The sequence below is a fragment of the Erigeron canadensis genome, chromosome 8 (assembly GCF_010389155.1).
Source record: "Erigeron canadensis isolate Cc75 chromosome 8, C_canadensis_v1, whole genome shotgun sequence".
Taxonomy (NCBI): Eukaryota; Viridiplantae; Streptophyta; class Magnoliopsida; order Asterales; family Asteraceae; genus Erigeron; species Erigeron canadensis.
In genome coordinates, this window is record NC_057768.1 from 33,455,141 (window position 1) to 33,599,319 (window position 144,179).

At 32.9% G+C, this 144,179-nt stretch overlaps 15 protein-coding genes and 1 pseudogene across 18 annotated transcripts; 9 read left to right on the forward strand and 7 right to left on the reverse strand.

Moving 5' to 3' along the window:
- Positions 1 to 4,970: 4,970 nt before the first annotated feature.
- Positions 4,971 to 7,260, forward strand: LOC122579729 (dof zinc finger protein DOF5.6). Its single transcript, XM_043751954.1, has 2 exons — positions 4,971 to 5,184; positions 5,974 to 7,260. Exons 1-2 carry the CDS (start codon positions 5,134 to 5,136, stop codon positions 6,973 to 6,975), a joined length of 1,053 nt encoding a protein of 350 aa, XP_043607889.1. The 5' UTR covers positions 4,971 to 5,133; the 3' UTR covers positions 6,976 to 7,260.
- Positions 7,261 to 9,659: 2,399 nt separating this feature from the next.
- LOC122578324 (50S ribosomal protein L7/L12) lies at positions 9,660 to 11,785 on the forward strand. Its single transcript, XM_043750261.1, has 2 exons — positions 9,660 to 9,764; positions 10,820 to 11,785. The coding sequence occupies exon 2, from the start codon at positions 10,998 to 11,000 to the stop codon at positions 11,577 to 11,579; it is 582 nt and encodes a 193-aa protein (XP_043606196.1). The 5' UTR covers positions 9,660 to 9,764; positions 10,820 to 10,997; the 3' UTR covers positions 11,580 to 11,785.
- A 1,220-nt stretch (positions 11,786 to 13,005) lies between these two features.
- LOC122580426 lies at positions 13,006 to 17,162 on the reverse strand. 2 transcript variants are annotated; one of them, XM_043752696.1, is made up of 3 exons: positions 16,968 to 17,162; positions 14,224 to 16,734; positions 13,789 to 14,066 (listed from the first exon to the last, which is right to left on the reverse strand). In XM_043752696.1, the coding sequence occupies exons 2-3, from the start codon at positions 16,649 to 16,651 to the stop codon at positions 13,879 to 13,881; spliced, it is 2,616 nt and encodes an 871-aa protein (XP_043608631.1). In that variant the 5' UTR covers positions 16,652 to 16,734; positions 16,968 to 17,162; the 3' UTR covers positions 13,789 to 13,878. The 2 variants fall into 2 exon arrangements, with proteins under 2 accessions (XP_043608629.1, XP_043608631.1); XM_043752694.1 differs by having other exon boundaries at positions 13,006 to 16,734; positions 16,968 to 17,155.
- A 25,016-nt stretch (positions 17,163 to 42,178) lies between these two features.
- Positions 42,179 to 48,028, forward strand: LOC122611141 (probable boron transporter 2). Its single transcript, XM_043784116.1, has 12 exons — positions 42,179 to 42,551; positions 42,652 to 42,734; positions 42,829 to 43,021; positions 43,462 to 43,600; positions 43,776 to 43,941; positions 44,023 to 44,189; positions 44,565 to 44,738; positions 44,829 to 44,924; positions 45,745 to 45,882; positions 45,960 to 46,279; positions 46,918 to 47,188; positions 47,513 to 48,028. Exons 1-12 carry the CDS (start codon positions 42,448 to 42,450, stop codon positions 47,816 to 47,818), a joined length of 2,157 nt encoding a protein of 718 aa, XP_043640051.1. The 5' UTR covers positions 42,179 to 42,447; the 3' UTR covers positions 47,819 to 48,028.
- Positions 48,029 to 50,750: 2,722 nt separating this feature from the next.
- LOC122610677 (transcription factor MYB98-like) lies at positions 50,751 to 52,449 on the forward strand. The gene is made up of 3 exons (XM_043783647.1): positions 50,751 to 51,256; positions 51,644 to 51,770; positions 51,874 to 52,449. The coding sequence occupies exons 1-3, from the start codon at positions 50,751 to 50,753 to the stop codon at positions 52,447 to 52,449; spliced, it is 1,209 nt and encodes a 402-aa protein (XP_043639582.1).
- Positions 52,450 to 52,529: 80 nt separating this feature from the next.
- On the reverse strand, positions 52,530 to 56,205 carry LOC122578845 (phosphoenolpyruvate/phosphate translocator 1, chloroplastic-like). Its single transcript, XM_043750893.1, has 9 exons — positions 55,648 to 56,205; positions 54,780 to 54,902; positions 54,541 to 54,693; positions 54,332 to 54,417; positions 54,050 to 54,134; positions 53,839 to 53,958; positions 53,676 to 53,744; positions 53,435 to 53,564; positions 52,530 to 52,783 (listed from the first exon to the last, which is right to left on the reverse strand). Exons 1-9 carry the CDS (start codon positions 56,044 to 56,046, stop codon positions 52,713 to 52,715), a joined length of 1,236 nt encoding a protein of 411 aa, XP_043606828.1. The 5' UTR covers positions 56,047 to 56,205; the 3' UTR covers positions 52,530 to 52,712.
- Positions 56,206 to 60,085: 3,880 nt separating this feature from the next.
- On the forward strand, positions 60,086 to 63,857 carry LOC122579569. The gene is made up of 6 exons (XM_043751756.1): positions 60,086 to 60,645; positions 60,815 to 60,928; positions 61,401 to 61,481; positions 62,032 to 62,204; positions 62,305 to 62,401; positions 63,546 to 63,857. The coding sequence occupies exons 1-6, from the start codon at positions 60,310 to 60,312 to the stop codon at positions 63,654 to 63,656; spliced, it is 912 nt and encodes a 303-aa protein (XP_043607691.1). The 5' UTR covers positions 60,086 to 60,309; the 3' UTR covers positions 63,657 to 63,857.
- Positions 63,858 to 64,721: 864 nt separating this feature from the next.
- LOC122579568 lies at positions 64,722 to 70,787 on the reverse strand. The gene is made up of 6 exons (XM_043751755.1): positions 70,695 to 70,787; positions 68,867 to 70,416; positions 67,783 to 68,763; positions 66,596 to 66,821; positions 65,701 to 65,843; positions 64,722 to 65,193 (listed from the first exon to the last, which is right to left on the reverse strand). The coding sequence occupies exons 2-6, from the start codon at positions 70,319 to 70,321 to the stop codon at positions 64,897 to 64,899; spliced, it is 3,102 nt and encodes a 1,033-aa protein (XP_043607690.1). The 5' UTR covers positions 70,322 to 70,416; positions 70,695 to 70,787; the 3' UTR covers positions 64,722 to 64,896.
- A 1,667-nt stretch (positions 70,788 to 72,454) lies between these two features.
- On the reverse strand, positions 72,455 to 79,511 carry LOC122609776. Its single transcript, XM_043782716.1, has 6 exons — positions 79,406 to 79,511; positions 78,725 to 78,803; positions 75,376 to 75,480; positions 74,343 to 74,598; positions 74,135 to 74,212; positions 72,455 to 72,968 (listed from the first exon to the last, which is right to left on the reverse strand). Exons 2-6 carry the CDS (start codon positions 78,761 to 78,763, stop codon positions 72,844 to 72,846), a joined length of 603 nt encoding a protein of 200 aa, XP_043638651.1. The 5' UTR covers positions 78,764 to 78,803; positions 79,406 to 79,511; the 3' UTR covers positions 72,455 to 72,843.
- Positions 79,512 to 80,314: 803 nt separating this feature from the next.
- Positions 80,315 to 81,899, forward strand: LOC122580264. The gene is made up of 3 exons (XM_043752542.1): positions 80,315 to 81,144; positions 81,432 to 81,482; positions 81,594 to 81,899. The coding sequence occupies exons 1-3, from the start codon at positions 80,319 to 80,321 to the stop codon at positions 81,641 to 81,643; spliced, it is 927 nt and encodes a 308-aa protein (XP_043608477.1). The 5' UTR covers positions 80,315 to 80,318; the 3' UTR covers positions 81,644 to 81,899.
- A 3,962-nt stretch (positions 81,900 to 85,861) lies between these two features.
- LOC122579577 lies at positions 85,862 to 91,878 on the forward strand (annotated as a pseudogene).
- Positions 91,879 to 94,920: 3,042 nt separating this feature from the next.
- LOC122578743 (serine/threonine protein phosphatase 2A 55 kDa regulatory subunit B beta isoform-like) lies at positions 94,921 to 100,696 on the forward strand. 2 transcript variants are annotated; one of them, XM_043750770.1, is made up of 14 exons: positions 94,939 to 95,103; positions 95,583 to 95,689; positions 95,894 to 96,001; positions 96,097 to 96,216; positions 96,717 to 96,908; positions 97,005 to 97,096; positions 97,443 to 97,561; positions 97,652 to 97,775; positions 98,181 to 98,304; positions 98,874 to 98,942; positions 99,264 to 99,355; positions 99,792 to 99,869; positions 100,116 to 100,192; positions 100,283 to 100,696. In XM_043750770.1, exons 1-14 carry the CDS (start codon positions 95,019 to 95,021, stop codon positions 100,417 to 100,419), a joined length of 1,524 nt encoding a protein of 507 aa, XP_043606705.1. In that variant the 5' UTR covers positions 94,939 to 95,018; the 3' UTR covers positions 100,420 to 100,696. The 2 variants fall into 2 exon arrangements, 1 of the variants encoding a protein (XP_043606705.1); XR_006320550.1 differs by lacking the exon at positions 100,283 to 100,696 and having other exon boundaries at positions 94,921 to 95,103; positions 99,756 to 99,869; positions 100,116 to 100,137.
- A 903-nt stretch (positions 100,697 to 101,599) lies between these two features.
- On the reverse strand, positions 101,600 to 106,315 carry LOC122578979. Its single transcript, XM_043751052.1, has 5 exons — positions 106,089 to 106,315; positions 105,402 to 105,480; positions 104,356 to 104,480; positions 103,306 to 103,758; positions 101,600 to 102,277 (listed from the first exon to the last, which is right to left on the reverse strand). Exons 2-5 carry the CDS (start codon positions 105,426 to 105,428, stop codon positions 101,887 to 101,889), a joined length of 996 nt encoding a protein of 331 aa, XP_043606987.1. The 5' UTR covers positions 105,429 to 105,480; positions 106,089 to 106,315; the 3' UTR covers positions 101,600 to 101,886.
- A 6,027-nt stretch (positions 106,316 to 112,342) lies between these two features.
- Positions 112,343 to 116,455, forward strand: LOC122578980 (kinetochore protein SPC25 homolog). Of its 2 annotated transcripts, none has more exons than XM_043751053.1 (8): positions 112,343 to 112,577; positions 112,805 to 112,870; positions 113,665 to 113,811; positions 114,638 to 114,751; positions 114,828 to 114,917; positions 115,009 to 115,137; positions 115,619 to 115,839; positions 116,150 to 116,455. In XM_043751053.1, exons 1-8 carry the CDS (start codon positions 112,406 to 112,408, stop codon positions 116,159 to 116,161), a joined length of 951 nt encoding a protein of 316 aa, XP_043606988.1. In that variant the 5' UTR covers positions 112,343 to 112,405; the 3' UTR covers positions 116,162 to 116,455. The 2 variants fall into 2 exon arrangements, with proteins under 2 accessions (XP_043606988.1, XP_043606989.1); XM_043751054.1 differs by having other exon boundaries at positions 115,009 to 115,131.
- A 388-nt stretch (positions 116,456 to 116,843) lies between these two features.
- On the reverse strand, positions 116,844 to 118,849 carry LOC122580102 (putative pentatricopeptide repeat-containing protein At1g64310). The gene has a single exon (XM_043752375.1). It carries the CDS (start codon positions 118,847 to 118,849, stop codon positions 117,194 to 117,196), a length of 1,656 nt encoding a protein of 551 aa, XP_043608310.1. The 3' UTR covers positions 116,844 to 117,193.
- Positions 118,850 to 120,257: 1,408 nt separating this feature from the next.
- LOC122609719 (lysM domain receptor-like kinase 3) lies at positions 120,258 to 124,473 on the reverse strand. Its single transcript, XM_043782668.1, has 10 exons — positions 123,831 to 124,473; positions 123,281 to 123,472; positions 122,763 to 122,905; positions 122,579 to 122,668; positions 122,395 to 122,500; positions 121,776 to 121,927; positions 121,523 to 121,620; positions 121,214 to 121,352; positions 120,793 to 120,891; positions 120,258 to 120,422 (listed from the first exon to the last, which is right to left on the reverse strand). The coding sequence occupies exons 1-10, from the start codon at positions 124,471 to 124,473 to the stop codon at positions 120,258 to 120,260; spliced, it is 1,827 nt and encodes a 608-aa protein (XP_043638603.1).
- Positions 124,474 to 144,179: the final 19,706 nt, after the last annotated feature.

The following is a 144,179-nucleotide window of genomic DNA, read 5'->3' on the forward strand; positions in this document are numbered from 1 at the left end:
CAGTTTGACTGCACGATTAACAATGCTTGACTAAATGCATCATCATCATCATCAGGGTTGATGAGGTGGACCATATATATCTCTCTTCTAGTCTCCCGGTTTAATCGCTTCCTAAATCCACTTTCCCCGGCAATTTTTCTTGTGAAAAAAGTTACCCAAATTACCATTTGTACGTAACACAACATATAGTAAACTTCTGACTAACCCGACATAAGTTTAACATTAAAATGAAATCATAATACATGGTTATCGTTAACTAAAAAACAGTAGATTGATACAAACCGTTTGATTTTATGTACCGAATTGTTACCCACATAACCCCCAACAAGGATAGTGTAAGTTAACCATTTAAATTCAATTATGTCTCTGACAAGATTCGAACCCATGTAGTATTGCTCCTAGAAAGTGGCAGCTGGTGGCCAACTCTTGTTGGTTATATACCTAGTATGACAAATCTATATAATAGGAAAATTATATATACTAAGTACTCAGTATTAATAATTACGTAAGAAAAGTACATGCATATATAACGATGCAGATCGATATATATATTAAAGTTATGTAATTAATTAGAACTATATATCTATATTACTTATTAAAGAAATACTTCCATGTTGAAAGTTATATGAAGGGAAATGTCTAAAATGCTATTCCATATAATATTTTAATCTACTACCCTTAAAATATATAATATTTTCACTTAGCGCTCAGATATTTTCAGTGACACTACCCCTTAACATTAATGATTACGTTACACTATCAATAATTTATCTTTTAAAATATTTCCATTAACCCTTTATATCAATAATCTACACCAATCGACGCCTCATCTGTCACTAATCGTTGCACCTGCCACCACATCGTCGCCGCCATGATCACTGCCGCATTACGCGGGTAACGTGCTAGTATATGTATAAGCAAGTAGCTAAATTTTCAAAAGTAATGTGTCATGCATGAAGGTCGTTAATATAAAAAATGAAAGTTATTGCACCTTATACAATGTTAAACACCACATATATATAGTAGTAGCATGCATGGTCTTATAATATCTAGTAACATAATTATATTCATTATCCAAGAAGTACTCAATATGTTTATACTATAAAAATTCATCAAACCAACCTTGTATCAATTATTCTAAATAGTAGCATATGGTCCATATATATATATATATATATATATATATATATATATGCCTCATATATTCTAATTTGCGGGCCCATTTCTTCTGTCTTTTTTACAGTTTGTTTTATTCGTATATAAAAGCTTGAGTTATCCCGAAATAAAAGAAGGATAGAAAAAAGAGAGAGAGAAGGAGAATAACATTTATGAGTGATCATTTTCAAAGTAAATTTTAATGTTTTTAGATCTAATAAATTACAAACTTTTGGAGGGGTTTTGCATTTGATTTTGAACCAAATATGCATAAAAAGCACAAGGAAACAAACTTGTAGATCAAGATTCTTTAACCTCTCTATTAGGGTTAAGTTTTGTTTCTTTTTGGCAGAACATATATAGATATGTGGTGGTGGTTAAAAATCAAAGAGCATATGTCAAACCCTATATTTAATATTAGATAAAGAGGATTGATCTCTTTTCTTTTTCAGGATACACTTGCTGGTACTGTGTGTGGCATGTAGTGTTATACTATATGTCATGGAAGCACGGATTTACTGTCATAAAATCCAAAATTTTTAATTCAAAGTATATATGATTGAATATCTGACAATAATTGATAGATGACATTTTTTGAATGGTGATCTTACTTAAAGGCATGGCCTTAATTAATTACTTGTACTTATTTAATATATTTATGTCTTTAGTTAAGGCAAAAGGATATATAAAAATATGTAAGAATGTTTGTATGGTTGAAGATAAAATTATAAGATTTGAAAGATTTATAAGAATATGTAAAGATATGTGTCGGTTACCGCAAGGTACCCCTCAAATTAAGTTGCCAGGTGCATAATCAAAATTTGGATAAAGTGCCTACCTGCCCTGCCTATAGTAAGTTTACCAGAAAAACCGGCCCCTAGATCTTTTATTTGTCAATATATATATATAAAATGATTGATGACACGTATGAAAATCACTAATTAACACTCTAAACAATATATATATGAATGTACATATATACAATTTACCTAATTGATATATGATCAATCAATACTGAAGAAGTAATCATTTTCTTTCTCGTGGCCTGTGAGGTTGTAAAACATGATATATGGAATTAGATTCTGAAATGATAGATGACACATTGATGAAACAGATAATTTGGTGACATGTATTTAGTTATTTAATTACTACTACGAATATATATATATATATATATATATATATATATATATATGGTAACACTCCAGTGAAAACAATTTTAAAATAAGAACGGTGAGAACACTTAAAAAACATCATTTTGATGCATTAAAAGTCTATAAAACTAATATAGTGCTTAACTAATTATCATTATTTAAGTGTATAACAACACATTGGCCTGTCAAAATTAAGAAAATCATGTTTTTTGTTTTGTGCATCCATCTTGGATGCATATTCTTCAAAATAATGCATCCACCAAAAAACGTGATTTTTTCGATTTTGACGGATCAATGTGTTGTTAAACACTTAAATATTGATAATTAGTTAAGCACTATGTTAGTTTTATAGACTTTTAATGCATCAAAATGATGTTTTTTAAATGTTCTCATCATTCTTATTTTAAAACTGTTCTTATTTGATTGCCCCCTATATATATATATATATATATATATATATATATATATATATGGTGATTCGGAAACTAATTAAATCTCTTCCCGGTTTCATATAATTCAAACTTGTGATACTTCATTTAGTCATATGACAGGTCCTCAAAACACATAATTATTATTTCTTATTTAATTAAAATATACACTAAGAGAATTATATAAATTTTTATATAAATATATTAGTTTTAGATACTCCCAAGTTTGCAAGGTTATGTAAGTAACAACTAATGTAAATTACTTTAAGAATACTAAACAGAAAAGCAAATAAGTTTAATCATATGTATCATTGATTAAACAGTGAATACATGACCGATTTTTAAAAGAAATAAAAGAGAAATAATTGTTAAGTTTTTGACACACTAAAAACTTAACAATCTTACAATAATGATGTAAAACACACACCAAGTGTAATTGTGGAACACACCAACAAGAGTGCGACTAGGTCAAGTGATACCTTATATAGAGTGAGAGAAGGCATCACATGACAACCCATTAGATGTTGACACTATAAAGGTTATTAATCATCTATTGGTGTGCAGGTGTCTCCATCTTCATCTTGTTTGTTTCAAAATCGGGTATGAAAGAAAAAAACCTTAATACCATTTTGGTACAAGGTCACATGTATTCATTATGCTTTATCAATACGTGTACTTGTGGACCAATCTTCTAATCTTCATTTTCGCATCTATATTTGAATTACAAAACTTGACGGTGAGTCATTTAACTTATCATTAACTGTCATTGAACTTATCATTAACCATGAAGATAATTGACGGTCATTGAGGAGTCGCTGACAAAGTTCAGCACTGAGTCTCCTCAGCAAATCAATGACTCAACGGTTTTAGTAAAGTTAGCTAACGATCGAGAACACATGTTATAGCAATAGACATTTCCTAAAAAAAAAAAAACCTATAACGATGACATTTTTGCTTATTACGAAGAGTGTAGATGACTTTTATTGTAGTGAAATTATTGCATGCAGGGATTAGCATTTGCATTATTAATGATGAATTCTCTTTCTAGTTAATTATGAAAAGATGGCCTACAAAAATTCTTGAATTATTATTTGTTGAGTTGTCATTTAATGATGAAAAACTCCATTGTAAAGAAAGAACAAAGTTATCAATTTTAGGCTTGGAATATAATCATTATGCAAAAATCCATAGATCCCCTTAACTGTCCTTAACACCCTTCTAAAATAATAATTACGAGTAGTACTCAACGTATAAAAATCGTTATAGTAATCCAAAGACAACACCATTTGTAAATTAAAGTTCCTGTTTTAGATCAACATTTTCTTGCTCAATTTGCAATACTTTACTTTTATCTTGAAACGTGATTACTTTTTATCACTAGTTAGTAATGTTATATCTTTTTGTAACACTACGATACCAGCTTCTTAAAATTCACATTTAATCTGCCATCAAACCATCAAGGTGGTTTACTGGTTACATGCTCACAAAAGCTTATATATTTGAATTTTGCTACATAAACAATTTTTAAAAGTAACTATAAAATTTACAAATGCTTATAGATATACTTGGATTAAAAATCATACATATTTTAATGAGTTAAAATCATGTCTTTTAATTCTCAACTCCGATCATGTGCATCTAAACATAGAAAACATCTTTGATCATCCATATGTTTTAGATTAAATCTATAATTGCGTGTATATTTAACGTTTTCTGACACTTACAAGTTACAACATATATATATATATATATGTTTTGTCTCGAATGTAATGTAATGTAATTTTCAATATTCAACAAGGTAAAAAGTCTACGCTGTCAAAACAAAAACTTCATCAACACAACATCCATGTGGACAAAACTTAGAATGACACATCACCAAAAAAGAATTTATCCCTTGCTTGTAACAAGAGACCTAGTGGGCCCCAAAACTCAGACAAACCCAAAACCCCACACAGCAGTCTCATCTTTCGGTTTTTGCACTAATCGAAAAAACTCAAACATCACACTGTCAACATCAGTCAGATGTCCCACTCAATCAACGGCCAAGATCACACACCACAAAAGGAACCCATAAGATCACAGCCGTTGGTTTAAATGGGCCCAAAATTCATGGCCCACATGGAGAATGTGTCACTGATGGCAGATGCAGGTTGATCCCACCACTCGTTACTTTTTCTTCCTTCTTATTTACATCCCCCATTTCAAAGCCCCTTCATCACATACTTCACATTTACTCTCTTGTAATTCTCCCTATAGTAGTAACACATACACACACACTTATTCACTAAGTGTGTTTTTTATTTTTTGAGGTTTTTAAGTCTCTTATTATTTGTAGTTAGAAGAAGTACTATTCGACTAGCATCTCTTAATTTGTTTCTTAATCGAGATCATATCAAATGGGTTTAACTTCACTTCAAGTTTGCATGGACTCATCCGACTGGTTTCAGGTACATACTTCTTACTAAATTTCTACATAGAGCAGTCTTATGATTAACATGATCTTTTAACGAGCTGAGCTGACTACTAGCTCAGCTCGTTAGAACTTTAAATCGATAAGACTAATATTTGTATCTTTATGATTATAATTTTCAGAGAAATTTCAGAATTGTGAACCATTTTGTTTTTTTGACATTAATTAACTTGATACGAGTACTAAATACTTTTGATATGCATATATAGCAAGTTCACTAAGTTATTGAATGTTGTACGTGTATTTCATATGTTAGACTCAAAATGCACACATAATGCAAGCCTAGATCTTTTGAATGAAGGAATTCTAACTAGACTTTCAGAGTCTATATATGATAGCTTGGTTTTTCGTTAAAACAATTATTCTTCAAACAAAAAGTAGTACAACGTACGATATTTTGAAAAGTGAATGAGCAGTTTAAACTATTGTTACAATCAAGGACAGTACTAGATTTTGGATTTACAATATATTCATAAAATTTAGAAAAAGTGTTACCATTATAACAGCTTTGGATAATGATGTATGTATAGTAAATTGCATATAAGTTTATATGACACTATGTATATGACAAGGATAAATGAGGCTATTAACTTTTTGTATTTACATAAGAAGGTAATTACTTTTATATTAAATATGGTAATGTGAATGTCATTTTTCACTTTTATTAATAGTACCTTCTGAATGAATGTTCTGAAAGTACAATTCTCCCTGACACATATATACTAATAATGATTTTCTTCACTTTAAAAATCATTATCGATTTTAGGGAACAATTCATCAAGATCATCAAGAAACAGGAATGGACTCATCATCACCATCAGGAATCACTGATCCAATGCTTGCATGTTCAAGGCCATTAATGGAAAGAAGACTTAGGCCACAACATGACCAAGCTCTCAAATGCCCACGCTGTGATTCCACACACACCAAGTTTTGTTACTACAACAATTACTCCTTAACCCAGCCTCGTTACTTTTGCAAAACATGTCGTCGTTACTGGACGAAAGGTGGTACCCTTCGTAACATTCCTGTTGGGGGCGGTTGCAGAAAAAACAAAAAAGTCTCTTCGACTTCCAAGAAAACCGCCCCCAACAGCAATAACAGTAACAATAACAGTAGTAATAGCCCACATTTTATAAACCCTAGCCATAATCCTAACCCTAATTATAATCATAATCCTCAGATGATTATGAATTCTACCGATCTTCAACTATCCTACCCTGAATCATCAATGCAGTTTTCTGCATCGAGTTTGTTTGGGATGGGGAATACGAGTAGCATACCGAATTTTATGTTTGAGAATTTGAATAGTAATGCTACTAGGGCTATTGATTTTATGGAAAATGTAGGTGGGAATGTTGGGAATCAATACATGGGAATGATGGGCAACGGTGGTTACGCGGCGGAGATGGGTGGCGTAAATGTGATAGGGGGACAAAACTATCATAACAATGGGAACCTATGCACACCCTTTGGAGGGATGACACTCGATTCGATTAATAATCCTTTTATGGAAAGAGGTAATTTGATTGCATATACTAATAATAGTCATCATGATCATCAAGGAAATGACGATGTGAATGACCATCATGATGCTATTAGTTCTCTTGATGTGAAACCAAAACTTTTGGCTTTAGAATGGCAAGATCAAAGCGGTGCGAGTTCTGGTGTCGGTGGCGGTGGAGGGTATATGACTACGGGTCTTGGGTCATCATGGGGTGGGTTAATGAATGGGTATGGACCATCAACGACAAACTCGTTGGTGTAGTGGTTATTTGGACCATATATATATATATGAGGGTTGCATGACTAGATCGAGTTCAAGTTATTAACTTTTGATAATGAGTGTGAATGGGACTACGTTCAAAGATGACTGCTTTGGTGGAATATGGAGATATCATATCTTTGGTATTTTTAATATTTAATATAAAAAATATTTAGTGGTGTTGTTGGATGAATGTTATTTTAATTGACATTCTAGATTGGTAGGATTTTGTGACATATCGAGAAAGATAATTTAGTGTGTTTTTTTATTTAATGTTTCTTTATTTTAAACTAATTAAATCTAATTAAGTAATATATATATGATCATCTTCTAAGATTCTGTCAAGAAGAATGTCTTTTTTTAATTATTATTTGTGTGTTTTCTTTTCCTGCTAATTTGCTTGTAGTCACACTGAATTTTGTCGACAAACCAATCTTCATTAAAAAAAAAAACAACTGATGATATCCAGTGATCGATCCAAATGTAGGTTACATGTTCAGTATTTCTATATATAATAATCTCATAGTACATACAAAATGTCAAACGATTTAAGCAAACTATTTATATATATATATATTTGTCAATTATACAAGTAAAATTTATGACCAAAAATAAAAAGGAATAGAGCCGCGCATAGATGTTAAACACCCTGACATCTTTATAAAAAAATATAAGGTTCGAATCCTGTTAGATATAGTTAATCCGTTATTAAGTGGCTAATACACGTACACATTTTACAACAGGTAGTGTTGGTTTGAATAATACTCCTAAGTACAACTAGATACCTCTTCCTTGGGGTCAGGATGATGTTTCGACGGGATAATATTGCATATACGAGTTTAAAAAAGACTTTAGTATATAGGATAAAATGAATCCTTTATATTGAAATGATGATATAAAATGAATCCTTTTAATTATTTAAAAGATTAAAATTATATAAAATGATCGAGTGCTTTTAATTCAAAAGATTGAAATGAGAAAGAATAAGAGATTTATTAAGAAAAAAAGAAAGATGATAGATTTTAGAGATTTAAAATGTTATATGGAAAAGAAGAAGAAAAGTAAAAGTGATGTAGAGACGAAAGCAAAGCCAAAATTGTCTGGAAATGCGCGTTTTTCATTTGCATGTGACTCCTACGTCAGCTACCTAGCTAACACATCGTTTTGACGGCTCTCGGAAATTCATAAATAAATACTAAACTCGATGTTTAACTTTCAAATCAATTCAATGATCATAAATTAAAGACAATAGACACCCATAGATAATTTCGGCCGTACCTACATAAAAGTATATATTATGAAAAATGATAGATATCATAAAATATAAAACCTATATTTTTCTTTTTATGAAGATGTTAAGTTAAACTTCAAACATGATTATTAATGGGCCAATGACCCACTAACAGTTAAAGTAAGAGCTCACTATTTTGCTCATCTTGCGAGTTCCAACTTGAAATTTGAACAAGGATGGAACTTTTAAGGGTTAAAGGGGTTCAAGTCCCTCCAAAAGTTTTTGATTTTAACACTAGTTTTTTTATACATTCTTCAAAAATAATTTTTCATAATACATATTAGCCTCTCTTACAAAGCTAAATTTTATGTCTCATTGAAATTCGCCCCTCTATAGTAAGTATTCAAGTTCCGCCATTGAATTTGAACAAAAAAAAAAACTATTTTTTAACGCACGTGTTAACTTTCTTTATTATAATTGGTATTAGTAAGGTGAAAATTATGCTATATGTTAAATGCAATGAATGGTCAAAGATCCTATATGCTATTAAGTAACAAATTTAAGTGATAATGACATAATATCTCACCAAGGGATGTGTTTTTGAGCCTGTTAATGGGTGGCGGGTATGTCATACGTGTCCATTATAGGAGCAAATCTGACTCGGCTTGTTATAATCAACGCCTTAAGTTATAATCGAAAACATAATTCACTTTACAAGCTAATTAATTAAGCTCAAACTACCACTTGCTTTTGGGGTTGGCCAGAATCGTCACGGATGAACCTTCGTGGCCGCAAGGTATATTTTTATCACTCATAAGTTTCAAAATTTAGAGACTAATTTATTTTCATCGATAGATCGAGATCAAACTATATATACTACGAGCATCACTTTTGTGGTTAACAAAGTTGCAACAAAACATATTTATCTAATCTAAGTTATTATGAGGTTCCCATAAGGCCTGTGCGAGCTTCTTGACTGCCAACTCAGCATCACATTACTATGACTCTACCCAGGATACTCACTGTCTATAAAGAAAAGCTTCTTGAAACTTCTTTCGACATCATCAATTATTTTATAATTTATCTCACACACAAAAATACACCTATATATACCCCACACACATATAAAACAAAAAAAAGATAGAAAATTGCTGCCGACCCCACACATGTCCGTCCTTCATCTTCTTTGTGAGGACTCCCACCCAAAGACGCTCCACAAGGACGATTGGTGTCCATAACCGTCCGTGTCTTGGAGCTTCTTGGACGCTCGCCAAGAATCCCTATAAGCACCGGCCTAAACAAGCCGCTTTAAAAATCTTGTGACCCAAATTGCAAAGCCCAAAGACCTACTGGGCCTTTAAAGTTTAAAAATATCATCCTATTTACCATTTATTTATTAATCTAAAAAACATAAAGGTACTAAACTGGCGTTAAACAAAACCACAAGGACCAAATGTTCACTCACAAATCACACTCCACATATCATCATTCCATTCAATCGCTCATTACATTTTTCATTGGCGGCTATTCTTGAGTCGATTTTGCACTCACCCAAATCAAGGTTCGTTAAAATTACTTAATCCCAACTTACATTTCTTAATCCTTATTATTACTGTATTATTATTTTTATTTTTTTTTGGGTTTTGAAGACCTTTTTTTTGTGTGTGTGTCATTTTGATTGCTACAATCAAGTTTGTGTCTTTTTTTTTCTTATCTTTATATATATATTTTTTATGTATATATGTATGTGTGTTTGTGTAAGGATATTATTTTGTAATATGGAAATGTGTGTTTGTGATTAATAGGATTTTTTGAGCTGCACACCAGGTGTTCGATGAAATGTCTTGTTTTTTTTTTTTTCTTCTGTTGATTGGATTTGTGTGAATTTTTGTTAGTTTACTGAAATACTGAATAGGTGTAGTATGCAATTTTAATTAAATTTGTAATTATCAGTATATGTATGTTCTGTATGTATCGATATATAATTATGAATTTTATCAAAAATGCTATTGTATGCGACGAAGTTTCAACCTGCTCGTTTGAGTTAACAAACCATTTAAAATGGTGACACGACAATGGTTGTTTGTTGGCATGCCGCATCATCGGTTCACCGACTTACTTAAAAAAGTGTGAATTCTAAAGCTCATTGATATTTCAGTGTAATCTTAGAAAAGTGTTGACACGACTTACTTAGAAAAGTTGTAACATACAATAAACATTATTTTCGAGTTGTTTACATACAATACACACAACTTTAGTTATTTCCTACTATAGACATTCGTTCAAAGTTTGGTACATTACAAGATACTTATCTCTTCTTTATTTGAATAGCAACAGATTTATCTTACAAAGAGGAGCTTTGCTTATTTGTCATTTATGATCTGATGGAGTAGTGTATTGGTAACTTTTCAAGTGTAATCTTGTCAACCTTTAAAACGGGGTCGTATTCATTAAACTGAAGATGCAGAAATACTATATCTTAGGATGATGTATCAGTTGCCGTATTATGCCAATGCTATATCTGTTCTTCTAAGTCGTGTCATGCCATTTATGTTAACTTTGAAGTATGACATTATTGTTTACATGCTCATCATAGCTAAACCTGCTTGTTTTCAGGTGTTAAGAAGATCAAAACATTGGTCTTTCAGTTCAATTGTATCGTAGGATTGGATACACTGTTTGCTTGATGATTGCATGTTGCAAAGACGTTGTATAATCAATTCATTTATATAACCATTTCTTTCAAACTCACCTCATTGCATGAGTTTTTTTTCATATTAAAACCAACCAAACGATGAAAACTTTTGCGCTTCTCAGGTCTATTCGTAAGCGCCCCACTCAGCGTGAGATAATTGGGCCTTTGCAATCTCGTTCCTTTCAACCTGATTTCGTTCCTGCAGATCCCAAAGCCAAACCTATAAAATATAAATTACCCGCAACCTATGATCCTTATGGCCCTAGACCCCCACCTTCTGATAAAATCATCCAACTTGCTGAAAAAATTGCAGCCCTTCCCCCTGAAGAGCGCATGCAAATAGGTCCCACTCTTAGAGCAAGGCTAAGACATCCTAAAATGCAGTCAATTTCTGCTGATGGGGTGGACTTGGGTGCCCAAGGCGGGTCAGGAGCTGGGTCAGCCAAGGCTGAAGAGAAGGTCGAGAAAATTGCATTTGATATCAAATTGGAGAAGTTTGAGGCAGCTGCTAAAATTAAGGTAATCAAGGAGGTTCGTGCTTTCACAAGTCTTGGATTGAAGGAAGCCAAAGATATGGTGGAAAAAGTCCCTGTAGTAATCAAACAAGGTGTCACTAAAGATGAGGCCAATGAGATAATAGAGAAGATTAAAGCTGCAGGGGGTGTTGCTGTGATGGAGTGATGCTTGAAATTCGGTTGCTTTTGATTCAGTGTTCCTTGATAGGAAGAACAAAGACTAAGCTTGCTATGCAAGATCTTGGGTAGAAAACTAATTTGTTCAAAAAATTGTTCTCTAAATCCAGTTTCGGGTTATAAAGGTTTGTGTTAGGATATTACCTTGAACAAGTTATGTTATTAATAATTTTGTAACTTATACCCATTTTGATCTTTTGGCTTCATGCGGCATGTTTATGCGCAAGCTTTTTAGTTGCTGGTTTAACTTCTTTTGGTACATGTAATCCTTGTTTTTAACATCATCTGTTTGCACATGATTGCAAGCTTAGTTCGTTGAATGAGTGATGAAATAATAAAATGAATGAGGCAATGGAATTAGGATATGTTTGTTAAGTGGGTTTTCTTTATCAAGGGAATGGGTTTGAATAAGAAAAGGCATTCGAAACCGATAGGTCTAAACCCATCATAGATGATGGGGTCTTTTGGTTCTGATGCAGGCGTGTTGCACAAGTTGTTGTCCTTTGGTCGATATAAGGTTGGCATATATTGTAACTAGCCATTTTGTTTCTTTATCAAAGGCATGTTTACATGCTTTCCTTATCAAGTTCAACACTCATCATTCTTAACTTCATACTGTGTTCTATTTGCCTTTTGATGACTATATATTATGGTGTAGATATACTAGTACCATGGACATATTATACTTCTTGCAGGAAGTGGAGCTTGTTTATATTATCTGGGAAAGCCTTCGTGTATGATGTTGCTGCAAACTGCAGTGGTATTTACTTGGAAAATTTTGACTTTATTATAGGATTGAGCGACTGCATTTGATTTTGAAGGAAGTTGGTTAAAGAGTAATTGAGTATTAGACTATTAGTTGCAGTGTATCTTTGTTCAGTTATGAAGTCACGATTATGGTCATTTACACATTCTACAGTCGTAGAAAGCAAGTTTAGAGACATTTATAAGTCCCAATGCAGGTTTTGCATTGTTTTCTACGGCTGTTATGAAGGTTACAAGGAAGTGCTATCAGCTGCAGCTTATTTGAGGAGTTACAAGCTCAAAATTGAGATGATGTTAAATGCAAGGCTTGCTTTAATCAGTTTATGAGTCTGCTTTAGAAAATAGAATTAGACAGTGCTTTGGATTACTTTTTATATTATTTAGAGTAAAAACATTGGTCTTTTTTGCTTTGTTGAATATTATAAAGTTGTTTGGGGTGTTCATTGAAGTGATATTTTATTGTAGTTCCGTATGGGTATGCCCATAGTATTGAATATTATGTTATTTTTCCCTTCATAATAATTGCTTTTCCATAATAAAAATGTAAGTTAGTTATCTGATTCTCATTCTTCAAGTTGCAGTGATCAATTGGATAACACACATCCAAACACCCACCTTAGATAGTCCTACAACCGCATATCAAGCAAGATAAGCAAAAGAAGAATTGATTCATGTAAAAGGTTTTTTGAATTCATGATGACTCCTACAATCATCACATTGTAAAAGTACTAGTCCTACATTTGAATCTTGCTCTCTCAATGCAATACAAAAGAAAAGCTCTAGGTTAACTTGCACCATGAACAACAATCACAATGAGAGATGAACAGAAGAACTAAAAAAGGGCTACTGTTTTATAAATCTAGCCTAGTCTAGACCACCAAACAAAATACACAAAAAAACATCCTGCCAAAAGATCACCATTCATAAACAAGAGAAAGAAGAGCCATCCATGATGCTCACCTTTTTCATCAGCCCTTTTATCTCACTCTCCAGTTTTCCTCTCATCTCCGGTGACAATGTATTTCCAGCCTTCTCCAACATCGAGTTCATCATTTCAAGATTCTTTTTTATTCCTGCCAGATCAGGCGGCTCACCATTTTGAGGAGGTTTCAGCGTTAAAGGAGTGTGTAGCGGGGGTTTCACCTGAATTGCAGAAGGAGCATTATATAGATGTTGAACCTGATAACTCACAAGGGCTGGCCAGAAAGGTCGATCTTTTTCCAAACATTGAACCACGTGTCCAACATAAGAAGGATTCACAAAAACAACTTCACCTGTTAGATTTTCACCCGACACCCTAGTCCCAAATTCATTCAATTCCCCATACTTACAAAATACAGAATTTAGATCTTGAGAAGAAGGCAGTGGATGATCTGGGGAAAACTTCAAAACGAGAGCTGTGCCTGTAACTTCTCCATTACCCTGGTGTACGACACTAGAAACGAGATTATCCTTGGGTGGTAATCGAATTTCTTCTATCGTTTTACTTATTTTCACAACTTTAACTTCATTTGAATTTCCGTTCAAATCTGGCATCGAAGTTGAACCCGTGACAGCTTGTTGATCCATTGGTTTGAAGCCAGAAGGACTTTTGATAGGAGTCTTGAAATTAACCACTGAATCAGCACCGGCGAGATGCTGAATCCTGTAATTAACAAGAGCTGGCCCAAAAGGTTGATCATTTTGTAGACGCCAAAATGCCTCTCCAGCACTAGAAGATTCAAGAAAAACCACTTGACCACTTAGATTTTCATTCAAAACTTGAGTTTCGGATTCAACCAATGCACCATACTTAGAAAATACTGAATTTAAATCTTGATTGGATGGTAAGGGATGATCTGGCGAAAACTTTAAGAGAAAAGCAGTACCTGTAACTTCTTCAATATCTTGCCGAACTCTGTTGTAACTGAGATCGATACATGCTACCCCAATTTCTTTACTTTTCTTAACTCTCCTCACATTATTAGCTTCTAGTTCATTTTCATTTAACTGTGGGATTATGGTTGAACCAGGGTTAGCCTGCAAGTATATGTTTTTTCTCTTTCGCCCTCTTTTTTTGGGTTCATGAATCAAACCAGCTGGAACAAGAGCCAGCTGGGGTTCACCATGGTTTCCTGAAAAAACAGAGGGGGTTGACACAGCTTGATTCGTGAAATGAGAGGCATGAAATTGATTTAATCCTTCCATGTCGTTCCTTTGAGGAATGTCAGGAATGTGAGGAATGACATGGAATGGAAATGAGTTCACGTGTCCATTCACAGTTGGCAGGGCATTAACATTGTGGAACGGAAACGGGTTCACGTGTCTGTTCACATTTGGCAGAACACTAGCATTGTGGAATGGGAAAGGACCCACGTTTCCATTCACATTTGGAGGGGGACTAACATTATAACTCCAGTTGGGCATAGAGGTGTTGCTTTCTGCAATTTTCTTTTTTATTATCGGCTTAAGTTTACAAGGCGGTGCTCCAGTTGCTGGCTTCTCTCCAAAACTAAAGGATGGACTTTGACATGTTACCTCTTCCATCCTCTTGTTTGCATTTGATTGAGCTTCACCATTAAGAGACACATCTTTCTTGCTCTTTATCGGCTTAAGGTTACAGGGCGGTGCTCCAGTCGCTGGCGGATATCCAAAACTAAAGAACGGACTTTGACCTGTTACCTCTTGCGTGCTCTTGTTTGCATTTGATTGAGCTTCACCATTAAGAGACACATTTTTCTTCCTCTTTATAGGCTTAAGTTTACAGGGAAATGCTCCAGTCACTGGTTGATCTCCAAAACTAAAGAATGGACTTCGACCTGCTACCACTTCTGTGCTCTTGTTTGCATTTGATTGAGCTTCACAATTAAGAGACACAGCATTTTGAAAATCTAAAATTAGTGAACCAAGATTGAAATTGTTTCCTGTTGGTAGCACGATGGTTTTGTCTTTCTTCTTTCTCACCTTTTTGGGTATAGTTTCTGGCAGGATTTGATGATTTGGCATCTTAATGGGGATTTCAGTGGAGATATCTTTGAAAGTGTGTTTCCTGAACCCAGATATGAAGGTCTTAACCGAATCAAAATTCTTACAAGCACATGAAAAAAGACAATCTTGAGCTGCAACTTGAAGTTGGGAAAGCACCTCAGACGTACATACAGCTGCTTCTTTACGTTTTCTGCCGCGCTTCTTTCCTGATTTCTTAACAGGTTGGCCATTAGTTTGATTCAAGTCAACTCCTCCATCGATATCCACTTTAGCTTCTTCAGTTCCATATTCTCCTGGATATGCCAGAAATTTGCTCTTTTTTCTATCTCTTATTTCACTGCAAAACCCACTTTCGTCAGTCTTTATCTTCGATGGAGTCCCATTTGCAGGCTTGAGTTGATGCATGGGAATTTGGCAATGCCCTAATGAGCGATAAAATGCAGACAAACAATTCTGCTTAACAACATAACCGATCTTGCTAGGCATAGAAATATCTCTTGCAAGATCTTTTATATTGTCAACAAACGTTGCAGGTTTAAATTCACTCACTGAAAGGTCACCAATATTACCCAATTTCTCCACCTTCATCTTAGAGAAACAAGAACAAGTGAACTCTGTTTTTACACGATGACCAAGCTCAGCCACAGCCTTCTCATAGGCATCAATAAATCTTCTGGCCTTACTTTGTGAAGGTATCTCTTCAAAATATCCAACGAAAGGTTTCACATTATACGCAAGGCACCAAATATAATTTCCACTACCAAAACATTTAACCAAAACATCACCTTCACTTGTGGGCCTATTTGCAACTTCTTTCGGTGCACTAGAAGCATCACAAACAATTCCAGGCCACCACGAGTCTCTCTGTTTCTTGATTAAAACCCACACAAAATCACCTACATTGACCTTAAATACTTCTTGACCAACATCAATATTACCCTTGACTTCATTTCCGTGCAAGACCCTATCGTTAACATTACCAACATTCTCCACTCCGTCCACTTTATTTACCACTCCACCGGTTAACTCCACAAAAAGGGAAATACCTTTCATACTAACATCTCCTTGACTACTCGAACCAATCGTGCTACTGGTTCCCGCAGACATGGGTTGAGACAACAGGTCGAAACGCTTAACATTACTACAGGAGTCAAAGCCACTACTTTCTAACACTGGTACTGACAAATTCTCAACACATTTTCCATTTCCCAAATCAAAAGACCTCGAAACTTCGGGAAACATCCCATCAACTAATTTCCCAACTCTATCTTGTTTAGATTTCACTACACCCTTATCAATTAGGGTTTCTGAGGTTTTTAGGGCTTCCATATAATTGACAACATCCAACAATAATTTAATACCAACTATTTCCAAGTTTCAGTATCACAAGTAGCATCCACTTTAAAGCAGAACTAAAATCACATTAAAAAAATACATTAGTGTTTCTTGAAATGTATAAAAATTTAAACTTTTTGATACCCAGATCATAAAAACCTAAAAAGATTGAATCTTTGATGTTGTAACATCAAATTAAACAAAAAAGGTTGAGTCTTGATTATCATTTTGGGCAGAAAATGCAAATGACATGATGAAAAATGAAAATAGAAAGAGGGGTTTTAGAAGAAAAATGAAATGCAAAAAGTACCTGACGATTAATTACATTTGCAGAGAGGTTAAAACTAAAATGAAAAATTAGGGCTCATTCATCCATCGACCTTGATTTGGGTAGGTTTGATTTTGATTTCGATCGGAGGGAATAATGAGAAGACTGAAGAGAAAGATACGGTTATGTACTTATGGTGGTGTTGTTTATTGAAAGTGTGTTTTGTTACATGTGTAAGTGGAGAGTGTGTTTTGTAAACAAAAACAGTATACACGAAACAGTTACACTGTATTGTTTAGATTATTTAGAGGTGGAAAAAAAATGAGAAAAGAGGAAAAAATTATAAAATACATTCTATAGATTTTTTGAAGTGTGGAAAGGGAATAAGTGGAAAGGATTAGGAGGGAGAGTGTAGTTGTTTTGTGTTTAAAAAGTTTTCATCTCATTTTTGAGGTGATTGGGAAAGAAAACTTTCTTTCCCTCTCTTCTCCTATCCTCTCTTAAGTTAACTAAACAATACAGCGTTAATGCGGTGTCGACGATTAGTGATGGTTTTGATCACTGATAGTCAATATAAAATTGATTGATGCAATGAGCATAAATGTAAAGGATATAGTGTAGTACTACAAAATATAAAAATTATGAAAACATATAAAAATAAAATAGATATATCAGAAAAAGATATTTAAATAATGAAGAAAGATAAAGGAGTAAATTAGGCTCATCTAACTATTTAGTTTGAAAAAAAAAAAGGAAAGACAAAATTTATTAGTAAATAAGTATAGGTATTTTGAAATGAAAATGATTAATTCTTTTAAAAAATTAACATAATCATCTTAATCATAAAATATAACATATGAAAAAATCAAAAAAAAAAAAAATTTAAAAAAGAGATTTAGTAAAATACACATTTCATCGTATTATAATTTAAATTGACGTAGGATAATTTTTGAAAAGATGTATTATTTCCTTTCTAAAAACACTTTAGAGTTTATATTTTTTATTGAAAAAATTTTAAAAATATAATATTAATTATTTAGATTAAACTAATTTCAAAATACTATTAACTTAAAACCGAATTAAATTACAAAATGTTTACCACATATTCGTTATAAGATTATGCATTTGTAACCCCAAATAAATGAATAACTTTATATCATATAATTAATATTATATATGTAAACTGCAAAAAATAGATGGTATTACATCTCATAGCATAACCTATGTTAAAAGAAAAATCAACTAGATAGTTACAAAATTGAGAAAATCAAAAATGATGAATTTTCTTAAAAGGATTTTATCCTTGTTAACTTGTATAGATATCAATGAAGTTCAGTGGCGGATCCACCATGTAATCAGGGTGGGGAAAGGACTACCCTCAAACAAAAAGTTCAAGTAAATATTTTTTTTATATATAAATTAGCCTCAACTCAAAACATAGTAATTTCTAATCTTACAAGCAAATCTGATATTTGAAGACCAAAAGTTATCAAGTTCTTGTCTATGTTGAAGCTTCAAAACCTTGTTTAAAGATGAATCAAAACATATATATCTTTCATCTTCAAGATTTGATATATTTGCAGGTACATATATATGTGCAGATAGGAAGACGAAGACATGTCCACGTATATCTATTTTGTTTCTTAGTATTTATTACGAGTATAATAAATCTTATAATTTATAATTTAGACCTTAAACTTTCATGTATAATTCAAAATCTACCCTTATATATATAGTTACGGAGTACGTCAAATGCATAATTTGTTTTTTAGTTTTATGTGTTTCGTATTTTAACAATTTGATCAATTATAGTTTGTTGTTTTGTTATGTTTTTATTAAAATTGTTTAGTTTAAATATTATAAAAAATTTGTGACTGTTGAAAAGTCATTAGCGTCAGTAAATATGGTTAAAAGAATTGGTCGGAAAAGTTGAAAGTATAAAATGATTGACAAAAATTTATTGTCAAGTCTTATAAAGCTTGAAATTTTCATAATTATGACTCTTTTCCTTTTATGTACTTATGTAATCTACTTTAGATACTTATACTTAATCATTGTTTAATGGTTTAATATGGATTTACTTAAAAATTTTGGCGTTACAATATATATATATATATATATTAGGCCCCCTACCCGATCAATGTCTGGATCCGCCACTGATGAAGTTCACACGACTTAACAAAATCTTAAATCTATTATTACAAGGCACATGCAATAATGCAACACCTAATAGCCTCTACAAAAAAATAGTGAAGTTTGTTAATCATAAATTCATAAACATTATGGATTTATGGGTATCTATTTACAATATTTAAAAGACTGTATTAACATTTTCGTGTGTTAATTATATATCTAAAAAGTATGATAAAATTATCAAAAATTAAAAGAGAGAAAGAAAGAAAGAAAGAAATTAATACATGGATTGAATTTCCAAAAAGTTGGTAAGTTTGTAATTCAATGGATTGAAATTAAAAAGCAAGATTCAAATATCAAATTTAAATTTTGACATTTGATTTTAATAAAAAATATATATATATATATAAGGATTGCCCAACTTAATTAGAGATCCTTTATGAGTCAGTGCCATCAAAAGCGGATTAGAATCCTTTAAAGTTGAGTTGGATCAACTTTAACTCTTAAATTAAAATTAGTAGTCAAGATTAGAACTTGATGCTTGAATCTTGACCCTTTATGTTAATCAAAAGTTAAAGTTGATCTAACTTTATACTAGCACGATACCTGCGCAATGCGGCGGTAATCGTGGCGGCAACGGTATGGTGGTAGGAGCAACTGTTGGTGGTGGAGACGGCGTCAAGCCGTGTAGATAATTGATGTAAAAGTAATTGATTTAAAAGGTTAATGAAGATATTTTAGAAGATAAAGGATTGATATTGTACTTTAATCATTAATGTTATTTTAGATAATTTCTCTATGTAACATTTAAAGAGGGTGTTGTTTTTTTTATTACATTGTATAAAATAGATTAGGTTTATAGTGGAACCAGGATTAAGAAATAGGGGTATTTTAGGTATAAAAAAGTGCTAAATTTCTTAAAATAGGATAATTCAATATGTTTTATAAGGGGTTATAGATATAAAGTTGGATTAAGGATCTCACTCCATCAAAAGCGGCTAGAAAATGGAAATGATTTAATGAATCATGGTAAGTGGGCTTCATATGGGCGGGCCCTCTAGTGATGCTATGACGAATTTAGCGTGGGTTAGTTACAAACTCACCATTCACAATATCTAGAGAAGTCTTGTTCTGATATTTTGTTTAAAATTGAAAGCAAAAAAACTAGGAATCATCTTTTGTTTGCAGATATTTGAACGTAGTAATTTGGTGGCTAACTACGTGATATAAAAGAAATTAAGGTTCTTGGGATATGATAATAGCACCCATAATAAGAGAGGTGAGGATCTTTACATAGTAAAGGGCTTACATATGTTTATGTAACTTAATTAGTCAATCTTTAAAGGTTGTCTGGTCTAATTTTATGAGTATGGTTTTCTTAGTTCGGGTTTTAGTGTCAAGCTGATGGTGGTTTGGTGTCAATATGCTTGTGATGCTTTGTATATATGCATTTCAAGAAAGAAACATGTATTGTCCAAGTTGCAATAAAGTATGTTATTGTTGTCTGTTTGCTACTCTTCTCTACATTACTATAGTCGATTATACTCGGCCTGAAAAATATGATACTAAACTCTTTACACTCTCTTATTTTTGTCTCTTCTCGCCGGAGGTCCGTTTAGAAGCAGTCTCGTTACTTTCGTGTAGACGCTAGACAGTTTACAGTTCACCCCTCATACCCTGTCTATAAGAGTTGGGTATTGCAATTTAGCAAATAAAAATATACATATTCATATTCTTTTATACTAATATATTTAACTCATTACAGTTCAAAAGCATTTTAAACAAACTCATATTTATTTCTTAATTCATTACAATCATTTTATCTTTCACGCACATAAAGGTTTCTCGGTTCAGTTCAAGTTGGTTGGTTTTGTTTTTTTTTTAATGTAATATTTATATCTAAATTTGGCATACTCGATTAAAAATAGATGTTGCATTTATCCCTTTATAGTTGGGATATGATTTGTTATATTTTAGGGAAGGATATAGGTTTACTCCTAACCATTTACTTATTATTATCTCCGGGCATAAGCCCTTCGTGATAATGTTTCATGCTAGGTGGTCTTATTATCTTGGTTCGGAGAGGTACATCGTCACTTTTCAATCTAGATACAGTTGCTAGCTTTGTAAGTCGGTAGCCTATAATATGCTTCGGCAGTTGAATGAGTTTTAGTTGTCTCAATTTTGATAGTTAACATGTGAATATAATATAACATAAACAATATATCAATCCATATGATCAATGATACTGAGATTTAATGATAATGATAATAGCAATATAGCATGTATAATCACATAATCAAAAATACTGAGATTTATCGATTAACATGAGAATTAAAGATATATAGCATGGTATACAATATAGATAATCTCATAATTTTAGTTCTTGTAGAATAAACTTTACATAAAAATGAATTAATACTGAAATATCTATTTAAAATAATTTCGCGTGAATAGTGAAGCACGTTGGCAGACAGCTGGCTAAGCAGCCTGCCTGCTTAGTTTTTTTTTTCCAGGTTGCGTGTTGCGTAGATATCAACTTGTCTTCTTGAGTTTTATATATATATCAACTTGTCTTTTAGTTTATGTGTTGCGTAGATATCAACTTGTCTTCTTGTGTTTATATATATTAGCGTGAATAGTGAAGCAAGCTGGCCAGCTGGCTCAGCAGCCTACCTGACTGCTTAGTTTTTGGTTTTTTTTTTTCGTTTTTTAGTTAGCGTGTTGCCGTAGATTTCAACTTGCCTTCTTGGTTTTTATATATATAATATACTTTTTAAAATAATTTTGGGTGAATAGTGAGGCATTCTTAGTTTTTTTTTCTCTTTACTAGTTAGCATGTTGTGTAGATGTTAACTTGTCTTTTTGGGTTTTATATATTATATTTTGATTTATATTATTATTTTTAGGATGATAACGTTTTACTGTCTCACACTTTAACTACTAAATATTTTGGAACTTTTTATTTTTACCATTAAAATTTTTATGTTTGATAATTCATGTTACATTGTTTTAGTCTTTTTTATTTGCACCATAAAAGTTTTAAGCTTCTAATCTTTATTTTTAAAAATAGCAACTTTTTATTTCACCGTTAAAGTTTTGTGTTTTAAAATGTACGTATTGCTTAAAGATGTGTTTTTTTTCCTAATGGTAACAGATGATATGTTATAATTAATGACCCGCATTCAAGTCTAGGTCCAATCGTTATCTCCGGCCAACAGCCGGGTATAACACTAGTTGAAAATAAAAGAAATGTGTTTATCTTGTATACTAAATATAAAATAAATTAAATAATATATGGTTTTTGGTTCGGTTCGGTTTTGGAAGTTGGTTTTGGAATATGAAACCAAAAACCGAACCGATCCGTTCAGTTTTTTAAAAACCAAAACCAAACCAATCGGTTTGGTTCGGTTTTCGGTTTTCTAGGGTTCAGTTTTTTTTTTGGGGTTTCGGTTTTTACTCACTCTTACAGCCTCAATGGTCTCCCCTAATAAACTCAATATACTGTCATATCATCGACACATCAACAAAATCTATTTCAATACAATATCCTCTCATTGACACCAAATACATTCGATACACTCCAAAATATTCACATCAAATACTCAATACATCCAATGATCTAATACATTTTAATACACTCCGAATACGAAGCACACCTAATGGTATGCACTGTATTCAAAGTCCAATACGCTTGAATACATCCCCGTTGGGGGTGATCTAATTTACGACCATTTATTGTACCAACTGTTAATGTGTTCGACCCAACAACATTACTCAAGTACACACCAGTATGTTAGAATAAGATATATAACTGACTCTATCAACCATAATTTGCAAAATTCACTTTAAAAACAGTCGAGAATATCAAATCGAGTACTTTATCCGCCATATAAAGAATGTCTAATACAATTGTTATGCACCGACATACAAATCAATGGTGACCAAATAATAACATTTTATATTGATGATTTAACAGTAATTGCTCAATTGACTTTTAAACCTATAGTTTATATAAATATAATGACCTTCGGTTTGAATGTTTGATATATGTTTGAAAGGGATCGATTATAAGGCTTCTATATGTATACAATATTGACACAAAATTTAACGTTGATATCAATTCTAAATACTTACCTATAACAGCTTATAAAAATTATACCCCTCTTTATTTTTTAAAAATTTTGAAAATTATTGTATTTGATATAACAGAAATCCTACCTTCTTTTTTTTCTAAATAACCCTCTCATTTATTATCTAATTTAATTTAATTATATTCTCTAATATACCTAATATACCTTAATAAAATAAATTATACCACCATATTCTTTCAACTCTTAATATAATTACATTAACTATTATATCAAGAAAAAAGTGAATATGAGACTGTTATGCACCCAACTTTTGTGAAAAATCTCTCACATACCAATATTTTAATATTTTGAATAAATGTTTGGTCCCCATGATTTTTTATGATTTAAAAAAGATATGTGAGAGGTTTTTCACCCAACTTAGGTGCCTAACAGCCTTATATTTCCTTCCCCTTATATCAATTACTTTTACATCAATAGCCCGACAGACACTAGCCACTACCACCACCACCAGTCGCCTCCGCTACCCGTTACCATCGAATTACCTCCATCATTGTTGCATTGTGCAGGTACCATGCAAGTTTAATATAATAATTAACTAGATTTTAGACTTGTGTCCAACACCTGGACACGGGGTTTACGATATTATGAATATTAGGTCTTCATACATTTAGGTCATAAAAGCTCATAATTTTTAAGATATACGGTAACAAGTGCTATACTTTGCAAGTTGTATTACAATAATCACAGGTTCCTCACTATTGGTGAAATTGTTTGTCGTAGTCATTCCACAAGGCACATGCTATAATAATTTTTCCATCATAATTGAAACCATTTGTACTCATAATGTGATATTATTATGAAAAATAATTAAGAATTAAAATATAAACATACTTGTGATCCTGTACTTAACATTCAAGTATATGTATTTGATCATGATACGGGCCCAAAACACGAATAAGTTTATTTTCAATCACATGTTCTATGTTTTCATATTTTTTGATAACATATATGACTCTTTATTTAAGTGACAATTGTAACTTTAAACATTAATACGCAAAACTAATATATATATATAAAGAAAAATTATGTACCTTTTTTATTGAGAGATAAAATGAATCTTAAATGGAGTTCATATTGATTTGGATTTAGAATTCAAGTAATCCTCTGTTGTAAATCGTGTTTTGTTCTGTGATCGTCCCATGTTTTATGATTCCTATTGTGTTTAGGATTAGAATGTTGTATATCGTCATCTGTTATTATGTTTGAGATTTGTATCTCGGGAGTTAATTTGATGAAATTGAGCGATTTGATTGGTTAATAAGTCATTAAGTTTTGAAACAATGTTTTGTATACAATATATCATATGTTGAAATTGTTCTAATTAATTAAATGATTGGAAATTTTAAAAAAAATTTCTCAAGTTGATGGTTAAAAATAAATATAAATTAAGCATTCAGGGTTAAAAAGTATAAATTGTTGATAGAAAAAATAAGAGTAAATTAATGAAACTTTTTTTACAAATTAATATAAAAATACTAATACAATTATATATTTGGATAATGATTAGTAGGATTATTAATTTATATTTAATCTAAATAATGACAAAAGCAAGAGTCAATTTGATAAAATTGAGCGATTTAATTGGTAAATAAGTCATTAGTTCAGCTGTCTTATAATACACGGGACTTACAACGTTATCGATATTTGATGTTAATTTATTATAGTTTAAAACTTAATATACTATTTTGAGTAATAAAACATGATCTATTTATCAACACTTTGAGTTTTATATTGAAATATTTTTAAAAATATGTTTATCAAAGTTGTTTACTCTTAAAATCTTAATATATTTACATTAAATTTTGTTTATTTATAATTAATTAATTTTATGTTTATATGCTAGAACATACTATTGAATATATATTAGTTATTATTCTATTGAGAAATATTAACTATTATTCAATTCGATATAGATTAACTATTATAATTTATTTATTTATTATATTAAAGTTATTGGGTAAAAAGTGTAAATTTGTGATGGAAAATAAAAAAGTGTAAACTAAAGTCAAAATTGAAAATAAAAGACAACTTTAAGAAATCAAGAGTTGTAAGTGGTCGATAAGTTATTAGACTGACTACTAGATTTTAGACCCGTGTCCAACACTGAACACGAGACTTATGATATTATTAATATCAGATCTTCATATGTTTAACAATTAAACTCATAAAAGTTTACAAATTTGAAGATATATATGATTCTAGGTGTTATATTTTGCAAGTTGTAATACAATAATTACATGAGACATATTGATGGATTTGTTTGTCAAAGTCATTCCACAAGGCAAATGTTACAGTAATTTCTATATTATAAAATTTTTTGAAACCAATTATACTCATAATGTGATATTAAACATACTTATGAAAAATTAGAGAAAAATCGAGAGTTGTGATTGGTTAATAAACAAATTAATTAAATGATGAAATATTATAAAAAATATTCTCAAGTTGATGAGACTAAATATTATAAAAAATATAAATTAAGTATTTATGGACTAAAAAATATAAATTATTGATGAAAAACAAAAAAGTGTAATTAGTGAGACTTTTGCTACAAAAATTAATAATGATTATTAGGATTTTGATGACATAAGCGAGAATCAATTTGACGAAATTAAGCGATGTGATTGGTCAATAAGTCATTAGTTCAACTGTTTTAGGCTCGTGTATAATACACGAGGCTTACGATGTTATCACTGTTAGATGTTTTTATTATAATTTAAAACATAATGTACTATTTTGAGTAATAAAAATTGATCGATATATCAACACTTTGAGTTTTATATTAAAATATTTTTTCAAATATATTCATCGAAGTTGTCTTAAAATGTTAATATATTTACATCAAATTAATTAATTAATTTTATGTTTATATGATAAAACATACTATTGGATATATATTAGTTATTATTCAATTGGATATATATAGAGATTATTTTATTGGATAAATATTAACTATTATTTTATTAGATATATATTAACAATTATTATTTATTTAATATATTAAAATTATTGGATAAAAAGTGTAAATTTGTGATGGAAAACAAAAAAGTATAAATTTAAGTCAAAATTGAAAACAATGGTAAACTTTAAAAATTTGAGAGCTGTGATTGGTAGATAATTTATTAGAGCAACTGTGCTTTAGTATAATAAAAGAAAAGATGGTACAAATATTACTTCTTTTTATTGATACTAATCTATTTATATTTATAAAATATATGTTTATTAATTTAATTATTTATTTATCTCTTTTTACCGATTTAGATATAAATTGTTAATTCTTTAGTTGTACGTAGTTATCCTTGTAGGTATCTGTTTATCTCTTTATCAACTTAAATATACAGTAATTTATTAATAATAATTGTAGGTAGTAATCTTTGTAGGTGATCGACTTATCTTTGTATTATTTATCTAATAATTCGACCATTTGATAATTTATTTGTTAATTTGTTACCATATAATATAAATTAATTATGACATCATCAAATTTTGATTTAATGGAATCGAGTCTTATGATTGATTAATAAGCTATTAAGTCAGTTGTCTTTTAGTATATATAAAGATGCTTTAGCATAATAAAAAAAAGATAATACTAAACAACAACAACAACAATTAAACTAGATCAATACCCGGTCGGTGACCGGGTTACCAAGTAAATTTATAAGCATTTTATTCAGAAATAAAATTTATTATGAAATCGAGTATAATGTTAAATAAAGTCATAAATTTGCACAACTTTTGATATAAGATATATAGAGTCGGTTTGATATATATTAAGATTGTCAATACTCGACTTTACCCGAAATTTGATTTGAAACCGACTCAGAAAATTGGGTTAGGGTTGTGAATCTCGACCTAGTAACCCGCCAACTTGACTTTTTGTGGGCCAGGGTTGGGTTGACCATTTGGTTTAATAAGTCAATTCGTTAACCTAAATATAATTTCATTTATATAATGTTTTTTAATAGGTCAATCCATCAACTTACTTGATCCAAAACCCACAACTCATTTTGATTTCAATTCAATCCGTCAACCCACCAATCTATATTACTTGAGGTCAACTCACTAACCCATTTAACATGTCAACCCACCAATCCATGTGATATGAAATTAACCCACTAACCCATTGCAAACCCGATTTTTTTGTGTTGGTGGCCGGGTTCGGTTTGACAGCAGGTTGAGATTTTCAAGTCGATTTTGATATCAAGTCAGGTTCAGGTTGGTTATTTTCAACCCGTTAATCCAAATCAGTTAACCTAAACCTGTTATAATTATGTAAATAATTATAAACATATTTATTTTAGCTTTTGTTCTATATAAAGTTATTTATCCGTGCATTGGAAATTTTAAAGTCGATCTTTGGTGAAGTAGACCATCGTCACCCTCACCCGATTTCATACGTAAATTTATAAGCATCATTTTTAAATTTGATTTAACTAAAATTTAAATCTTTTGATAAATTATTAACCATGTTACGCATTGTGGGGATACGATTCTTGTTTATATTTTCGCACCGTATTTATACATTGTATCTGTAATATCTATAATTTCCAATTTTGATTCTTGATTTTCGATATTGATTTTGGTTTCACATTTCATGTTGTAGAATTGACCAACTCTAAATTGAAGTAAGCTATTGTTTGTTAATTGAACATCCTTACTTTTCCCCGTATTTCATTTCAGTTGGAATTACCAATTAATAGAGAAATAAGGTTATCTTGAAGTTCCAAATGATATTAAAATTAAAAGGCATATTTTTTTAATATTATTATGGTTCTAAATTTAATAAAAGTACATTAAATACCTTAAATACCGGTCACTTTTTATAAAAACAAAATTTCAATTGTAAATACCATACGTTTAAGTAATTACAGTTTACAACATAGTTATGTTAGTTAAATACATCTACTGGTACTAAATTAATATTGTGATTAAAAAAATAAATAAATAAAATTATTCAATATATAAACCTAAAAGAGTTGTATATTCATTAACTTTCTAATATTAATCTATAAATGACTTTTATTTTTATGCTGAGGTTTACTTTTTTAGTTTATTTTGAAAGGTAAAAAATAAAGAGTAAGTATTAATATTTTTTTTAGGGAAATGCTAAATACAGCCCCTAAGGGTTGTATTTAACGTGCATAAAAAAACTTGTACCTTCCATATTAAAAGTCCGCCTCCTGATTTTCATGGTAAATGTACAAACAATTTATGCACCTTAAACACAGCCCTAAGGGCTGTATTTAGCAAACCCCATATTTTTATGTTATTATAAATATTTATGGGGATACTTTGAAATGAGAAGTGTTATGTTTTTTTTAATGATATAAACTCAAATGTCATATAAATTGTTAAGTATAATGTAATTAATTATGAAATTGTGATTGATGAGTATGTTGTTACTGATCATTGTCGTGTTTCTTTTTTGGTACACAAATTCAAAACTTCTAAGAATAATTAGCATTAGTATTATTAATATGCAATTAAATAGTTACCATGTTTATTATCTTTTGACTTTTAGATTTTAGAAAGTTGACTTTGAATTTCAAAGGTCAAGATTTAAAAGCTTATGATTTTCAATGGCCAAGATCAAAAGTTTAAAATATTTTTTTCTCTTAACTATGGTGGCCATATATATATATAATTGTGTGACAATCTATCATCGGTCAGTTGATGGAAGTTTATAATAATACCTAATTGCACACAAAGATAACAACACCACAACGGTTTAATTAATGTAAAACCAATAAAGCAAGATCATTAAATTTTAGGTTTTGAAATCCAAATTTAATAGTTACACACATATGGTCTGAATCAGATAAGAACCAATAAGATGAAAACTCGAAAACGATAAAAAAAAAAAAGAAACTGCAAGATTATGAATCTCGATCTCTCTGTCCAATTTTAACTGTTTTAATTTGACTTTCAAAGTCTTTTTTTTTTAAAAATTTGATCGTAAATATCTTTGTATGTATTTTATAATAGTTGATGAAACTTATCATTGAAAAGTATATCAAAAACTCAATCGATTCATATATTTTATATCAAGTATTGTATGACACAACAAAAGATAATTACGGTGAAAGTTAAAAGAAAAAGATTTTAAAAGTCAAAATAGACATTTAAAATAGAACGGAAGGAGTAATTGATATGCGAACATGTTCGTATATATGGTCACTATATAGGTGAAAAATCAAATAGATATAAGAGTTCAAAACATGGTAACACAATGCCTCACCTCAAAGCAATATCAAAACTATGATATCAAAAACCGTCGTCCGTCGAAACTCAAAACGTTGCCAAAAGACAACATACTGTAGGTTGTCCGAAGATGCCAAAAACTACCATATATCTTATGCTGCGATTATTAGTTCATACCTTTAAAAGATTAAGTAATGTCTCATAAAAGATTAAAAGGTACATTAAATAATAGATTATGCATCGGTCATGCGTGTATACAGATACAATGAATTGTAATAGACAACCAAACATTAAAGTTGACTTCCAAAACAATAGTTTACTAGTTTTTGTTCGTTTTGATAATAGAGGGAAATATAAAATTAACATAGAAGAAAAAAGGGGAATGAGAGATGGAGGAAAGAATATAAAAATTTAGTGAATACTTCTAAGATTGGCGTATTCAAACCATGTATATACACAGTATTTGCAAATGGACAAAATCTTTCATATATATTTTTCTAAAAACTCAAAAATCCCCGTGTAAAAGTATGAGCGAACTAGGATATATTGTGCGAATCGTGAAGGTGAATGTGCGGAACGTGATGCTAAGGGCGATGATCATTCGCAGACTGCAGTGTGTTACATCCCCATGGTACGATAAATTATCCCATGTCATATCTAAGTCGACAAGATTTTGTCGTTCTTTCCCTATTGCGTTTAAAAAAATAGTTCAAAGTGACTACTTTTAAAATATGATTAACAAATTATTGTCTTGAATAAACACTTAGGCGTGTCTCCACGAAAAAATAATTAAGTAGAATTAACAATCACTAGAACGATGTCCGTACAAGGCGGCAGTAGTAGTGGTGGCAGCGACTATTGGTGGTGGTGGCGGCGGCTTGAGTAGTGTAGGTTGATATTAATATGATTGATATAAAGGTGGTAAATTAGTATGATAAGAGTTTAAAGTGTAAATTAGTTCATTAAGAATTTATTACAACTTTTTCTAAAAAGGGGTTCATTATGGGTAGATAGGTCATTTCGCGTGTCCCATTTTTTTCTAAACTATTTCCAAAAGCAAAAGAGATTATAGTTTTTATTCAGTAGTACTAGCACAATATCTGCGTAATACAGTGTCTGTTGTGGCAACGAAGGTGTGTTGGTGTCGGCGTCGACGAGTGGTGTAAATATTTGATGCAAAAATAATTTACTTGAAGGGGTTAGTGAAAATATTTTAAAATATAAGAGACTAATGGTGTAATTCATTAAAGATAAGATGATCATTACGGATAAATTTTTTCAAACAAGAGGTTCATTAACAATACTTTGATCAATTTACAAGTAATTTTTTTTTTCTTTCTAAAAATGTAAGTGTAGATAATTTACATATAGTACCGAAGTAAAGATAAGTAACCTTATATAGTTATTTCGAGACACATTGTAGAATATATACTTAGAGGGGTTTTATATAAATAGATTGTAAATATAGGGATTAGAAATGTAATTTAGTTTGTTAGTCGGTTACAAAATAGATTAGTAGTATAAAAGCAGAATGTATGTATTTCTTTGAAAGTAAGTTTTCATTTTTCATTAATCAATACAAATTTTATTTCATAGTTCTTCATGGTATCAGAGCACACAGGTCTTCAAAACAAAACCCTAGTTCATTTCTAATCAATTTTCCGGTTTATTTTTCGATCAAATTACTGATCAATTGCCGTTATTGATTTAGGTTTTCTATTTTCCTTGTGTTTCGATCAGAATCCTAATCATTTTCATATATTGATTTTTTCAAAATTAGGGTTTTAACTAATTCCGGTCAAACTGGACCTAATTTCGCAAATACATACAACATCAATGATCCTTTGAGCCTGAATAATTCTGATCATCCTGAAATGCTTTTAACTAACACTCCTTTCAATGGTAGTAACTTTTTTGGTTGGAGTCGTAATATAAAAACGGTGTTGGGAGCAAAATTGAAGTTAGGGTTCATTGATGGAACTTGTTCTAAACCAAATGATGTGGCAGATTCACAGAGATGGATTCGTTGTGATTTTATGGTTATATGCTAGATCTTGAATTCTATGACTCTTGAATTAGCAGATGCTTTCATGTATGCTCAATCTGCCAAAGAGCTTTGGACTGAAATTACTGAACGCTATGGTCAAAGCAATGGTCCTCTTATATTTCACCTAGAAAGGGAATTAAGCAAGATCTCTCAAGGTAATCTTTCTATTGCATCCTATTTCAATAAATTGAAGAGGTGTTGGGATGAATTACATAATTTGAATGGTATACCTACTTGAAATTGTGGAAAGATGAATGAATGTACTTGTGGTTTACTTGATAAGTTCACTGAAATGGATAGTAAATCTAAGCTAATGCAGTTTTTGATGAAATTGATTGATGAATATGAAACGGTTAGGAATCAGATTTTGCCATTGGACAAGTTACCTTCTGTTAATAAGGCCTACTATATTGTTTAGCAAGTTGAGAAACAAAGACAGGTGACATGTCATCATGTTGACCCTATTGCTTTCTTTGTTAATAATAATAACAAAGAGCCTTATCATCCCAAAAGAGAGCCTTGTCATCTTGTTGACCCTATATTGTTCTGTCATCCTTTTATGGACATAAAAAGGGATTGGATTAATGATACTGGAGTCACTGATCATATGTCTCCCAATCTTGATTTGTTTCACTCTATTGAAACTTTGTCTAAACCTATACTTGTTCATTTTCCTGATGGTAGATATAAACAAGTTACTATTATTGGCAAGGTTAAACTCACTCCTCATCTTACTTTAGAAAATGTCTTCTATGTTCCTGAATTTCAAGTAAATCTCCTGTCTATTGGAAGTTTAATTCATTCAAACAAATTTTCTGCTCACTTTTACTCTGATGATTGTATCTTCCAGGACCCTTCAACTAACCAAATTGTTGCAGTTGGGAAAGGGTCCAAAAGGCTTTACATCTGCAAGCCTTCTCATGATATGGAAGCTTTTAATCTTTCTGTGTCAGAATTTTGTGATGCTCACAAGAATTCTATTCCTTTTGTTTGCTTGAATAAGACTGCTTATAGCAACTTTGTAATGCCCAAATATGATGTTGATTTGGACATTTTTCATGCTAGACTTGGACATTCCTCTTTGTCCAAGCTAATACATGTTGATGCTTGTAAACAATTTGATACTTCTCAATTTCATTGTAAAAGTTGCATGTTGTCTAAGTCTAATAGACTTCCTTTTCCTAATAGTTCTACTGTTTCTGCTAATATTTTTGATCTGGTCCATATGGATTTATGGGGACCCTATAAGACTCCTTCCTTAAATGGTGCTCATTATTTCTTCACTATTGTTGAAGATAAAAGCAGAGCCACATGGACTTACTTAGTTCATACTAAAGATCAAATTGTTTCCATTGTTTCTTCTTTTTGTAAACTATGTTGAAACACATTTTCAAAAAAAAAAGTCAAAACCATTAGATCTGACAATGGGACTGAACTTGTCAATAAGAATTTCCTTACTTATTTTCAGTCAAAAGGCATTTTACATCAAAGATCTATGGCTTACACACCTCAACAAAATGGTGTGGTGGAAAGAAAACATAGACACTTGTTGTTAGGTCTATTAGACTTCATGCCAATTTGCTTCTTAAGTTTTGGGGAGATTATATTCTTGCAGCCACTTATCTCATCAATAAGATGCCAGTTAAGAAATTATCTTGGAAAACACCTTATGAGGTTTTACATGGTAAATCTCCTGATTATGATAATCTAAGAGTTATAAGGTGTCTTTGCTATGCCACTGTTCCTAAACCTTTCAGAGATAAATTTCAAAACAGGGCATGGAAATGTGTTTTTCTGGAATATCCTCCTTGTAATAAAGGATATACTTTGTATAATCTTGAGTCCCATGAAACTTTTGTAAGTAGAGATGTTATTCTCAAGGAAACCATTTTCCCATTTAAAGATCTTTCTGTTTCAAAGGATTTACATACTCATCATATTACTGAATTTCCTTCCTTTGACACTAAAGAATTACAATCCATTGAAAGTCCTACTTCCCTTCCTACTGATGTTATTATACAACATCATATCAGTCCTGAAAATTCTAATTCCTCTGCTATTCCTCAAGTTCAAATTTCAGCTTCTCAATCACTGCATCCTAATGGTGTATCTTCTTCTAATCCTACTCCATCTGTTAGAAGGTCTAATAGGAATCCCACTCCTTCTGTTTGGATCAAAGATTTTGTAGCTTCTGCTGCTATATCCTCTAAGGTCACTTATCCATTATTCACCCCTGAAAACATCAAATCTATCCCTCAAGACCATTTGGCCTTTTTAGCCAATGTCATGGCTATTCATGAACCTTCTACTTATTCAGAGGCATCTCATCATCCTGAATGGATTAAGGCCATGGAAACTGAATTGGCAGCTCTTGAGAATAATGATACTTGGATTCTTACTTCTTTACCCGAGGGACACACAACAATTTCTTCTAAATGGGTGTATAAGGTGAAATACAAAGCCAATGGAGAGGTTGAAAGATTTAAAGCAAGATTGGTGGTTAAGGGTTTTGTACAGCAACAAGGTTTAGATTACAAACATACATTTTCTCCAGTTGCTAAACTGGCCATTGTTAGAGTTTTGATTGCAATGGCTACTGCTAAATCTTGGCCATTACACCAATTGGACATCAATAATGCTTTTTTGCATGGGTATATAGAAGAAGATATTTACATGTTACCTCCTGATGGTGATACCAAAGCAAAATCTGGAGAGGTTTGTAAGCTTAAAAGATCACTTTATGGTCTTAAGCAGGCTTCTAGGCAATGGAATCTAAAGTTTTCTAAATTTCTATCTACCCTGGGTTTTTCTCAGTCTAAACATGATTATTCCTTGTTCATAAGGCATTATCATGGTAACATAGTCATAGCTCTAGTTTATGTGGTTGATGTGCTTTTGATTGGGAATTGTGAATAAGAAATTATGGATATTAAAGCTGCTTTGGATGCTAAATTTACTATTAAAGATTTGGGTCTTGCCAAGTATTTTTTGGGCATTGAAATTTGCAGGACAAACACTGGTACCTATCTAAATCAAAGGAAATACATCCTGGATTTGCTCCAGGATTCTGGTCTTGATAGGAATCAAGGATACAGAGGTACAAGCCTATAGAACAAATCCTATTCAAGTAAGGTCGTTCCAGGATTCTGGTCTTACTGCTGCAAAACCTGCTCCTACTTCGTTTCCCACTCATTTAAAACTCAATTCAAAGGGAGGAAAACCACTTTCATCTGAAGATTCCTACAGAAGATTCATTGGCAGACTTTTATACTTAACCATGACCAGACCTGACATATCATATCCTGTTCAACACTTGAGTCAGTTTGTTTCTGCACCTACTCATGATCATATGCAAGCTGCAAGACATTTATTGAGATATTTGAAAGGAACAGTTTATGAAGGGTTATTTTACCCAGTTCAAACTAATTTGCAGTTGACTGGTTTTTCTGATGTTGATTGGTCTTCTTGTGTGATGACAAGAAGGTCCTTAACTGGTTACTATATATTTTTGGGTCATTCCTTAGTTTCTTGGAAGACAAAGAAACAACCAACTGTTTCTCGATCATCTATTGAAGCTGGATATCGCAGCATGGCTGCAACCACTTGTGAACTTCTATGGTTAAGCTTCTTACTAAAAGATTTGGATATTCCTGTCAAACTTCCCATTACTCTGTTTTGTGACAATAAATTTGCTCAACTTATTGCTGCTAATCCATGTTATCATGAGAGAACAAAGCATTTGGAGATAGATGTATACTTTATTAGAGACAAAATTCAAAAAGGATTTTTGCAGATTGCTCACATTCCTTCTAATTTACAGCTAGCAGATCTTATGACCAAGCCATTATCCCAGGCTCAACATTTCATTTTGAGTTCCAAGTTGGGTTTGTCTAAGCCTCCAACTTGAAGGGGATGTAGAACATATACTTAGAGGGGTTTTATATAAATAGATTGTAAATATAGGGATTAGAAATGTAATTTAGTTTGTTAGTCGGTTACAAAATAAATTAGTAGTATAAAAGCAGAATATATGTATTTCTTTGGAAGTAAGTTTTCATTTTTCATTAATCAATACAAATTTCATTTCATAGTTCTTCACACATGTATCAAACTACTTGGCTCAACAACTTCTTGGTACATATATTGTTTGGTCTTATTGGCATTTTCAAATAATTCACGACACGTTCCATTGTCTTTCTTCTTTTAGCGTCGTTGTCTTATCATCTAATCTTCGTAGGAATCTTGCACTATTATTCTTTAACTCACTTTTTACTAATTTGTTTGGATTTCCATTGTCTTCACCTTAGATGCTAATTAATGGCATCACATCTACAATGTCTACTCCAAAAGCAACACTTTCTTCTGTTTGGAGTTATTGCATCTTTATTCGTCTTTCACTCGTCATTCTTACGGGAAAGTTTGTAGAATTGTGATACAGTATATCAAGTTATATCTCTAATTAAGAATTGATCATTGGACAACTAGGTATTAAATATCAATTAATCATAAAAAGTTTCGTAATAGTCGATCATTGAGAGACAAGTGAATTTGGTTTAAACCTTTTGAAATACGAGTAGTTTGTATTTTAGGTACCAATGGATTATTGGAACATGTGTTTCAAACTTGTACTACTTTAAGTTTTCGTTCGTATATTATCTTTTGTAAAATGAGTACATTTTATAAATACTAGAACGGTACCAATCCACACGATGTGACGGTATAATGGTAATGGGCGTGGTGGCAGTAACGGGTCATGGTGATGTGTAGCGGTAGCGGCAGTGGTGACAGTGGCGATGTAACGTCGGTGGCGATGATTGGTGACGGTGACGGCGGCCGACAGTGATGATGGACGACGGTGGTGTTGCTCCTATGTGTGTATGTTTGTGAAAAAGAGATGTGATTGTATGTCTGATGTGTTAGTGGTGATTAGGAATATTTTGGGAATATTAAAAAATATGCTTAACTTGCTATAGTTTGTTGTAATATGAAGTGCATCTTCCACAAAATGAGTACACTTTATAAATTTAAAATGATACAAAATGATAGAAAAATACATTTTATGATATATACGGGTATGGTTAATGTGAATATGTGATGACCAAAACATGAGAGAACCTCTCTCTTTATCCTTTTTGTTGTAATTTTTTAATTTTTACTTTTTGAATTTTTTTATTTTCTTTTAACAAAAACTCATTAAAAAAAAAGATTTATTTATTTTTTTCTTTTTGTAAAAAATCATATGAATTGCGTGTTGAAAAACGTATTGATACGGTACGGGCGTTGCCCTTATTCGTTCTAAAAGAGTTGTTACCGGACTTATATGGGAATGGTCTGGATTTGATGAACGACGATCAAAGAAATTGTGACAGTTGAATACGGTACATACATAGCCTTTAATTCTAATAGTCAAGTCCTTAGAAATGATTTTTTAGTGGTTCTCACCATTATTTTGGTTCTCACTTAATCATTTCATTGACATATACATACGTTATGTAACAATTAAAAAAAAAAAAAGTAACAATTGATATAATCATATAATGCCATTATATACTGCACCCAAGCTTTTTAAAATTTATGATCAGCTTGGTCACTCATTTAACACTTGCTTGCTTGTCCTTATCAGTAGGAAAGTGGCCATGACTAAATTTTTTTGTTAATACTTGGTTACCATGCATGACGCATACTAAAGATTGTACATGAATCTTTCATTACTCAAAAGGATATCTTAGATATCTTTTAGATATTCTTATCATTATAGTTTTTAGTCAAGGATTTGTTCTTAGCCAAAGATTATGTTTTCAAGAATCTCTATTTTTAAGGGACTAATGACCAGACGAATAAGAGCGTTTAAAGAGAGAGTCTGAAATAGTTCCTTACATGAGTATTCACAGAAATGCACAAACACAATTAGGTAGTTGAGCAAATCAATTCGACAGTTTGCTCACTTGGCGCTCGAGTATTAGCACATAACTACAACAAGAAATATGACTTCTAGGGACGTCAACCTTTTGAAGATGTTTGTCTCCGAAAGTCAATAAAGGAAATCTTTTTGTTATTCCGGTCAACAAACTTTGGAGACGACATTGTCGTCACCAAAAGTCGATATTTGTTTCTTTTCCAAAAAAATTTTAAATGCAAAGAAGTTAACTCCCATTAGTCAGTTCAGTATCAAGTATTAACACAATTGATTGATCATATTGCATTTTTTGAATTTACGTCATTTTATATTGACATGCTCTGATTCTAACTATATTTACAAACACAACTGTCTATACCAATTCTAACAACTTTCTTAAACACGATTTATCAAGTTAGAACTACAAGCTACTAAGTACTAACTGTCAATTTCAAGTATAACCTCTTTACAAGCTAACTCATGACCATGATAAGAATTAAGAACACACGAAATCAACCAATGTACACAATAAACAACCACATTATTTTCCAATCTAATTTAATCCAAGCCAATTATTATACCAAATTGGCAGTTGGGAATTAGGCTATTTATATGGTTGTCGTAATCAAAACCTCACCGATTTTGACCACTCACTCTTTTTCCTTATTATTAGACATCTTCATATCTATCATCATTTGTTGTATCATCTCATCTTATACATATGCGCTACTTTTCATCTTTTCTTATAAAAAACCTAGATCATGACACGTGTTAATGCATTAAATACCTTTAAAGTTTAAAATATATTTTACAAGTTACAACTTACAATAAAGTAAAAACTATAATGTTTATTATTTGGTTAGTAGTAATCTAAAACTAAAAGAAACTGAAAGGAAATAATATAATTAATTATATATTCTTTTTAGTTCTTTGAGAAACTTAAACTTCAAAAGAACAATACATGTTATCTATACTTGCTTATCTTATAAAAGCATTTTGTCTTTTTTTTTTTTTAAATCTCAAAATATGATTTGAAGTACCTAAATTATCTCCTTCTTTATTTACTAATTTAAACATCTCTACCTAATATACCTATAATACCATTAAATCCCAACCATTCATTTTACTCTCTATTCTCAAATCTTAACCACTAATTTTTTACCCTTCTCTATAAATCATTTTGTCTCTCTAATTCATTCAAAATATTTTATCTCAAAAATCGTATATCGATTAATTATAATAATTGCGTGGGTGTTCTTAAAATTCCATGTTCTTTCATTAGAGATGTCATTCGATATACTTTTGACGAATTTTTAAATATGAGAGCGGAACCCGTACAACTAAGGTATTTGACTATCGCACTCTATGACTTATCACCTTCTATGACCTATCACCCCACCATCTCACCGCCGCAACGCGCGAGTACTATCTTTCGTTTTAGATAACAAATCTTTATGTGAAATAATAACATATAATAAATGATTAATGAAATTTTCTACAAATATATATATATATATATATATATATTCTTATATATCTCTAGCATAGACCCAGTTAAGATAACGTATGTTATACCTCCCACTGTCGAATCTCGACATTCACCTTTCAAAAAAAAGTAAAGGAAAGACATGGTAATCTGAAAAAAGTAGGGTGCTAGTCAACGTTTTTTTTTCCATCCGTGGAGGAGGATAGAAGAGTGGAGAATGCCTACGGGAGCAACTTAATGGACATCTTAAGGGCATTCCGAAAACGTTTTCGACTAAAACGCCAAGTGAAAGGCCTCATACCTTTTATTTATACTTCTATACTATATTAAAAAAAAGAATAGTTTTTATTTTTGGAAATGTTGAAATTTGTGTAATATTTACACATAACACCCTTTAAAATATTTTTATCTACACTACTCCTTAGAATTAATAAAATTACAATATCAATCATTGATATTTCAGAATAATTCTATTAATCCTTTACATCAATTACTTTTACATCAATAATTTACACCATTGGACACAGTGGTGGAGCCAGGATATTCATTTTGGGGTCGCCGAATAGTTTTTATAATTCAAACAAGCGTATAATTATACTACAAAATTAAATTATATCAGTCTGGGGTTACTAATTACCTTTAAACTAAATAAATACATAAAAATAGTACTGAAAATATAGAGTTTTATAGATATTGTGGGGTTGTTGTGGCCACCACATAGCTCCGCCACTGATTGGACACGGCATCCATCACCAACAGTCGCCCTCACCATCACAACATCGCCGCGACAACTACCGCCACATTGCGTGGTGTCGTGCTAATACTAAGTAAATACTATAAATTGCAATTGAAATTTGAATTAATACTTGAAAAACGAAATAACAATTAAGTTAAAACTTTTAATTAATTAATCATTGTCTCAATCGAAAAATATGGGTGTTTTTAGAGTTTAGTACTTTTTTCGTCCCTGTGGTTTATCGTTTTATCACTTTTTATTTTCACCGTTAACTTTTGGCTAAAATCATCCTCATGGTTTGCATTTTGTCTCTGCCATTATAACTTTGTCGTTAACCTCCTCACATGCAAGTCACGTTAGGGCCATTTTCGTCTCATCATCATAAAATCCAGGAACAAAAAAGAAAAAAAAAACAAAAAACAAAAAATATATCTTTAAGATTAAAAAAAAACATCCATATCTACATCTATATCAATAATTAAATCCTTAAAATTAAAAAAAAGCTTATCTTGCATATGTACATTACAATCTGTATGAAGATGAGATATAGAATCTGGGTTGCTATGAAGAACATCTGAAGATGGGTGAAAAGACATAAATGCTCTTCACGTGTTTTGCACGTGAGGGGTTAACGGATCCAAGGACGAAATGCAAACCACGATGATGATTTTAGCCAAAAGTTAACAGCGAAGACGAAAAGTGATAAAACGATAAACCACGTGGACGAAAAAAAGTACTTAACTCGTGTTTTTATTCAAGGGATATTTGCAAAAAATAGAAAGCACCTTTCGACCAATTCACGAAAATAGTAGTGACCTTTAAAAGTTTTGCTTTTTAGAAATGAACTTTCATTTATTACCAGAAATAGTAACATTTGACACATGAACATGGTGACGTGGACATCTTTTGATTACGTGGCATTTTTTAATGACGTGGCATTCTTTATAACACAGAAAATAGAAAGGACCTTTTGAACAATTTACGAAAATAGCAATGAACTCTAATTTATAGTCGGATTATTTCAAAACCTCGTCAGTGTTGGATGTGGAGATGGTTTTTTTTCAATTTCTTCAACTAACTTAGAAACCGTCGACAGTTTGTTCGAGTTTGAGAACACCTCTGGACCTTCGTCATCTGGATCTATCTCATCCGCAGACAAACTCTTCTTAAACAAACCAAATCCGGCCTATGAAACTCTCGTCTTACCTAAACATCCCCAGGATCTCTCTCTGACGAAAACAAATATGTTTTGGCATCTAATTTTAGAGATTTTAAATCTCGAAATAGACAAAGAAGATATAGATCTATGTGTCCTTTATGTTCTTCATACACAGTTTCTCAATGCTTGAAAATGGAAGAGACTCAACAAAAATCAATGAAAAGAAACTGAAATCAGCTTCAGAATATAATGACGAGAAAAAATACCTTGCCGGAACCGAAACTGAAATGGAACCATATTTTTTTTGGGGGAAATGACATGACTGATAAAAAATTAAATAGTAATAAATAAAGAATAATGCCACGTCATTAGAAAATACCACGTAATCAAAAGAATATTCACGTCACCATGTACACGTGTTAAATGTTGCTATTTCCGGTAATAAATGAAAGTTCATTTCTAAAAAACAAAACTTTTAAAGGTTACTACTATTTTCATAAATTGGTCGAAAGTTGTTTTTTATTTTATGTAGTTATCCCTTTATTTAATCCTCCGTAGATAGGAAGAATAGAAGATGCGTTCCGGGTTTGTACTGTATTCTCTTTAACACCAACATCACCAGTCACAAGTGTTTTTATATAAAAACTACAGTACTATATATCTATATATATATATATCTCACGTTCATTCATTAACTAAAACCACAAATTCACATCATATCACTTTCTTCCTTAATCAAATTGCTCTCTGTTTGAATCTATTTGAATACATTCCTTGTGTTTTCTGATAAGTTCTACATTTGGTCTTAAGTCATGAATTCTCGCTAGTTTCACTTCAAGCTTTAATCTTTTTTCGATTTTCGTCATACCCATTTAGTTTAAAATCCTTTTTATGCTAATGCCGTAATGGGTTCTCGTTAAATTTTCGATCTTTTTCGGTTTTCAAGATATCCAGCTGGTTTAATTAGCTTAAAATCTTGTTTGGATAAATGGGTATTCGTTAAAGTTTGAATCTTTAAGTCCTGTGAACAAATCCTGAAAGCTATTTCTAGTTCTCAGCTTTCATAACATGTAATTGTGTGATTTTTTTTTTCTTCCAACTGCATTCCTACTGTTTGATGAACTTCCCCTGTGAAGTGTACTAAAAGTGATGGATCTATTTTTTGATCAAGTCAACCGTTAGTTGAAGGGAGATCTCAAATGGGAAGTTCTTTGTTATCTCGTTAATTTATCGAGTTTTCGATTAATGATGAATTCGTTTCGTTAGTATTTTGTTAAAGAACTTGCATATGGAGTTTAAGTAGGGAAGAACTACTTTTTGTGGCTCACATTTATAACCTGATTCTTTGTTTATAATTGTACTAACTATATATATATGCTAATTGATTCTTTACTGATCCCTTAAGATGTAATGATCAGCAATTGCAGATATTAACATATTACATCTTTCATGGGGATCATTGTATAATAATCATAATAATAATATACACATGACCAAAAATAAATGTTTCAACTATCACTCTTTCAGTGATGTAGAAAAGTTCCCTGTATTTCTGCCCATTTCTATACATATGGTATGTATGTAAGTTTGTATCGTTTTGTTTTCGCCTCTCAAGCATTTCGTTCAATTCAGCGTTTGTCATATAATATCCATCAACACATATTAAACTACACTTTATAAAGGGTTATAAAACCAAAATATTGTATATTTATGGAAGAAACTTTCGTTCCTTTTCGTGGAATTACTAATGATCTCAGAGGAAGATTATTGTGCTACAAGCAAGATTGGACTAGTGGCATCCGGGCTGGTATCAGGTTCGTGATTCTATCATAATTAAAAATAGCAAGATACCATACAAGATTTTGTAGAAGATATTGTTAGTATGCTATTTATAACATGGATGCTTCTTTTTAGGATTCTAGCTCCAACAACATATATATTCTTTGCATCAGCAATTCCGGTTATATCTTTTGGAGAGCAACTAGAAAGAGATACTGGTTCGAATCTTTAAAGTGTTAAGATGTTTATACTTTTAGTTGGTATATAGAATATGGGTTAAAAAGGTGTATTTTTAATGTTTATTTGATACAGAGGGAAGTCTAACCGCGGTGCAAACTCTAGCCTCAACGGCACTATGTGGTATCATCCACTCTATAGTTGGAGGGCAGCCACTTCTTATATTAGGTGTTGCCGAACCAACTGTGTTAATGTACACTTTTATGTTTAAGTTTGCGAAAGATCAAAAGGACATAGGGAAACCTCTTTTCTTAGCCTGGACTGGATGGTATTTTCTGAACACTTTTGACTTAAAAGGTACAGGTGGCAAATTGGATCGGCCGATCGGGGTGGGACCGGGGGTATCTGGTCAAAACGGGTCAGGTTTGGTCGAATGGTGAACTTCTTTTTCGTTCTAAGTTTTATGGACTGTTTTTGTTTTGTAAATAATTAATGTGTCAGAAATTAATACAAAGCTTTGCTTATTTCAGTAATAGTTATAAAATAATTGATTTAAATGATTTAGGAAGTTTTATGCATAAAAGCACACTTTGGACATCTTTGAACCAATTTCCTTTCAGCTATTTTTCATTTGACCTTGTAAAGAACATTACCAAAAACAACCAATTTATAGTTGAATCGGCCAAAATTGCCACCTCTACTTAGAACTCGCTACTTCTTCAAATTTACAGTTTTCAAGTAAGTTTGTTAATGAGAAGTTGAGAACAGGGTCTGTGTTTGGACGGCATTTCTGCTGGTTTTGCTGTCTATTTTGGGCGCCTGCTCTATCATCAATAGATTCACACGTATAGCTGGTGAATTATTCGGTCTTCTAATTGCAATGCTCTTCATGCAGCAAGCTATCAAAGTGAGTTAGATTACCTAAACTTTTGCTGTTCAAAAAAAGATTACCTTAAGTTTAACTTTAAATAAACTCTAAGAACTGATGTGAATTAGTGATTCTATCATAAAGGGTAACCACATAGGGGCTGTTTTGGAAGTAAGTTGAAAGTTTCTAAGCTAGCTTAATCGTCATTTCTTAGGGAGTCGTAGAGGAGTTTGGTACACCCAAAAGTCAAAATCCCAATGAGACTGCATTTCAACCATCATGGCGTTTTGCAAATGGAATGTTTGCACTTGTTCTGTCCTTTGGCCTTCTCCTTACCTCTTTAAAAAGCCGTAAAGCAAGGTCTTGGCGTTATGGAACAGGTTAGTATCTCATCCCTTGGAGTTTGAGATTTAGACTTTGTAGATGTACTGAGTTTGTTAACGTGTGGTTCTTCTTTTAAGGGTGGCTAAGGGGATTTATTGCTGATTATGGTGTCCCTCTTATGGTGGTTGTTTGGACCGGTGTCTCATACATACCAACTAAAAGTGTCCCAGAAGGGTTACCGAGGCGTCTTTACAGTCCGAATCCATGGTCTCCTGGTGCTTATACAAACTGGACTGTTGCAAAGGTGACTTTGATGTTAATAACTTACATTCACGAGAAAACATTTTTTTTTCATTTACTGTATCTGCACTTCCCCAGTATTACAGATTTAGATGTGTCCATGTTAACCTGTTTATCAGTAAATGGGTCAATTTAGGTTACTCTTCTTCTGTAACGGGAAAATGGAAACTGTTGGATGGATGAAATAGGTGGACATTTCACCGTTACTGTATTAAAAGTTCAAAAAACCTTCTAAATCTTTATACTGAAAATCTACCTGTTTTTTACATGAACCCATTTTGACTAGTTACCTGATCCGCCCATTTTGCCACCGCTATTCAGATTTCAGTATCATATTTTCTCTACAGCTAGTTATACACTCATAATTGTTGACTTGCAGGATATGTTAAACGTCCCACTTGTCTATATTATTGGAGCGGTTGTTCCAGCTACCATGATTGCGGTGCTTTATTATTTTGACCACAGTGTCGCATCTCAACTTGCACAACAAAATGAGTTCAATTTAAAGAAACCACCTTCATATCATTATGACCTTCTTCTTTTAGGTTTTTTAGTAAGTGATCCTTCATAGGAGTTAACTCCAATTTTTTTTTTTTTCATATATTTCTTTATTATTTATTCATTCAGTTTTTTCGCTGGACAGACGTTACTATGTGGACTAATTGGCATTCCTCCAGCCAATGGAGTTATTCCACAATCTCCTATGCACACAAAGAGTTTAGCCACCCTGAAACATCAGGTATACTTGTTTATTTGTACTAAAGCACAATTTTTTCCCTCTTATTTTATCATAGTAGGATGATGTAGTCCCTCTTATAATTGGTCAACTTAGTGATGATGTGTGAATATGATTGTATATGCGCATGCATGAATGTGTAATCTTTTTAAATTATATTGTACATCTATAGGCCATTTTTTGTCCTTTTAAACACTTACGCGTCACCATTACTTCTAAACTATTTATAAGTAAAAACTAGGACCCCATTTGTCCCTCTAACAGAGTCAACTCTAATATTCAATTACAAATCATGACAAAATAGCATCTTTTTGTTTTTTTTTTTTTAATCTGTGACTATTATCAATTCTTATACTCTTTACATAAATTGGTTTGTAATCATTTGTTTTTACACAAAATATATGTGTTGATTTTATAGTTAAAAATAACTCATCTGACTCGTAAAATTCAAGTTCCTGTTTTTTGTTTGGGTTGGACGTAGTTTATATTATCTTCGCTGGTCGGTTTCTTTTCCAACTGCCCCATTGCTCAAATGCTATAAAGTATATTATCCCGATTGATTGCTAATCTAGCAACTTAGAATTGGGTGATGCAATCAAAGATAAATGAAATACAAGTTGGCTAGAAATTAAATACAAGTTTACTGGGAAATTAGTGAAAATGTTCCAAAGAATGACGGTTACTTTCTAGTGTTGTGTAAAAGTACCGTTTATTGTAATGCTAGTTAAAACGTGTGATAAACTGTAACCCTTTGCTTATTCCTGTTTTATCTTTATACCATTTATTATAACTAAAGAATAAACTATTTGGTTTTTTCAAACAGCTACTACGAAATAAACTTGTATCTACAGCTCGGAAAAGCATACGTGAAAACTCAAACTTGGGAGAACTATATCGGAATATGCAACATGCATACAATGAAATGCAGACTCCGCTTGTTTATCAGAATCCATCATCTATGGTACGCGGAAAAAAACTTATATATTTATTCAAATTCCATCCGCTTATAATCCATTAAAGTAATTATCTTTTATACAGGGACTCAAAGAGTTAAAGGAATCAACAATACAACAAGCCTCTAGTGGTGGCTATATTGATGCACCTGTTGATGAAACTGTGTTTGACGTGAACAAGGATGTTGATGATTTATTGAACGTTGAAGTGAAGGAGCAACGTTTGAGCAATTTGCTACAAGCATTAATGGTTGGTGGTTGTGTTGCTGCCATGCCAGTTCTTAAGAAGATCCCCACTTCTGTTCTTTGGGGCTACTTCGCTTTTATGGCGATTGAAAGCTTGCCTGGTAATCAGTTTTGGGAGCGGATATTATTACTTTTCACTGCTCCAAGTCGAAGATACAAGTAAGTTTAGCTGCCGCAGGCATTTTAAATTTGTATTTATTAGAGATTCAAACCATTTGGTTATCTAGATGGACGGGTCAGCAGATTGAGTAACTGGTCAATAACGGCTTGGATCGAAAGAACATAGTCTTAGTATGTGTCAAAATGGACCGGGTTGGGTTGAACTGTGAACACCTTTTTTTCCCTTCTACATTAATAAATTAATAATTCATTAATTATGATTACAAAAACTATATGAATTTAATAAAAATCATAATATTTGTATAATTATTATAATTAGGAAGGTTGTACGCATCAAGAATAGACTTTGGGTGACTTTAAGTTTCAACTCATTTAGGCCAATCTCCTTTTAGCAAAAAATTATGATTTGACCCTTTCGAGATAAAACTTACAAGTAATCCAAATTAGAGCACGAAATACAGAAAAAGTTGTAAACTGGTCTTGGCCTCCTGGGGTCCATAACTCTATTCGTTTCAAAAGTTTGAGCAAAGTTTCTGTGTTCTTTCTGTGCCCCCAGCCCAGCAGTCCCCCATTGTTCTATACATGAATCAGCATATAGTTATATCTGTTCTGTACAACATTACCCTATTTATATAATGTTCTAACTTCTAATCTTTTGTTTCTACCATTTTAATCAGGGTCTTGGAAGAAAATCATGCTACCTTTGTTGAAACTGTGCCTTTTAAGACAGTTGCCTTTTTCACGTTGTTTCAAACGGTTTACTTGCTTGCTTGTTTTGGCATAACCTGGATCCCCATTGCTGGTGTTCTTTTCCCACTCTTGATCATGCTGCTTGTTCCTGCACGGCAGTATATGCTTCCCAAACTTTTTAAAGGTGCTCATCTTCAAGACTTGGATGCTGCCGAATACGAAGAAGCTCCTGCCACATCATACAATATGGCCTTTGGTGTAAGTCTACCTTTCTGTTAGTAACTGCCCTGCATAGTAAATAACACATATCGGAAGAACGTTAGACACTTTCTAGCAAACAATACAGAAACACATATTTTATATATTACAGAATGATCTTCCAAACCGTACATTGAGTTCTTCATGCTATATCTGACAGGTTCTTATAAAATTAAATAACTTGAAATCATGTCTATGATGTTAAATATCCATATCTAGGCCCCAATCCAAAACAAAAAAATAAAAAAAAAATGAGAGAATAGTTTGTAAATTTCGCCACTCTATATTTGCTGGATCTACTATATATGATGTACATACTTGCAGGAAGAAGATGTTCATTCGAGAACATCCCAAGTTGATAGCGGGGAAGTTCTTGATGGAATTATAACAAGAAGCCGAGGAGAGATCCGCCATACAAGCAGTCCAAAAATAACAAGTTCAACCCAAACTCCACGAGAAATGCAGCCCTCATATAGTCCACGTTTGTCTCAACGTTCTTATAGCCCACGTTTGCACGAGTTAAGGATCGATAAAAGCCCGAGATCTCCTGGAAAAGGGCTAGAAATCAAGCAAACTCCAAGCCCTGGTCCATCAAATCTTGGTGAAACCAGCAAAGGTTCTTCCTCCTAAAACTTTTACCATGTGAATGATGCTTGAGAGGTTTCTTTCTTGCTTTGTGATTTAAGGGTAATTTTATGCTTTTTATGTTTCATTTGTAATATTCTGTCAGCTGTTGAGTTTGTTTCTATCATGTTTGCATTCTGTTGTATGTGTGTATAGTATGGGCAGAAAACAACTAATCAAATTTATTATAAATAAATGGTTTTCTTAACTAGTTCATTGTTTGTTATTTATTGCTTGCTCAAATATTTTTAGGAAACGAGTAATGTTATCATTGCTTGTATTCGCAATTTCTAATAAGCTGCATATATTATGCTCAAATACCCCGTTACCCATCACCTTTCCCATTTTCAATTCTTAATGAAGGAAAAAATTAGCCAAAAGACCAGAAGGTTGTACTCATTTGTAGGTCAGTCATTTTAGGAAGTTTTAGCTTTTGGTTTCTGCTAAATTCACTACAATTGTAATGAAAATATCATTCTATCATCCATTATCGGTTTCCTACCATCCAGTTCTGCATCCAAAATAAGAGGAGGCAAAAGTTACATAACACTATAGGTGGGGTGAGATTTGAACTCATGGCCTCCGTTTTTATCTAGTATGTCTTCCATCACTAAGCTACCATATATTTCATATTAGGCTTGGTAAGATAATAATTTATAAATGTGAGTAAGTTGATAGTTCTACAAACATGGTGGTGCTGACAAAGGTTAAGGTTAAGAATTGTGACCATTAGGTTAACCTAGCATCGTTTAATGTTGCCTATTAACTACTAGTAATTGCTTACTTATGGATTTTCCATCCAAGAAACACAAACACAAATCATTATCATAGATGATTTTCCTATGGATGCGACAGGCGTAATTCATGGTTTACACCAGCTAGAGTGCTAGACAATATTTTCATACGTGTTCATTTTTTAACAAGATGTATGCAACACATGTTGGAGGCGGTTTGGCCCATTGCCACATTTGTTGGCTAGGAACAATCTTGATATACGTGTATGAGTTTATTAACCCGCTTCAACATGTAAATGATATAATGAAACTGTTTGCTGACAGTTGCTCTTTCTAAACCAGAAGATTAATTGGATGTCAGTGAACCCCCAAAACCCAGCCTCTTTTACCAAATGAAATGATCAGATCATTTAGATAATGCAGTTCATTAAAAAAAAATGCTAACATCACTAAGCCATTTATCAAAAAATATTATCTTTTACCAAAAAATTGTAGGCTTTGGGACCAAATTCATAAATTTATAATGCTTCACACTAGAAAGTACCCCTCAAGGGGAACATCCCTCTTTACCGTTGCTATACAATGTGCACCCTGCAATCACCAATTCCAATTCGTATTTGAGCTTAAACCGAGATCCCTTGATCTCATGTTTTTCACAATGACACTAAAACGGGCGATGACACTAAAACTAATAACTGGCAAAAAGTTCAACCCAACCTCCACGAGAGATGCAGCCTTCATATATAGCCCACGTATGTCACAACACTCTTATAGTTCATGTTTGCACAAGTTAAGGATCGATAGGAGACGTCTAAGATAATCTGTAAAAGGGCTAACTAGATATTAACCAGTTTCTGTTAGGCAAGTCAGTTTGGTTTTGGCTTTGATCTTGTTTTTGGATGAAGTTAGAGTATTGAACTATTGAAAATTTTCTATTTTAATTATCTTCCTTATGTTATTTAAATTTTGTCCATACACTTTTAAAAAATCCCACTCTTGATTGTTCTAGTAGTTAAATAAGCAATGTTGGTTTTAGTACTTGTGCTTATGCAATTTTTAGAATTCTTTCATTTGCAATCTATTTGCTCATCTTTATTTAGCATTTAATCTCCCATCTATTTCCAATCTTAATAAAATTAAACTGGTTTCAGAAAGTAATGTCTTGTGCCCCTAGTCCCTTCATGTTTCTTGGTTATGTTTTTGTACGAATATATAAAGAATTAAAGTGTGTAATAAAGAAGATTTTATATGCACATTTAAGTTAAAGTTTTAATGGCCAAGTGTAACTCTTATCTCATTTAATACTTGTTAATTGAAAGATAATAAATTCGTTATTTTTCATTTGACCACTTTGTAATCTTATTGTCACCTCATTTAAAGAGACTAAGACTAGTTTATTAGTCAACAAAGGAAATTTTATATTACATGTTTCATGAAAAATACGAGCATTTTCTAGTTAAAACCAACATATATATTTACGAAAAATGCGATCATGATACTTGTTTGGCATATTATTTGAATCTGTAAATATATATTAGTCCTAGACACTTGATGTAATTTTAGTCGATGCCAAAAACTTATTAATAAAATCCTGTTTTGGAAGAAAAAACATGGATCCCCACCAAATGATTAACCTACAACTCTACAGTAGATGTTGTTTTTCCTAATATTAAGCTGTTCAAATGTGCCAAAAATGTTGTATGTTAGACAGTATATGTAGCATTGATGCATTTCTAGACTTTGACTTTTGTATGTTTTGTGACAAAACTTTTGTCTGTTTTATCCTCTAGTATCTTGTATTCTGTTGAATACTTGAATGGTCACTATGTAAATTTCTGTCGTTAAAAGAAAAAATCTCTCAAATGCCATTCCAAAAGTCAAAAGTCAAGTAACACTCTTAATTTGTCTAATAAAGTTACATAAAATGCGATTATGAATTAATCAATAAACATACTCCTATAAGAAGTTCATTCCTGTCATGTGTTTTTAAGAAAATGGTTTATGTTGTTTTTTGACCAATTTAAAGTCTGGTCATAAACTAATCCTAACCATTGGATTAACATAAACATCTTTTAATGTTTCCTCTTAATTAACTGCTAACATATTAAATGATAACAAAATTATAAATTGGACTTGAAGGTTAAGGGAGAAGACTCCATCACTCTTTCTAAGCTTTGTGTTCTCCTTTTCTCCATATTCATGCTATGGATTTTCCAAAATCCAAAAATAACTTGTTACCCGAACCAGAATTCGATTTCATTGATGATTTCCCAATTGATACAATGGGAGTATTTCATGATTTACACCACTTAGACAATATTTCTCACACAAGTTCATCTTTTGACACGAATTACGCAACTCATGTTGGAGGATACGACCCTTTCGGCCCATTGCCGCTTGGTTTGGGTTCTAATGATCTTGACTTATACGAGTTTAAGCCTCTTCAACATGTAAATGATGGTGGAATGCTGCTGAATTTAACCAACCAGAACAAAAGTTTCATGGGTTGGACCCAAGCTGATTTTTCGACGCATTTGGAACTCATAGAATACCCGGTTCAGAATCCTAAGCCGATGAGTTTCTTCGTGCCAGATGAAGGATCATGTGTCACTGCTGATAATGAAATAAAGAATGGTAATACAAAGCCATGCAAAGGGAAAAACATCATGGCAAATTCATCCAAAGGGCAGTGGACCAAAGAAGAAGATAGGTAATGTATTTACTTTTGACTTTCTTAATTCCATTATTATGAACGAGTAATCATACAGATTATTCTAAGACTCTAAATAAGGTTGTTTTACTTTTAAGTGGTTAAATGATATGAATGAGAATGTAGAAATCTTGAATGCCTTCAAAGCTTTGCTAGTCGATAGTGTCTAAATAATCGTGGTTGGGGGCATCCAATTTATTACTTTTTCGATATAATAATTACATGATCGAATACTAAATTTATCTTGTTTACAGAAACATAGGAATCCATGTCAAAGCGACATATTTGTTGTCCAATATCTACTTTTGTATACACAATTATAGCACAATGTATACTCAAACCATTTTAACAGATGAGACTATTATAACAAAGTGATGAAACGTGCAGGATTTTGAAAGAAATGGTGGAGAGGTGTGGGGTGAGAAAATGGTCATACATCGCCCAAATGTTGAAAGGGAGGATCGGCAAGCAGTGCAGGGAACGATGGCACAATCATCTTAGGCCTGACATCAAGGTTTGTATCAATACCTATACCAATACTAATTCAATCCAGTTAATTTTTTTCAATTTTAACTCCTGGGTTGTCCATATCTGTTGAATCTAAAAATGATTAGCAGAAGGATTTCTGGACCGAGGAGGAAGATCGGATACTGATTGCAGCACACGCAGAAGTAGGAAACAAATGGTCAGAAATAGCTAAGAAACTCCCTGGGAGAACTGAGAACTCAACAAAAAACCACTGGAATGCTACAAAAAGGAGGCAATACACAAAGAGAAAATGCAGATCAAAATGGCCGAAGCCAAGTCCTATTTTGCAAAACTATATCAAAAGTTTGAATTTACCAAGGGGAAGAATGAACTCGAATCGTAGCAATGATAACACTTTGGCAGTGGTTAAACCACCACTTTCAGTGGCAAATCAAAAGGACTTTGATATCGACAAGGTGCCAGAATTTGCAATGGATGTGAAGTTGACTATATCATCACCAATGGTGGACCAAGAGGACTTTGATTTTAGTGATGTGCCAGATTTTGCCATGGCTGAGAAGCTGCTTGAATGGGATGATAATATCAACTCATTGCTTGATGATTTACCTTCTAACAATCGAGGTGGTGAAGAAGTGGATTCATATATGCAGGGTGATGTGAAGGAGATGGATTTGATGGAGATGATTTCACACGTTAATTTCTAAACACTAACGTGATTATAGTACATCCGAGACAAAAAATAAAGATTTGGAGGATTCAAAAAACAATAAGACAATGCACATTGTGCTTTTTAACTGGCGCTTTGTTATCCTTGCAATTAACTTGAACTCGAGCAAATAATGTGAAAAACATAGCACTGAAATCCCAAAAAAAGTAACCAATCTAACGATGCAAATGATAGAATGTCATCTAAAATACACAAACTATTACCCAAAATCTCCTTTTAAGCACAGAATTTGAAGCAGTATTATGCCTTCTTGGGTTTTAGACGCTTCACCTGTGAGTATAAGAATACTCCAGCAAGGGCCACTCCGGTACCTGGAAGTTGGAATTTACATAAGAAGGCATCAAAACCTTGTGAAGGAAAATTAATAGGTGGCATAAAGGCTGAGTCAAGAAGTTGGAACAGGTTCTTTTTGAACACGCTAAAACAAGTTAGGTTAGAGTCTCATGTAACCCCTTTTCTGTTCTCTTGTTTCATCAAGATCTTGCAAGTAATACGTTATATATTATTACCAAAAAGATCATGACGATGATAATAGTTTTTTTTATATAAAATATTGATTTAGGAGGTTTTATGTATTTGAAGACACTTTGGAAGACTTCTGAGTGCCTTTTACCCGTTTTCCATTATAGCTAAATAATCTAGCTGTACCTGGTGGTGGCAAAGGGCTGACCAAGTAAACTAAAAATCCTTACTTTAAAAAATATATATAATTCTATAGATAGTTAATTGAATTCAGTAACAATCTGTTACTTGGAGGATTTATGCATTGAAAAATTAATTTGGGTAACTTTCAACCCATCAAGCCCATTTCCACTCGGGCGATTTTCCTAGTACCAGGTTGGGGCATTAAATTTAAAGATGAAGCATGACCAAAATCCCATTCATAAGTTAATAGGTTCAAATTGTGATCTCTATTGTTATCCAATTAACTCACTCATAACATGTTTAACAAGAAACCTTACCTATGGCGTTGATTGGAGTAACAGGAGTTCGGAAGAACAAAACAGAGGTCACGATCACCACCACACGTTTCACACAGTTACCAACAGAGTGTGTAACTGGAGATACCCTTTGCAAAATCATATAGGAAACCTGCAAAACAAATACATGCAAAAGTTTGTAATTATTGTATAAAATTAGAAAGGGAAGCTCCAACATGGATAGCAGAATTACTAGTTATCATGTAATAACACAACACGTTACCTGTTGATAGGCATGGAAGCAGATTGCAGCAAGAAGAGACCTAATGTACACTTGTTTCACATTCAATCCCTGAAAATATCAATGGAAGTTTAATTACCAAAAGACGTTGTCGATATAAATCAATCAACAGTTGTAACAAAATTTAATTGTGAGAAATACTTACAGCAGACTGGAGATATGCAGGTGTAAACCTCACTCCTTCAGTTAATAAAGTAACAGGGGCCAGCAAGAAAAATGACATAATTGTTATAATTGAGAAGAGGGTGATATTATCCAATGATTCCTGTAAAAACATAATGTTGATAATCAGGAAAATCAAACAAAGTCACCCATGAAACATGTAGGAACATAATAGAGCTGCTTGCTTACGCTACCTCTTTCTTAACCATAAATTTCTTGCTGAGGACATTACGCGATTGATTTGACACATTAGATGCCATTGCAGCATAAAACCCAGCCCTGTTTACCAAAGTTGCCATTTCATGATCAGATCATATAGATAAACAAAGGTTGAACTAAGCAATTAGCAATTTCATGTTCATTAATAAAAAAATATCACTAAGCAATTAGCAATGATATTCAAAGGTTGAACAAGAACCAACGAACGATAATGAGAATGGCAAAAAAGTATCAAATATATATTTTAAAGTCCACACCAGTTAAAGGAGGCCTCAGTCATCGATGCAAGAGCCACTCCACCAGCAATGGGTAAAAGGGAAGCAACCACCCATGGTGTCGGCATCTGTAGAGTAAAATCATTAGCATTCACTGATGGAAAGCGAGCAATAAAATGTACTTTAGACAACCTTCTAATTCAAATGATGAGCATTAAATGCTATATATAAATGTAGATATTAAATTATACCTCTCCTAGAAACATAGCAGACAGCACAACAGAGAAAAACGGCTCCATAGCTTTGATTGTGTGGGTAAATGAAACAGCAACTTTTCCAAGACTCATGTTTGTGAACAGATTTCCTAGTGTGTGCACCATAGCCAATGGCAGGATTGCTAGAAGCTGCAAGTTAGCAACTAATTAGTATCAATAAGAAAAACGACAACAAACTTAATTCATTCCTACAATCCTACATTTCATGAAAGTACCTGTCCTCCACTAATCTTAGGTCGTTTATGAAGATTTAACGTCCACATCAAGAAAACAATCACAGTCCCAACAGCAAACTGAACTGTAGTGACAGTAATTGGATTTGGGAAGACTTTCAATACCTGCAGAATTCATAATGCGGATAAATTTCAAGTAAAAATTTACAATAGCCTATCAAATGTCGGACCAACTAGAGAGTGCAAAAGGGTTTGAACAAAATTTAATGCAGACAGGGACAGAGCTACATCAAGCCGCCACAGTTTTTTTTTCCTTGAAATTTAGCGTAATATTACTGTAGTGTTTCATTTTAATTTGAAAACTGCTTATTCTTGTCCCAAAATCTCATTAATACAGTTGAAATCAGCTAAATCAAACTTAACCCATATGATAAGAATATAAACAATGTTTAATCTAACTAGTTTTAAGGTAACAAAAAAACTAGCTTTTTTCAAATAAAGTTGCCCGTATTTTTTTAAATGTAAAGTTCACCAGAAAATCTATCATTGTAAGTATCCTGATATAAAACTTGGTATTACATGTATCAAACTTTTATTGCTAATACATAAGTTGTCACGTCATCAAAACCGCGAGATCCTATACATACAATAGCAATCATGCAAAGTTTGATGCATACAATAGATTTTCAGTTACACTGTTAAAGTCAGATATGCAACTATTTAATCAAAAACAGCAAAAAAAATATATAACTAAAAGCAAACATTATCAACTAATTAAATCATTTCACAAATACCATAAATATTATAATATAAAATCAAATTCATTATAACAATCAATTAAACATATATCATTTCACATGTACATAAACACTTAAACAAATATATATATATATGTATATGGATTGTATACCTGCTTGTTATAGATATTGAAGTAGATATTAAACAAATACCAAAGTCCAAACAAGGATCCAAGCACTAAAGTCTCGGCCAGCTTCGACTTCACTTCAACCGCCGCCACGTCACCAGCACCGCCATCAGCACTGTCACCAACCGACGCCGCTTTCACCTCGAAACCATCACGCTCCGCTTTAATCGGAGGCGATGATATCCAGTCACCTAACTTGTTATTGAGTGAACATGATACTAAAGGAAGTCTAGATACATTACTGCCGCCAAAAGACCTGAAATTAAGTGATTGTTTTGAAAGTGATGGAAGAAGATTTGATGATGATGATGATGATAATCTGTGTGGTTTTTTTAGATTAATTTGTGAAATTGAATTTGATAAATTGAATGATGTGATCTGCATTTTTTTTTTTTTTTTTTTGAAATGAATAATTTGGGATCTGAAATTAAAAGGGGGGTTGGTGAATGGAGGGAGTTTGGAAGCTCCGCCTGATGAGAATTTGGTGTGCGAGGGAGAAAGAGTGGAGGAGGGTTTGATGGCCTTTTTCAAGTGTGAATTTTTTTCAAATTAAAAATTGGTTATTGAATTTAGTATTATTTTAATTTGGAAATATTTAATGCTTTTTTGTATCTTTCTTTGTTTTTTTTATTGGGATATTTTCTTGGGATATCAGATTTGTCACACCTTGTAAGTTAACACAGCACAACTACTATGTTCTCAGCTGTATTTGTCTTTTCTTTGCTCTATTTGTGCTCATATTTACATTTACAACTTTACACAATAGGCATCCAGTGAAAGGTTTTTCATTTCTTATCTTGTTATTAGAAGAAAAAAAATTAAATTGAAGTCTTCGAGCGTTTTGTAAATGTAAATTTTATTTGCAAGTTTAAATAGGGATGAAATTTTCCCATGTTTGTAATGAAAAATAAATTAAATGCAAAGACTAAAAGAAAAAACGTGTGTGAAAATACTCCTACCTTCTTTACCAAACATTCACCAAACCCTCTTTACTATAGAACTTTCTTTATTCCAATCACCAACAATCCAACATGTAGTTGGGGAGATATGTAGATGACCCTGACTTATTATGGGTTCCGGAAATGATGATGTAAAAATAGAAAATGATTAGGATTGGTTTAGGCTTTGATTACAATTTCACAAGATTAAGCCCATTTCTGTCTAAAAGCCCGAGTAGGCTCATTTTCTCTGGCCCGGTGTTACGTCCATAAGGCCATAACTGATTTAATTTCTCTTGTCTAATAAATTAATGATATTTTTTTACGTATAATTCTTTTTCTTTTTCAATAACAGGTTCACTCAAATGTTGAAAGTAAATAAATATGATTTTGAGCTTTTAGTATTTGATTGTATAAATAAAGAAATAAGAATAATAAATAAAAAAAAGGATTAAACAAGGTTGTCTAAAATTTTGATGACTTGTCGTGACTTAAAAAAAACTAATAACTTGAAAAAGAAATTTTTGATTGTATCTTTGAAACAAGGAAATTAACCAAATAACAAAAAAAATATATATATAACTAATTTTAATACAATTGCCCTAAATCATATTGTCTCAATAATGAAATATAAACAAAAAGTTAAACATAACTTTATTATTATATATATAACGGGAATGTAACAGTATACCATTCTTTACAGTCCAGGCTATATTACATGTATAAAACTATAAATTTAGTTTATAGATTACCTAAGCCTATATTAAAATATACCAACATGCAACTTCACCCTTTTTTTTACAACTTAACATATTTGCAGGTATAATTTAGGCTTGTGTAAAAAACGATTTTGCCCTTCACATGAGGGGCACACAATCTCACTAACGGGTTTAAAGTTAATGTTTTTTACGATTTGGACTAAAGTTGTCACTGAAACATGAAAATTGGACCAAAATTATTATTTTGGCATAAGTTGAATCATTATTGCAAAACGTGATGTCAATGAGATCAAGTATGCAATTTGTTCATAAAGATATAAATGAAGTTTTATATTTGTGTTAGATGTATAAGGCCTCCCAACCCTAACCTCTTTTTTTCTTCTTTCTCACTGTCATATTATTACCCCGTTATCTTTTTCTCATTTCATATCTCAAAAATTATCACTATCAATCATATCATTTTCTTGCCTCTTTCTTACTTCTTTTTTAAATATTTTAGTATATATTTAAAATAGATAATCAAAGTTTTTTTTTGAATTATTGGTTGAAAATGCATTTAGCCTCACACATATGTTTTCAACCATGTTCTCACCAGAAAACTTTGATACATTTTCTTAGAAAACGATTATAGAATATGTTGGTGCCAATGGTGTTTTTGAGAACACGCTCAAAAAATGTTGAGAACGAATCGCGTTGGGAGAGGCCTAAACTTATGTGTCATCATTAAAAAATAATAAAATCATCTTAATTTTTTTTTTTCTTTTTGCTTGATTGATTTATATGAGTTTGTGAAGTTTGTTTCATTATTTGTAAACATTTGTTTTTCACTTTATGACTAATTCTCTTATAAATCTACGAGATGGGTACTCGCGCAATGCGGCGGCGGTGGCGGCAACGGGTGATGATAGTGGCGGTGGTGGTAACAATATAGTTATTAATCTAAAAGTAATTGATGTAAATGTTAATATAATTATTATATGGTTAACAAATGTATCTTTTGTATAAAATTTTATTAAAAGTTTTATAGAGATATTAGATTGAAATATATAAATTAACGAATAAAGGAGGTAGATAATTTGGATAAATGTGGTTTGAAAATATTTTAGGGATATATTAGGTAGATTTAGTATATGAGTTAGAAATGTGTTGAAAATTAAGGATATTTTAGGTATTTTAAATGTAGAGAATTGAAAAAAGAGTATGATAGTTTATTTTATAATAGAGTATATATATATAAACGAGATGGGTACCCATATAATGCGGCGATAGTGGCAACAGGCAGTGCTAGTGGCGGTGTTGGTAACAATGTAGTTATTAATCTAAAAGTAATTGACGTAAATGATAGTGTAGTTATTTTATGGTTAAGTGTTATATCTTTTGTAAGTAACTTTATTAAGAGTATTATAGAGATATTAGGTGGTAAATTAATTAATAAAGGAGATAGATATTTTGGATGAATATGGTTGTAAAATATTTTAGGGATATATTGGGTAGATTTAGTGTATGAGTTAGGAATGTGTTGAAAATTAAAGGTATTATTCCGTCAGTGACGGATCTACCATACAAGAAGGTAGGTCCTATGACCTACCTTAGTTTTGAAAGATATTTAGAGATTATGTGATAATTATTTCAAGGACCTACCTAAAAATCTGGTCAAGACCTACCTTATTCTATTGTTATATAAACATCAAGACCTGATGGTGAGAAAAAGAATTTTCCAACGATTGTAAAAGAGAGAAACAAACGAAGAAGATGAAGTTTTTATTGTTTAATTGTTTAATGCTCCCTGACTAGAACTTTTGTAAGTAACGTGTCACTAAAATGTCAAGACAATCATATTGATCTTTCTTTTGTTTATTATATAGAAGTGCCCTTCAATGCTTTTTGTTTATTTTCTTACCAGCTTCTAATGTACATTTTTCTTAGCAAAGAGTACAAGTTTTAATAGAATTAAGTCTTAAGAAGTAATTAGGTTGTAACTTGTAAGATTTAAACAAGATTAAGTTTTTATCTACGTCAATTATTAAATCATTTATCAATTTAAACCTTAAACTATATAATTCATTTAAAACATGGATTTGTGTTGAGTACAAATTTATTTTAAAATAGTATCATGATTATATATATTTCAATGTCTTTTTTATAATATAAAAGTAAAAAGAAATTGTGTGTTTTGATGCCCAATCCATGTTATTGCATTGGCCTCTAAAATACACAAGAGAAGCATGATAACATTATTGTTGCCAATATTAATTTAGTAGTTTTCGAATGTATTTCTGTATTGTATATGGTTAAATTTATACCGGTTTTGGTATATATGCATTTTTTATAATTTTGTTAGTTAGACGTGTTAGTTGGTTACTGGGTTCGAACTATAACACTGACATCCTAACAGGCAGTATGATAGAGGTTGGAACTCGAAGGCATCCCTAAAGATCAAGGGTGCGATAACACGGCCGGTATAAGTTGACCCGACCCATTTAATTAATTTTCCCTGCTTGAATTAAGTCGTCAAGTCAAAATCAAGGACCTACGTAAGTTGAAATCCTGGATCCGTCACTGTATTCGGTTTATTTATAAAACGTTTATATGTTTACTCGGGTTAAATCCGGGTTGATTAGTTAGTATCGTATAGATAGAGAAAAGGGAGTTGTTCTGTAAGTTGTAGCAACTAACAAGTAGGACACCATTTGGATCGAATGGATACGAAAATTTGGGGTTAAATATGGCTAAAAACCATCTCATCCATACACATTTACACACACAAACACATAACATATATCATCATTCATCAACCACTTATTATCATCACTCACACTACCCTCCTTTTCAATTCATATTTCATACACTAATCATTTCATCAATAAATAATTCTCCACACACACTACACTCCCTTCCCAAAATTCCCTCTAATAATTCCCCCAATTTTATCCACATAAATTTTGACCCTAATAATAAATCCCCAATTTTCCCTATCAATTAAACAAATCATGCACTCACTAACAATTAAACTGAACATAGATTTCAATAACATTGACTCGTCATCATCATCAAGAAACACTCGCGTCAATTTCGGCTCTGGAGATGCTCCGGTTAGGTTATGTAGTCACGTGAGAAGGAATAACTGTAGGATCGTCGCACGTGCGTCCGAAAATGCCGGTGCCGGAGCCGAAGCTGAAGCCGGTGGCGGTTCTGATAGTCAAAGTCAACTCAATGATCATAATAAAAATACTAACGAAACTAGTAATAATTCGAGTTCCTTTTTTGAAAGAAGTCAAACTTATGCTTTGATTAAACAGCAAATGGAAGTTGCCGCCAAATCTGAGGTCTTTTTTTTTTGTAATTTTACATTTTGTATATTTTATTATATTACATATATATTTATATATCTAATTTTATATGTATGTGTGTGTGTGTGTATATATATATAACTGAATAAGTGAATAGTGATGAAAAGTGTATTGATGTTAATTGTTGATGTAAATGAATGTGTAGAATTATGAAGAGGCAGCCAGGCTTCGTGATTCGTTGAGATCGTTTGAAGAGGAGGAACCCGTTTTACGTTTACGTAGTTTGATGAAGGAAGCTATTGCCAACGAGAGGTTTCAGGTACAATTTTAGCTTGATTTTACTCATGAAAACAAGCATGTGTAGTTGCTTTCAGGAAAGCAGGATGTCTTTAAATTTAGGTATAGGATTACAGGGTAAAGTTCTTGAAAGTCGTTAAAGTTACAATTTTTCGCTCTGTGTATGGGTTCGTGTAACCAATTCGACGTTATTGGCCAAAAAAGCTTTGATCTTTTTGGTGCCATATGAGGCTCCAGCTGACTGGATGCTGCATGTTTATACTATACTGTATGAGTGTATGCATATCAAAATTAAAAGGGCAATCTGTCCATATATAGATAGTTTGTTTCTTGTATGGCTAGTGGAGTCATTTTTAGTCTGCATTTTTTTTTTAACTGAGTAGACTGCTTTACATGTTTTGTTGTTGATTATTTGGTGTTCATAATGTGATTTGAAACCATAGAGAATTATAATGTAAATATTTGATTTAGTTATTTGTTTTATGCTTTGTTAGGATGCAGCAAGATACCGTGATCAGATCAAAGAAATTGCTCCTCATTATCTGTTGAAATGTTCAAGTGATGCAACAACATTGGTATGATAAGTACCTCTATAAATTTTCTTCGTTCTATACTTCTGTGTATGTTTTTGTCGGGTCTTGTAAACCTGCTAAGCAAGTATGGACCTATGGATTTTGCTCATCTCTCATGCTTAGTATAGTTATTTGATTCCATTCATCCCTTTTCTCATCAGTGGAGTACAATTAACGAGTTTCGGGACTTTTGTTTTTGTGGTTGTGTTTTCTAATGTGTGCATGTTAGGGCACATATGTGTGTTTGTTATATTCACAACGGTTCCGCCCTTCCAGGGTTCTAAATTTTTTTCCTAAAGAAATGAGTTTGTTGCTAATGAAGTTTATATTTCTAAACTATGTGATCAAGTAAAAGGCTTCCTTTTCATACTTCATGTAGTACATGTCATTGTTACATGTTGGTTTGGTCAAAGCACTACATAGTTCTGGGCGTGATTGCCTGGGGCTCTTTTTCCTTCACTTAAATCAACTCGTCGTATGAATCTTAGTTATTGAAAATCTTAGATGTAGCAACCAATAATGAGTAAACAGAGATTGTTATTAATAATTTCAGGGGATCAGGGTTCAAGTTAGGAGTGTGTATATTGAAGGGCGCAGTCAACCTCTGAGAGGCCAATACTTCTTTGCTTATCGAATAAGAATTACTAATAACTCAAACCGTCCTGTTCAGCTTCTCAAGAGACACTGGATAATTACTAATGCTAATGAGAAATCTGAGGATGTCTGGTATGATTACTCGCTGCTGGCATTTAATTCATCGATAAGTTCTTATATTGCACTGAGGTAGTTTAAGCCGATGCATAATGTATTATCCTTTATTTAACAGGGGTATTGGAGTTATCGGTGAACAACCAGTTATACTTCCTAATAACAGCTTTGAATATTCGTCAGCGTGCCCATTAACCACTTCTAGTGGAAGAATGGTGAGTATATATTTGCATTCTCCATTTCATCTATGAACATTTATGCAAGCTAGAAATTGTTGATCCATCTACTTACGAATGTATTGGTTCAGGCTATGTAGCTTCTCAATTGGGGTAAATTTAAGTTTAAAAAATGTAACTTTTTTTTTGTTTGTTTAAAAAAGAGTTGGCTGAAAATGAAACAGCAGGGTGTGAAGGTTCACTGAAAATGTATATTTAACATCCTAAATTTTTTACAAATAACTAGTTTTATGGAAATAATAGAGTTTACGTAATAATATTATATTTGACGCACTAATTGTTATAGTGTTTTGGGACTCATTAATGTTTTTTTCAGCCCAAACCGTCCTGTTTTGACTAATTGCCCCCATCCAACTAGCAACTAGGCACCTTGATAACAGCCCCCTCCTCTTTTTTTTTTTTTTTTCTGATGATTTTATCATATACCCCCCTTCCCTCCTAGAATGAAAGAAGGAAATATGTTCACCTCCTCATTTTAGTTTGTGGAAGGAAAGAGTTGTGTGTCAGAAGTTGCTACTCCAAAATTATCCTTCCTCTCGTAAAAGATAATCATCGTGTTAACTTGTATTTGATCAAGTACAAGTCTGTCCAAAAAGTTCTCAAATTGCTTGTGTGTGTGTTGGGCGAGGGCCAAGGAATGCTTTGCCACACAAGGATGTTTAAATATTAGCTGCTAGAGACCTTGGATGTTTTATGAAGTGGCGAGGGTGGCAAGTCCATGTTGTTTTACTAGGACCACCTTTCAAAAAGGAGTTGACAAGTACCCATTTATGTTTATGTCTGTACAAAATTGTAGAAAGCCCATAGTGCAATACCAGGGCCTAGGCTGAAAACGCAGGCCTCATTGAACACGAAGCACATCATATCAAAATTGACCACCTCCGGGATTCCTGTCTTCATTTTTCTCATTATTAAATAATTACATGTGTAGTAGTTTGAGAAATAGACCACCCTTGCCAAAGTTCCTAACAGGCTAGAGCATTAATTACACAATTGTCACTGTTTGCAAAGAAATGACAGATAAAATAACAACATTTAACCCATGCCTTTACTAAGAAACCTCTCTTCCTATAACAATGAAATTATTTTCCAATTTTATTTACTATATTTGATGATATTGCAGGAGGGTGACTTTGAAATGAAGCATATCGATAAAGTAGGCTCAAAGACATTCAATGTGGCCGTTGCGCCATTTGCTCTCTCAACGTTTGGGGATGCCACTGATAACATTTGAGGTATCCCAATGATATACTACGACATCATACTTTACTCAAGTTGTTGCAAAAGTTGATCAATCGAATATAGTAGGCATAGATGTTTGATAAAATGTCAGAATCAACAATTTTGTTTAATTTATTTGGAAGTACTCAACCTTAGAGTTTGAATGTATAGAATTTTGAATTTGAAATCTATTATAAATATTGAAGTTTGGAAAGTGGCGCTTCCTCAGATAGGTTGAATGAAGATACCTTTAAAATGTATTTCCTAAGTTGCAAGTATACAACGTCATTGATTTTGCCATCAAAACATGATCCAAAACAATATTGGATTGGCAAATTTAGTTTTGCTTTGCAATTTTGTCTTGGTTTTGGGGTTGACTGCATGAAACAATATAAATGATTTGGTGTGTGGTTTCTGATTCCAAAGAAATCAGAAATCATATGATGTATGAACATGGTGCGTTTTCCTTGTATCTAATCCCATGGATCAATTGCAGAATTAATATTGAACCATTTTTTAACCCATTATGCATTTTCAAACACTTGACAGGAGAAATGCTACCTTTCTTGTGGCATGAAAGTTCATTAGAAATGCGTAAGGGAAGCTATTGACCCCTTTACAATGTAAAGCTTAGAGATTGTTGCAGACATACTATGTAAATCCATGTAGTTCAAAGCAGGTGTCCAAAGTCACATGTTTGGGTTGATTAATCAAAATATTGCTTTTATACTAACCGGCTTGGTCATTGCCACTTTACTATCAACCCTTTTGCGGCAATTGCCCCCTGCGCCAATTTCAAGCCTTTTGAACGTTTTCTGCAAGTGGTGAAACATTCATCTCTCTTTGATAATTCATACACAACATTCTCTTTGACGAAACTAAACTAGAATCACGACTTCTAAAAATTGTGAAATTGATCAGATATCACCAAATTTAGATTTACTACATGCAAAAATGGACAGATTTACCACATGCACAATTGATATAAGGGGGGTTGATAATGACTATAAAACTAAAATCAATGACCTTAGAATCCCTAAAAACTTTTACAGACACAAGAATTTCACGTTTCACTGTATTAACGTCAATAGGTCGAAATGAGCGACCAAAAAGACTTTAATCATTTTCCAACATTTATAGACAAATCGTTACAAAGAATGTATAAAAATATCCCAAATAAGTCGTCCATATTCATTTAAATCTACCTTTAACTTTATCATATAATTTTACAGAATTTCACAAATACAAAAAGATCACAGTGAAGAACTTGGTAAAGAACCCATAGGGATTACGGTATCATTGTCTTTGGTCCTCCAGAACTTTGCAGGACTAGCTTTTAACAGCAGCCCAGAGATAAATCCCACTGAAGACTTTGACTCTGTATCCTGAACCAAGTTGTTTGGACTAACATGTACTTCATTCGTGTTCACATTCGGGTTTCTCGTGGATATTGGCCTAAGATCCACACCGCACGGGCAAGCAGCCATCTTTTTTAAGCACCCCTTGTGGTAAACCAGTTCACAAGATTTACATCTTTGAACCTCACCTTCCTGTAGATACATTCCATTTGTTAACATGGAATTCTAGTTTTTTTGTGGTGTTTGTCATTTTATAAGTTGACTCGTAGTGTTATCAAGATTTTAAAAGGCAATCAGCTGTTTATTAATATGGATACCATAGATGATACAACGGATGGGTTGGATCTATTTTATTTATTTATTACTACTATTTTTTTGTAGGTTAAAACACGCAAGGTAGGGTTGACCTGAATCACTTTTTAGTCTAAAATTAGTATTCCCTCTTTATACAACTAGCACCCTTAGCCATGACCAAGATAGTTATATATAGGCCTAATAATAATATGAATATCTAAATAAATGATTCGTGAAGTCATATGCATACTATATAGACCTTTAAGCAACTTTCAGCATGTTCCAACCATTCGACCCGTTTAATTTTGCTTACTTTCATTTTACTCGTTTCACCCAACAGAATTAACATACCCTGAACTGAACCTTTCAAAAATAAATGGATGACATAAGGGATAGATGCTTCACCTGAAAAGGGAAGATGAGAGAAGCTGGATCATCACATGCTTGCCGAGCACCACAAGGTACGCCCACATCATAGCAGATTAAACATTCGTCGGTAATATGATGCACAATTTTCTTGGAAATTGTTTCTACCATCACAGGCAAAGCTACAAGAGAAATAACAACATCAAAAGATGACAAAAGAAAAAAAAAAGCCAAACTGCTATATCTCTTATGAGTGACAATTTCAAAATAGATTGTTTTAATAGATAACAAGTCAAACAGAATATATTAGCACAAAAAGAATGGCTGAATAATGGGTTCGAGAATGTATTCAAATGTTTCTAATCTCCTAAAGTGTATTATCTACAAAACAACTAAAGAATTATATTTTTCGGAATGGCAAATATCTACAATCATAACCACCTAATGTTAAACCTATTTGTCGACTTAAACCCATAACCTCTTGGTCATGTGTCAACCCAATACCGCCAGGCCAAAGGCCAAGGAAATAAATTATTATACTAACAATATATTTTTGTAGTCATATTCACTACATTAATTATGTATTACATATTTTTTTAAAAACCCAAAAGTGTTGATGATGCCCAACTATCCTATTTTGACCTGCACATAAAAGTAACTAACTTTGACCCAAACTCTAACCCACTACCCAATCTGCCCATTTTGCCACCTCAATTTTCTCTCCAGTTTGAAAGAACACAAAAAGGGCAATAAGTAGTTCGAGTCCTGACGGAATTGTCGCAATATGATTATCAAATAAATTTATGTCTTGTTCTATGAATTCCTTTGCAACTGTTTCAGTTTTCTGTAACATAGGGCTCAAACTTCAAAAAGTATAATCCATTGATCAAAACCCATATAACAATTCGTTCACAAGACCTTAAAAGTAACTTACCTGCAAATACTCCTTTGGAAAGATCAACAAGATCTTTTAGAGCAAAGAAGTCACTGCTTTCAAGAAGATATCTCCTGGACCCAACTCCTTTGTATATGGACCGACGAAATGGGCAACGAACATATGGAAGCATTCGCCCGATCCTTTTCCTGACATTAATAACGTGTTGCAAAGGTGGAACCTTGGCGAACAGAAAAGGGTTCAAAGCACTTACACAGAGCATTGGCTGAAAGAAAGAAAAACACATAAGAGAATTAGTCACATGATAAGCTGTTTACTTTCTTGAGCGGACAATTTATCTATTTTTTGAAACATAGACTTGACCAATGGACTGGGAGCAAAACCCACCATCATATTCACAAGTAAAAAGTATAGTCCAGAGTTGTCAAAAAATGAGAAATAGCAGGAAAAAAATGACGCACATGAACGTATTTTTTTTGTCTGTGTGACACCAAAATCGGCACAAAAAAAAAAAAGATTGTGAAGATACTAAATAGCAAATATGGAATGAATTTTCACTTTTTTTTTTCATACACCTTATTCATAAAGTCCATAAATTTTTTTACTTTTGTCAATTTTAGACCTATTCTGAAGAATGCCAAAGAAAAAGAAGTAAAATAACCAGTAAGCATAAGTGATGGAAGTGATATGGCTATTGATGAGATACATTTGCCAGAGACGAAAAGTATATTGGCATGACTATGAAAAAACTATTAACCATTGGATACACTAAACACCAAGCTATCAATTTCAAATGTACTCGCATAGTCACATGTGTAATTTGTTGACATTTATTACTTTTATTTAGCTAAAGTGCCATTAAAAAAGTATGTTGGCTTGTTAACAGCCGTATAATTTTGTCCCAGTCTATGCATTCTTGCCAACCACAGTAGTTTTTCTTTTTCTTTCCTTTTCACTATATGTAATCATCTGTATCTTGGAAAGTATGATGGCTTTTCTAAGAACTGAAAGCAACATACTATGGTTTGAATTGCTGGTCAATTTTGCATAATATACTTTGCTGCAGTTCTCTATTTACAGAGTTTCAGTATATCAAGAATCACTTTCATACTTCCAAGTGTTTTGAAATTTATATTCAAGAGAGATGTCTATGTGGATGCATGAGTAAACATGAACTTATAAACAATTAAAATATTAAAATCATGTTTCAAAGAATACAAAATTACCTTGTCATGTATAGAATCCAGATACGATTTAGCCAGCTGCGACACTGGGTACTCTGTAAAATCCCACCAATGCAAAACTCTAGCAGGCAAGATTGCAGTTTCATTTATATGACAAGATGAACAAAAAACCTGACCACTATATTCACAAACACGTGGCTTGCCCCACCCAAGTGTCTGTACAAACTCCAGCAAACGAGTTTTTCCCTCATCAAAATATTTATGACAACCTGCACAAGTATAGTGTTGTCCTTCTAACATTTGTCTCATTGATTTATGAGGCCTAACTTCAACAATAAGTGATATTGACTGCCCCAACGAGTATACAGGTTTGCTTCCAATTTGTGACGAAGAAATATGTGTGTCAAAAACAGGGAAATTTGGCCCATTCTTCGGTGGGGATAGAAACCATAATACAGTATTAGGGAGGCTGGAAGAGAACTTGGATTGCAAAATAGATTGCAAACATTCTTGAATAAGAACACTTCTTTCTGAAACGACATCTGGAGATGAATTACCAAAATACTTTCTGGACTCTCGCTCAACCGTTGACCAAGGAGAAGGAAGATCCCAACCTTTATTAGCAAACGACGTTTTTAAACGACGATAAAGAGTAAAGAAATCACGGTATCGCCTCTCGACCTCCCACTGATGGGTCCCACTCCATACCCTTAGCTTGTAAACAGTGTATTCCTTCACCCCCACCAATCTTTCACCCAATGAGACGTCCCCCTTCATCTGTTTTGCACCAATTACTTCAATGCCATCAATTTTGTAAGGATTTTGGACAACTGAGAGAGAATTTTCGATACTAGAAGTTGAAGCAGTAGAGCCACCGTCTCTTGAGGGGAGAGAAACATGGGAATGGTTATGTTTTCTATTACGGGTAAACCTAGCAGCAGGAGACTCACCAGAGTCAAGTAGTATCTCTTCCATATCGAAAACAACTTCATCATAGAATTCATTTAGTTCATAGTTTTCTGCCTGCGAAATGTACTTAGTAAAGTTACTATAATCTATTAATACAATAGTTCACTGTGGAACAATAACTAAAACCTTGTTACGCAGAACGAAAATTAAAACTGACCTTAATTTCCATATGAACATCTTCAGGAACATTTAACGAGACATGGGTAAAACTTTGTCTTTTATCTACTTTAATAGTTGGCAATGACTGCAGTAAATAGCTCTGGTAGTCTTTGGGCATTTCAGCTACATAGTCTTCAGTATCTTGTGTGGAAGTTGACTGAACATGACTAACTGTAAGATTGTTCGTAGTTTCATCTGAAATTTCAGTATCTTGTGTGGAGGTTGACTGAACATGACTAACTGTAAGATTGTTCGTAGTTTCATCTGAAATTGTTAACATCAATGGGGCCGCCTCCACTTGGGAAACTTCCTCCATCTTGAATTGATTTAAGTTTTCTGCTTGTTTGGCAATGACACACATATCTTTCATAAGCTGTTCTTGTTCTTCCTCTTCATGTCTCAGATGATCAATATGGCTTATAGATTGAGTGTTAGAAACATCGGCCTGACTGCTCATAGTGAAGTGGTTAACATTTTCTTCCACATGTGACATACTTTTCAAGGCTTCTTCTTCACTTCCGATTTCCTTTTGGTCGTGTCCTTGAATTTCATTAACGACAAATAAATCTTGAGGGTTTGCAATGGGTTCTTGCATGTAATCATCCCAATCATCTGAACCATAAGCTACTGATGAATTCATAAGTAAAGTTTCTTCTTTTATCTTTTTCTTATCCGGTAAATAATTCCTGTAACCTCTAAAAGGCAAACCATTCAGTTCCTCACCATCTGTACCATATCCATACATCGAACCTTCAGACTCTGAATGCTCTAACCGAGATAACGTTTCCTCTTCAGAACATTCATCAAACTGTCTTCCACCTTCAAAAACATTACTTTCCCCCATACGAGCCTCAGTACTTTCTTCCACACCTACATTTACCACATTGACCTCCTCCATTTTTTCCCCACGTTTATTCTTTACAAAAAAGTCATTACTCGAACAACTTTCCATTCTTTTTGAATCACTTTCAGCTTTCCACATAACCACACCCCCTCCATCCGGAAAATCAGAAAACGACGTATCCATTTCATCATACAAGTTCATCTCATTTCCATCAACCACCGCCAACCCTTGTTCCGATCTTTCCCCGTTTCTCTTACTATACTCACCTAACCTCCCCAAACCTAACAAATTATTACTTCTCTCAAACTTCCCACCTAAACTAAAACTCTCCAAACCACCCACATCCCCAAGTCTCGAACTTTTCACCGACCCAATATCCGAATCAGGAAAATCTTGAAATGTACCAACAGAACCACATAAACTAGGTGTACCCATTACAGAATTAGCACTACAATATCTATCAAACTCTGATTCTCCACAAGACGAGTAACGAGATGAAACCGACGACCCCTCATCATTAACTTTATCGACTAATAACAACTCATGATGATCAAGGTTATTAGGAACATTCAATGGCAAAACTTTACTAGTCCCCTCACCATTCATCATAAATATATTAGTAATCTTATTCTAATAACTACTACATCTATGGGCGAGGGTTCGGAAACGGCGACGGGTCGGTAAATTCGCCCTTTCCGGGTAAACTGAAAAACGAAAACCAACTCGATAATGAAATAAATAATTATAGTTATACTAACAGCAACACACAGTTTAAGTACACATCATAAATCACACATAAAAAAGAGGTAAAATTATTATTTTAATTAATGGTGAAATCAGTACAAAAAATACCCAGCAAAATCAAAGGATCTAAATCTAATAGAGGTGAATTTAGAATCAAGAAATTGAAGAGATGGAAATTAATTAAGGTAAATAATAATATTATAATAATAGTAGTTTGAAATTTATGGATGGAAATTACCTGAATGAATTCAACAATAAATAAAGGTAAGATAGTAACGAAGATGTTGTTTGGTTTGATATACTTCACAAGTGCGTTTCGTAGCAAAAAATGAATTTTTCTTTTCCTTTCTAACAAATATGTACTTCGTATCATTCAAGTCAAACCTATAGTTAATGAATTTGATATCTAAGATAGATAATGTATTTTAAAATTAACTTTTGTTATTACACTACAAAATAAAGGTATCCGTACGTTGCGGGCGATGGCGGGGTGATAATGTAGCGGCAGTGTCGGTGATGGGGTGATAGACCTGACGGGCTCCGCTCTCGGATTTAAAAATTTATCGAAAGTATATCGAATGACCTTTCTAATGAAATAACATGAAATTTTAAGAATACCCATATAATTTTTATAATTTATCAATTTACGGCTTTTGAGATAAAATATTTTAAATGAATTAGAGGAATAAAATGATTTATGGAAGAGAGAAAAAAAAAGTGGTTGGGATTTGAGGGGAAAGAAAGGGTATTATAGTTATTTTAGGTAAATATAAAATAGATGAGAGAGATATTTTAAAGAATTTTAGTATACTTCATGTATCATTTGTGTAATTTACCCTAATAAAAAATTATTAAGAATTTTAGAGTTTTATTTATACTTCAATTATTGAGTTGGGTAGATATGAAAAAGAAAAAAAAAAATTAATTATGAAAAAAAAGTTATTTTTTAATGAAAAATGTATCAAGAAATTGATACAAGAATGCATTTATTATTACATATATCATTATTATTTTGTATAGTGAATATAACAAAAATGATAACCATAAAAACCACTAAAGTTTTACTTTTATACTATTATTATTATTTTATTTGTTATGATTTATTCTTTTTGATGGAAACCTATATATAAAAAGATACAATTTTTAAAAAAAAAAAACAATTTAACTTTTTCATATTGTTTTTGTCATCCCCTAAAATTAGAGGGGTAAAGCAAAGTTGAAGACTCGTTACAGTTTTAAAATATTTCTCAAATTAGCAATCTGTAGCATTTTGGGTTTGACGGGTCATATTCTTCAAAATATTTTTTGTGATATTTCTCAAATATTTTTTGTGCATCCATCTTGGATGCATATTCTTCAAAATGATGCATCCAATAAAAAACATGATTTTTCTGATTTTGACGGGTCAATGTGTTGTTAAACACTTAAATAATGATAATTAGTTATGCATTATGTTAGTTTTATGGACTTTTAATGCATCAAAATGATGTATTTAAGTATTCTCATCGTTCTTATTTTAAGAGTGTTTTTTCCCGAAGTGTTACTATATATATATAATTTAATATAGAATATCTACCAACTTTAATAATTTAAATATAAATATCTTAATATTTTTTTATTAGAGTAAATTACACAGATGATACCTGAAGTATACACGAAATTACGATTTTGATACCTCACATGCAAGGCACGTGACTTGAGTTAAAGGTCAAATAGACGACCGTCAGCGATAAGTATGGTCAGTGTAAGTTTTTGACAACAATAGGTATGTCTCGCGTAATTTTTAAATTGTAGGTATGACCAGTGTAATTTCGAACAAACCTCAGGTATGATTTTTGTAATTTACCCTATATTCTATAAATTAATAGTAAAAGACCCATAAATTATGATAATCAATAATCGTACCATAACTTTTGATTAATCTACGAATTCCATGTATATTATGTTTATACCGTCTACAATTTCAGCTATACCAAATGGTACATTAATAACAAAGCATGGTACAAATATGAGTTTCATTAAATTAATATCATAGCAACAAAAGTCAATATTAGAAGTCTTAGAAAATTTTACAAAGAAAAAACAACAAATATTCTGATTCAGAAACATTGCTACATTCCTTGTTAGGATCTTATTACATCCTTCATTTTTCTTCATTCTGGTATCAATAAGACAATTCCTATTGAAGAAAACAGAATAAGACAATAAAGCCACGTTAATCTAAGTTGTCTTACAAAATTTGGATCACCAACTCATAAGGACCAGTTTCATTACAAAAAAGGCTATAATCCATCACATCATGACCTTAGCATTTTCGTATAATGGCGGTATAAAAACCAGGCCTACTTTACAGTTTATATTCATGTTACTGTTTCAGATTTGTGACATTATTCACTTGTATTTCCTCCAAGTCTTTCTATTGCAGCACCTACATTGGGATTTGCTTTGTTGCTTTCAGGAACAACAGAGCTCTCTTCATTCGCTTTCTCCACTAGTTTCAAATGAAGCCAACCTATAAGTGAATGATTTTACAATTCAAATACCTCCGTCAGCAGGGAATAAATGCCAGAAGAAACCAAGACATTAAATGCTTGTCAAATGATGTGGGATCTGGGAGTACCAGGTAATGGGGTTGAGTCCAGAAAATTTGTTAAAACTGTTGTTCGAAACAGACTAGGTTTTCTCATTTTGCCCATATTTTTATATAATATAGTCGATGTGTTAAATATGATAAAAAATACAATGTTATTACTATAATAATCTAGCTTTTTAGAATAAACAATTGGGAAGACTATATTTAACCCATTTGATCCATTGGGAATAAACCATAACCTAAATCGACCCTTTCATAAGTAATGGGTCGAGATTCCTGCTGCTACTAAGCAAGTCACAAACCAATTCCGAGGATAAGTTTAGCTGTGGCTTGACAGCGGAAGAGCCAAAATTAGCAAAGCCCGAACCTATATCAGTCTATCTGAGCCATTTTAAAGCTGAACATGCCTCTAACTTGCCCAACAATTCTAAGCATAAACAAGAACAGGTTCAAAGCTATGCAAGCAAAGCTCAATCCTACAAAACTTTCAATGACCCGGCTTGGCCCAGCTTAAGCACAACCCTATCCTTGATTACACAATGTTGAAGGTTGAGATGCTACTCTTATTTCGCGAAAAAAAGCATGTTTGACTCAAAGTTTAAAAAGAAATTGAAAACAAGAAAATGAGTTGAAAGTCAATGCTTATTATAGCATGTAATAATATAGTTTTTGTAACGTCATTTACACATCAACTATTTCGCCCATTACACAATGTTAACCATTTTGAACCTTTATTCACCTTCCTGATCTAACCATTTTGCCACCTCCAGAATACAGAGAAAAACATGGCCATGTTATGTTTTCAGGCCAAGCAGAGTAAAAAATGGTTGAGTTACAAAATGATTGTAATCGCTTGTCTCTAGATTTTAATGTAGATTATATTCAACATTTGAACGTCTCCAAGCTTGTCAGTTTAAAAAATTTCATTCCCATTATTTTTCTCTTCTAAATTTTTATTAAGAGCATATATACTTCAGATTATCCCTTAAAATTTTAAGTGGAATCAAAGTCAGCACATCATGAAGTAAGTAATACTACTAGTAACACAAAAATAGATGAACAAGTCAAGGTTTTAGATGAATCACCCAAAGGGAAGCAAAATGTTGCACCCAGTACTGAACCCAAAAGCACATTCCTTCCACGCCATGCAAGTGATCCAGGCACTGATATATGTCAAAAGAAAACCATTAGCTATAACGGTATACCTGTTGCCTTGTAGGCATCAAAATACGGCAATAAGAAGATGATATAAGGAGCTTATAGAAAGTGTGATTCAGTTTTGAAACTTCATACTGATTAGACCAAATGTAGCAGCAGTGGCAGATCCAGCTCCGACAACATTATAGACATCATGAACTCCTCTTTTCTCAGCAAGAAGAGTTTGCAACCCATAAAATGCAGCAGTAAATATTCCAAGGCGAACACCTCCTACTATCGAACCACGGGTAATTCGGATGAACCTTTTCTCCATTGCATCTCTCATTAATCGATATTGTTCCCGCTTGTCAGACGTGCTCCCTAGTTTTAATGTTACCTCTGCATCCTTGCTCTATGAACATTGGCAGAAATGACAAAGTTCATACCATATTATCAATAAATCTAACTACATCTGACAAAAATGGTTGGATCAGGCAAAAATGGGTAATCCGTAAAGAGTCAAAATGGGTCATTTCTGGGAGGATCAAAATGGTCTGGGTTGACCTATAACACTTTATGTCCACATTCTTTAAACAATCTGCCCATAAAATATGATCATGGAAGACGGAACTGTCCTAGTTTCGAATTTTCAATCATAATCCTTTCAATAAACCGATGATGGGGTTTTTCCTACTCAAAATGCAATTTGGGCAATTTACGACCTATATGACGATGTTGTTTTCAAAGCCAACTATTTAATTCAATCATTTTACCCGTTAGAGGTGAAACATAACCTAACTCAACCCATTTATAAGTATGGGTCAAAACTCCCACCTCTAAACCTAACATCCACCATAGGCAAGTATCCACTTTAACCTTGATTGTTAAACAATTGAAGAATATTTTGTTGCTGAAGAGGCAGCTGCCTAGCTATCTATAATCTATAATATAAGTATAACCCAATTAAAATTTTGCATTAACTACTTTCTTATTCAGGATCCTCCCCACCATACTATTGTACCAAGGTCATCCTAAAGGGTATAAAGTCAAATAGGGTAAAATTTTGAGGTGACAAGGTCTATGAAACCCTTAAATTCATTAAACAATCATGCATTACAACCCAGAATAGCAAAATGGGATGCTCGGGTGACTCAGTCACAAATTATTTTAGTAGTATAGAGATACTTACAACTGAAGCAGAAGCTTCCTTCATGCCTCCATATAGCATACCAGCAAATACTCCAACGACACTAGCTGTACCCCAGTTAACGGTTCCAGCCAACTTCGAATTTCCCTATGTTCCAATAAAAAAGAACAAGAGTTGAATAATCTGGGGTTGATAAAATAACTGTAACCAACACAAATTAGATTTTCATAATCATATTATTAACAACGTTTGATGGGATCTCACAAATCCACTTGACTTATTACACTCCCTTTACTCGAGGCTTTTAACCTAATAGATGATTGATACAGTTATGAGAATACAAGCATGCAACTTTTTGTTAACTTTACTGGAGCTGCAAGTTTTAGTAATCAAGCAGGCAATTGGTCAATAATTTCATTGAAACCTACCCACACAAAAAAATGTACAATGCACCTTAGTTGTTTCCATCTATTTTGCTTCCTTGTGTTCCCATGAAATACACGACATGTATTCCCTGTATTACAGCCTACTCATTGCAACATGTGCATTCAAGAACGGAAACAACAATTACTGCTCATATTAAAAAAGCCTTGTCTTAAGCGTAACTTGTGTGGGTTGGTTTTACATCTTCTAGCTACATGTCCATGGGTGACGATACACTAATACGACCCACGTGACGATGGACTCAACCCAAGCCCAACCCTCTAATGAACCAGTCAAGAAATCCATCACTTAGAATTCTCATGTAACTATCCACGTTCTCAAGCATGCATGTAGTTACTAAAGAAGTGGTGTCACCACAATCTACATTGTTAGTTTAATTATTAAGTTAGGACCCACGTTTAGTTTATTCACATAGCCACGTAATTTATTTCTATCCATGTTTAGTTTCTTGTTTTTCCTATAAATTGTAATCCATAGAAATGAAGGAGTAAGAAATATTTGGCAGTAAAATTCTCTCTAACTTTTCTTTGGAGATTGACCCACTCAACGGGTTACTAACAATTGGTGCTTTCATTCTCGTACCATGCCTCCTCGGAAGGAAACTAACACCAATGATGATCCGCTCAACACACTCATTGAAAAATTTGATCAGTTTCTCACCAATAACGTGTGGTACGAGGTCATCATTTAGGTAGAAACACCCTTGCCTCCTCGGAAGCAGCATGGTTGGATCAGTGGTAAACACCCTTGCCTCTGGAGACAAAGGTCATGGGTTCGATCCTCATCCCATGCAAAGGTTGGAGGGCCTTTTCTACCATTTAGGTAGAAACTAGAAGCAGCCTCTACTTAGGAAGAGGTAAGATCTGCCTACATCTTAACCTCCCCATACACCGTCGAGGTATTGGGGCTCAAAACCCGCGGAAGGCGGCACTGAGCAGTTACTTACTTACTTTTTTTCTCACCAATAACGCCACCACCGCTTCCAAAACTACCGCCAACCTTCACATATTGCAAGAATTGATTAAACAACAAGTCCAACCCAACACCATAATGAACAATCAACATACTGACAATTTCCAAAACCTCCAAGAATCTCAAAAACAACAACTTGATGTTACCACCAAACTACTCACTTCTGTTGGGAAAACCAAAGAAATTCCCACTGCCTTCTCTTTTGGCTCCCTAAATCCCAATGACTCACCATCCACAACCACCATTAAACGAGCAATTCAACCAACCCCGCACACCAAAAATCACTCTTCCCACATTTGATGGATCAAACCCCCTTGATTGGATCTTCCAAGCGGAAAACTTCTTTTCCTACCATCACATTCCAATGAGTGAAAGAATATCATTGGCCGTGTTTTATTTTGTTGGAGAAGCCCTTAGTTGGTATAAATATTTGGCTAAAAACGACTTGTTGGGCACATGGACAGTTTTCTCGGGCTCTCGAACTCCGTTTTGGGCCTTCCACCTATGAGAATCATCAAGCCTCATTGTTTAAGCTACGCCAAACAACTACAGTTACCGCTTATGTTGCTGAATTTGAGAATATAAGTAATTGTGTCACCGGGTTAACCGCAGAGGCCTTGCTTAACTGTTTCATTTCCGGCCTCCGTGTTGACATCCAAAAGAACTCTCCGTCCTTAAACCAACTTCGTTACCACAAGCCGTTGGACTCGCCAAGCTACTTGAAGAGAAACTTGCGGCTGCTAGCCCTGTACCGGTTTCTCCTACCACTGCCTCTATATCCCCAACTTCAAAACAACATGCCCTTTTACCACCGCCTTCTGCCAGCCCTATGGCTCTGTTGTCGACTTCCTCCACTGCATCAACATCAACCCTACCCACTGCCAGGCTCTCACCAGACCAGTTGCAACAACGGCGCGCCGCGGGACTGTTTCAAATGCCCTGAAAAGTTTCTGCCGGGTCATCGGTGCAATCCCCCACAGTTTCTTCTCATTGTCGATAACAATGATTCATCCACCAATTCCGCCCTCAACTTGCTTGAAGACAACCCCTCTGTTCCCCGGTTCCTTTCTATCTCACCGGCACTTTTTTCGGGATGTCTACCACCACCTCTATGCGCCTCACCGGGATAATAAACAACCACCCAGTGAGCATCTTAGTTGATTCGGGCAGCACTCATAACCTCATTCAACCTCATGTTGCTGCCATGCTGCACTTGACAACCCACGCAACAACACCTTTTCCGGTTCTCATCGGTAACGGCGAGCCACTTGAGTGCACTGGGCTTTGCTCCAATGTTCCAATTACCCTGGATCAGACACTGTTTCCCATTTCTCTGTTCCTCTTGGCCTTTAAAGGTTCTGAGATCATCTTAGGTTTTGATTGGTTGCGCTCTTTAGGACCAATTACCGCCAACTTTGCCATTCCATCCATTTCGTTTTACTACAATAATAAGCTAGTTACACTTGTGGGTACACAACTAAACATAACCACTTCTTCAAGCGTCAAGATTACCGACCTTGAGGACAAGGTCGCTTCTCAAGAGGTGGGCAATGATACGACCCACGTGACGATGGACTCAACCCAAGCCTGACCCTCTAATGAACCAGTCAAGAAATCCATCACTTAGAATTCTCGTGTAACCGTCCACGTTCTCAAGCATGCATGTAGTTACTAAAGAAGTGGTGTCACCACAATCTGCATTGTTAGTTTAATTATTAAGTTAGGACCCACATTTAGTTTATTCACATAGCCACGTAATTTATTTTTATCCATGTTTAGTTTCTTGTTTTTCCTATAAATTGAAATCCATGGAAATGAAGGAGTAGTAAGAAATATTTGGCAGTAAAAGTCTCTCCAACTTTTCTTTGGAGATTGACCCACTCAACGGGTTACTAACATACAGACAATCTTATGCCAAGCTAAACCACTTAAATCCAAAAAAATACCGAAAAAAAATAAGATATGCAATTCTTACATAAGGAACATTTCCTTGTGGTTCTTCACGTACTTCCATCGCCAAACAAGTATCCAACGTCTTTATATATAAACCTCTCCTGCAAGCCAAGTAAACAATTCAGTCACTAAAAATCTCAAGAAAATAGAAACAAATTTCGCCATCCAGGAGCAGAATACTGAATTCATATGTATAAAGTTACACACTTTAACACTTTCCTGCAATCAGCTAATATAAAACTCAACCACAACAAAGACCCAATCCCTAGACGGGGTACGGGGAGGTGAGCTGTAGACAGTCTTACCTCTACCCAAAGGTAGAGATAAATAATATAAAACTAAATCACATAAAAGACAATCAACACTTCACCTCAATACTAGCAAGCAGTTAACATAATGTTAAACCCATGTATAAAAATGTTGGATTTTATAAAATTACAAAAACAGTTAAAGATAACAGGTTTAACCTAAAAACAGGTATACAAGAATATATATATATATATTGACAGAAAAGCAAAAAACTTTTTTTTTTTAGTTCAATGTAAAGGTAACAAACTATTTGATTCTTATTATTTCATTTCAAGTGAAAATAATCAATTTGTAAGATATAACATTTCATAAGTTCTACATATAGAAAATAACTGGAAACAATAATTATTATTATAATAATTAAAATAAACAATGATTACAGAAAAAAGGGTACCTGAAATTTGATGATACTGAAGGGTGAGCATGCCTCTTTTGTGTGTTCCTACAGTCACCGGCGATCACAACACAGCACACCACCGCTAAGCCGCTAACAATATCGATTGGGCCTTATAAAGTTTACTTGGGCTTTAAAATTTAGCCCAAATGTTTAAACTAATAGATATTTTAAAAACGGATGAGGTTTTACTTGTTTTTTCCGAACATATCGTATAATGGTTAAGCTTTGCACGTACCCTAAACAAGAATATATTGATTATGGGCCGCTAAAAGTATTTAGAAGGGAAAACCCCAAAGTTTTACTTGTTCAAAATGAAGTGTGAGTTTTTTTTTTACTCAGATGTATGCGGTCAAGCCGGTTTATCACATGAAGATGGTTACTATGTTCTTTATATTTTGTTTATATCTAAAAAACACTATTTTACTAGTAGAACAAAGTTTCATAAATTCTTAAAGGAAAGGGAAACAGCCTGTTGTTGTACAGTTTCTAAAGTAGATTTTATGTATCTTTGTATTTTAAGTTTCTTTAAAGAAATATACCACAATTGTTGTAGTTAAGTAAACTTTTTCTTTAAAAAAAATTGCATTCAAAATGTTTAAAAGAACAAAGGCTGGCCATTGTAGTAAAAGCATGTTCATCTATTAGAATATTATGTACAAATGTACAATGTATGTTTAAAAAGCACATTCAAGCATGAAACTATAAAAAGTTGGGCTAGTCCAAAACCATATAATATCCAAAAGTGAAACCAAAAACCCATACAAAAAAACATAATAATACACCAAGATTCTTCACCAAAGCATTATGCTTTTTGACCATCACAAGCAAAGTATCCCCACTCAATTGCTACTTCAATGCTCAATTCCATACAACCATTTTGAATTTATTTTGTTTTGCTACAATTCTCACCATGGCTAGATTCAGGCTCATCGTTCTACTTATCTCATTAAAATTTTGGTTTGTTCCATTTGTATATAGTTTGGGTTCATCTCATGTATGTCGGGCCTATTGTGGTAACATAACTATAGATTACCCTTTTGCTCTTCAACCCGGATGTGGTCATTCGGGCTATAGAGACCTCTTGTTTTGCATCAATGATGTCTTAATGTTCCACATTAGCTCAGGATCATACCGGGTTCTAAACATAGACTACGCTTATCGTTCAATATCATTACACGACCCTCATTTGTCCACTTGTGACTCCATCGTGCTAGGAGGCAGGGGAAACGGTTTCGTTGTGGAGCATTGGAGATCCCCATACTTAAACCCAAGCCCAGATAATGTTTTCATGTTATTGGGTTGTTCGACCCAATCACCACTATTCCAAGGCTTTCCAACTGGGAACCATGTACCATGTAGAAATGTTTCGGGTATGGGCTGCCAAGAATATTATGGTTGTGAAGGTTGGATGGATCTTGGGCTAGCCCGTATGGGCTTAGCTTATGGGACAGGTCCACCAATTTGTTGTGCATTACCTTTTGATGCAATCAAGAGTGTAAACCTTAGTAAACTAGAGTGCCAAGGGTATAGTAGCGCTTATACCCTTGCACCTTTGCGAGTGAGTGGCCCATCCGAGTGGACTTATGGGATACGAGTCAAGTATGATGTGGAAGTGAGTAACGACTCGTTTTGTAAAGCGTGCGAGGCAACACGAGGATCTTGTGGCCATGACGTGGAACGCCTTGGCCAACTATGTATGTGTGGAAGTTGGAATTCTACCTCAAACTGCGATACACGTAAGTTTCATCTATTTTTTGTACATTAAGTTCGTTATACAATTGATCAAGATTTTCAATATTTTTCGTGTAACGCAACTTTTATATATGGGGGAAGGGAATATGAGGCTGTTAGGCACCCAAGTTGGGTGAAAAACCCCTCACATACCTTTTTTTAAAAGGTAAAAATCATGGAGGCCATGTATTTATTTAAAATATTAAAATATTAGTATGTGAGGGGTTTTTCACCCAAGTTGGGTGCATAACAGCCTCATACTCACTTTTCTCTTTATATATACTTTGTGTAGTTATGAAATTATCAGTTGGAGGAACTTCATCATCAGTGGAAAAGATAACAGGTTATTAGAATGTTTTTATATATATGGAATAGTATACTATGATTATAAAGTTGTGAGATATCTGTATTCATACACATATATAACCATTTTGTCGACTTGTATGTTATGTAGGATTATTGATTGCCACAACTGCCTTCTGGTTAACGTCTTTTCGAATGTGAAATGTCATTATCAATTCATTGCAATCTAACTTTGGGGGAAAGAAGACACCACCAAACGTGAAGAGATACCAAATGTGCTCTTATGTATTCCTTTAATTAATGAAGTACTTAAAGTGAGGCATATATATAAAAGCCAAATATAGAAAAAGATAGGCCACCTAATTTAGTGGGAGTTTCTTATATAAGCATATTGAGTGAAATTTTGTTTGAGGATGTCTTGTGTTTGGTTTTTAACTTTTTATCTTTTATAAGGAAACATGTGAATCTTTGCATTATTTAAGCATAAATATGTTAGACATGAAAATATATTCAGACGTGTCAAATATATCAAAATGGGGGCCAAATATAACTATTGCTATCTCTTATAGCAAAACACTCCATAAATAAAAATAGTACAACCATATCAATCTATCAAAGAAATACTTTGAAAATAGAGTTAACACACAACCAAGTTCTAAGTTCTAAACCGGTGAAGGGATCGATGTTAGTTAGGCATTTGGGTAGAGTACTAGTTCGAGCATTTGGTTCTGATGTACACAACCTAGCTAGCCGCTAAATTTTGTGGCTCTTTCCTACATGCCATCCAAAAATGTTTCAGTATGATTCGAACCCAAAGAGATGAGATGATAATGTGTTTACATCCACTTGTCAAAGTATCATATAAATCTCGTAAATTAATTGAATTTTACATGAAAACTATTAATGGCCTACACATGCAGATCCACACTAGTAGCTAGTGTTATATCATTTTAATGTTTTAGATTTTTGTATTCGTCAAATTAAATGGAGCGCGGTAGCGCCCTTAATTAGAGTTATGTGCAAACTACCAAGTATTACATGATTCTAATTAAACTTCAATCATTGGGAGAAAATTTTGTTGTGTCCTTAATGTTATGTGAATATATGTAAAACGATGGAAGTGCGAGAGATATGAAAAGATGACTAGAGAGTTGGCATAGTCCATAGAAGTAATGTGTTGAGATGTCACCATAGTTTAAGGAATAAACTTGTCTGGACAATGGACAGTGATTCCTCATCCACATCAAATGTAACCATTCCTAATATCGATTTACAAACAAAAAGTCGTTATTTTCTGAAAAATCATTATAATAAAATAGTTTTGTTACAGTAGGAAACTAATTAACTTCTAAACTTGTCATATATTATAAACTAGATTGGTGCTTACGTAATGCAACAGCGGTAACGGCAACGATGATGATCGATGTTGTTATTAACGTAAAAGTAATTTCATTGCGGTTGGGGATGTGATGAATTGTTGGTGGGATATGAAAGGGGGGAGGAGGGGGACGAATTTTGAGTTACGGTTTTTGTTATCTGTTTCTGTGTAAAGGAGAGATAGATGTTGAATTTTTTTAAGGGCATTTTAGTCACAATATATAAAATAGAATTAAAGATGTATTAAGATGGAGGGTAATGTATCATTTCAGACTCTTAAAATTAATGAGGGGGAAGAGAGTTTGTTTTATAAAGGGATATAGATATGGAACTATCAATTAATGATGTTATTATTTGTCGAAAAAATTGATGAAGCCTCCCATAGTTACTGTTCCTATTTTCGTTGACCCTTAATTCATCAATTCGTCAAACTAAATCACTTTTGATCCGTTTCTATTCGACTATTCCATATATATATATATATATATACATTCGAGGTTGGGTTTTCAACTTTTCATGGTCAATTGTCTGATTTTAGTGATTTGTCTCATTTGGGTGGCTCAGGTTTAGCTGATATGTGGTTTTATTTGCAATGGTTAATTAGTGGCGTGCAGTAGCTAGAATCAAAACATTAATTTGTGTTCACGACCCTCTAGTCTTAGACTGAATGGAGTGGCACCAACTTTGGCCGACTCTCGCCCCTTGTCACCATAAGTCGCCCCCCATACCACCCCCTTTGGCCGACTTGTGTTGCCCGACCTCTACAAGTCGCTCCTTTGTGCTCCAAAGTCGGCCAAAGTCGTCGTGAACACCACCCCCCCTCGCCGACTTCTCCTAAATCTACCCATTTCTACCTTTTTTACATACAACACTTCCCTACCCCACATGCCACATGACACAAGTCGCCCTACTCTCCAAAATTCACTCATTTCTACCTTTTTTAAAAGGCAACTCTTCTTACACCACATGACACATGGCGCAAGTTGCCCCTCTCTTCCTTTCTTCTCACTCCTCTTACTCTTATATACATATTTTTGAGCTTCCCGACAATGATAAAACTTTAAGGAAACAAAAAATGGGTCCAATTTTATTGGTGTCTTAATTAATTATCATATAATTTTTGTTATATCAAAATTTCTTACACTTTAACATGATGATACTATACTTTGCGACATTTGTTTGTCGAAAGTAGTCATAATACCTTTTATAATAACTAGTGACGGAACCATGATTTGATGTGAAAAATCAGAGGCTGATTAAGTTTTTTATGAACAACAGTGAAGATTGAACTCAGCGGCATTGTTTCTTCATCGTCCGGTAGTGATTGACCACGTCACCAACAGTCAATCTGAGGGCATGACTGGCGGTGAAAGTCCCACTATCGTTCTGGAGGAAACTAACTAAATTCTAGAAAAAACCTCATGTATCACCTCATTGGCAAGAACTATCTAATATGCCTTTCAAATGATTTGAACCCGTTCCCAATAATAGGCTGAAAGACATAAGGGGCGTTAAATATCTAGTTGGACTGATTAAGTTGATTAATTGGGAAGGCCAAATATAAAAAAAAAAAAAGTATCGTTAATTTAGTCGTGATATACAAACATGCATAATTAAAAATAGAAAAAATAATAACATGAGTATCCAAATTATTAAAAAGATATATATCAAATTAACCAACTTTTTATGGATTTCGACAAACTACCTAACAAAATCGCAATAAAAAATGAAAATCGTGATGAGAATTTGAAAATCGCATAGAGATTGTCTTCTTTTTTTAATTTTCAACTTTTTATTGCGATTTTGATTTTTGCATTACGTTTTATGAATCTCAATATAAAATCTAAATCTCAAAAAAGGAGTAAAAATTGTAATGCGACAGTCAAAATTTCAAAAAAAGTCAAAATCTTTATGAGATTTTGAATATCTCTATGAAATTTTGAAATCTGATTACGATTTTCAAATCTTTTTTTTTATTTTAAAAACCTAGATCATTACGATTTTCCCTTCATTGCGATTGTATTGGATATTTTTTATGGAATTCCAAAAAAAATTGTCTAACTTGATATATGTTTATAAATGCAGCGGCGATGTTGACAACGGGTGGTGCTAGTGGCTGTGGTGGTAACAATGTGAGTATGTGACTATTAATCTAACAGTAATTGACGTAAATGGTAGTATAGTTATTTTATGGTTAAGGAATGTATCTTTTGTAAATAACTTTATTAAGAATATTATAGAAATATTAAGTGAAAATATTTAAATTAATTTATAAAGGAGATATATAGTTTCGATAAATATGGTTGTAAAATATTTTAAGGATATATTTGGTAAATTTAGTGTGTGAGTTAGGAATGTGTTGAAAATTAAAGATATTTTGGGTATTTTAAAGATAGAGAGTTGAAAAGAAGGGATGGTAGTTTATTTATTAATATAGTATAGAAGATTTAGATATTCATGTTATATTTTTCTTAGAATAAAAATACGTAACTAGTGGTTTTGTTGGGAAGGAGCCCGGGTACCCTGGAGCCTCGAGTAACTCCGCATCTTATAATGATAAAAAAATAATAATAATAAATAAAAAACTCGTAAAAGATAATGGTATATGATCAAACACATGGTATCCAAACCCTAACATCTATTGGTCACACATAGGAAGCACATCCAACGGACACCAACTCAAACGGCCCCACATTTCCAATAAAGGTAACCAACGCGCGGGAAGTAGTGCGTGGATTAAACTAAAAAAGGAAGGATAGAAGTGAAACAAGGAAGGACTAGCTAGCTAGGTAGCTAAGCTAGAGGATGATGATGATGATGATGATGCATATATGATAGATGATGATGAGACCAGACATTATTATTCAGGTGCTGCTATCCTTTCTTGATGTTTTTATGCTAATAATTTCACCGATTCTTTACTACTCTCTAATTAATTGGCCCCCTTAATTTCCATTTCCTAATCACTACTACTACTTGTATACAAATTATACAAACACATCTTCTGGATCAAATTTTTTACACATGTGTGCCACAATTTGATTTATCGATCATCTAATGGAAGAAATGTACGGGTTAATGAATTATCATCATCAAGTTACACAACCTGCGGATCATGCTTCTTTTGATGACGAACCACCACCACGCGAGGCTCGTCAACAACAACATGTCGTTGATCCGGTCTTATTTGGATCCGGCTCCAATACTAGGTACAAAAATAAAAACAATAACGGGTTATCTGATGATCAGCAGCAGCAATTAGAAGATGATGACTTTTCATCAGCAAATCGAGCCAAAATTATGTCTCATCCACTTTATCCTAAGTTGCTTCAAGCTTATATCTCTTGCCAAAAGGTACGTATAGTATACTATTTGTATGTACGTATATGGGAGAGAGGCATATATATAAGTACGTGTACGTGGTGTACCGATTCACGTATTTATCCAGTTAAATTTTTTTTTTTACTTTCTGTTGGTTTCAGATACTGTTGGATCTGCCATTAACAAAATAAATATCTGTACAGCAATGTCGTGTACATGTTTGTTTGGTTGGTTTACGCGACCTAGATAATCATACGGATCGAATAGTATATGTATTGTCCAGTATATATATGTTTCAGTATATTTTTACCCCCGACTAATTCATTTTTATTTTTATTGGAATATAAATATCTGCAGGTGGGAGCTCCCCCCGGATATAGCGAATCTATTCGATGAAATATTTAGAGACAATGATTTCTACTGTACAAGATCATCATCCTCCAACATCGCGTGTTCTTCTTGTCTTGGAGATGATCCAGAGCTTGATGAATTCATGGTCTGTTAATAGTTATCCGGACGTAGTATAATTAATTAGTTAGTAAAGTATGTTTTTAAATTATTAACTGCTTGCTATATATAAATTGTTTATTAATTTGGGGTAGTTTGTTATTTGATCAAAGGAAACATACTGTGAGATGTTGGATAGATACAGATCGGATCTAGCTAGGCCTTTCAACGAAGCAACCATGTTTTTGAGCAATATGCAATCTCAACTCACTAATCTATGCAAAGGAACTACTACTACTACTTGTATTACCTCAGGTCGGTCTCTCTCCCTAGCTCATCGCTCGATCGATCTCCCCATACTAGCTAGTCGATCTAGTCATGGATCGATCGATCTTAATTGTGCTATATACACATACTACATTTAAGTTTCATTATCTTTTTGTTGTCCGCAAACTAGCTTACAACTTATACCGAGGGAATAATACCACTTTTTCATATTTACGCTACTAGAAATTTTTCTCCCTTATTCGCAGTCGAAGTAATTAGGGTTGTGTGTTAGTTAAAGAGAGAAAGGGAGAACTTAATTAACCCTAGCTAGTCTAGTTAAAGAGAGAAATATATTGTACTAATTAATTAATTTTTCTGAGTTTGTTTCTAGTCTTAATTAGTTTCCATCTAAATATTAATTTCAGAATAACTACTGTTGGCCATCCATCTTATCTATGATCGATAATCCTTTCTTCTATCTTTAATTTGGGTCAATGTCATATGCAAACTCAATCTATCAACTGCGCGCTCAAAAAAAGAATGATAATCAAAATCGATTTATCATCAAACCGTGATCGAAATTAAACTCTTATTATTCTTATAGGATATTTATCGAGCTTTTTAATTAGAATCATCAATTAATTAAATACTACGGGATACCAAACTACTATGTTATAACATTAACAATCATACATATATAGAAGAGCCTTAAATTGATGACCAGAAGCTAGCTATTGATATCGATCCGCTGGCCGGACCTCGGTTACATGATTAGTTGTAGCTAGCTAGGATATCAAATTTATTTTTCAGTTAATTATACGTACATTGGTAAAATACGAAATTAAACATGTGCAATAACTAATATCTGGCAATTAACGAAATAATTAATTAATTAGCTTTGTTGAGTAATAATATAATAAATCTTTTGGTAAATATGTACCATCGAGTAAAAGGTGAAAACTTGGTGATGCTCTTTATCTATCTATTTTTGTCCAAACATAGAGTAATTGATATTAGTCTTTATATAAAAGAAGCCGATCGACTTGGTATAGTATTGTGTAATGTACACATCGTTAGAATAAAGTTAAACATCATTTATTGTGTAACTACAATTAACAACAACAAGAATACTTAGGACAAAAAGATTATGATTTATTTATGTAATTTTAAAATAAAGATAAGATGATATAGAGTGATTCTTTTTTTTTTTATTATTGTATTTTTTTCTCTTGTGTCTATGACAAATATGAAAGAATATTGGTACGATATAGATGTGATATAATTGAAAAATATAGCGAATTAAAGTATCAAGAAAGACTGACTTAGCCATTAGCCAACGTTACAAGGACCAAATGAGTATAATAATTTCAATAAAATAGTGAAGGATTTTTATTAGGTTGTTAAATGTCAAGATAGGTCTATTTTTTTTTTTTAACTATATGCAGTAGAATGTTTATAGACTTCGCGTCAATCTTATAGTTCAAGTCCAAATCATTAAAAATTTCTTTGAATTTGTGGACCACATGCACAGTTTGTTGGACGTATCTTGGTTTAGAGTTTGTTGAATCCTTTTAAAAGCTACATACACTACAAATTATCATGCAATTAAAAAAATTAAAGTTGAATCTGTACAAATCATCATTTCTCTTTTCAAACTTTCATTTATGTTGTCACGTGAAACTAACCCAATCAGTTCACAACTTCAAGCAGACAAGCATATATAGTAAATCCATATATAAACCGTATAAAAGATATCGTTTATACTCCAAGTTGTACTATATGTATTAATAATATAGGTAATACTAAGTTGCATGCCTAATAAAATTTGATTTGCTGATTTAATTTGCAAATCGATCTTTCTCCTTTGTCCAAACGTTTTCCCTTTGTTTGACGTGATAGTTTCTTACAAAATGGTCAAATATTTGCATTATTGATATTTTTTTCCCAAGTTCATGACAGAAAAGGTATTTCAGTTGGGCCACATATTTCTTTCATCATTTTATGTTGTTATCATCTTTCAACACCAATTTGCTTGTTTTATTATTGCATCAGAAAGTAAAAAACACTAAACTCGAAAACCTGTACCATTTCGTATGATGTGGTCATAGAATAGGTGATAGATAGTTAAATAGTCTCCTTTTAATTTAAGATGTTGTACTCAAAAGTAATATCTTTTTCTACAAAGGTTTCATGTTTCCTCGTCAAAGAAAAAGAAAACACTGTTGATACCTTTGGAATCATGGTATGATCAGTACGATAGTTTGTTTTCTCAAAAAATCTTATTGGTTTTGCCAATATCTTGTCATCTTATTCTAATCCTTGAATTTGTACTTCATCCCAAATTATTTATATATCCACCTTTTCTTTTGAATTATCTTAACTTAATGGTTCAATCCATCTGTGTTTGAGTTTAACTTTCTACGTTCAGATTAAGATAATATGTTATTAAAATATATGTATTATTTACAAAATGAAACGTTATTTAATTTAATTCTCAAAAGCTAAAACTGTCTTTTAATTTGTTATTGAATTATCTTGTATTAATTATTTATTTATTTCTTTCAAAAGACATACACATAATCATCCGTATATATCAGAAAAAGAAGGGGGGGATGAGTTCATGGGGGTGTTTCTGATTTATCATTTAATTCAGGTGAGAGACAACTATACATACCGAGAAAAGCAATTGAAAACAGTTCTTTTTGTGAACTCTAAGCCAGGAGGAGCAAGTGAATATGAAACTTTTTTCAAAACATTATAAAGTATTTGTCAGTGTTACCTCAATAACAATATAAAATTCAATAAATTGTCACAACAACTCACAAAAACGTACGGCCCATTATTCTAAACTTCATGGGGGTCTACGATTTTAGCTAGCTAGCTAGGAATTGAACTTTAAGTCATTAATATAATAATAAAAACCGTACCAACCTAGCTAGGCTTGTGAGCATGCTTTGCGGGTTATTTTTCTGACTTGGCTTCTTTATTGTAAGCTCGTACACTGTTAAAAAGACATTCAAACAGGCTCTGGGCTCTGCTTGCGATTCGACACAACGAAACCTTTGTATTATCATTTCCACACATCATAATTATATTTGGCCCTACGTACGTACCTCCACTCAATCTTAAGTGTTTTCAAATCCTGGCCTGGAATCACGTACTCAAACCTATTGTGTACTAGCTAGACCCAGAATCTTTGTAGTATATATATGTATGACATACATACACAAACGTATTTATTGAAATAAAAACTTACTCCTAAATCCTAATTTATACAAATTGAGTATGAAAGACTTAAAAAAGCAACAGACGGATAGAAAGACTAAAAATGTCAATCAGGACATCAATTATCCATAGGCAGAACTACATGGAGCGTTCGTATTCTGGGCTACAGGTCTTATATATTTTGAAAAATGGTATATTTTTTATTGGTTTTACAGAGCAAACAAATATGAGATAACATTCAATGTAACTAATTGTAAACTTTTAAAAGATATCCTTACAATAAAACTCATAAAGAACTACTACAACTAAATGAGAAATGTAAACTATCAAAGTGTTAAAAACATTTAAAAGTCGTTAAAGTAGTTGAAAATTCTTAAAAATCGCTAAAATTCATAAAAAATATAGTCATTATCATTATTTTACGTCGATACAAGACTAGTGATTAAAATTTTTGTGCTACGCATTGTTTTTAATCCTGGTTCCGCTACTGCATTTATCTTGAAACAAAGTAGTAAGATTAAATACAAATTAAACAAAGTTTAGGATTTAGCACAACGATTACAACAATATTAAAATCCACATGTTTTGCCTTTTAACAAAGGGGAGATGATCCTTACAAACTTTTTTTCCATATACAAAAATATATGCATCACATGGTTCTATTGTACAAATGTATAACACACATTGTTGTGTATGGATCATTACCTCTTGAGAAAGGCCTATATCGTAACAGTTAAATCTTCTGATCAAAAAATTAAAACCATGCCAGATGGTGCAGCTTAGACTTTAGTTTTGACTTAATTATTTTTGAATTAACAATTTGAATGAGGTATTAATATCTTTAATAATTCAAAGGATATATAAGGCAGACATCAACTTTTTTTTGGTTTCTCATTCTATTGGTCTATTTAAATTGCCGTTACTTCGAAAGGGATGCATGACTTAGAAATGTTGGCAACCCCCCGGACATACTTTTAGCAGATTTTTGACACTTATGAGCACAACCATAAGCATATATATATATGAAATATGATCATCTATATATTGCGTGTAGTGTTGACACATAATTATATATGTGGCTTTCATGTGATATATATATACCGGCAGATGAAAGCTTGGAGAGGTCGTCAGAGGAAGATACAAGCAATAAGCAGCAGCAGGGGGAAGCGGACGTGCTGAAAAATACTAACAGCTGGGGGACAAATGAAGATCGAGCTCTCAAAGATAGGCTTTTGCGCAAATACAGTAAGTATATCAGCTCCTTGAAGCATGAATTCTCAAACAAGAAGAAGAAAGGAAAATTACCCAAAGAAGCGAGACAAGTGCTCCTTGATTGGTGGAACGTTCACTACAGGTGGCCTTATCCAACTGTAAGTATTTTTTATTTTGTTTTTTTTGACTATATATATACTTGCTGTTTTAGGAACAAAAAGTATAGGAAGAATTTTCATATATACTACTGATCATAAACCACAAAATATCTATCATATATGCCCAAAATGATATAATACATAATTTTGCATAGATAGATTATATGTTAGTATTTGAGTAGTAACATGAATTGAAGAAGGGAGATGTCGATCATATATGTGCAGGAAGCAGACAAGATAGCGCTGGCGGAATCAACAGGATTGGACCAAAAACAGATCAACAATTGGTTCATAAATCAGAGGAAACGTCATTGGAAGCCATCCGAGAATATGCAGTTTGCAGTCATGGACAGTCTTTGTGGATCCTTTATTATCAACAATTGAGATATATGCATTATGGTCTAGCTAGCTCTCGATCGATCTTCTTAATCATTACCACTTCTATATAATATCATATGCTGTATAATAATATATACTCTTTAAATCAGTACTAATTTAAACGATTTATGACTGCAGGGAAATTCTTAGATTAATTACTTCCCATTGTCAAGTGTATTCATATCTAAATTCACAATTGTCTTAAACTGAGTACTAATTAAATTAGAACGATTTATATATGCCCTCAGGGAAATTCTTAGTAGTCACTCAACAATGTAGAATCCAAACATAACAACTAAATTTAGTAAAGTAAGTAAGTAACTCCTTAGTGCCGCCTTCCGCGGGTTTTGAGCCCCAATACCTCGACGGTGTATGGGGAAGGTTAAGATGTAGGCAGACCTTACCTCTACCTAAGTAGAGAGGCTGCTTCCAGTTTTTACCTAAATGGTAGAAAAGACCCTCTAACCTTTGCATGGGATGAGGATCGAACCCATACATGCACCTTGTTTGGATCATGGTCCAACAGAAAAGTTAAATAACAGCCCAACTTTTTGAAGCTGATAATGTAAACTTTTAGTCCAACAGCCCAATGTTCGTTAGTTGATCCTTAACCATAGGCCCATAGCCTTATCCTAGACTCAGTCCAACTACTTGGACAAAATCTATTTATCACATATAGCCCAACGACTTCAAACTCATATCTAAATTATATACTCATGAGTCATGAGCCATGACCATTCTTTTGTCACACTGTTCACCCTCTTAATATTTTTCCCTTAGTTATCTATAATTAGTCTCATTGGAACAATTAGAGCAATGCATTAGGATTGAATTTTCATGTCCATTTCAGATTATCAAACTACATTTCATTTGATTTAAAAAAAAAATGATGGTATCAAATTAAATTGATTACATTTATAACTAAATTAAAAATTTTATACACAAAACGTTTAGTTAATTTTATCGACTTCAAAAACATTTACTGATTCAGAATAAAACATAAAATAATTATTTATTTATAGGTTTAATTAGATATAAAATAAAGAATTCCGTTAGCTAGAATAATAACATTTTTTTTTTGTTTTCAGAAACAATTTATCATACTCCTAAATTACATGATATATAGCCTCATTCACAAGAAAATTTTCTGTTAAGCTGTTAGCTATAAATTGCACCTCATGTTATATTTATTAGATGTTGCGACTATATATATAGATATACTTGAGTATCTTTATATTCTATCTTTTATTTAATGAAATTAAAAATAAAAATTTCCTACTATAATAATCTTCGATCTCCAATTTGCCTTTTATGAATTAATTTACACTTTAGAACCTTATCTTTCTAATTTACACTCTAAGTCCTTATCTTTTAAAATATTTCCACTATAACCATTACATCAACTTATACAGTTATACCGCTCGACACCAATTGTCGATGTCATCACCACCCGTCACTGACACTACTAAACCACCGTCACCGCCGCCGCATTGCGCAAGTAGCATGCTAGTCTTATAACGATAAAAAAAAAATCATCGTATTTGATATTATTGTGTGCTTAGCTGAATGCGACATGTAACTATAAAATAAATGTCATAAATTAATAATTAACTAACAAAACTTTTGTGTTGTATGTATACACACGTATGTACATTCGCTTATGATATACTCCGTATGTGTTTATTTAATTTGTGGAAAAATGTTAGGTAAAGCAGGTACGTGGTGACTATCTTAGGTAAAGTAAGAGAGTTTATGTAAAATTCAGATGAAGTTATGTATGTTTATCAAATTCAAAAGTTTAATCTATAACTTTTTTTAATGTGTTAGTACCTAATTAAGCTTAGGTAAAGTCTGCAATACGGATCATTTTCCCTTAAATTATTTATGTCTTTCATACTTTCATACTACCTTATATATAATATAAAGTGGATCTTTTAAATTCGATCAACACTTTTTATATGATTCCCAAAGTACCCTCAAAATACCCAAAACACATATACGGTCACTTCTCTTTCTCTCAATCTCTTTCTCGATCATACACATCTCTCCTTCCCACAGCATCCCCATTTTTCGAAAATATTTGGTTTGAAATCATCGTCTTAACAACACTTCGCACATTGTATACTGTCACTGCTGCAATGCGCGGTGACCCTCTAGTGAGTAAATATCAATATGTACTCTCCCATGTTACCACTTAAGAATCACTTATCATTGTATAACTCAATTGACTTTGAATAAACATCATTGTATAACTCAATATGTACTCTCATGCTCTTTTTGACACAAATAGACAGGTCGTATTTATCGACTATCTTTTACTTACAAATTTTTCTGCAAATCCAATTAAAGCATAATATAAATTAGTCTTGCCAAAATTGGCAAAGTAATTCACACATTTCAAAAAATATTAGAAAGACAGAATAAAGATTAAACATATGAAAAAATGAAAGTTTCATTTGTTAAGAACAAAAGTCTTAACTCAAATATATATTTTAATCAGAAATGTTTCATGTCTTTTTCCTAAATTTTCATCATTCTGTAACTTTTTATTTATAAATACTTGAACTAATTAAAACCTGTTATAAAAAATATCAAAACACTTAACCATTAACCAATTAATTAATGGAATTAATGACTCGTTAATAAAGTTGTTGACCATAAAGTTCATATTTGAGGGTTGATATATTCAACATTCATGTAATTTAAAGTTATCGTTATGATATAGTCTACGACGTTGATAAAGTTGTTGACCGACAAACGTGTATTTTTTTACAAAGAAACTAAGAAAATCGAGGGACTTATTTCATAAAACCTCAAATAATAATTGGCCCGCCTGCCTGCATGAGGAAAACGTCATCAAAGTGGTACAATGCGCATAGTGATCATCTCACATCTCACAATATAAATATTCCAGAATCAAATAACTAGACGACAAAATAACAACATAACATGCACTCGTGGCCAACTAGATTCCATATCTCTTTAAAAACAATTTAATCTTCTTCTCATAACTATTTTTCCCGAAAATATACCATTGGATAAGAAGAAGACTAGTAGACCTTTATTTTATTTTTTCAAACCGGCCACTTTCATTTTTATCAACATTATACTACGAGTAACTTTTTGATACAAACGAAACAACTTAACATACATTTTTATTTTGTTGGATAAATTCCTCGCCGGCACCGCCGATGAGTCTCACCGGCGGCTCCCCTCTTGACTGGAAGTTTTCTCAGGTTTTCGGTGAACGTACTCCTGGAGAAGATGTCCAAAACAGTAATTTTCTTATAATGTTTTTTCTTTATTTCTGTTTTACTGTTTGTGATGTGATACAACACTTTTTGTTATATATATATTTTGTTTTACCGTAGTTACGTAGTAATATTTTGCATTAAAATTTTGTGTTTATAACTTTGTAAACATAATGGCGGCAAGCACATTATGTTTTTAAGTTAGAATATATAAGATTATATCTGCTTAATTGGTCTTAATTAGGATTTATACATTTACAAGAGATGTGTGCATATATATTTATGTTCAAATGAGAATCACGAAAATATCGAAAAATATGAGAACTAAACTACAAAATTTATGTGTTAATTATTGTGTTATCAAAGTATGTTTACAGTTGAAAAAAGATGGATGATCCAATGAGAACAAAAAAAAAATAGTTGAACATAAGTGAAAACATTGTAGTTTATGATGATTAATTATTATGTTAATAATGTAATCCTTGTTGTTGTTTGTTGTTTTAGTTGATGTAATATCTGCAATTGAATTTGACAAGAGTGGTGATTATCTTGCGGTTGGTGATCGAGGAGGCCGTCTTGTAATTTTTGAAAACAAGGCTGGCGGTAAAGATGTATGTACAAATCCGATACCACATTCTTTTTTCGTATCATTAAACGTTAATTTGTTTATGTATCCTGGTTTTTGTTAATGTGTTAGAATAATGTCTTTTTATTTTAGTATGGTCTTACAGTCGAGATTAAATGTTATTTGGTCATTCAGGGTACTACATTGGGTTCGTCTTGAAAGATATTTCGTTTCTGTTTGTGTTTTATAGGTAACAAGCAAGCAACATTCTCATAAGGAGTTGGAAACATCAGATGTTTCTGTAATGCGGCATCCTGAGTATAGATACAAGACGGAATTCCAAAGTCATGAGCCGGAGGTGTGGTATTATTATGTGTATGCAGTATGCTATAGACCTTTTTACATATATATTTACTTTCAAAGGTGTTCATAAAACTATTGTATGTTTCACAGTTTGATTATCTAAAAAGTGTGGAAATTGAAGAGAAGATTAACAAGATGAAATGGTGCACGACCTTGAATGGGGCACTCTTTATACTTTCAACAAACGACAAAACCATCAAACTTTGGAAGGTATAATCTTCTCAAGATAAGGCTTTGCAACTTGCTTATGAGATACACCTATAATGTTTAAGTACCGTGTAGGTGGAGGAGGTCATTTTGATTCATTGATAGGTAAATGGGTCGATCTTGGGTTATACTTTATCTCAAACGGGTCAAATTGGATAAAACTTCAAAGAAACTAGACAACAAAGGAAGCAGGTTTAATGGTTCAAAAGCTAACACCAAAGCATGCATATTATGCAATAAACCTCCTAACCTTTTTAGTAAAATGAAGTTACATTATCATTGTACTCATAATTAACACATTAATATTTACAAAATTCAAAGATTGAAGAAAAACAAGAGTGATTGTGGCTCTGTTAGCCCTGAACCCATTAAGACCTGTTGGCCGTTGCCCAACCGCCACATTCTCAATCTCTACTCATAAGTAACGGTAAACTCCATATATCATATTTTCGAGTTGGGAAATACAGCGGGGCTAATATATTCTCATTATTTTATAAAGCCAGGTTAAGGAACGAAAACTGAAGAAAGTAAAGGAAATGGACCTAAGTCCATATGTTTCTTCTGAGAATTCTCTACTGTCTGAAAGCAGTTTTGTCAGCGGGGAATCTAAACCGTCAGTTTCTAATGGTCATCGTCTAGAATGGATAGATAGTATGGGAACAAGTAACTCACCTTCAAATGCAGGATATGTAAATGTTAGTGCTTGTTAAAAATGTTGACATAATTTTATACAGATTTTCAACATAAAACTATTAGTGAAACTAACACACTATGAATCCCTATTTATTTAGGGGCAAAATATTGGGGATACTGCTCTTGCAAGATGTCGGAAGATGTATGCACATGCTCATGATTATAACATCAACTCTATCTCTAATAATAGGTAAGCAATTTCCTTCGTATGCTAATTTACATTCGTTCTTGATTTATTTTTAGTGAGTTATAGTGAACATTGCATAAAGAGTACTAGGTGTGGTGATGATGATTATGGTAGTAGTGAGATTAGATTGTAGGTGGAAAAAATGGATGGGCTTTTGGGTCGTTTTTAAGTACCTGCTTAAACAGGTCAGGCACGTATATATGATGGATGTGTTAAATATGATCACCAAAAAAGTAAAACATCTACAACTTTTAATAGTTGGTTACTTAGTTTAAGAGGTAATACACATTAAAAAAAACATGATGGACTATAAACGTATTGACATGGTCTTGCCAATTTCCATTTGTAGTGATGGTCAGACGTTTATTTCTGCGGATGACCTTCGGATAAACTTATGGAACCTTGAGGTCAGTAATCAATGCTTCAATATCATTGACACGAAGCCATCAAACATGGATGATCTCACAGGTAACTAAAAAATGATTGGGTTTCCTGCTTCACTTTTTCAACACTTTAAGATTGTATGATCTCATTCTGTTATGTTTTCTTGACAATCAGAGGTGATAACATCAGCTGAGTTCCATTTACTGCATTGTAATTTGCTCGCTTATAGCAGCTCAAGGGGTTTTATTCGGCTAGTAGACTTGAGACAATCAGCATTATGTGATCGCAGTTCTATGATGTAAGTTCATTGTGATCTTACAGTACTATTTGCTTAAGGGACATTTGGATTTACGTTTTGGAACTGATTTTATTGAAGTCGCAATACTACATTTGGAGTTTTTAGTATAACAGATTCTATTGTTTTAGACATCAAATAATACGTCCTAAGCAATTAAGTTCATACCAGTCACAACAAAACTGATTATTTAAGAGTAAAGTTGAGGGACTTGTATATCCTTTCCACAACCCGTGTACTTCTATTTCATAAAAATTTTATTTATTGGTCATTTTGTTTCTATCTCATATATTATCCCAACTTGTTAAACTCTCAAACATATGTTCTTAACAATTTCAAACAGCATAAATGTATCCAAAGATATGTTTAATACAGTTTAGTGCTAATGCTAGCATATAACCATTTCAGGTTGCAGGATGCTGAGCCCCGGGGGCAGAAAACTTTTTTTTCAGAAATTGTAGCATCAACTTCTAGTATAAAGTTCTCAGCAGATGGAAGGCATATCTTAAGTCGTGACTACATGAATTTAAAGGTCAGTTATACAGATTTATTTTATCTTCTTTACCTTTAACGGTCATAACTTTGCAGCAGAGCAGTGAATTCCATGCCATTAGATGCATCTCTGGCTGTGCTTGGATGTGAATTTTTGAAATTTACAATATGATATTTAATACTATTAGTATTAGATAATCAGCTGCTGTAAAAGCAGAATGTCAGTATTTGATATGCTTCAGTTGTTTTAAGATGTAATAATCATATACTTGGATATCTGAGAGTTTGGCAAATCTGGCCAACCAAAAAGGACATTTCTGTATAAAAAAAGATAAATATTTTATTAAATAGGAGCATAAGTCTTTCAAAACAAAATGGGTTATTGATTAATGTTGTTCTACTGATGATCAGTTTTGTTATGGCTAGTATGAAAGTGATAATCAAAAGCTTAGTGTTTGACTGATAAATTATTTGATTATTTGCGGTTGAATCTATTTATGCAAATAGTCAAATACTACATACTGAATATTCAGATGTTTAGTTTTTAAAGGCAACTTCAAACATGTTGAATCTTTATTGTACTTATCGCTGTTTTGTGTTGTATTTCAGCTGTGGGATATGCGTATGGCGACATCGCCAGTTGTGACATATAAAATTCATGAGCATCTTCGCCCAAAGGTCAGAGCTCAATCATGAAAATACTGTAAACTTTTTTTTTTGGAACGGCAAAAAGACATTTTATTAATACAATCGACTAGCAAGATGCTAGTGATCCAATGTACAATCTAGAATTACAAATCAAACAAAAACTAGATTCATCTTAGAACTTTAACTACAAAGGTTGCAAAAGGGTTGAAAAAAACTTATGCCAATTACGGATAAATCCACGACATAAGAAAAAACCCCATCAAACGAAGGCCGAGCCACCGGTTTTCATTTCGTGATGTATTTGTTTTGAGTTTTGTATACTTTCTCTTGAGTTTATGACTTTATTTACAGCTAAGTGACTTGTATAACAATGACGCCATATTTGACAAGTTCGATTGCTGCATTAGTGGAGATGGCAGTCACTTTGCAACAGGATCGTATAGGTATCTAAGTGCTCTTCCGTAGTTCCATCAAATTGTTATTATGTTAATTAGTCTAGGGGTGGCGATTTTGACCTATTTACCTATGTGTGGATTGATTCAGTTCAAGTATTATCTATAATGGGTCAATTGGTTAACATATAGTTAGCTAAAATTGGAACTTATTAAATGCATTGAACGAGTTGGGAGTTGCCGAAAGGGTATTGTTAATTCAAAACCTCCTAATCATATAACTAATATATATTTAGTAATCATATTTGACACACTAATTCAAAAAAATATGTAATATATATTTGGCACACTAATTCAAGAACTCCCTACCTGCCATTTTGCCACCTCTACAATTTGCAAAGGCTTGACTTTCTGAAGCTTATTCTCGCATTTTGACGATCGACTTATGCAGCTCTATCCACTTGCGCTTTTCTTTTATTTGACTTAGCAATCACATGAGAATATTCTCTAACGGAAGCGGAAGCACAGAAGGAACTACAGTGGAGGCTAGCAGGAACTCTTACAGGTACCTTGTAATTCCTTTGGTGTAGGCATGTAGCTTTGTGACTTGGGACTTGTTCTAAACCAAATGTATGGCTAAAACGTACATGTATCTGAAAATACTTGCAACGTCCAAAACGAGTTATAATCTAAGCAAATTATAATATTAAATAATTGACGAAGGGCACTTAGCAGGTCAATCCAACCTGACCCACATTGACCCACCTGTTTTGCCAATTTTAATTCACATTCTTATCTGTGTTGGTTATAGAAAACGACCACAACAAGCAACTTCAAGGGCTAGAAGAACATCCCTGAGCAACTTGACCCGAGGGTTTTACCGACAAGGTATTACTTACTTTCTCGTTATTCTTCATATAATAAATATTATTAAAATCTGATATATTTTTAAGTACTTAAAACTCCTTTGTTCTTCAGGAAATGATGCTTCAGGGACAGGAACTAATGAGTTTTCTTGCGACATTAATTCAAAGTTACTGCATTTAGCTTGGCACCCGAAAACCAATTTGATTGCATGCTCTACTGGAAACAGTTTGTTCATGTACTATGCATAGAATCAAACAAGAAGCAAGTACTTTCAACAACTATCTCAACAAAAAATCAAGATATATTTTTAACGTTTAGGACATATGTTCAGCACTTTTTTAAGTAACTAAGCTAACAGGATTGTATTCTGCAACCATTTTTCAATGGTACTAAAACATCATAGAATTGATTTTGATTTGCATAATACAAGAACCTTCAGTGGTATATGATAAACCAAAATTTCTTTGGTAAAAGTGTTTCACTTTTGACTTCTTGTTTTTGTATGATTATATGATCTGTTCATGAGTCTTTGTTCCATATAGCCTTTGAGTTGAGTGGTGGATATGTATCACCTTTCAGCAGGGTTCCATTTCTTTGAAATAATTGGGTGACCGAAACATAATTGTAATATATCAGCAGTTTGGCTGTTGGAGGCCTAACCAGAATTCTTTTTATGCAATAGAGAATAAACTTGCACAGACAGATGCATGTGCTTATCAGTTTATGTATACTGATTTTAGTTTTACTTGTCAAAATCGAGTTTGGTGTCGCCAATAGCCGTCCATGTATAGTAACTTTCATAGACTCTGACTAAATGCTTTGAACCTGTTACTCAACCCATCTGTCTACTTTGTCGCTTGCTGCCAGCATCTCGGAATTCAAAGAAAGGTTCAGACGGCTGAATGCAACCAAGACCATCAAGAGAATTACATGATCATGCCAGCTTCGATTTTTATGGACCTTATGCTTTAGACTATAGAGTTTAGAGTGATGCCATTAAATCCGTATTTTGAAACTAATGATGGCCCTCTAGAGCATATGCAATAACATTTAGTTCCAAATTCGTCATACTTCCAATCCTTTTCTAGCCTATGATCTCTTTGGCAAATATGAAACTCAGCTGAAAATAGTCACCGTGGATGAACAAAATTATGAATAAACTTCATTCCATACATAGTCATGCAACATTGCTAGATAATTTTTATTCGTACCTATAACCTCTCATGGGTATACATGATGTTATTTTGTTTTTCATGCATATAAGTCATATGAATCATGACTTCAGAATTTGAAATGACATGACATCTACAGCAAATTTGGGATTAAAGACCCCGCAGAGGCGCAGATAAACCACTCGTTATAGATAAAAAAAAAAAAGACTGTTTGCGTATACACAAACACAAGGTACATAAGAAGCATCCAGACACAGATCAAAGAAACTATAATCAAATCAACATATAGAAACCAATTTCACAATTATCCCATGACATAACAAAATCTGTGTAAAAAATGGTTAATCTCAAAGACTGAGAATGAAACTTCAATACAACGTACTTCAAGATACAAAATCCAACTTCATTTTTTTGCTTGTAACTCAAGACTGAGATGAACACCAGTTCAAAATGGGGTTTCCTACCTCTTGCCTCAAATCTGCCCTATGCGAAAATATTACACGAATAAAAAGTGGATTAACATGAAAACTCCATCTTCTGAACCTAGATGAAATTGGCCCTCTTCAGAAACCTGATCAATTTGCAATAATGGGGCCATATTGACTCGATATAGTCCAAATACTTATCGATGATCCATTCTTGAACATGTTTCCATATTCCTTTATAGCCTAAGTTTCTAAAGTCCACCACAGGTTGCCATAAACGAACGTATATTGTTTCTTTGAGCTTTCCACTAACAATGTAATCATAATAAAATGGCAAGTTCTTGACCACTTTAACCGACTGCTTGAAACTATATATGTAGAGCAAGCATAGCCCTTGAACAATCTTGATGTAAAGAGCAACAAGCAGGGGTCCGAATATCCATAAAGGAGTCAGTTCCTTAGCAACTTCTGGTCCATACTTCATATTGACTGCCAGGTACATGGGTATGCTGCATACCGAGCAAAACAAATTAGACCAAGTAAAGAATCAAATTCATGTAAGTGAATATGTGAAAGAAGAATATAATGTATTAATTCAGAAGATGAAAATTATCAATATAGGTCGGAACCAGATTGATCATAATGACCACGATTCATAAGTTACAAGAGTAGCCAACACTTTATATGCTAATTGTGGTGCCCAACCTTTGGCCGACTAATTCCACGAGTTTAAACTGGAACCAGATAAAGCTCTAATTCAAAACGGAATTGGTGTCGCCCTCGCAGATAATGACAGCGACAGGAGGGTTTTGGTTTTGAACATCGGTCCCCCACTCTTTGGTAAAGACCAGAGGTGGTAATTTCAAACAACTAGAGGGCCCAAAAACCAGAGGTAGTGATTTCAAACAAAATACTTATGAACGAGCCAAACAAGTTGTAAAAAATAGCTTATAAGAGCGAATCAAATGAAGAAACATGTTGAAGGTCATCCAAAGTGTAATAGACTATTACAAAATTAAAAAATTATTGGATACAATTTGTACAACCATATTGATATATTAATAATTTGAGAACAGAATGTTTTGGAAGAAAAGATTTGCATGTCACCCCAACCCTGTTCTGTACCAATATATACTCGTTTTGACCCAAACTTATCACGAACGACGATCCAACCTGGCAATTTGGCCACCTCTACCAAAAACAACTCTTTATTAGAGATTAGAGAACATGACATTTGAAGGACAAATTGAAAAACCATCATACACCAAAAAACTCATCTATGAACTGTCCATTGTAAATGGGTTCGGTTGTGTGAAGTTTTAGCTCTAATGAGTTAAAACATGAAATTGTTAAAAATAGCAGCTGTAGAGTATAACCGAATCTGCACTAAAACAAACTAGTATTGGGCATAAATGCAACCCACCCATATTGCCATGTCTACTAGTGGCATTTATATATATGAAGACCATCAGGCATATAAGTAAAAACTAAACATTTGGAATGTTTGTGGAACACTATGCTCAAGAGACTAACTTACAATATCATTGCAGGTATCTTTATTGCTGGATCCAAGCTCAGAAAACCGCGCCAAACCGCTTTCAAAAGCATGCTTCTTCCACTATTTTGAATCTTGTGGTTCGTTTCCACAATTTCGCTCGTACACGGACCCTCCTCCAATGTTTCATTTGGTATTTGGCATTGTGAAGATGGAGTGCGTAACAAAGTCAACCAGCTTTTAAACAAGTGTTGTATGGCTAGAGATCCTGCAGTGGTCTCATCCATATTGGATGAGGTAGGAGTAGCATGACTGTTCTTCACCTTTGATGATTCAGCCAAGGCTTCTTTGCGATCCTGTGGCACATAGGAAAGCTTGACCGAATTCCTAGTGGATTTCGACCCATTTTTACTTCCTCCAGTATCATCATTCTGGACGTTACCTTTGAAAGATGATATCTTCAATGATTTCCTTCTTGATAAAGGCGTCTTTAAACTGTTTTTAATTTATCCATCAGTATACACCATGTGAAAAAGCATGAACTTCAAATCAATCATGAAATTGCATTTATAGGTGACAGTTTCGGCCAATAAACTTATCAATGAGTCGATCCGGGTTATGTTTTATCTCTAACAATAAAAGTTGGTGAAACAACACAGGCAACATAAGTGAGAAGAAAACAGGTTGAGACTTGAGAGCTCCCTGAAATGCACTTTAAATACATAAAACCTCCTAAATCATTTTATTTTACTCACAATCAGAGAGCAGAATGACCCAACCATATCAACTATTAATGGCGGTAAGAAAGTGTACCGAGTAATCTACGTCTATATTTAACTTTAAGGCAATTGAACATCAAAGCGACATATCAGATCAGGTATACACTGCTATTATATTTCTCTATCTCATTCGGAACTTTTTGTAACTAACTGATACTCGTCTTTAACTTTCAACTTATATAATTTCTTTAACTTTCAACTTATATAATTGATGCAATACAATGTATGGCTTCAGCAAGATTTGACATAAATTCATAACTATAGATAGTTCATATTTAAGAACTAATATGTTAAGAACAAAAAAAATACTTACCATAAACAAGATCTATGCTTCAATAGAAGAATATCTGTTCTCTTAAGAACTGGAAATGTTACTGAGAATTTATTTAATTCAATGTTTCGCTTCAAAGATAAAGGTCTTGGAACAGCATATGAACCCTTCAAAGGCAAAAAAAAAAAAGAACCATTAACATGCTAACATTATTTATATATAAGTACATTTTAGATACACCCAATGATGGTTTCCATGTGACAGACGTAGTTAACTTTCCGCTAAAAATGCATTAGAAAGGGTCGCCTTTTCTGCCTTGTAATGATGCAAATCATAACATCAGAGAAAACAAAGTTGCAAAAGTAGAACATGGAACTAACAGTCAGTATTGTTATACTCCATACTACGGTGAGAACTATTGTGCAATAATAATAACTTTCAGGATTGACCTGCCCAGAATTTAAAAACACAACGAAGACTTTTTATATAGTTCAACTGCTCGGTCACATCGAGTTCTTGACCAGCAAGTATATCATAAAAATTTATAGGTTGCATTACTCCATATTTAGCTTATATATAAAAAAAACAAACATGACACATCCTTATTCTATCCAAACTCTGATAAGAGGTAAATTCCAAGATACGTGAACCAAAAAACAATGGTAGTGTTCAAGGAATTCCCAGTTAACCGTCATGACAACAAAAGTCATTGAATAAGAGTTCACTTAACATGCCAATGTCTCCGTTTTACTCATAAAAGTTTGTGTTCTTTATTTTCTTTGCCATCACCAAAATTTTATTCATTCTTCTCTCGTTTTAATAATAGGGGTTGGTTATTATAAAACAAGTATTAAAGTAAAACAAATAGGACAAGATTTTGATCATGGTAAAATTGATACACGAAGATTCACGAAGCACAAGTAAATATATTGATGTGCGATGATATTCATGATGCACATTGATTTTCAATAAAAAGAAACTCATTGCTTTATTTGTTTTACTTTAATACTTGTTTCATTTTACCTAAAACCTATATACATGCATACATCCATACATAAGTAAAACAAAGCAGAGCGCGTTTCCGTTACCTGAACCTGGTGGGTTACTAATGCCATTGTCCCGTTGTAAAACACCCGATCATTTATGCACCAACAACATACATCACACCTGAAAATATAACAATTTAGTAATTATCAGTTGAACAAAATCCACTTAGAAAACCCCCACGAAAAGTCAGTTCAGAAATATGCTCAACAAAACAAAATTCATTATCTAGCATAAATCACCTAACCTAATTTATTTTTCCAACGGGGTTCGCTAAACATAGCTCTTAGGACTATCCTTAATATGTTAAGAGGAGGAGAAACTTGCTCAGTGCCGCCTTCCGCGGGTTTTGAGCCCCAATACCTTGACGGTGTATGGGGAGGTTAAGATGTAGGCAGACCTTACCTCTACCTAAGTAGAGAGGCTGCTTCCATTTCTACCTAAATGGTAGGAAGACATGTATTAATATATTTTCACCATATATATCCTTAATTTAGAAGCAGTACTTTTTGATACACAATATATTTATGAGGATCAAAACATATTTAACATGGCCCAATGTTATACTTGCCAACATAAACAAAAAAAACGATTACTATTAAACTTACAATCATAGAATTATAAAATTACATATTGCACAACTGGGCTAAAAAAAAATCCTAAAACTAACACAAAATGAAACCATATATAGATACATACAGATATATAGATATACATATGCATATATCTACCTGTTCTATCAGAAACTGAATTTAAGCAGATGGGTATGATAAAAAAAAAAAACTCTTGAAAACGCTGAAATTTAGGTGGGTTTACTTGTAATGAAAAGAATTCAAGAAAATAGTATTAGGGTTTTGGAAAGAAGAAAGAAAGATGGAAGCTTTATCTGTTGGTTTATCTTTTCTGGGAAGGAAAGATTTTGGGATAAAGACAGGATGATGATATATGATTAAAAGTTGTGAAATTTTGGGGTCAAATTAGGGCTTTTAAGTGAACTTTTTTTCTCTCTTGGGGTCAAAATTGGGGATAAAATGGATAGACGGTTGGAGGTTGGTATTTGTGACGTTTTGTTCTTTCAACATTTGCCATGTAAGTATGATATAATGTAAGTTTTACCCTTGTGATTTGTTTTTAACAGGAAGAAAATTGCTACATATTCATATATTCCATCCATAGTTATCATACTTGTACGAGTCACAAGTTCTCAAAAAATGGCGACTCGTTGGGTGACTTGGATACAACTCGGGGCGGGGTTATGTGAAATTTAGGGAGGGTTATGTATGTTTATTAAATTCAAATGTTTAATCTGTAACTTTTTTTAATGTGCCAGTACCTAAGCTTAAATAAAGTCTGCAGTACGAGTAATTTTCCCTAAAAACATATATAATATTAATAATTATTAATATCCTGACTCTTACGATTCGAGTCATGTTTCAATTCACGAGTAAAAAAAATGATTTTGAGTCAAGTCGTAATATACGAGTTAATAACTATGATTCTATCTACATAGTAAATAAGTTTTTATTTTTAACCGTTGAAAATTGCACTATTTTTACAACTTCACTGTCAAAAATCAACTCATAGAAAAACAAAATTATTTCTCATTTGCCTAGGTTGGACGGTGTACCAAGTGAACAAGCCGGTCACCGTTCGATACCGGTTTGCACACCAATCCATGTCTTAGGTGCCGCAAAGGTGCTGAGCAACATATCAATGTCTTTATTGATTTCTTCCCTTTATTTTCGGCCGTTAGACTTGATTAGTTAAAAAAAATGAAATTCATTTGACTTGATTTTTTAAATATTTCTAATTATTTTGTCTTTATAAGTTTTAGTCATCATGTAGCATGATATATATTACTCGTATATTTAAAGTGTAACACCCTTCGTTTAAAAACATGAATTTCCAAAAACTTTTGCCTAACGGCGTCAAAATAAAGCGGAAGTAAACTTTAAAAGTCCAAACCAACATAATCTGTTTGGTTTATTCATTAAATGGTGTTACTAGCCATATCATCAAAATAAATTCAAATGGAAACTCATCGGTTGCCCAACATTAAACAACCGACTACATTATCAATACAAGTCATTATTATCTAAACATAAAGCAAATGTCTAAAGCGAGCAGCCACTATGGGTAAACTATAGCCAGCTTCAAAATCATCTACCCATGCCTCATGTCTTCTCACATCTACCTGCTCACTAAAGTTGAACCTGAGGGCACAACACATTTTAAAAGAGCAAGTGTTAGCTAACGAATTAGTTAAGTAGGATATCACATAGTTTATAAAACGTTTGTCCATTTAAAACATTATATAAAATTTATATTAAGTCGTTAAGGCACATATTATCAAACATATCATCTCACATACATATCATAGCATCAACATCTTTCATATTAGGATGGGTCATCCTAAATGTGCCTAGTCATCTTTTGCATCTCCACATATCACATCTAAACATCTTTATAGTTGTGACATAAGTCACGCATCTCATATAAGATATGCATCTTTATAAGTGTGACATAAGTCACACCCGACTGGATGGACAAACCTTACGGCTGTACATCATTGTCGTTAAGGAATGACAAGCCAATCTAGGAGTAATCCGTATGTTCAAGACAAGTGGGGCGGGTCAGACCTCCCGTAATACTCTTCACATCTTTAACCATGTTGCAAGGAGCCACCTAAGCAACCACATCTACGCACTTAGCCGGGCAAAGGCAAGTACGGGTTAAGCTTAACACTTTCATCTAAAATTACGAGCTCGATTTAACATCTCATATAGTTTAGGTGTTCATATTACCTAAACATTATCACATATACATCTTAACGTTTGGGCCCTTAAACGTGCACGTGTCATGGCAACTTAATAAGTCTAGTGAACTAGATGAACAAGTCATGTAGTCATGCACATTTTACATATCATCAACCTATAACACATTTCAATTCATCTCAAGACATTACATAGCATATCATTACATCGCATACATTGTTACATCACGTACATCATCAGATATCATTGTATATCGTATATCATTACAACATTGCATATCATTTATCATCTTAGATCGTACATCATTTCATATCATCTTTCGTATCATATATATATATATATCATATCATCTATCATCTCATGTCATATATCGTTGCAAATCATCTATTATCTCGTATAATCTATTAAGCATACATAGCATCTCATATCAGTACGTATCATTGGGGTAGCATTTCAGGCTTTCATATACATCTACATAGCCCATATCACCTCCTGTATAATCCCAAATACCCTTAAGCAAACAAGATACCATTTGGGAAGTTATTATATGAAAACTATGTTTTTGTTGAACCCTCAGCGTGTCAAAGTAGTGTATCTTACCTGATGATGAGCACAACGATACACCAAACACAAGTTAACAAGCTTCACAGTTATCCCGAGTGACCTATATCTAGTTCATAGTCATTAACCTTGCATAAACTCATCCTGATAAGGTTACAAAACCATCTATTAACTTAGGTACATTTATAGGACCCTTAAACGCTTGTTTCAGACCTCAAACGGACTTACAGATACTTTATGCAGCGCATGCTTTGAATATGCGTCGCCTATTTGCTTCAAAAATCACCCAGAACCCTCCCAGGCCTCGATATGCGCCGCACATAAACTATATGCGCCGCATATGGGGTGCTGGTCAAAAGACTGACTCGCGCCCTTCACTTGCAGGCGACTTTTAGACCTCTATACGACCAAATGAGTCAAAACTTAGTTCTTATTAAATGTAGGGAATTCAAAGACCTTTCCAGAAATATAAAGTTTTACTCTTGAAGTTCTCTAATGAATGATTTATGATGTATTCAAGACAAGTCTGCAGAATTCGTCTGAAACCTGACCGCTTTTAGAAATCGACATTTTTTGCATACCTATGGGAAAAATCACAGAAAACTTTGTTCATATTGAATCTAGGGGACACATAGACCTTTTCAAAAATATAAGATTCATCTCTTATCTCATTTATATCAAAAAGATATGATTTTTGCAATATGACAACAAAATCAGGCCTTGAAATCCTTATCGTTTTGAAAGCAATTTTGATTCTCAAACATCCATGACAAATGACCACGACCTTTACAGTTCATATATACCAAAATATGAATCATTTGACTTTATGAAATCATCAATTGATTTATAGATTCATTACACACATTATACAATTGATTTGACACCCGATTTGACCTAAATCGGCTCACAAACGCAATCGAATCCGAATCACACCTTAATACCAAATGTGAACCCTATATTGGATCTATTGATGCATAAAAATGGAATTGACAACAATTTCATACCTGTAGAAAATCTCAAGATACCAATTGATTGCAATAACAATCACCGAATGACCTGAAATCGTCAAATCTAACAACAAAAACGTTTCCTATCAATCAAAACTCAACAAGTCCAGGTATGGACGAAATATATGGATAGAATTGACTGATTTTCAGCAAAGACTTTGATCTATACCTTGGAGGATGATTAATGGATCGAATACGTGCATCGATTGATCATAAATCCACCCGAAATCGCAATAAACGTACTAGGATTGCTCAAGAGACCAAAGGGGCAACTAGGGTTTGAGAAAGAAAATGGAGAATCGATCTTTGATTGTAATTAGGGTCAAATTTAACCTTTAATCCCGTTTTTAAGTTTCACCCTTTGCCAAAACTAGTCCCTAGACTTCCTTATGGCTCATATTAGGCTAAAAACACCTATAGGAAATACTTACAACTCATTAAACACTTCTAGCACCTCTAAAGGCATAAAAATACACCTTAAACACATTAGTACATCAATCATTAAGACATTTAAGCCTCACATGTATAGCACGTTAAACACATCTAAGCATTAAATCTCCTAGAGATTTAACGGACACGTAATGTTGACTTAACGACTCAAGTCAACCGTTAGATAGAAAGTTTGGGATGTTACATAAAGCATGAATTTTAAAAAGTTAATATTTTTAATATATATATATATATATGTTTGATCTTAGATATGTTGTGAAGTCTTTTAAGTTAGGCTCCTTTTTGTAGGAACCTATTTCTAATTCACTTCTTTTATTATTCATCAGTTTCTTTTTATTTTAGACTTACTAAGAACATCCCCTCCTTATAACCCCCACTTCTTCCACTATTTATTCATTATTTTATTATATCATTTTTATTTTTCACAAAATTAAACAAACAAATTTTGTTATAATTAAAACACATTTTATTATTAAAAAACACATTACAATACTTAAAAAAAAAACATAAAACACATTACGTTTATTTTAAACTTAAACATTAAAAAAAAATAATAATAATAAATTGTGAAAAATTACATTATTAGGAAATGGTTTAAAAAAGATAGAAGTATAGTGTGATTTAAAATGGTAGTGTGGAAGTGGTTTAAATATGAGTAGAAAAAAAAAGAAAAATGGCAAAGTAGCCATTATTTTTGAAAAAGGGTTTAATATATATATATATTTTTAATTCCAACGGAAACATCACAACTTCGGGCCCCACATTCAACCACAAACGCGTGTCCACATTCAACCACCACCGGACGCAACTGCAGACGCAGCTTCTGCTACTACCGTCTGCGAGCTCGCCGGTGTCGGGCGCATAACAAACGGAGGGGGAAGTGCTATAAGGAGGGCCTTAGTCTAATCCAAATGAGGTATTAATAATGTAGATAACTAGAAAAGTCATGGTACATTATTGTAGTTTTATCATTGTTTACTTGATTGTTAGCTAGATTCTAGCCTTTAATATATAGGTTGGAAACAACACTTATGCTTTTGAATTTCTATATGCAAAGAAACTTTTTTTTTATGCATCATTTTGATCTACATCTACTTTTAAATTATATGTTTGTCTGAGATAAAATCAAGACTCTCAAAAAATCCCTATTAACCCACCTACAAATATAAAAAGTGAGACTAGAACTCAGATGGATCCTTTAAGGTCAAAAACCTAAAAATTACTCATCACACATATATCAACGTATGTCTTTTATAATCATTTGAATAAATGCAGTTCACGTCCTAAAATTATAAGATATTAAAATCAAAGTATCCTCCTATCACATACATGTAATCACAAACTCGTAGCTTTCATTGTGGCAAACCACTTAATAATATGACATGAAAGCTAGTTACTCAATTCTAGGTGACATGTGATGCAACTACGCTGATATGTTTTTTTACAAATTGGTTGTCTACATAACTTGAATCCACAACTTCCAAATCCTTAACAAGATTTAGTACTTTTTATATCTCGATCAAGCTAGTCCCATGAAGTTTTTTGTGTCCGAAATCATTTAATTCATCCTTCATGTTTTTTTTACATTGTCCAACCTCCCATTTCCAACATGCAAGTTACGAAGCATAACTTTGGTAATAACCATAGTCCCAAGATTTTCACATTGGCCCCTCAGGACAAACCATGTATTTTTGAATCTAACCCTTATTGGAAGCAAGAGCAGAGCTTTGTTAGGGCCCGATAGCCCCCCAACCCTTTCCCTTTTTTCCTTCAGTAGTGTAGTTTTTATCCTTTATGTGTATGAAAAATTATTTTTCTTAGTGTTATTCTAGATTTCGTGACTTTTGGCACATCTCGATATTTTTCTTAGTTTTTTTTTTTTTTTTGTTTCATGACTTTATGTTATCTTTGTTAAATGAGTCAAGATCGTCACTCTTTGGAAGGAATTCCTTTGACACTAATAATATTATAAAAAAAAACAATATAATGATATTTGTTATAATCGAAATATGAATTGAGAGATTTTTTTTGGCAGAATCAAAAGAATTTTCTTTAAAAAAATTCAGTCATTAATCATTTTCCTTTTTAATTTTTTTACAGTCTCATAATTTGAAACACAACCATTAGAAGAAAAAGAAAGAAAAAAAAAAGGAGTAAACCCGCGCATTCTCCCAAATTTCAGAGCCCCCCAACTATTTTGAAAACCCTTTCTCACTCTCTCTCTCTCACACACACAAACAATCTTTGCAGAGGAAAATGCAAGGAAGAAAGGGAGAGGATGAAATTAGGGCTAAAATGGCAGAACTAGGATTGATTTGCGATAAAGAATCCGAGATTCGACATCAAAAACTCCAAAGCGCCACTCTTTCTTTCCATAAATATCTTCAATCTAGCAAGTCTAAAGCAGATCAATCTATATCTATCAATGGTATATCTATATCTATACTTACATATTTTATGTGTATTTTTTTTGTACATATTGAATTGATAATAATAAAAAATTTTCTTCAAATTGTGTGTGTAATATATTGTAAAGTTCAAATCTTTATGCATTTCATAAACTAGGGTTTTCTGTGTGTAGTTGTAACATATTGTAAAGTTAAAATCTTTAAAAATTTATATATACAGGAAGCTGATGTGTTTTTCTTTTTGCAGATAATATTGGAAAGTTGAAAGCAGAGTTGAGGGCGGCAGAAGACGATTATGTCAAAGCGCTTTCGGGTATTCTTTTTCTTGTTTTGATTATTTATTTCGATTGACATATGTAGGTAGAACTGTCAAATTGTGTTGTGTTAGGGTTTGCAGGCTTGTGCATTTGTGTTGCTTAACCCTAATATGTTTTGATTAGTTAAATGATGTAGAAAAATTGAATCTTGACCTAGAGACGTATTATGTTAAACGTTTTAGTTGTGTTGATGAGTTTACTAGTGTTTGTATGACTAGTTTTGTTGATATCCATGACTCTTTAACAAAAGTTAAAGTCTAATATAAGATTAAGTTAATTACCAGGTTTGCGGGTTGGAAACGGGTTTTCAGGTTAACGGATCATTTTATAGACGAGGTCTTAAGAATTAAACTTTATTTAATAAATCTGGATATAATTTTGACCTTCTGTTATATGCCTAAACATATGGTTAAAAGGTACACTTATTTAATTGCAGGTGAAGACTTTATATTTTGATTGTGATGAACTTATGAAAGAAATTGTAGCTTGAAAGTGCTTTTAGTTTTTATTTACATCTGGAGACTTCCCTCATGTAACATAGTGTTCATGTAGACATCTAAACCCTTTCTTGAACAACGAACATACAAAAAGTTATAGACTTTTAGCTAATGTATTAGTATATCAATTAAAAGGGGATTCAGAGGTTAGGACAGGGAAGAGCTTTTATAATACCGCCTAAATGAGATTAGGATTATATCTAAAATCTGTTATTTATGCTATCTGCATTAACGTAAAAAGTAACACATTTACAGCAATTTGTATTTGTTTTTTTTTGCTAATGGTTGTGTAGTAAAGAACCGGAAAGAGAAAAAAAAGATGACTTTATCAGATTCCATATCCGCTACAAAAGCTAGAATTGAAGAACTTAAGAAAATTGTGGCTGACCAAAGGACCAGAAAGGACGAATATACAGAGCTCATATCATACCAGTCTAAAGGTAATCTTTTTGTTTCCATATTACTGATGCTTGATTTTGTTCGCTGATTACAAAAGTTTCTATCATGCTTATCGTAGTAGTTTTGGTTTATATGAACTTGATAATGCCAGTCAACTTCTCTGAACTCCTTTTTATATTGAATTCCATCTCAACTAATGTTGCATGGGTCTTATAATTGCTATCATGGTCAACTTAGCATATAAAATGGATACTGGAAAGAGATAGTATTTTGCTTTGTATTAAGCAAGAGATAGGAAAATCATGAGATGCACACATATGATTTATAATAATCAGCTGCATAGTGTATACATCAGTGATTGAATAGTATCTTAATATTAATACCAGTGACACAACTTATATGACTGCAAAGTGATTATCAATATCCAAGTGGTTAACATCTCCGACTAAAAAGTCTGTAACATACCCAAATATTGAGGTACACATGTGTTGCACAGAATTGTTTATCGTATAATGTTCTAAATGAAGAATTCAATGCTTCATTATAAAACTTTCAAGTGACGTCACTGTGTATTTTCTAGATATGTAGTTATTAGATGAAGCTTGTTTGGTTGTTAGTTGTTACTGCTGTTTGGATTAGTTTTTTGACATTCATGATGTTGACTCAGTATTCAAATATTGGTACCTATTTACTCCCTCCCTGCTTTTATTTTTTCTACTTTAATCTTTGTGTTCTAAAAATGAGATAACTGCATATTTTGAGTATTTCGATTTAGGTAGTAAATGTCCAATATTTTTAAGCAAATCAGTTTACATTTTTGATGCCTGACTTTATGACTTTCTATTTTGTCTTTTATTTTGTCAAAAGTTTTGAAGGAATGCGAAGAAAAGCATATGCAAGATGCAGAATGTATAAAGGAAATAGAAGAGGCGTTTTCCTGGTATAATAGGGTGCTTGGCTTCAGAATCGAAAGGGGACGTGGTACATGACTTGCTTGATGTTACTATCGTCTATTACCTAGGAAGTATGTATCTTACTTCTGATATTGTACTTTCAGGAATAAAATTTATATTCACCAACATGAATCCAAAGAATCCAAGTGAAGAGTATTCCTTTACTATCCGCCTGGAAAATGATATTTATGCTTGTAAGTAATGCATGTAATACCTCATTTCCATATATTAGCTTTAATGGAAGTTAAATTGACCAGGCTCTACTTTCTCACCTGTCATGTTCAGTGCTTGATTGTCAACCACATTTGGGTGAGGCCAATAGACTGATCCAGGAATTAAATGTCACTAATGGCTTATATAGTTTTGTCAGAACTATGAGAGCGAAATTTCAAGAGGTTGCAGCTGTTGGTACTGGTCTGATCTATTGCGTTATTTACTTTTACACTCTGTTACTAGTAGTACGTAGTTTATTACAAAGGTTTTAGAGTAGAGGTGGCAAAATGGGTGGGTCAGTGTGGGTAACCTGCCATGATGTGTGGAATCTGTATGTTTTGAAACAGGTTGCGACTTGTAGTTAAAAACACTTGCTCAAAATTTCCAGCTTTTTATAAATATGGAAAGTGTGTCAGTTATTATTATGAAATATTCGATTACTTCACTAATAGTTTACCTGGGAGGTTCATGCATTAAACAAGGTGTCGCCGCATGTGACCCATTTAGTTTTTAACAAAAAATTTGTTTTATTAAATGGAGACAATATATTACCTGAATTGACATTTAATGAATATGTCAAAAATTTCATAATCTCACCTTTATTTTAGAGAATGGGTTTATTATCTAAAGCTTGAAACTTCAATTGAGTGTAATATAGTATCCATGTATATTGTTCTTGCAGGAAGTTTACCTAAAATTGCTTCTAATCCTCAAGAAACCACCTTAATATCCATGTCTGCCCCATTATCTTCAGTCTCAACTGAAAGTGGATCCTCTGCAAAGGATGATCACTCTAGACAAGCCAACAGAGTTGGCAAGAAACTTAGAAGTATACACGGGATACAATCGTCAGTTTTGTCCCCTGGATCTGCATCATCTCTACGCCGATCCCCACGGTTCAAGGTACAGTTACTATATGTGGATTCTGATTTGATATTGAAGTGCCAAATTTCTTACTTAGATGACTCACCATTCCCTGAAATTCCAATTCAGTAGAGATGTCCTTGATATTAATGAAGTAGTTAACTTCAATTCAAATATTTCTTAATAGTTTTAATAATGTAATCTTAACTTTGATACAACAACAAAGAAATAGCCGCATTGATATGATAGGGTGGAATAACAAGCACCATTTTTCCAGGAAAATTATTTTGAGTTATTTTTGAATGCTAAATTGACACTGCAAGTGATAGAAGGTTTTTTCATGTGGCAGGTAAAGAAATGAGGATGTAGGCAGCTGTATTCTCATCACCATCTTTCGTGCTTCTTGCTATGTGCGCTTGCTCCAGTATATTTTCTTTAACTGATTATTCGTAAACTGTAATTGGTGGCAAATTTACTTGTTTGCTTGTTAGTACAAATCTCAATGAGGAGTCAACGAGTGGGCAATTGTAATTTTAACTGATCAAGTTCATCAAATGTGTGCAAATGTTGATGTAAGCTGAGCCTCTTTTTTGTTTTATACTCGTAAATGACACCATGTTATTAGCTATTTATACAATACAAATGTTCTCTTTCCCCCTTAAATGCCACTTTTAACCAATGTATATCTGCAAGCTTGAAACTTTCTTGTTGTATTTGGTTGTTTAGCAGACCTTAGTTTTGTTTAACATGAATGACTACGGATATTGTTTTTTTTTCTTTCCCTGCAGTGACAGTCTCATTGATTGTTTTTAACGTGTATAAATTTTTTTTATCTTTTTAAACATAATATACTATCTTTTTATGCATGTTATAAGGTCCTTAAGACTGTTAATTCAATATTTTTATTTTTTTAATTGGAAACAGAAATTAGAATTGATAATTGGAGGATCAAATTTAAAAATTAGTATTCAAATCTGAGGCAGGGTATCTACTTAGTATGACCAAAATAAAACACTAAACAGCTGTCAGCTCGAGGTTAGATATCAAGCAATAACTGATGTAAGGACTGATAATTCGATAAACTCAAGAGATGGCACTTTCGGCTCAAATGGTGTGAAATCTAGGCACATGGAAACCGACATTGTTAAGTGTGATACAATGTTCTTTCGCACAGAAGTATGTTCAACTTTCAGCTCTACTCACACAAAAGAAAAAAACCAAGGTAGAACTGCTGATGTATGATTAGTTAAATAATCAATACTATGACATCAAAGCTAGTTACCCTGTTCTAGGTGACATGTGGTGCATCTACGCTCATAAGCTTTCTTACAAGTCGACTGTCTTCATAAGTTGAATCCATGATTTCCAAATCCTTAAAGAGATCTAGTACCTGTTATATCTCGATCCAGCTAGTCCCACGAATTTTCTTGTTTCCCACATCATCTAATTCATCCCTTAAGTTTTTCACATCGTCCCACCTCCCATTTCCAGCATGCAAGTTGGAAAGAGTAACTTTATAGGTACTTTTATCTGGCTTATTGTCAAATAGACGCTGAGCTACGAGTTCTGCCATTTTTGAATCATTATGTACATCACAGCAAGAAAGAAGTGCACCCCAGATGCCAGAATCCACATGGCCTCCTAAAGAATCAACCAGTTTATAAGCCTCTTCCAACTCCCCAGCCATACCAATAAGTTTCACAAAGTGAACATAATGCTCGGTTTTTGCTTTGATGCCAAAATCAACATCCATTCTCCTAAGAAACTCCCGACCTTCTTTAACAAGACCACCATGACAGCAAGCAGATAGTAGAGCAGAAAAAGTAGATTCATCCGGTTTTAACCCTTTTTCAAGAACCTCTCTAAACACTTCAAAAGCCCAGGATGCATGTCCGTACAAACCAAGACTTGCTATAATCGAATTGTAAGAAACAATGTTTCTCTTCGGCATCTGCTCAAAAACCTTGATCCCCAAATCCAAGAAACCGCATTTTGAATACATGTCTACCAATGCAGAAGATACCATTATTTCTGTGTGTAGATTATGGCGAATGGCATAACCATGTATCTCAACACCTCGTGACAAAACTACCATCTGTGCAGTAACAGCCAGTAAAGTAGCAATCAGTATGGAATCCGGCTTTCTTCCTTCAACGTTCATTTCCCTGAAAGAAACCAAGGCATTACGATACTCCCCAGACTGTGAAAAACCGGATATCAAAGCAGACCATGTTACTAAATCAGGCTGCATTAAACCATCAAAAACTTTACAAGCCGAATGCATACAACTACATCTCGAGTACATACTAACAAGCATACTACTTACATGTGCATTAGAATCAAACCCGTTTCTCAAACAATACCCATGAATTTCCTGGCCAATCTCCAGCAAGCTAGAATATGTCAAACCCGATAACAATCCTACCACGGTATATCCATCGGGCTGGTCCCCCATTCTTCTCATTACTATAAACAAATGTAACCCCTTCATCCAATACCCACAACTTCCATATCCCGAAATCATCGTGTTATATAAAACCAAGTCGCGTTCGTTTAACCTATCAAACACCATTCTAGCGTCATCAATTCGGGCAAGTTTGGAATAAGCCGACACTAACGCACTACCACAAATCGAGTCCAGTCCCATATCAGAAGCAATAAGTTGACCATGCACAACCTTAAGAGCATCAAGATCAAGTCTTTCGGAACAAGCACGTAAAACGCAAGCAAATGTGAAATTATCAGGCTTTATTTCTGAAGCTAACATTTGTTTAAACAGTGTGAACCCATCAAGAAAATGATGGGTTTGAGCATAAGCTCTAATAATGGAGTTCCAAAGATAGACAGTTCTGTGAGGCATTTCATCAAACAGGTTGTGGGCAGAGACGATATCATTATTGTTAGCATAATGTCTTATGATTTTAGTAGAGTAAAATGGGTCATGGAAAATGCAGGTTTTGATGAGTAAAGCATGGAATGATTTGGTTATTGATAAGGTTTGATTTTGTTTTGATAGTTCAAATACAAGTGACTTAAAGTGAACAAACATTAATGTATTATTGGTTTTTAATAATCTAATTATTGGGTGTGCGTAAAATTGCCTGTGATTATCACAAAAAAAAAAAAAAAAAAAAAAAAAAAAAAAAAAAAAAAGTTTTTGCACAAATCCATGCATAAATAAAATTGTTTTACTCGTATCTTCTGTTGTATTTAGGCTTTATTGCCCAAGGGTTGAAAAATACATTTTGTCGTTAGGCTTAAGAATACTATGCAATATGTTATCTTTAATATATATATATTTTTTTAATGGAAGGTGATTTTTACACGGAGTGTTTTACTTGATACACTGAAATTTAATGTAATTGACTAATCTATCCTCAATTTAATTTTTTAACTTTTTTGGTGGATATGGATTGGAAAAAAAAACTGATTTCCTTCATTTTTTTTGATTCTGACCGCACATCCTCATTTTAATATCATGCTTGTTTCTTCCTATTCTACAATCGTAAAGATATATATCTATTGGATGCACAACATCTCTTTTTCTTCTTTTTTAATTTGTATATGATTTTTAACGAATTACAATATCGGTTCAGAGACAAATATCATCTCAAAAATCATTCAACAAAGATCTTGGAGGTTACAGAATAGATATCGAATCTGAAGAAAACGAAAGAAGAGATGGTGATTCACCTTGAACATCGCTGTATTAGATTAAATTTATTTATATATAGATAGATTGGACGATTTGGTAGAAAATAAATTCTTCAATTTTTAATGATTTTTTTTTTAACTTTATCTTCATGATTGTATTTTATAGGATATGAAACTTAAGTAGATGATGTTGTGAAAGAGTGATGACGGTGAGGGAAAAAAGGCTGTCATAAATGCGTAAATGGTTTGACGCATGGGGAAGCATTTCAATTTTTTTTTATAGAGGTAAGAAATATACTAAGGAAAAATCAAGCTTAAGGGTATAATGGTCCAATATCAAAGGTTTCCGTATGCAAAACAATATCTTCAGTGTAAATATCAGCTAGCTTTTTTAATACAGTACGGATATTTGTATTTGTATGTAGTTGCTACAGGCATAGCTAGTTATAAAGCCATTACAACTTCATAATTTCGGTCTTTATAAATATTATAATCATTTGGTATATTGCATTGATGGTAAAATCCAATGTTTGAAATCTACTGTTTAACTATATAATTTTGAAGTTTTAGCATTCTTAAATCTTACTGTAATATGTTTAAAGGGCCTTAAAAATGTCGCCTTTTTTGTTATTGTTTTTTTGTTTGTTTTTGTTTTCATGAATTGATTGATTAGTGTTGCATAAAGAACAATTAAATGACTTACAAACGGTACAAAAAAGAATCCCTTTGATCATTTCTATGTTGTATTCATCGTACATCAAATACTTGTATGTTTCCTAGTAGCTAAGATGAATTGTGTTATATCATCTTCCACTGAACAAACCACTAAAAACTTGACTTTTGCCACCGAGTGACGCTTCCCATTCTATCGAGGACATCACAATTTGGCCCAATATAGTGACGACGGTGTGCATTTCTGGTCTATTAGCCGGATTTTCGTTCATGCATAGGAACGAAGTTTCAGCCATCTGACAAATTAAGAAGTAAACTTTTGTCACTCAAACCATTTAATTCTATCTTGTTAGTTTTAAAAACGATAGTCTATAATAAATAAATACTCTATAATGGTTTCTTGTAATTTAATAGTATTCATAATTGCATTTGTTGTAATTTAATAGTATTCATAATTACATTAAAAGTTTTAAAACCTTCAATATTTAAGAAGAAGAGGACAAAACTGTTTGCAGGTCGACTCAACCAGTTTGGACCCGTACCTAAAATAGCCCATTTTTACCCGTTACCCAACCCACATGAGCCGCCAATTTTCCACCTCTCAACTTTTGGCCGAGTAACCTTGAATATTGTGTTAAATGGATAGCAAAACGGGAATATACAAACCTTATACATTTCTTCTATGGGATAGTTTCCATTCAGATTATTGTCAATTCGAGCTTCCAATGCTGCCAATGGATCATTATCTTGAAATATTGCACGTATCTGGCCAATTTGGAAGAGAAAAAGGCTGACTTTATGAGAAGTGGAGGATTGTTAAAATTTGGTTTTAGAAGTTAACTAGATCATCACATGTTTATAAACTTAGGACTTCAGGAATGATCTTTTTTGGCAGACCATGGTATCGACTTCACCTTTGGTGGGTCCCTAATCCACGGGGTTTATGAAAAGTGACCCCTCCACCTAAACCAGGTATATCACCTTCTATCAAGGCGAGTGTGGTTCCTAGAAATCGTTTGCACCTAGTGGGATTTGAAACTTGGACCTCCACCTTGATGATCTTTTAAATTAAAATTCTTGGACTTACCACTGAAACTAGTGTCTTGAGCTTGCTTGGTTCCTGCTTATCACGTGCAAGTGCTCGCTGACCAGTTATCAGCTCTGCTAGAACCACCCCGAATGCAAAAACATCAGTCTTTGATGTGGTTTGCATTTCGCTTATTGACCTTGTATAAGTAAAAAAAGAAACATTATAATGAGCGTCAATTCATGAAAAAAAAAGGGTAAATTGGAGGAACCCTCTGGTCCCATGGACCGTTTTTATATCTACTAGTAGTTTAATTCTTGTTTTGTTATCAACAATATGCATGTTATCAGATGAGGGAGTCAAACATACTCAGGGGCTAGATAGCCTGGTGTACCCACAACTCTTGTGGCTATGAAATCTTCTTCATTTGCACGCTCAACAAATTTGGTCAGTCCAAAATCTGAAACCTACAGAAACCACCTTAATGCTCTTAGTTGACAGTTTGACCACCATATGATCATGAAAATATCCATCTTCCATATAGTCTAATAAGAAGACTAAAAGAAAGTAACAAAATAGAGAAGCATATGTTCCTTTGATGCTAATTCTTTTACACCAGTACCTTAGCTTTGAGTCCCAAGTCAAGAAGTATATTTGCTGTCTTAATATCTCGATGAACATAACGAGCCTTTGTATGATCATGAATGTATTCAATTCCTCTAGCAGCATCAAGTGCGATATTTGCTCTTGATGGCCAAGAAAGAGGCTGGTGACCTGATGATTTCCTCTTTTAGAATATATAACATTTGAACTAGAAGTGTCCACATGGGCAGGTTAGTTAAGGTCAAATTAGGTTGGGGTCGGAATGTGATAATTATAGTACGGGTCAAAACATGGGGACGCAACCTGCAAACATATTTATTAAACATTTAATGTTTTAAATATGGTTTAAAGAAATATATGGGTGATAACGGTAACCTAATTTTTGAAATAATAAGATTTCTGAGGTTTTATGCACTGTGAATACACTTGGTGTGACTTTGAACCCATCTTCTGCCTGACCCATTTTGTCTTAGCTTTAAGCTTTATACTACATTTCACCCGGTAGAGACATACTATAACCCAAGTTAAGCCGTTTACCTATATATGGATAAAAATTGCCACCTCCAAGTTTACCAGTCATATATTTTGATTATGTAAATCTAGATATATATTTCAGAGACAGGTGACCAGAAATTTACCTTTTAGCGCAGGGTCCTGAAGATGTTCGCTTAATGTTCCATTCTGGATGTACTCATATACCAAATAAAGGTGGTTGTCACCACTTGCGTATCCAAGGAGTTGCACCTAGAGAGCAAAGAACAATATATAATCACGATAGTTGTATCTATTGGTTTTTTTTAACAGACACATATTTTTTCTTACCACATTATTATGATGTATCCTGCAAAGAACCTTTAGTTCTGCAAAGAACTCCTTTGACTTGTTGGATCTCATCTTCTTTATTGCAGCTTCCTGTTAGACATTTTAGTCAGCAATTATGTTAGATTAGTGTGTATAAGAAATTAAGTACTCAAAGATTGGATTCTTAGAAATGTCATTGTCATACCTTTTCTCTTATTATGCCAAAGTACACACTACCGTATCCACCTTCTCCTATTTTTCTTGATTCGTCAAAATTATTTGTAGCATGCTCAATCTCTTCCAGACTAATTATAACGGGTTTTTCAGACTCCATATTTGTTGCTGTCTCTGCATCATTCATATGTACACATAATCAGACCTTATTGCTTGTTCCAAGAGATTACCAATAGAGATGTCAAAATGGGTGGGTCGGGTGAGTTTGGTCACGGGTCAAATCAGATTACTTTCTAGTGTATGTTCAAATGGGTCCGTCGCGTTGGATCAATCCATCAACATTTGAAAAATCATAATTTACATTTAAAAAGTGATATAGGAAGTTTTAAATATTTGAAAAATCTCTGGGCAACTTTCGACCGAGCTAGGCCCTTATCCTATATAGTTAATAACTGTTTGTTAAATGACCTGTTTGACATAAAGTACAACTCGTAGCAACCCAGTTTTAGGTAACTGGATATCTACCTCTTGATACTGTAAAGTACTAACCTTCCATGTCTATATTAAAAAAGTGATTTTCCAGGGTCGTCTTCTCTGCGTTTATCCTCTTTTTGATGGTTTTTGCTTCATGTTTCTTGATTTTCCATCGTTTTCTAAGAAGAAACCAGATTGAGAAAGCCACCATAACCAGAAGCAGAGCTAAAACTATAAAGACAATTTTCGTCCATGCCTGCATTTTCCCTGTACACAGTTGTAAACGAAAGTTGATGCATAATAGTAAAGCTGGCATAATAGGCCAATTTGGTGTGTTGGGCAAAAGGTCAAAACAGGTTGTACATGTAAGGTTGCCTGGAACAGTTTTTGTCAAGTTTTCTAAACTTTTTATAAATAACTAGGATGTCATGTATGATTATAAGTGTTATATGTGTTAAAAGTACTAATATTTCCGGTGAAATGTTCAACTCGTTTCCTTTCAGCTAACTTTTTCTTTGATTTGTGAGAGACAACATTACCCAAGTTAACCCATTGAAAAGTAAACGGGTCAAAATTCTCAACTTAACGTAACAGATTCAAATAGCTAGATTAGATGTATACTCACAGTTTTTGGATGCCTTAATCTTGAATTTCTCCATTGGTACAAATAATACCCACCCGACATCAATATAGTTAGGATCTTTAGTCAAAACTTTGTTCAAGTTCTCAACTTCCCTCTCTTTTGCATTGAGAAGCTCAGAAACACCAATCAAAGTATCTTCAGCTTGTATAGCGTACGTGACAACATTCTGAGATTCGTCTTCAACACACCCGCAAACTAGATGTACAGTAAGTTCTTCTTCATCTACTCCGCTGACATTCCAAACTTGCCCACTGTAATACTCATCGGTTATGTAGTTAACACTCTCTCCTGGTTTCCTTTTATAAGCCGAATCATACATGTAGTAATCATCACTACTATTATCTTTCTTACAAGCGCATTGAACTGAAACTAGATAATCAATATTAGTGTTGTGCTTTATAGGTGTGATTTTAGAGGGGTTAACAGAGTAGAAAGAAGCAATTTCTTCGATATTATGGCCTTTAGAGATGTGGTATAGATAGGAATCACAAGTATGAGTGTAATTAGAACAAGTTAACGGGTATATAAGTGTAGATTTTATGACCACATTCACGGAAAGCACTTGTTTGAAAGAAGTGATGAAGAATGCTACACAAATGAAGTGAGCCAACGAGATCATGAACATCTTTCGTGAAAAATTGGAATCGTTGGATATGAAACGTAGCATAACTGACTGAATATGTATAGTGGTGTTAGACTTTTGTACTTGCATATTTGTTATCTAGCTTGAAAAGGATAACATATTTGATTTTTTTTTTTACCATATCTTGTACATACGTTCTCTCCCTATATTGATTTTCGAAATAACCCTGAAAAACGACTCCTGAGAGGGTGGAAATGACACCCTCGGCAATTAACTAGAAAACTCTAGAGGTGGCAATTATATAAATGGGTAACATTTAGTTATAGACAAAATGTAAGTAGGTTTAATGTGTCAAGAGTCACCAAAACTGTAATAAGTAGAATATCATTGTGACTATATATTTATATTGATCCCACCTAAATCCTATCATTTTTGAACAATTGCCCAACCCGCCCATTTATGTCACCCCCAGGCAATACCATCCTAAAGTATAGACATCTAAGTTATCTTGAGCACATCAAGCACTTGGACAGGCCTACATTGGCCACTCTGCATGATTAACGTTGTACGTAAGAGGCAAAACTGGCAAGGTGGGTAAGTTTCAAATGGGCTGTATGGATACAAACTTACTGTTATCGATAAAAGGTCACCCAAGTTAACTAGCTAGTTCTCACATAACTTGGTTGAAGTTGTCCACTATAATTGACTCATGGCATCTTTTCAAATTTGGCAAAACCCTCTATCACAAAGTTATTAGATTATTATTTGTATGCATACTTATATTATTGGGATTAATTCCCTCGAATGTAAGAAACTTTGAACGAATGTCTATAGTAGGAAATAACTAAAGCTGTGTGTATTGTATGTAAACAACTTTGAAATAATGTTTATTGTATGTAAGAATTTCGTTCAACCAATTACAATCTGACAAGTGGCACCTGTATATGGTTGCTAAGTATGTTTTCTTACATACGATAAATATTTTTTCAAGTGGCTTACATACAATATACATAACTTTAGTTTTTTCCTACTATAGACATTCGGTCAAAGATAGTTACATTTCAGGAAACTAATCCCTATATTATTGTCTTATTACTATGGATATAATTGCATTCCTGATTCTTTGGTTTCATTCATTTGAGATCCTGTCGCTATTAAGAATACCATTCAACTCAAAAAATTGTTAGTACATATGTGATTATTTGTGTTTATACACATGCATACAGATATGACATATGTAGGAAAACATTTACGAAACCATGATATAAAATGGGGTTTGATTTGGACAAATACATTGGCCAAGTTCATATATACTCTTCAACTGTTATTAAAAGAGCCAAACTGCATTATCTTCGCTACAAATGTATCTAGAAAGACTCTGCATATAAACACATGATTAAAGTATGTAGATACATTGTCTTCGTTTTATCGTTTCCTGTAATGATTACTTATGCTTAATTGACATATATATGTTGAAAACTTTAAGGTATAATCATCCTGTCAAATAGCTTGTTTTACTCATTTATCAGCTAATGATCGACTTTCTAATGAAGTCAAATTGTAACATCTTCATGAAAGAGTTCTATTGAACTTAATGACAAAAGAAAATTTCAACAAATACATTATTATATATACATGTATGTGTGCCTACATTATTGTATATTATGTGGCCTGCCATGTCTACATCATCAATTATGAAAATTCCTCATACAATCATGAGGATGTTCAAATCATATATTATCATATATATGGACCCATGAATTCAAGGCTGAAGTAGTTGACGATGAGACTAGTTTTGACGGTTTAATTAAGATTTGCAGGCCATATTATATATATAAGCTAGATCATTTAAACATTAGGAAAAACCCATAAACTCTTCTAATTAAGATTTACTTTTAAACCTAAGAAGATGATTTTTGCCCAATCTGGATTTAATATGCATCTTATAACAAGTCACATTTCTTTCTTACCATTTCTTTTCATTTTTTTTTCTTACCTGTATAAGTTACATGAAGTGACATAATTGTTTCTAAACAAGTAGCTTATTGGTCAATAATATCTATACTATCTTATAAAACATTTTGTCCTTTTTAAAAATCTCAATTCATGATTTGAAGTACCTAAGATACTCCTCTTTTGTATTCATTAATTTAAACATCCTTAGTTAATATACATATAGGCTATAATACCCTTAAATCTCAACCACTCAATCACTCATTTTTTTCCTCTCTCCCCCATAAATCATTTTATTCATCTAATTCATTCAAAATCTTTTATCTCAAAAACCGTATATTGATAAATTATAAAAATTGTATGAGTGTTTTTAAAATTCCATGCTCTTTCGTAAGAGATGTCATTCGATATACTTTCGACGAAATTTTAAATGCGAAGGCGGAGCCCGTACGGATAAAGCATTTGGTTATCACACTCTATGACTTCACCTCCTATGACCTATCACCCATACCATCTCACCGCCGCAATACGCGGACACTTTCCCTCGTATTAACAAAAAGACATTGATAATAAAAATAACAATACATTTATTATTAAAGAAAAACATTAATAAAAACCTAAATTGTAACACCCCAATAAGACGGAATAATGAGATATCACAAGAAAAGCACATCACAACATGGAAATTAAGTAGAGCCAACTAAATGCATAAAAGGGTTGGACAACCCATATAAATCATTCAATACAAGTACCGGATCAAGAATAATGCATAGGGAGTACACCCATCAAACATTTACAAAACAATAGTTTAAAAGATGGTAAATGATCCTAAGCATAACCCATCAACGGGAACTATGAATCACGGATCCACAAAATAGACCAAGTCCATCCTAGCATGCAAAACACTCAACAATTCATCCAATATGTCTTCCATTAACCTGTTCACCTGAAAAGTGTACTAAAACGTGTCAACATAAAGTTGGTGAGTTTAAACGTTAAAATCATAGTGTCGGGATAACAACCGTTAACGATATACGAGGATCAATAATGTTTAATAACGTGGGCTCAACAACCCAATACGTGAGTATAAAGATACCCATAACGTGGATTCAACAATCCATAACGTGAGTATAAAGATACCCATAACGTGAGTATAGAGATACCCATAACGTGGATTCAACAATCCATAACGTGGATTTAACAACTCATAACGTGAGTATAAAGATACCCATAACACAAATTAACACATATCGGCACGACTTACATATATTTCAAAGGCGTGTTCATTTCGGCATGACTTACATATATTTCAAATACATGATCAACGGCATGACTTACATATATTTCAAATGCATGATCAACGGCATGTCTTACGTATATTTCAACGGCATGATCATAACAAACATTCATGATTACGTTTACGGGAAACAAAGCATTTACGTTCACAAATCATCGTTTAATATCAAATCATTTCAAATAATTCGCTAAAACGTTTACAAGAAACAAGTACACTTTTCACCCCAAATATAAGAGAAACGGGGTTACGAAACTCACCTTGGCCGGCAATTACAAGTATAAGTCAAGCTATAAACGTCCAACGATCGCCAAATGTCCACAACCTATCGATATATACATTACCCCGTACAATACAAATTAAGAGTCTCACCTTGTTGTAACCATGACTTCTAATCATTAACAACTTAAGAGACTCAAACAAGAAACCTATGGACGATCAACAAGCTCAAACGATTTCGTTTGTAGACTACTCGACTCATTCGTAGACTACTTTCATACTTGTAGACTATTTTTAGTTTGTGTAGACTACTTTCAGTTTGTGTAGACTACTTTCAGTTTGTAGACTACTTTCAGTTTGTGTAGACTACTTTCAGTTTGTAGACTACTTTGGCACACAAGACGACCAATTGAGACAAAACTTAATTCTTAACAAAAGTAGAGGGCTCAAAGACCTTTTCAGAAATATAAGGTTTGACTCTTGAAGATCTCTAATGAAAGAGTTACGGCGTTTTCAAAACAGTTCTGCACACATTTCGACTAGCTGCAACCTTGTAACCAAACACACCTAATTTTGACCCAAACATCTTTTTGACCCCAAATTCGACTTGATTAGCTTCTTGACTCAAATTGGATATACATAGATGTAATTTAGCATGAATGAAGGTGACCCATTACCCAAATTGACTCATAGTAACAATTCCTGCCCAAGAAACCATTTTGACCCATTTCACACTAGTCAAACCCTAAATCGACCTAGATTATGATTTAAAGGATTCCAAGACATAATTTAAGTAATGTTTGACATATCTATTGTGAATAAACATATCCCACTCCAAATACTTAAATCAAACATCACAACTTAGCTCAAAAATCATTTTTACCCATTTTGTAACCCTAGGAAACCCTAATGACTTCAAATTCGACCCAAGGAACTTCAAGACCCGTTTTCAAGTGTAAGTAACTAAATTTGAACATAATTAAACATAACCCATCTCATAATTTCGTTCCATTTCATCCCAACAAGTCTCAATTTCGATCTTAACTCAATTACACAACCAAAACCCTAGTTTTTGACCCATTTGAGCTTTGACCCGAAATTTGACCCAAGAACTCTTATATATGATCAAAAACATAATTACAAATATAAAATGATGAATTTGGGATAGATTTAACTTACCAAAACAACCCAAGACTTGCAAATTCGGATTTAGGGCACAAAAATGGAAGAACACTTTCTAAGCTTGGAAATACTTGGATGTTGAAGATTATTATTAATTAGGTTACAAGATTTAGTTAGTTGGACCTTAAAAACACAAAATTATGGAGAACTTATGAAGGATTTAATGAGATTCTAGATATAGATGGAGAAGAAGAAGAAGAAGAAAATTATATGGGAGGATGTGTGTAAGAGGGAGAAGATAAGAGAGTGAGGGAGAAATAAGAGAGTGAGTGGGAGTGTGTGTGTGGTGAGGGACGGCCAAGGGGTCTCATATTTGAGGCTCCGTTCCGCTAATTTTGATACATAGCTAAACGTTAACCATTTAAACGCTAAAACGAACCCGTAACCAAATTTAAACTTAACGTCACATTAAAACTCGATAAAATGCTCAAAATTCATATTAATTCATGAAAAGCATCAACGTTTTAATACAAGTCAAATAAAGTCAAAAGTCACGAATGTTACATAAATATACGTTAACAATAATCATGAAGAACCAACTTTTCCCAGATCAATTATAATTTTTATTCGAGTTTTAATAATAACAATAGTTTTTAATACTGCCAATAGAAATCCTTGTGTGCATAACAAGTGGTATTTTATTGCTAGAAAAATAAAAAGGTTCATGTTTCATATTTGAGGAGGTGAATATTAAGGTCCTCCACATTATATGTAAAACCTTTCACTTACGCTTAGAAATAACAAGGTTCATGTTCTTTTTTCTTCTTTAATGTCCATGCACTAATTTACTACTCCTATGTATCTAACTACACTACATCGGTATTATGTTACCATTTTTTACACCGGTGTTTGTTTTGAAAATTAACGCGGTCACGATATCTTCGACATGAAAAGACGGTGTCCTAACCACTGGACGAAAGGGACCAAAAAGCCATTCTTCATATACGCTCCGTGGGCTCCGAGTGCTCACACGTTATGTTTTGTCGCTGTTGCGTCTGGCAAGTGCCCAACTTATAAATTTAGTACGATAAATATACTAGTTCATACTCATACAAGAAGCATGTTGGACCAAAATGGTACAAGCCCAATAAGTGAATAAGGTTTGGGGTTTTATATGCAGATTAAAAACACATTTTTTCGTGACACAAGCAGGGGACGGAGCCAGAACTTATTTTGTAAGGGGACAAATTTAAAAGTCTCTTGTTATATTTATTAGAGTCATTTTTGAAGGAAATTTTTTTTAAAAAAAATTGACCCTCACATGAGAATTAGAAAATATGGACTCTTAAAATAATTTCGTGTGAGTACAAGTTATGAGAACTTGAACATTGGTCTTTGTAATTTTGACAAATGTGCAGAAGGAGGGGTTGCAGTACATTAAACAACATAAAATAAGTTCATCGAAATCAATGATATGCAATTTAGTCTCTACACAAATTTTCACCTGACTATTGTGATTACTATTATATAATAATTTGAAAATAAAATATCATTTTCACATATAGCTATATTATTTATCAATGTATGATATATTAACTCAAACAAATAAAACACTTTTTTCAACTTCTATTTTTAAACTCTATTAAAAATCAACACTTTTTTCAACTTCTCTTTTTAAACTCTATTAAAAATCAAAATAACTCAATTTTTACTTTATCAATAGAGGATTTTATCTCAAAACTAATGCTTTAACATAAGTAACATACTTCCAAAGAAGATGCGTATGACAACGATGATGACATTTGTATGTATTTTCTGTTTATTTATATTTTTTTAAGAACAAAATTACAAATATACATTTAAAAAATTACATTGTACCAAACTTGGAATGGGGGCAGTTGCCCACACTGCCCTCATTGTGGAGCCGTCCCTGGACACACGTGTCAATTATTTTTAGGGAAGTGATAAACATACTATAAAGTTTGATTAATGGGGTTTTGATTAATGGTTTCTACATTTTTAGGGGATTTTCAAAATGGGCTTTTGATTAATGGTTTTCATTAATGGTTTCTACATTTTTAGGGGATTTTCAAAATGGGCTTTTGATTAATGGTTTTCTATATTTTGTGTATGGATTAGATTTGGCTAAGTTTTGAGTTTTAAGAAATTATTAGTTTTTTTTTTATTATTATATGATTTGATATGAATATCTGGAAATAGATATTTAGGTTGGTTTAGAATGATAATGAGAATGCCGACTTTTGATCTGAAAAAGGAGATGGTAAAAAGAAGATGGGTGTTTTTGAGATAAAAGGACCAAAATGCCCTAAGAATTTAACGACTAAATTTAGCAAAAGTTAGTGTCAGGGTTTGCTGGCAACATGAACAAAAACCCAAGGGACTGTTTACAACGAAAAAAAGCACAGAGGGCAAATTACAAATACCAACAATCACAGGGACCATTTGTGACATTTTCTCTTATTATTAGCTAGTTTATACCCCGTACGTTTATATTTTTACAATTTTCTCGCAAATGATATAAAATAAAAATAACAGTATAAATTAACATGAATGATTACGCATAATAATTTAAAGCAAAAAAGATAAATTGACATAAACATTAAATCACATTTTGTCAACGTGAAATATATTACTACCTAAAAGTGAAATATATTACTACCTAAATCACATTTCTTTTTTCTTTTTATTATTTCAATGTTATATGTTTTGTCTTGATAAATGGAGTAACTTCATATTGTACTTTTTATCAACTTATAGTGATTGGTAATACGCACTTGAGTAGTTGACTATGTCGTTTACAACTATAATTCTCATTATAATTTAGTGGTTAAGTACCAGTTTTACATGTTGCAAGTCTCAAGTTCGAGACATAGGAAGAATATTTGAAGGATTTTCACAATAAAGTCATCAAGTGAAGCAGATTTGAGTCCTACAGAGGGACATAGTTTTATCCCAATTAAATGTTGTGCCTTCGGGCGGTTTAGTTGAGAGTTTCTCCTCCTACTAGGTATTGAGGGTGAGTAGGCTCTCTAGCACGGACCCGGTTAAATCAACATAAGCTAGATCCTCTATTGCGAGCAAATGATCCACACCTTTGGAAAAAAAAAAGTTTGTTTACAACTAGAGGATCCAACTTCAATCATCAAAACCATATTAATTTTAAGTCAAAGATAATAATCTATACAAAATTATATATATTGAAGGTATAAATTTATTGCATTAACTATTATGATATCAATATGATTCCCAGATTTCATATTCCGACTGAATGTTCGAAACAAAAATCTAGCTACCTAATTACTCCCACTATTTTCCAACACTTGTGTACCCAAACTACATCTCTCTTTTATTCACTACTTTAAATATCTCTACATAATATACTAATAATATCACTTAACGAAGTCACTAGTCAAATGTATGTGCGGTGCGGCAGTGAGATGGTCGGGATGATAGGTCATAGGGGTGATCGGTGATGGAGTGCTCTACATGGACGAGCTCGTCCTTAGCCGTACGCGCTCCGTCGTCGGATTTAAATATTCGTCTAAAGTATATCGAATGACATCTCTAATGAAAGAGCATGAATTTTAAGAACACCCATATAATCTTTATAATTTATCGATGTACGGTTTTTAAGATAAAAGATTTTGAATGATTTAGATGAATAAATTGATTTATGGAGGCAAGAGAAAGAAATTGAATGGTTGAGATTTTGAGGAGAAATAAGAAAATGAGTGGTTGAGATTTAAAGGTATTATTGGTATATTAGGTGATGTCTTGATGATACTCAAACTAATGGATAAAAGAGTGGGGTAATTTGGGTAGATCAAGTTATTTTTTGAGAAAATGAGATGGAGTAAATGATTTATAAGGTAGTTTAGATTTACAACATACAAGCTTTAAAATAACTATACTGCCTCTTTTTACATCAATTAATTTTACATTAATAACCATATCGTCACCGCCGATACCACATTGTGCAGGTACCCCTAACAACAAAAATCAGCCCATTAATTTTATATTAATAACCATATCACCACCGCCGACACCACATTGTGCATGTACTCCTAACAACAAAAATCAGCCCCTACAATGATGCATTATGTTTGCACCTCGTATATTCAAGAAACCAAAAACAGCCCCCTAAAACGATGCATTAAAAAAAAATATATTACACGTTAAGCTGTATGATGCAATTAAAATTTTTATTATGTTTGGGTCATTACCTTTAGCTATAGTTCAAACAACCCGTAAGGTGGCCTAGTGGTAGGAATCTTGGTTTTCATAAGAGGTATCGGGTTTAAAATCTTGGTAGATACAACCTTTGAGATGATTCGAAATTGCTCATAGGGATATCTCGGTTAGGTAGCATACATCTAAATCAAAAAGACTCGTCATCCCTAAATAAGCCGAACAAGAATTTCTTTTCTTAGAACTTTCAAATTTTAATTTTTCTCTTTCAAAACATTTGAAACACCTGTCTTTAATTCCTGGTATATTTTACAAATATCATTATGAAATGGTTGGCATTCTTGAAAGCATTTGATTAATTATAATGAGAGAGAGTAGTCATAAACTACAGTATTAAACTTGTATGTTGACATTAACTTCTTACTTCGGTCACTCTTGATTGGTTCGGTTTTCCTTATAGGATCTTTTGGGCTTACGTCTAGTTTTATGTATCTATCAAGGATTTTGGCCCCATTGGGTTCAATGCACAAGCTTAGAAGCCCCAAAATTATATGAGTCATATCTTTCATTTCTAGCGGGTTAATTCATGGATTACACTTTTATTATCCATGGGCTCCATTTTTTCTGAAACACAAATGTCTTACAAAAATCCACTAATTTTTCTTAGAATGAAGTGTTATATATTAATGATCGAAATCCCAACAGTGACATCTAAAGTGGGTAGTATGCTGGAAGTTGGAGTCTGCACAATCCTATAAAACATGAGTGATAACACATATGCTCTCACGCTCAAGAGGTAAATGACCTAAACCACGGGTAATCAAGATTCGATCTTGGGTCTCCAAGCCAACATTCCGTTCACCAATTTTTCCAAAGAGGCTCCAAGTGACCGCTTGATCTAAAACCTAATGGTTACAAAATATCCACTATAATTAAAGTTTATTCGTCATTAAAGCAGTAATCCACATTCCACATCTTATTGATTGATGAATAAGGAAAACACCCTTCGAATCTTTACAATGATTTTGTTTTGGATATAACTTCTTTCTTAAGATTATGTTAATTAAAGCTTAGACATTTTTTTTCAAAATTTATGTACTTTTCACTAACCAATATGTTGGATACTTGAGTTCAAGTCTCTGATAAAAGTGAATGCAATAACAACCACGACGATATTTAATCTTGTTACAAGTAAAGCTATCATTATTGGTAGCATGGGTATGAATTAATTTTCTTAAAAGAAAATAAGGATCTTCAACTTTGCTGAAAACCCGAATAAGTTGATTGTAATGCGAAGTCGTAGACCAACGAATCTCTTTTTTTTGTTACCTCTAGAAACTAAATGGGCTTTTCTGATATACAGAAGTCCCAACATATGATGACTTCAATGATTGGTGACCCCTACTAAAAGACTACTTTCGGCTTACATTTAGATCATGATTCAAATTGTTGAGGATGATTTGTCTAAGTGTTCTTATTGGGTTAAACTATAAATAAGACTATATTCGTATCATCATATCATATGATAATCTATAACATAACTTTCCAATGATTGCCGGTCCACTGATTTTGCCTAGGTTCAATTTATCTGTGGTCAAAGTTCAGAGTCAACTCACTAGAGAATATTGTTTAATCGTATTATTAGTGTGTTATGGGCTTATTTAATAAAGGTTCTATTCGATCGAAAAAATAATGATTAAAAAAAATAAAGGTTCTATATTATTCTTGTTTTGAGTATGTCAGCCAATAATTTACAAACATAGACAAGCTAGTCACCCTTTCCTATGAAATTTTAGAGTGACGTGTAAAATTATATATATTGATTGGACTGGTCTGTAATTCAAATTAAGTCTTTTCCAAATCATTTGATACATAAAAAGGTTTTCTCTATATATATAAAAAACACATAATACGAAGAAGAGGCAAAATAAGAAGATAACACATGTTGTGCGTATGGCATATCCCATATGTGACTTTAAACGAATTTGTAGGAAATTTCTTTCAATAGAGAGATATACGAGTAAAACTTTTTTAAAGCCGATTAGCCGAATTATATTAGGCTATTTTAAATATCTTTTCTACATTCTACAAAAAGCTATCTTTTTTTTTCCCGAACATTCAGTCGGTATTCGACATCAAGAAAACCTCACCGTATAATGGTGAAGTCTTGCATGTACCCTAGACAACGAGATGTTGACCATTGGCCGTTACACATATTCGGTGGAAAAAACCCCAAAACTTGTCATCCCTAAGGATCGAACTCAAGACCTTGGATAAAACCTGAGATGCCTCTGACCAGTTGGACTAGTCATCATTGGCTTCTACAAAAAGCTATCGTAAAAGAAAATCAATAGCCAACTACTTAGAGTATTAACATTGAATGGAAGATAGGAGGGTGATGGGCGCGTCACTATGCTAGAACACCGCTACCTACGCTCCACCACGCGGGCGTTGGTTTAAGTGGTCAGACCATGCAAAGTGGTAGAGTGCGTGCGTGAGGATCGAGGCAAAGGAACGGCTAGTTTGACTAGCTTGTAACGGCTACTTTTGTTTTTATATGTTATTTTTTGTTTTTTTCCCCTCTTCTTTATAAAACACACACTTTTACATCCATCTTTACAATACTCCAATGAATTTGTATACATCTTCATATATTTTTTTTACACTTTCATAAATGGATCCAAGGCAAAATAAACAAGCAATGAGATCGACACGGGGAAGAGGCGGCCATCTATATTGCGGTCGAGTTTAACAAACGACACCTCAATCTCAACTCGTTTACTGGCAACAAACGACACCTCAAACTTAACCCGATGTAACAACCGCTTTAGAAATAATTTAAATAAATTCATGATATGTTCTAGTTTCAAATATGTATTCACATGAAGGGCAATTCAATCCTAGATTGTAAAATTATAAGACGAGCTTAAGAGTTAATACGATAAAATACCGAATTCCGAGTCGTAAACGACCGTATTTAAGAAGTTCTAGTCCGGAAATGTTTCACAAAAGGTCCCTACATTTATAAGGTTTAGTTAATATGGGAAGACTATAAATACTTGCAACCACCATTTTCTTTCTTTCATCTTCTCCATCTTCCTCACTCTCTCTAAAACACACACTCACAACCACCATTTTCACACACAACATCCATCTTATGATTTTGGGTTGTTAAACCAAAATTTCTCATACTTTTAGCTTCCTTGTGATAATCAAAACATATTTCTAGCATCAATTTTCAGGTAACAACAACAACTTTTGAGATTTTTATCAAAATAAAAGTATGTTTTTTTTCAAGTTTATGTTCTTGATGATTTGACCCATTTTTGATGTAAAAATCATGTTAAAAGTAATGGGTTTGTGCCTAAAAGTGTTTAGTAACCTTTTCGTGATCAAATTTGGGTCGTAAACATGTTTTAATCTTCAAAACCCTCTTTTCGCTAAGTCAGTCCCAAATTCGTTCGAAGAACCCCTAAAACGAACTTAGACCTTCAAAAACGAATTTAGACCTCCAAAAACGAATTCAGGTCTTCAAAAACGAAGTTAAGCTTCAAAACAAACTTTATCTTCGTTCAGTTATACCTTAAGAACTTTATCTTCGTTCAGTTATACCTTAAGAACTTTATCTTCGTTCAGTTATACCTTAAGAACTTTATCTTCGTTCAGTTATACCTTAAGAACTTTATCTTCGTTCAGTTATACCTTAAGAACTTTATCTTCGTTCAGTTATACCTTAAGAACTTTATCTTCGTTCAGTTATACCTTAAGAACTTTATCTTCGTTCAGTTACACCTTAAGAACTTTATCTTCGTTCAGTTATACCTTAAGAACTTTATCTTCGTTCAGTTATACCTTAAGAACTTTATCTTCGTTTAGTTATACCTTAAGAACTTTATCTTCTTTCAGTTATACTTTAAGAACTTTATCTTCGTTCAGTTATACCTTAAGAACTTTATCTTCGTTCATTTATACCTTAAGAACTTTATCTTCGTTCGGTTACACCTTAAGAACTTTATCTTCGTTCAGTTACACCTTAAGAACTTTATCTTCGTTCAATTATACCTTAAGAACTTTATCTTCGTTCAGTTATAATCAGATTCTATACTTAGTCATATTCCAAGTCTTTCATGTACAAGGAAACCCTAATTAAGGTATAATTAAGACATATTCCATCTTGACCATCAAAATACGAGTCCTACAACTAATCAAATTGAAATTCTAAAAGTTAAGGTTCATTACTAAAGGCACAAACAAACTTATATGCGAGTTCAAAGACACTCATTTCCGAGTCTAGTTTATGTAAAACACTTTTGAGTCAAAATGTTCAAGAATCTTTAAGGGACCAAATCATCAGTGCATCAAGGACACTCAGTGAATAAATAATCACAAGAACTAATACATGTATCCATCTATGCTCAATGGTTTGTGATTAGGTTGACATCAAGACATACTTGGATTCGAATAGATATACCTTACTATATCTGTGCTCATACTCTGTGCTTGTAGAACTACGCTTGTAGCAGATCACGGTGAGTCTTTGTAGCCCCTTTTTACTTATGCTTTGGGGTGAAAGGAATACAAAACGTGTTTTCATGTATGCCGTACTGCTTTTCTTTGGTTATTCGATGGCTTTTTGACTACTTTATGATATTGATACATGCTAGCCAAGTCATGTTGATGACTGTAAGTGCACGATTGATAAACTAGCTAGGTCATGACGATGACTGTAAGTGCACGATATACATACTAGCCAGGTCGACTGTAAGTGCACGCTTATACACGTACTCATGCTTATGTATCATAAGTAGGTCTATAGCCACATCATACTATGTTATTCACGAATCCTATTGACGGCATAAATCTTATTCATTCAAACTATAAATGTTTTCAAGTGGTTATTCAAGTAAACTATATGTGATTCAAATGAGGATTTCAACCACTCAATCATGTTTTCAAACCTACGAACTCACCAACCTTTATGTTGACTCTTTTAAGTATTCCTTTCAGGTAATCAAGCAAATCGTGGCTAGGATTGGTAGCATGGGACTTGTAGCAGACTTCAGGCTTAGGATTTGGAGTTTTGCTTGCTTTCTTATGTGATAGTTGGCAATATGCCTAACCGTTTCCCCTGCGTGGGAACCTATCTTACTATTTATTTGATCGATGTAGAACTTATGATTGTTACTTATGTTTGAGAACTATGTTTTGCTTATTTGAATTATGTATTCGACTATTATGCTTATTCTATGCACTCATTTAGCTATCCCTATGTAATATCCATGTGCGTGTGTGCTTTATCTTGCATCCTGAGTTTTCCGCCTTAGTCGGGGTGTTACACCCGCCCACCTACACAAATGATTAGGGGTGAGCAAAAACCGAACCTTGAAAACCAAAAACCCAAAAAACTCGACAAAACCAAACCGAAAAAACCGAAAACCGAACCGAACTAAATATATTTTAATTTATTTTATTTTTATATCATATTACATTTATATTTATTACTTATAATTTATAAATATGTTAATAATTTAATCTTTTTATCTTTTTATTATACAAATCTATACAAATTGTATATTTTTAATAAAAACGTGCAGTAAAAACAATTCGTTTTATAAAAGTTATACAAATTTTAACACCTAAAAAATATAATTTCTTAATAAAAAGCTTCTCTGTATTTGAATTTTTATATCATATTTTTTTCTTAACAATTGAAAGTTAAATTTATAACATAATATTTAAAAAAAACTTAAAAAACAAAATTTATTAAAAAAACCGAAACCGATCCAAACCGAACCAAAAAACCGAGAAACTGAACCGAACAAAAACCGAATCCAATGGTTTTGATTTTCTAAAAACCAAATGAATCGGTTTTGGTTTCGGATTTAGGCAAAAACCGAACCAAACCGATCCATAATCACCCCTACAAATGATGCATGAATTCGAACCCGTTTATCGTCCACACATGATCCAAATTTTGTAGGTCTCATTTTAATATGTTTTATGTGTTATTTGTCACCCAACTTTTATATTTATGTAATGTTTTATTATTTCCTATATTTTAAAAAGTTTTAATGTTTTATTTATGTTTTAAATAATATAAAACTGTAGTGAGTGGTGTGTAAGTGGTGTGATTCCATCAAAATGATAGAATGAGGGGTGAAAGAGTGGCGAATGAGATGACAAAAGATGATTAATTGGAAATGATGGATAAAAAGTCGCATGGAAGCTCCATTGCCAACACTCTTATGACTTAAATTTCCTAATAGAAAGGGATTGTTATGAATTTTCCCACTTAAACTTCTGACATTTTCATCATGCTTATATAAAAGATTCAATCCGAAAATTGCACGAGCTTCGTGCCAATAACACAAAAGAGGTTATGGCTCTGAAACGATGAAGCCCTTTGTAACGTCCCCCAACGCCGAATGCAATGTATTACTTGAATATCTTCTCGGTTCAACCAAAATCCCTTAGTGGAAGAATATCGGTAGCTCATGACTTTAGACTTATAAGTGACTCAATTTTTATTTTTTTCCATCTTATATCAATAATATATACTGGTTGTTATAATATCATTTTTCTTTAAAAACTATTATGACTGTATTTTTTTCATTGTGGCATCCTTTTGTAATATAGTAATGCAAACCATTGTTATCATAGGGAGCGCATCTATCGGGTATAGTCTTGGCTCGGTCTGGTGACTTGGCAGTCCGGTACTAACCATACATTGGACTGTTGTCTGGCCTTTGTTTGGCTTTGTGTTGGTCATATTGTTGTTTTATCATGCTTTTTTGGTCTCTTTAAATTGGATGGCTAGCTGTGAAAGTACATGAGTGATGATATAACCATTATGAGTTGTCCCGTTGTCCCGTAATAAAACTAGTTGTTCTTGAAACCTTCTTCTCGGTTCTTTTTGTTCCTAATACTAGTAGTTTTTTTGGAAAGAAAAACACATTAAGTATCACCTATGATGATTTATGTTTGTTTAGGAAGTAAGCAAATATTAAATGAAATAATTATGGGTTTAAGGAGTGTGGGTGACTGGGTGAGATCAGGGCCGGCTTTTAGGTGGTTCATGTGGTGCAAGAAGGCCAGACCCACCTTTTTATGGGACCATGATTTTTTTATAAAATTTGTTTATATATATATATATATATTTTTCTACATTTTTAGTACGAAAGCTATGAAATTGTTGTCTAAATTAATATGTGGACTAATGTAAACTATGGAATGAAATAAAAAGCCCATTGACCACTTTTAACATGAGTACATGACAAGCTGACATCCTATTCCAAATTACCTGCGATTGAACAATTCATATTATATGTATAAAATATTTTATATCAATTCAATTGATATAAAATATTCATATAAACTATGTTATTTTTTTCGTCGTACTTAGATTTGCTCGTTGAAAGCGTTTATCGTCATAATGCTATGCTATTATATTTTATTATTGACTCTCTATATTAGAGGTCCGCTTTTAATTTTCGAGCCAGACCCCGAAAATTTTTTACATCCTTGAAGATGGCACTGGGTGAGATAAGAGTTTTGGATTTGGACGTTTTGAAATAAAAAGAAGTTAAAAAATGAGGGACGAATTCGGCAAGATATATAAACTTGGTGGGTACGACTACCTGTAGTGTAACAACAGAGTTAAAGCCAAAAGAACAAAGCCTGGCAATTTACAACTGCACCCCCTTTGCTTCTAAAACACGTCAAAACAGGCCTACAAAATCTCTGCCACTTTTACTGTTGCCATATCCTTTTAGCTTTTGCTACATAATTCATGCATGATTTGACTTCTACATTCATTGTGTCTTTTAATTCTACTAGAAAGATAAAGTAACATTGTCCTCTTCTCAAGAAAAAGAAATGACAAAATTAAAAATTTAAAATAAGTCGTATATTCTGAAAAGCACTTGAGGATCAGTCTTGTTGTTATCATTACAATTTACATAGGGTTTAAGGTTTCCAAATGCTACGAATATGTTTATTGTTTAATGAACTATTCTCATGTCGAATGTAACTTTCAAATCGTGGTTATTGAATATAACCGACAAATATAAAGATCGATTGAAAACTGACAACTTAATTGACATTGGATGTGATAACTTATATGGTTGACACATATATCCGGATTATACTATACGAATTAGAATGATTTAGTATATACATACCCATATCATGTGCGATAAGAAGAAATATGATAGACGAAAAACCGAACATATGCTTAAAACTATTTTTATATTTTGTATTTCATTGTTCAAATTAGGGGTGTTCGTGGTCCGGTTTGGTCCGGTTTTGACTAAATCTCAAACCAAACCAAGATTCGCGGTTTCAACTTATTTCAAACCAAACCGGACCAGGTGTGTTGTCAAACCGGACCAAACCAAACCATGTAAGCCGGTCCGGTTTGACCGGTTCAACGGTTTCGTGATTTCTTTTTTTTTTCATTTTTATCCCAAAATAATTTTATGCATATATATTTTGTATATATATATTTTTTCTTTCTTTTATTACTCAAATAAATATCACGAACACTATGATCTTAATATTATTAATAAAAACACTAATAAAGTTACAATTATATTGTGTTTTATACTCACAAAATATGAAATATTAAAGGTGATGAAGGACTCGAGTCTTATAATTTTGATCTTTGAGCGGAAAATAGTGAAGTAATGAAGATGAAAAAAATAAAAGGATAAACTAAAAATAGGAAAGAATGAAAGAAAAAGTAGATTTATATAATATAAATAAATGTTTATTAGAATATCTTATAATTGTTTACCAAATTTTTTTATTTATAATATATCTGAACTAAAATACCTGATAATATATTGCGCATAATACTAAATATATGCAAGTAGAATATCTTCAGTAAAAGTTGATAAATATGTGAAGTAAATATATTATATATATACATATATATCTTTTGGCCCAGTCCGGTTTTTGACGGTTTACGTTTTGCTCAAACCGTAACCGGACCAAGGAACCCGGTTTTTTAAAAATTAAAACGTCAGACCAGGCTTTAACAACTCAATCCGATCAAACCAATCCAAGTACCCCGGTTTGGTCCGATTTTGACGGTTTAATGAACACCCCTAGTTCAAATCGAATGTGGTTATATATACTAGATAACTGGATGTGAATAATTTTCAAGAAAACAAAATAGAAGTAGTTGTATTGACTTGACAAATTAAAGAGTTGTATACATAGTTATCGACTCGGTATTTCTGACTCGACTCGAAATGTAATTTTTCAAATCGTAAATCAAAACATGACTCGAATCATAAGAGTAAAGATATTTGATAATATATAATTTTATAATTATATAAAAGTTTTTATTGTAGAAATATTATATTGTATTGATATATTATACTAAAATAGTAAATATTATTAAAATAAAGTCAAATTTGAAAGCATATAAAAGAATTATGTTTAAAAAAAAATAAAAAAAAAGCTAAAAATAAAAATATTATTTTTGTGACTCGTGGATCGACTCGTGACTCGGAGTATGACTCGTAAGGACTCGCAAAACAAAACACGAGTCATGCTACGAGTCTGGAGCAAAACGAGTCTAACACCGAGTCGCCTCGTTTTCACTTGATTTTGACTCAACTCGTACGAGTCGACTCGTAACTCGTACGAGTCGACTCATGACTCGTACGAGTTTGACAACAATGGTTGTATATATTATGTGTGTTAGTCGGCTTGTAGTTTTAGAATACATAAGATTCGGTTTTTTCGGCCAATTATGTGAATTACTTTCGTATTTGTGTCTTTGAGCTGCCACATTATATTCTTACTTATCCTTAAAATCCTTACATATCCTTATAAACCATTCAAATCCTATAATTATCTCCAACCATACAAAATCTTTACACGTATCCTTACATATCCTTTTACCTCCAACTAAAAACAAAAATATATTAGGTAAGGACAAAGTAAGGGCATATGTTTAGGTAAGGGCATCCTTAAAAAAAATCTTTAGTTTTGGACAAGTTTCAACGACAAAGAATATCCAAAGACACCTAAGGGCACCCAAAGGCACCTTCATTGGAGATAGCCTTATAGTAATGCTTGATTGAAATCTCTCTGTATAACTAAGAAAATATAAATTTAAGCTTATAAGACATTATTAGTATGTTGACAAATAATATTTTTGTTTCGATGTCATTTAACCTTAATGTTATTTGATTTTTTTTTTTAATAACATTATTTGATTTAATATATGTAATGTGTGTTGCAATGTTATAATTATTTATTTGGGAAATCAATTTGATTTTTTTACAAAAAATATTAATCTTTTGTTAAAGTTATAGTCTACTCGTATAATTTATAATTAATCTTTTTTTTATATAACATTATTAATCAAGTTTATTTTTTTATTGATTTTTTTTAACTAAGAGTGAACTTTTTTTTTCACAACAATCATGTCATCATTAAACCATTTTCTAACCAACTCCACTTAGATGGGTTGGTCGGAGTATCTTCTAAATCCACTATGTGAGCCCCGGAAGTGAGTTTTTTTCAAAGTCTCGAGTTCGAGTCTTGGGTTTCTCATCTCAAAGTATTTTTCATGAGAAGAGGGTTGGAGGTCCAACGATTTATTGGTTAAAATTGTCTCCAGCACGTCTGAATTGAAACTAACTTTACAAAAAAATAAATAAATAATAAATTTCTAATTTTTTTTTTTCCTTTTACTTTCTTTTCTTTTGATACAAATAGCGTGATCAAAGTATCTATCATGATATTGGAACCAAAACTTATGATTCGATAGAATGCATGACACAATGTAATACCACAACGATCAAGGTCCAAGTGTTTTAAATGATTTTATATATGTGAAAAATTTGTTTATTAGGACTAGCTAAAAAATTATCCCGTACTCTTTAGCGGACATGGAAATCCTCCACAGTATTGAAGGAATACTGATCAAATCTGA

Excerpts from the sequence above, each read along its gene's own strand:
- LOC122580102 (XM_043752375.1), bottom strand. The coding sequence starts at position 118,849 with ATGTTTGTTCACTTTAAGTCACTTGTATTTGAACTATCAAAACAAAAT.
- LOC122579569 (XM_043751756.1), top strand. The coding sequence starts at position 60,310 with ATGCACTCACTAACAATTAAACTGAACATAGATTTCAATAACATTGAC. Across the intron at positions 60,646-60,814 it reads AAGTTGCCGCCAAATCTGAG|AATTATGAAGAGGCAGCCAG; the intron begins GTCTTTTTTTTT and ends ATGAATGTGTAG. Across the intron at positions 61,482-62,031 it reads CAAGTGATGCAACAACATTG|GGGATCAGGGTTCAAGTTAG; the intron begins GTATGATAAGTA and ends TAATAATTTCAG.
- LOC122579568 (XM_043751755.1), bottom strand. The coding sequence starts at position 70,321 with ATGATGAATGGTGAGGGGACTAGTAAAGTTTTGCCATTGAATGTTCCT. Across the intron at positions 68,764-68,866 it reads ATGTTCATATGGAAATTAAG|GCAGAAAACTATGAACTAAA; the intron begins GTCAGTTTTAAT and ends TACATTTCGCAG. Across the intron at positions 66,822-67,782 it reads TGGATTCTATACATGACAAG|CCAATGCTCTGTGTAAGTGC; the intron begins GTAATTTTGTAT and ends TCTTTCTTTCAG.
- LOC122580426 (XM_043752694.1), bottom strand. The coding sequence starts at position 16,651 with ATGGAAGCCCTAAAAACCTCAGAAACCCTAATTGATAAGGGTGTAGTG.
- LOC122580264 (XM_043752542.1), top strand. The coding sequence starts at position 80,319 with ATGGCTAGATTCAGGCTCATCGTTCTACTTATCTCATTAAAATTTTGG. Across the intron at positions 81,145-81,431 it reads TACCTCAAACTGCGATACAC|TTATGAAATTATCAGTTGGA; the intron begins GTAAGTTTCATC and ends TACTTTGTGTAG. Across the intron at positions 81,483-81,593 it reads ATCAGTGGAAAAGATAACAG|GATTATTGATTGCCACAACT; the intron begins GTTATTAGAATG and ends TATGTTATGTAG.
- LOC122579729 (XM_043751954.1), top strand. The coding sequence starts at position 5,134 with ATGGGTTTAACTTCACTTCAAGTTTGCATGGACTCATCCGACTGGTTT. Across the intron at positions 5,185-5,973 it reads ACTCATCCGACTGGTTTCAG|GGAACAATTCATCAAGATCA; the intron begins GTACATACTTCT and ends TATCGATTTTAG.
- LOC122578845 (XM_043750893.1), bottom strand. The coding sequence starts at position 56,046 with ATGCAGATCACATCATTCAATTTATCAAATTCAATTTCACAAATTAAT. Across the intron at positions 53,959-54,049 it reads AATTTATGGTTAAGAAAGAG|GAATCATTGGATAATATCAC; the intron begins GTAGCGTAAGCA and ends ATGTTTTTACAG. Across the intron at positions 53,565-53,675 it reads GCTTCCATGCCTATCAACAG|GTTTCCTATATGATTTTGCA; the intron begins GTAACGTGTTGT and ends TTTGTTTTGCAG.
- LOC122611141 (XM_043784116.1), top strand. The coding sequence starts at position 42,448 with ATGGAAGAAACTTTCGTTCCTTTTCGTGGAATTACTAATGATCTCAGA. Across the intron at positions 45,883-45,959 it reads ATCAGAATCCATCATCTATG|GGACTCAAAGAGTTAAAGGA; the intron begins GTACGCGGAAAA and ends TCTTTTATACAG. Across the intron at positions 47,189-47,512 it reads CATACAATATGGCCTTTGGT|GAAGAAGATGTTCATTCGAG; the intron begins GTAAGTCTACCT and ends ACATACTTGCAG.
- LOC122578979 (XM_043751052.1), bottom strand. The coding sequence starts at position 105,428 with ATGGCATTAGTAACCCACCAGGTTCAG. Across the intron at positions 103,759-104,355 it reads AAGCATAGATCTTGTTTATG|TTTAAAGACGCCTTTATCAA; the intron begins GTAAGTATTTTT and ends AATTAAAAACAG. Across the intron at positions 102,278-103,305 it reads AAGATACCTGCAATGATATT|CATACCCATGTACCTGGCAG; the intron begins GTAAGTTAGTCT and ends CTCGGTATGCAG.
- LOC122578980 (XM_043751053.1), top strand. The coding sequence starts at position 112,406 with ATGCAAGGAAGAAAGGGAGAGGATGAAATTAGGGCTAAAATGGCAGAA. Across the intron at positions 113,812-114,637 it reads CATATCATACCAGTCTAAAG|TTTTGAAGGAATGCGAAGAA; the intron begins GTAATCTTTTTG and ends TTTTGTCAAAAG. Across the intron at positions 114,752-114,827 it reads CAGAATCGAAAGGGGACGTG|GAATAAAATTTATATTCACC; the intron begins GTACATGACTTG and ends TTGTACTTTCAG.
- LOC122610677 (XM_043783647.1), top strand. The coding sequence starts at position 50,751 with ATGGATTTTCCAAAATCCAAAAATAACTTGTTACCCGAACCAGAATTC. Across the intron at positions 51,257-51,643 it reads TGGACCAAAGAAGAAGATAG|GATTTTGAAAGAAATGGTGG; the intron begins GTAATGTATTTA and ends TGAAACGTGCAG. Across the intron at positions 51,771-51,873 it reads ATCTTAGGCCTGACATCAAG|AAGGATTTCTGGACCGAGGA; the intron begins GTTTGTATCAAT and ends AATGATTAGCAG.
- LOC122609776 (XM_043782716.1), bottom strand. The coding sequence starts at position 78,763 with ATGGAAGTACGTGAAGAACCACAAGGAAATGTTCCTTAT. Across the intron at positions 74,213-74,342 it reads TGCTACATTTGGTCTAATCA|TGCCTGGATCACTTGCATGG; the intron begins GTATGAAGTTTC and ends GACATATATCAG. Across the intron at positions 72,969-74,134 it reads AACATTTTGCTTCCCTTTGG|GTTGGCTTCATTTGAAACTA; the intron begins GTGATTCATCTA and ends ATTCACTTATAG.
- LOC122578743 (XM_043750770.1), top strand. The coding sequence starts at position 95,019 with ATGAGTCTCACCGGCGGCTCCCCTCTTGACTGGAAGTTTTCTCAGGTT. Across the intron at positions 96,909-97,004 it reads CAAATGCAGGATATGTAAAT|GGGCAAAATATTGGGGATAC; the intron begins GTTAGTGCTTGT and ends CTATTTATTTAG. Across the intron at positions 98,943-99,263 it reads ATGAGCATCTTCGCCCAAAG|CTAAGTGACTTGTATAACAA; the intron begins GTCAGAGCTCAA and ends CTTTATTTACAG.
- LOC122578324 (XM_043750261.1), top strand. The coding sequence starts at position 10,998 with ATGAAAACTTTTGCGCTTCTCAGGTCTATTCGTAAGCGCCCCACTCAG.
- LOC122609719 (XM_043782668.1), bottom strand. The coding sequence starts at position 124,473 with ATGTTCATGATCTCGTTGGCTCACTTCATTTGTGTAGCATTCTTCATC. Across the intron at positions 123,473-123,830 it reads GATTAAGGCATCCAAAAACT|GGAAAATGCAGGCATGGACG; the intron begins GTGAGTATACAT and ends AACTGTGTACAG. Across the intron at positions 121,928-122,394 it reads TCAGGACCCTGCGCTAAAAG|GTCACCAGCCTCTTTCTTGG; the intron begins GTAAATTTCTGG and ends GGAAATCATCAG.